This window comes from Durio zibethinus, chromosome 21 (assembly GCF_047325235.1).
Source record: "Durio zibethinus cultivar Kanyao isolate XHJ-2024 chromosome 21, ASM4732523v1, whole genome shotgun sequence".
Lineage (NCBI taxonomy): Eukaryota > Viridiplantae > Streptophyta > Magnoliopsida > Malvales > Malvaceae > Durio > Durio zibethinus.
Window position 1 is genome coordinate 6,252,192 of NC_143182.1, and position 141,170 is coordinate 6,393,361.

Sequence of the window (141,170 nt, forward strand, 5' to 3'; positions counted from 1 at the left end):
GACAAACAATTTGAAATCTTAGGTTCAAGGAATGGTGTTCAAACTTCACATTGACCTTATGTTCATGTCGGTTACCCATCTTTAATCCAATAAGCTATGAACAAGACAATATTAAAAGCCTTAAAGAAGAGACTCAATGCAATAAAAGAGAAATGAGTTAATTAGCTACTAGAGTCAATGCAATCGATCTTCTAAGCTTAAAAGTAAAATTAAAGTCAAAAGAAGAAAATAAAAAAGCACTTAAGATTGACCTAGACCTTCTCAAATAATAAAGAGACATAGCCCTAACAGGGATAGTAGCTTATCAGCAAAAGGTAACTAGTTATTATAATAAAAAGGTCAAACATAAGCACATCAAAAAGGTGACTTAGTACTTAGAAAAGTTAAAGCCTCAGGAGTAAATGAGTAAAGCAAAAAATTAACCTAACCTAGGAAAGACCATATGTGGTTAAAGAGGTCTTCTGTGATGTGATCTAGAAACTACAATATATGAATGGCAACGTCATCCCAAGGACGTAGAATGTAAATAATTTAAAAGTCTACTTTTAATAGTTTGATTTAAACTAAGCCCGCACTTTTATATTTTACTTGAATATAAAAATCAAGTTATGTGGAATGAGCTTACGCTTGACCAATCTAACAAAATTTGACCTAAGACTTAGATGGATTCTCGAGTTAATTTAATCCAAGTTATGCAAATAAAGAAAAAATTACAATAGAACTTAGTTGAAGCTTAGATTGAATTGAATAAAAAATTTTTATTTCATTTTTGTTAAGTACAAAAGTTATTTGTTAGTAGGCTATCAAATTTTGAGGTCATTATAAAAACCAACCTCATACATTAACCAAAAATTTATAAAAGTTAAAAATAAAAAAGATTCACATGTTAGCAACATCGATAACAACATCAAGAGCAGTGATAATGACTTTAGCCTCTTTAACCTCTTCCACTTCATCCTCAGCACCTAGAATGGCTTGGAGCTCGACTTCTATAGCCTCATCCTCATCCTCAACTTTCTTATCCTCCTTTTTCTTAAGTTGATTTGAAAGAGGCCTTGATATTTTATTGTTAATATCAATATTAAAGAGGTCAAGGTTGAGGGTGAAGAATTTAAATTATACCCCATCCTTGTCTAACTGAAAGGTACTAAGCATGTTCTTTCTGGAAAACTCTATCTTAATTTAGATGCACTTATTAAAGGCCTTAAACTTCTTTATAGCCTTTGTTTTTAGCTCTTCCTCTCTTTTCTCTCTAGCCTCCAGCTTAAACCTTAACCTTGCTATCTAAGCCTGTATCGTTGAGCTTGAGCTTGGCTTACTCCTTTATAGACTCAGTTGAGGCTTTATCAATCGAGATGACCTTCAGTTTTGCTGTTAGTTCATTTTTCCCCTTTCTCAGTTCAGCCTTTTTTTTATGGGTATGTTAAGGCTAGACCTGACATTGTCCGACGCATTCGAGCTCTTTTTGTGCTCTTCAACTAGGACAGTCATATCTTTTTCAGCCTTCAATAGGTGGCACATGGCAAGGTAGATATGGTGAAGTGCCCAATTAGTGTTCTTCAGATGCTGAAGTGGAAACTTTTATTGAACTATACAAAAAGAACTCATACTTTAAAAAAATGAAAAATAATAAGAAATCGAGCTGAGGTCAGATAGTACTAACCAAAAAGAAAGACTATGACTTTACAAAACCTCTTTGCCATATCAAGGTTTTGGTAAGGTCATCGGTTGAACCATACTCCAACCTCGTCGAGATTTTCTCCAAAATAGGCCTAATAACCTAGCTTTAAAATTCTCAATGGTGAAAGAAAAGACCTCTACCCATGGTTTTTTAGCAAGAGGAAGAGATGTTGGTGCTAATGTTAAGGATAGATCTCGGTCAGCCTTAACCTTTGTTTTTTAGGTTACGGGAGAACGATGTAGCAAGGTGTTGATGACCTTGTCTCCCTCATGAGATGGGGCCTCAAGTTAAATTTTTTTTTAGCCTTTCTTTAGCCTGAAGACGTATTGGTATAGCCTAAAGTCAAAGTTATAATCACTAGCCATCTTTGCAAAATTGAGCTAACAGTTAGATAAAATTAAGTTAAAATAAAATATTATATGATTGCCTTAAATCTATCCCAGTACTTCATCTTGTCTATTACATCGAAAGAGGTTAGCTGCAGGCATTAATGACAAGCTCTCTTTACAGGTATACTCTAAAATTTTATCATGATCTGAAAGATCCAAGACAAAGAGAGCCATCAGTGCATCCACAAAAGTGCTAAACGTACTTCTTATCTTTTAGGTCTCAACCTCTGGAGCAACCTCAACTTTGGGCTTACCATCTTTTTTTATTTTTTATTTCTCGAGGTAAAAAAAAAGTAACTTTTAATTTTTTATTGAGCTCGAACAATCGATAAATAATTTTTTATTAGGCCAAGCTGTTATGTAGTACCACTTACTATTGTTATGGTGCTTTTTAAAAAAAAAATTTTTTTAAATAAAAGAAAAAAAAAAAGGATGTTTAAATGTTAACAAATAAATACGAATGTAATTATGTACCATACAGAATTGAGAGTGATCTGAGTGATAGTTAAATTATAAGAATTAAAAATCAAAACAAATAAAGAATGAAATGAAAATCTCAAACCAACTATAACAGAATCCTAATATAAATAGAGCTGATATGACTTCATTCTATCAGTGACCCGATCTGAAGAGCTCGACATTATTATATTGTACCTTTCTTTGAAAAAAAAAGAAAATTACCACTAGACTACAAACATGATGAGCTAAACACATGTTAGGATAGTTTTTAAGATTTATCCTACATTTTAGTTCACTCATCATATCCTTGAAGATCATGTTAAGGTCACAAAAAGTATATATAAGGACCTTGGTTAATTCGTCCTGCTCCACAAGACTCCTCTTCTCACTGTCACTTTTTTCGATGGAGGAACTCTTCTCCTCTTATTCCTCATCAAAACCTTTCTCATCAGAATTTTCATTGTCATAAGACTTTAACTCATGAGAAAAATTAGGATTCCAAAGTGGAATGTGGTTGAAGGCAACTTAACTTTGAGGGAAGAGGGACAAGGTGGAGACCCTTCAAGAGAAGAAGAGATCTCGACAAGAATCAACTGGGGTGAAATAAAAGTGACAATGTGAGCATTAATAGGTGAAAGAGTAGAAGTAGAATAAAATTGATGTAACCAAACCTTAGAAGAGGGAACAGTTAAAGATGAAAAAATATCAATCATAGAAGATGGATCGACCTAAAAGAATGAGAAAGATGATGGATGTTATACGTCGAAGTCTATCTGAGCACATAGCTCTTCTGTGCTTAGAACTTATTTTTCTCATACCTGAGCTTTTTTTTTTTTTTTCATTTTGTCGTTACCCTTCATCGGATATCAGGTTGAACTAGAAAGTTATCTTCTTAAAATTACGATTTTTGATGAATAGTAAAAATCATATCATTGTCGTTTTACCAGCACTGACCTCCTTTAGGTTATTCCTAATAACTCACGATCTCTTCAGAACTTACACTAGAAGACATAGTTAAGAATATGTACCAAAGAAAATGTAAAAAAACTTTAAGGTTAGAAAGTTCATAATGGATTGAGAGCAAAAAAAGCAAAAAGGTGAAAAACTAGAATCCTAACACCCTTTTATAGAACTGCATGATAGATCAGAGGAACGACATAGATCATGCCACACATCCGAGTGAAAACGGGTAAATGTCACTTCATTTTTCATGTTTAAATTTTCTTTCTCAAACTACCTCTTTCCTCATTTAATGCCCTTAGATCGTTTGGATCGAATAAACCCTAGCTTAAACCGACCAAACTGGATAACTCCCTGAAGCGGACCAGATGCCAACTCATTGCCAGAGTTCAAAGTAAAGGCTCAAACTTAAACCCTTGAAATAAAACACAAGTCTCAAATCAACTAGACGAGCTCCACCACTAATTTTGAATCACTCTAAACAATTCACATCTCGACAACCTTTAAGTCGGTCATGCATTCAGCTCAAGACATACTTGCAAGATCAGATCCTCACCATATTAGACCACGACTCAAGACTATTTATTTTTCGATATCGACCTCCTTTGTGATGTCGGTTTCGAAGAATCAAATTTCACACATTCCCTTTTTTTCGACCTACCTTATACTGGACATGTCGATCAAATGTTCAGTAGCCTAATACTTAGATTGCTTGGTGAGAGGACAGAGTATTAAAGCCATTTGATGGTCAAAAGTGCATAGTGATCTTTTTGCCTTTTAGAAACCTTTAGCAGGCAACAAGGGATATTTCTATCATTTACGTCGACCTAACATGTCAGGTCAGTCTGATATACTCAGTATCACATCAATTCGATACTATTTTTATTATCCCTTGATGGTTTTTTATTGTTTATCTATAAATATAAAGGTTCAAGCACCACTAAAGTAAGTTAATCTTAGTCGCATTTTCTCTTTCCTACTTCCTTTTGAACTTCATTCTATTTGACTTGCGTGTCGAAGTGTAAATGCAAGGAATACCCTTGCTTTTCCTTCTTACCATCTTTCTCTTTTATTTTTCGAAAAATGCCCTGAGGTCAAAGCTCAGTACAAACAAAAACACTATTTTACCCGCCCTACATAGGAGAAAGTTTAGTACTCTTGTGGCCACAAATGCAAGAACTTAAAAACTTTGTAATTGTAGCTCAAAACTAAGGAAACCATCTAAAGGGTTGAGATTGGAAGATTCTGAGGAGGCCTAATTTGAACGGATTAAAGCGAAAGAAACTGGATTAGGTTGGTGACATGGATGTCAAAGATGTTGCAATCAAATACATGTGGAGAGCAATGAAGTTGAACACGTAGGAAAAGTGGGTGACACGAGTGGAAGACCACAAAAATTGGTGGGGGATATGCAATTCTTCGGGTTGGCACGATGATGAGGCCGACCATAAAAATGTCCGCTCCCTCCTCTCTTGACTCTTTCTAGTGTTTAAGGTTTTTAATTGGTGCGCGCGGTGCGGCCCTCCTTAATACGTGACATTGTCGTCTGTTTATGTGGTGCATTTTTCAGGTATACTTGTTGCCTCGTCATCCGCACAGGGACAAAGACAACTCAATCTTAGCTATATTTCGAGAAAAGAAAAAAAGAAAAAAGCACAATGGACAAATTACTCAGAGAAAGAGCTCAACGGGAAAAAAAAAAAAAGAAAAAAAAAAGTCATGAGTTTCTTATTCGTCATTTTTGTGGGGCTATATGGTTTTTGTTTGTTGTCCGTGGATGGTGGGGTAAAGGGCTAAAGCTAAATCCCTTCCTCGTCGATGCTGATGAGAAATGATTATATCAACTCACACAACGAAACCTAAAAAATTATCCATATTTCGTTATGACTAACGCTATTTTGTCTGATTCTCAATTGCTTCATTACACGTAAATGGTATAAACACAATAAGTATTGCTTCATTACACGTCAATGGTATAAACACAATAAGTACTGCTTCATTACACGTCAATGGTATGAACACAATAAGTAATAATTTTATGAATGATATTCATTATTTATAAGTAATCTCATAATCAAATATTTCAGCATCTCTCTTTTGATATTATCCTTTTTTTTTCTCTGCTTTAATTGTTTATTTTCATGCGTGCATTGCATTATGGTTATCATCATATTAGCTATATGTCACCTGCTTCTTGCCTAGTGTTGGAGGTTCATCTTCCAAAAGTTTTGGGAGGATCAGATCAGAGTGCCTCTCAAGGCCCCTCGTTTCTCTTTGTCCCAAATCTCGAGTGGAGACAAATCAAAATCAATAGAATTTCACAATAACCACGTATTCAATCATATAGAAGACTAAGACCATTAATCAGAAGGGGGGAGCAAATTTCCTTTTTCTTGTTTGAGGTCACATGATATATCCTTGTCTCTATACTTCAATGGTGTAAGACGACAAAAATAGGAATCAGCCGTTCGTTTTCTCTTTTTGAGTGGAGTCAATAATTGAACCAAAACAAAGAAACAATTTCAATAGATTGAAGACCGATGATCGCTTGGCTTGCCTTATCAAAGCAATAACCTGACAAGGCCTTCGGCATTCATTGATTTTTTTTATATTAATTAACATTTATAAATAATATTGAATTAATATTAAAAAGGAATTTCATTCCTAGTTCCTGTATATCGTATTCTAGTGATGAATAATTTTTCAAATTTGTTTGTTGATTAAGGAATGTACATGGGATCAAGTTCCAAGAAAAATTGATTTGCAAAAGGAACATTACTCAACATTTTTTTTTGTATTTCTTTTTATTTTTTTTTTTATAAAAAATCGTTTGGGGTGAAGGTAGACTTTTCAATTATAAGATACTGCAGATTTTAAAAAGATTCAAACTAAAATAATAAAAAAAATTTTAACTTTATCATTTTATTTAAATAACCTTTAATCTTTTATTATATACAAATAAACTTTTAAATTTTAATTTTTATTCAAATAAATCCTAAATTTTAATTTTTATCTAAACAAACCCTTAATATAAACCAATATTTTACTCGAAATAAAAGTTTATGTAAATACAATGAAAATATAAAAGTTTATTTAAATAAAATTAAATAGTTTAATAATTTTTTTAATTTTTTAATAAAAAAATTTAAATTAAATCTATAGATCATTCATAAAAAAAATTTCTAACAATGAGATTCGAAACTAAAAAAACACAGTTTGAAAAAATATTAAAAAGAAAAAAAAAAGTAATAGCGCATTCAAATTCTCTAAAATAACTGCTTCTGCTGGGTTAGATTGAGTAAATCAACCAAAAGTAAATGATCACTTGAAAAAAGGGCTATCAAATTTGCGATGCTGACATCCTCATCAGTTGAGGAAAAATCCCACACAAGCAGCTAAAGGGTTTGACTTCTTTTACTAAGGGAATATGTCGTTAGTAAAATCTTAAATTTTAAAAGAAAATATAATTTTTTAAAATATGTAATACTTGATTTTTTATTTTAAAAATATTTAGTATTTAAATTCATTTATTTGATTAAAAAGAATTCACATATATTAATTTTTAAATAATTATCGTAATTTTTTTGACACATATTAGGATAATTTTTTATTAATTTTTATTAATAATAAATATTTAAATAATAAATGATGCCTTTAGTAGCAAAAAATATATTTTTTATTTTATTGCTATTTTATTTATAAAATATCATAAATAAAAAAATTAAAAATTATTTAAAACGATTTTTATTTTAAAAATATTAAAAAAATTTTAAGGAATTTCTAGTTGGAAAGCGTCTTAAATAATTTTTTTTATTTTTTAATGAAGATTATTTAAGATATTTTTTAACAAAAAATGTCTTAAATAATTTCTTTTAAAAAATATAATTATTTAAGATATTTTTTATTGAAAAACACCTTAAATAATCTCCATATAAAAAATGAAAGGGATTATTTAAGATATTTTTTAACCAAAAAAGCTTTAAATAATCTTTTTAAAAAAATATTAGGGATTATTTAAGGTATTTATGATTTAAAAATTCTTTAAATAATCCTTTTTATTTTTTTAAATGAGATTATTTAAGGTATTTTTCAACCAAAAATACTTTAAATAATTTCATTTAACAAAAATAAGAAGACTATTTAAGGTATTTTTTAACAAAAAAAATTAAATAATCCCCTTATAAAAAAATAAAGAGAATTATTTAAGGTGTTTTCTAACAAAAAATATCTTAAATAATTCCTTTAAAAAATATTAAAAATTATTTAAAATATTTTTGGTTTGAAAATGTTTTAAATAATCTCTTTTATTTTTTTTAAAGGGGATTATTTAAAATATTTTTTGTTAAAAAATGACTTAAATAATTTTTTATTCAAGTCAATTTTTTTAGCAACAAAAATATATAATTGAGTTGTGTCACTTTCAAACATATTTTTTAAAAGAATAATAATTAATTTATAATTTTTTTTATTCAAATCAAATTTAAAAATAACCTAATTTTTTTTTGAAATCTTATAATATCACAAAGAGATGTGAGTTCTTTAATTTGAAACTTTGGATCCTATTAAATATTTATTTTTTTATAATTAAATTATCTTGAATCGAACTTGAAAATCAAGTATTCACTACCAAAATTTTGTAGAAAAATTTATGAATTCTCACCCCGTCAAAAGCTTCAAAAAACTTTTGCTAATAAGTCCTTACTACACGGACTCGATATCGACGTTTGTTTCACTTAATTTGTGGAATCTCAAAAGGATGGCATTGAATTTAATGGTAAAAATATATATTCAACTCTCCTATCATCTCAAAACTAGCCAAAATCCTTTCACCTTCCTAGCTAATATAGCTAGCTAGTTTCCTTCATCTGCATCCTATCAGACTTCCCCCATTTGCTTTCAATCAAATGGCTTCTCCTACCCAAAAAAAACTACACAAAATTTAATTTTTCAAATGCTGTTTTGATAACCAAAACAATTGAAATATTATAGGTTTTTTTTTTTGTTCGTTTTTGCACGTGGAGTAATCTCTGCAAGCTGCACCATTCATATTATTTTATGCTGTGCTGAAAAGAAAAGTGAATGATCTTCAAAAATTTCGAATCCCTGCTTAGCTAACTAAAGGAGACGCCTTAATATCAGCTAAGCATACTTTTTAGCGAACATATATATATGATTTTTTTCCCTTGTGTGACAGTATAAAAAAAATGCGGAGACATTCTGATTGCCTAAAGATTTTGCTTTCTGGCGGTGTGATATGGTGAGAGAATATGTGCTTAAGGGAAGGGTCTCTATGGCTCTCAAAGCACAAGATGTTAACACACAATGATGCATATGCCAATGTTTAAGAAATTCCGCATCCCCCGTCTAAGCCAAAAAAAAAAAAGAGAAAGTAACCTTAATGTATGGATAGCCAAACTCCACGATGGGACACTGCCCTCCTCTTTTAAGGAATGTTAACCAAACCCTCACCCCTCTGGCCCTCTTTATCTTTCTCTTGACCCGACCAACCAATCAATTTCCTATCCCAAAAGTTACCTCCTATTGACATCCGAATTTTGTATAATGCCCTTCCAAGTCTATAACTCAAAGGCCCTTTTTTTTTTAATGGCTGTGTACAAATGATATTTAATTTCAATATCTACCTTGATTCTTTCCATAAATCAAATTCTCGACCTATATCATTTTTATCTTGGTTCTCAGCTCTAAAAGTGGGTTTCAAAGTAATTTCACAAAAAGATTTATGGACACGAGGAAATTTACATAGTGGACAATTTTCTTGAAGTAGATGTTATTGTGGGGTCGTTTTTAAGTGAAAGAAATTGTCTGTCACATGACATGAAGAAGAAACCTGATGAATCATGCCCATCAGCAACAGCAATGGCTTAGAAAGAAGGTTTAACTTATTGGAATCTGAGTAAAATAGGCGAAGCAGTAGCTATCGACGCACATGGATGATCATGTGTAATGAGGTTAGTTGCATGTTGCCTTGGTGGGTCCGAAGCTTGACAGTTACCATTCGTACTCCAATCGTACGCCCCCCAACTTGCCCCCTCCTCCTCACTGAAAATTAACTACCATAACCCCACCCTCCTTGCCAAGTGCCAACCTTGTTCATTGTCCATTCAACTTTAATTAGACAGTAATTTAGTATAGTATTTTCGGACACCCTGCTTTGATCCTTCCAATCAACCCCATCCGTCCATAACCAGCCATTTGACAATTGATGAAACAATAAAGATGAATGGGAGGACCACGAACTTTTTGAAATTTGATGGTGTACGTTTACTAGAGATCATGATATACGACTGTCTGTACGCGTACGGGAATTTCAATTCAAATCAAAAGTCAAATGCGGCTGGGGTGTTCCACAGTGAGAGATCGAGTGCAAAAGTACGGCTGAATTTCTTTTGGTCGCTACAATTTTATTCCAATTTATCTCTAACTATCCAATGAGGAAGATGCTACATCTTGCCCTACTACTGAAACCAATCACGTTCATTGTAATCAACCCATGTTCAATGCCACCTTCATGTTTGTCTCAGGGCCATAATTACTAGTAGCAATCTAGCATAAAAAAAAAAAAAAAAAAAAGCATCATCTTCTTTATTTTGGGTTAATGTCTTAAAAAGTTTGACCCATTTTTTGAGTTTTTACTGTTAAAATATCTCTTAAAACAAGTAGGAAAACTAGTTTATAGTAACATTTCGCAATGCAAGTCACGTTTTTGTACCATATATTTGAAAGTTCATAGCAGTAATTTTTTCCCATCTCGTATTTCCTTTACTTCAATTATGGTCCAACAACATATGCCCTATGAAAGCGATGAGCACAAAAAAATAGAGGAACCTCGTGCTTGGCTGGGACCAGCCAATTCAATATTCTTGGTGGTTGAAAAATTAGGCTACTATATACTTTATAAGTATATATGAGAAAAAAACTTAAATGAAATTTTGAGGTAAAAATTTATGAAATTTTTTATTAAAAATGATTAAATAAAAATTAAAATTAATAGATTAAAAAGTTTCATTATATAAATTAAATGTGTAAAATTTTAAAAAAATAAATAAATCTTTAGATAAATATTTTTAATAAAAATATTAACATAAATTTTACTGTTAAATATCGATCAAATTTAAATTTTAAACAATACTTTTAATAATTTTTTACATATTATTAATTTTTATATTAAAATTTTATTAATTTATCGATTTAAAATTTTTATTTAATCATTAAAAAAACTTCACAAATTAAAAAAATATATATTCATGCAAGTTTTGTCACGATTAATGTCGGTATGTATAATTCACAAAAGATGTCATTTGTTTGTGTAATTCTTGCTTAAAGTATTAATTGATCATGGAATGAAGTAATTAAAGTTTTGTACGGGAAAGATAAACAAGATATATAGAAAATGGAGAACATAAAATAAAATTTAAAAAGTAAGCATGAGCAGAAAGGAGGAGAGTGAGAAAGCAACATAGGAGAGAAGGGGGGGGGGGGGAAGGACGAGGTGGTCCCATAACGATAATAACTACCATAAGCATATTTTAGGAAATTCATGGTACGGTAATCTCAAGCTTTTACTAACTGAAAATCAGAAATAAAAAGTGAAAAGGAGAAAATTGGGTAATTAGGGAATTCAACAAGAGTAATTCTCTCCGTTGGGTTGAGAAAATTTTTCCAACTTTTAGCTTTTAAGTAGCCACCAAGAATGGCTTCCAATTAAGCAAACCTTTGTGCCCATGCCCACTTTCTTTGCAGCTGCTTGGCCTTGGCAACTTCCCTGTCCCAATTTCACCTCCAACATTCCCACTGTTTTCTTCCATATCCTCACCTCCTCTGTAACACTCTTCCTCTTCTCCTTCTTCAACTTCTCCTTCTACTACTCCATTTTCTTCATAAACTAGTTCACCATGTTCATCTTCTTCTACTACCTCTTCTTGGTCTTCCTCTTCCACGTCTTCGTCATCGTCGAAAATGGGGGTAGCATCCTTCAAAAGGGAAAGCCTAAGCCTTCCCTCACTTCTTTCTGCACGGAAGTAACTCTGACAAGGAGGGATAGTAACGGCTTGAAGAACTAGGCGGCCGCCTTGGCGGTGAGACTTGACTTGAACACCATTTGAACCGCTAATGGATGTCAAAGGAGGTGGAAAGCTGCTGCTACGACTTATTTTTCTAGTCACCAAAATTTCCCTTGGTTTTGATGGATTGCAAACCACATTTTGTAATGAAAGCAAGGAAATGTCATCGCTGCTCTCGCTAACTTCACTTCCGGTTTCACTACCTAAGCTTTCGGTGCACATTGCAAGACTCTTTTCACTTAGGGTAGAAGCTGAACGCTTAACAAGAGGGTGCACGTAAATTTTGTCACGCTCGGTAGAATCTTTGGCATTGGCGAGGGACTGGAGGAAACTCCAGCCACCCATATCAGTATTTTGATTGCCTATCAGTTTGCAATCACTGCTGTTGTTCTTGTTGTTAGTGATGGTGGTGTTTTTTTCTTCATTATACGGCATAGGTTCGGGCTCATTAGGGGCAGGGTTAGTGAAACAGGACGTAGGAGCAATGGAGCCAGGAAATTTGGTTTTCGGTGGAGCCAGTTTCAGCCTCAAAAAACGTGATTCGAAGAGCCTTGGATCCAGGCATGATTGCAACCCTTGACAGACACTTGAGGACATTTTCTTGTCCACAACAAAATGTTGGGAAACAGAGGAAACAGGGGAGCTTAAATGAAAAAAAAAATTTTTTCCTCACCTCTTTTTGGAGTTTTCTGAGATCAAATGGGGAGGGGGGGATGTAGATGAAAGAGAAAACCTCTATTAAAAAAAACCAATATATTCGTTATTTGGTTGTAAAAGAAGATGGGTGGCTTGAGGGAGGGAGAGAAAGAGGCAAGAAACAAAGCGGTGAACATGAAAGAAAGGTGAAAGGGTTGGGGGATGATTTATAGGTGCAGAACTTGGAGACACAGGAGAGGTCATAACCTGTTCAGCCCACTAAAAATTTTTCACTCTACCACACATTCCATAGCAAAAAGAGAAACAAGAGATAAAGTATAAGTAAATTGTGGTAAACTTTTATTGAAAATTTTTAAAGACATCTTTGCTGTTAGAAATGACCATAAGTTTAGCTTCTTTCTCTTTTTAGGTTTTAAAAAAAAAAAAAAAAACCTAGTTGCAAAAATACCCAAAGCCAAATTCCTACTTATGTGTATATATGATTTTATCTTTAAAATTTTATTTTAACCAAAATAAGTTATTATGAGATGTGTGTTTTTAAGGAAAACTAAAATAAAGTTTTTTTAGTGAAATTCATAAAAATTTTTAATATAAATTATTCAATTAAAATTTTAATAAAAAATTCAAATAGATAGATTGATAGAATTCGATGAGAAAATCAATAATATATAAAAACATTATTGAAAATATCATTTATAATTCAAATTTGATTAATATTTGTTCAAAATTAAAAATTCTATCAAAATTTTACTAAAAATGATTATCTAAAAAATATATCAAAATTTATTAAAATTTTTTCAAATTTTATACACTTAATCTATGTAATAAGATTTTTTAATCTATCAATTTTATTTTTTATTTAATTATTTTTAAATAAAAATTTCTCATACTTTATTTAAACAATTTCAACTAAGTCTTTTTGTGCATTTCTTTTACTATTAAAAGGAAACAAAAAAAAGGCAACCAGAGGGACAAGGATTGAATCTTTTTTTACAGTTTTACCCGTTGAAAAAGTTTGCCTTTTTTTTTTTTTTTTTTAATGTTATTCACTCTCAATTCTAGTTAAACAAACCAAACATAAATTGCATTTAAGTGAAAGGACACGAAACCTGTAATTCTTTGCTCTTCAATAACTAAAAGTTACATTCACCCTTAATTCACAAAATGAAACTGATATATGAGTTTGCATGCTACTCATGATAATTTATTTTGCACTCAAAAAAAAAATATATTTTTTGTTCCTCCTTTCTGCCTCCTCTTTCTCTTTCTCTGAGGTTGATTAATAGGATTTGGAAACAAAATAATTTAATTTGGAAGTTTTAAATTAGATTTTTTGAAGTTACTTCCTTTTCATAGCAACATTTATGAGAATGCCCTCATTTTCCCAATTCTCACACAGCAAAATTGCAAATATCTTGCGAATATTTATGTTTGAAAGATTAAGTATTCAGTCATAAGATGCATTTTTTATGTGATGGGAGTTTTCAAATCGAAATCCCAAACAGACTCTAAATTAATAAATGTTGAGTAATGTTTGCAAAATCCTATTTTAATTGGATTGGATGCTAGAAAGAGACCAATAATCCTCTTAGTAAGTGTGATCAACTGAAATTATATGTAAAACAGCCGGCCAAATGAGAAAAACACTAAACATATTGGCAGTGATACTAAATTTTACTTTTAATGTCTTCTAAGGCAAGAGGTCTTCCACAACTTTGCTTTCAGCAATCATAAAAGCTCACATATCACAACCTTAAATCTCACTTCAAATTAATACTTCCGCTATTATTATTTTTCTATGTGGAGCAAAGCAACGCAACATCAGCTTGCTTTTTCATTTGACCTTTGTAATGGACAAATATTATATTTTATTTGTTAAGTAAATGCCAAAAACGAGTACGGATTGGTTTGTTTGGTTTAAAATGCTAGTAACAAAACTTTTATCCTTCAAATTATTTCAAAATCTTTGGCATAAAGGGAAAGAAAATCTTTTCCACTAACTACAATTTTTTTTTTTTAATTTCACTAATTATAATGTTGATTTGGACGCGGAGAAATTTTTTTATATGCTCTATATATAAACCTTAAACCCACATTGTTATTAAGCGTAAGAGAAAATATTATGATCATTATAATTTTGTTTTCAGTTGTTAAATTAAAAAGTTTTAATTTAATTAAATAATTTAATAAAAATATAATCAAATAATTAATCAATCATATAAAAATAATAATTTGACGTGATTCAACTTAACAAGCTTATGTTCATAAATAAAAAAATATATTAACTAATTATAAAAAATTACAAACAAATCAATCATCAACCCTTACTCCCAAATAAAACCTTACTCATGGGCTTTTCATTCTTTTTTAGTCTCATAAAATATTTTCAACTCAAATAAATACATGTTTATATGACTCATCATATCACATGACTCATAAGAACCTTATCAATCTACAAAAAACTTGAAACAAGCAAGAAATACGTATAAATTTTAATATAAAAAAATACTCTTATTTCTTTTCTTCTTTAAGATCGAATGATGGGGAATTGAAAATAAATATATTTGCATTTTTTTCTAGTAAGATATAAAGTTTTTAATCACAATTACTTGAGCATACATTAACACCAAAATAGAAATTAATTATAGGCATCGGAAAGTTATTACAAATTTACAAAAACACTAATATGAATGTGAGTGACATTAATCAAAAGTTGTTGTCAATTAAATGCTTACAATCACTATTCACTTCTAAGTTTAAAACATTTTTAAATGTTTTAAGTCGCGTTCGTTCATTTTAAGAATCAAACACTCAAGACGATCATATATAAGTCACAAGTTCATGGTAACAACTCTCTTGCTATTGTTGTCATCAAGGGAGGAGGCATCGACTTTTCTTAGGTTTCATTTGATCATGCTTTTGCTTCTATTTTTTTTTTTTTTTTTTTACTTTTCATGCAAAAAGTAAAAAGAAAAAAAAACAAGTAATCAGTAATTAACAATGGAAAGCATGCGAGATTTGTGGAAGATGGGGGCTCATCTGGAACATATGCCCAGTTGTAATTTACCCAATCATGTAAAAGCTAGGTGTCACTTTTACTTAAACTTTTTTATATTAATGAAAATGGAGATAGATATTAAATTTTAGAGATGAAAATAGGGATAAGTATAGTTTTAATTTTTTTTTATAAGATATAGGATATATGTATGGGAACAGGTAATATAGTACCCATGTTATACCCATATCATATATATTCATATATTTAATAAATTAATTTTTATTTAATAATATAAATTTTATTTTAGATTTATTAAAATTAATATATTTGTATTTAAAATATACATATTTATAAAAAATTATTTAGATATGCAAAATAAAATAAAAAACTAAAAAGTTTAATTTAATTTTTTAAAAAAATTAAGGTACAAAAATTACCCATATCGATTAATAATCTACAAAAATAAAAATAGAAATAGATTTGAAATACTTTTTGAATAAAGATATGTGGATAAATATAATATAAAAAATTAAGAATGAAGATAAAAACTGTTTTATCCGTTTCATATCTTATCCATTGATATTTTTATCTAGTAGCAATTAAAAAGCATGTTTAATTTGTCTCCTATTCATCCTCCACCGAAAGACATGAAGGTACCTAATGTTAAAGGGAAGAACTGAAAAGATGGTTTTCTGATAATAGGGCTGCAGCCCTCCTCTTTTCTATTTAGTTTGGTCCTCGTATTTATCCATGAATAGGGAGACCCTCGTTGTTGCACCATTAATCATCATGCAATGGTTCATGCTGCTGTTCGCTAATGAGGAAACAATGGACAAAAACGTAAGCTGGAGAATTTTTCATTATATAGAAATTAATGGAATCAAAAGATTTGCTATGCTTAAATATCAGAACCACATAATGCTATATAATTTTTTTTTCCTTTTTTCTTTTGTTTTGAGGTACAATTTTGTTAAATTTAATATCAAATCATCAAGATTATTAGAACAATTTTTAAAAAAATAAAAGAATCAAAAGATTTTTTTTATTTAAAATTTTTCAAAGATAATACTTCACACTTTTAATCTTATTTGATTATTTTTTGTTTTAATTTTTAAACACGAAATTTTTTATACAAATTCAATTCTTAAAAAAAAGTAATTAAAAATATCATTCTCATCCGAATCAAACAATAAGTATTTATTTTTAAAAAGAGAAATTTCATTCTATTTTTTTTAATTTTTTAACTTTTAATTTGTTTTAATTTTAATATTTATCTCGTTTTTTAAATTTTTATTTAATTGTTGTTGATAATGTACTTATAAATGTAATTTAAACTTACCCCTTATTTAAGTATAATCCTTAAATTTGCTTCGTACCTCCATAATAATTATTACAAGAATGCAACTTGAACCAAAAGTCAAAATTAGCTGCATGTTGGAATCCCAACTTGGAACAATCCAAATTCCATAGTAAATCAACGAGACAGGCAAGCAGGGAATATACAAATGAATGAGTGTGATCACCAAAATTTCCTTGGATTATCCGCCCCCTTCTCAAGCATTGGCGGACATGGAAGGCCAACTCATACCTGACCAAAGTTCTAAAACAAGCAATCAAAAACTTTATAAAAAGCTGTGTAAATATGCGATACATTGTTCAATCAACCAAATCCATCCTTTAATAGCTACAACATGTTTATATGCATGCATTTAGAAAGATATTGATATGTAGTAAGTGGTGACTAGAATTATCATCGTGTGATTCCAAACAAATAAAAAAAAAAAAACAATAATACAATTATGTAAAAGGGATTTCAACATTTGATCGAGTGATTGAAATAATTTTTCTTTAAAATGTATAATTATTTGGAGTACTCTTTAGATCTTTTTGTACAAAGATTTTGTCTCAGTGATCTGAATTCCTCCTCTCTCATTTATCAACAGAAGTAGAGTTGCTTGGGCAGTCTTGGTGGATCTAGGATAAAGCTCTAGGATAGGTTTAATATAGGCTAGGGAGAGTGACAAAGAATATGTGCCAATTGCACACACTCTTTCCCCTAACCATCGAATTTGCTTTCAAAATCTCCCTTTTTTTAACTTATTTGCTCTCTTTTTAGGTTAGCCAACCAACGGAGAAGAGAGACTCTTAAATATTAAGGAAAAGGCATGGTCATGCCCCATTTGCCATTTGTCGAAGTTCAAAAAAAAAAACCCCAAAGTTCGGTCTGTTTTGCTCTTTCCCTCATTGAAGACATGTTTTGTTTATTTGTCTCCTTTCCACTTTAAATGATGGAATCAAAATTCATGGCTTAAGTAAACATGTCAACCCAGGACGCGCATTGATTTAGTGCATAACTTTTTTGACTATTTCTTCCATTGTTTTATAAGCTAGTTTCTTAAAACAATTAAATTAAAGTTTAAATCAAGCAAACATGCTCTTCTGATTAATGGTTGAAGCTATGTTTATTCATTTACCAAATATTAAATACAAGGGGTTGACAACAAACTTTATGGACGGCACATGGATATCATTGTTGACCCATTAAGCTCGAATCTGAACCGACACTCACTATTATTTAATTATACTACTACTATTTTAGATTATGTCTTAATCATGAAGCACAACAGATTTTTACAATTGATGTCAAAACTTATAATATGAACCGATCCCAAAATTTAATTTAGTTAGTAATGCAATTATTTTTAAAAAGTATATTTTTAAATTTAAATTTTAAATTTTAATACTTATAACTTTTGTTTTTATCATCACATCACGATCTATTTTATTAAAAAATAACATCAAAATTTATATTTGATATATTATTAATATATCAAAATTTATACATTATCAATAAATCAAATTATGATAACTCATTAATAACATGAATCAAATAATAATATCTCATTAATGAATAAATTATTTTAATTTATTTGTATTTATTTTAAAAATTAATATTTACTTATTAATGAATTATTATCATCCGATTCATCGATAGTGTATAAAATTTATATACTGATCGTGTATCAAATATAAATTCATACAACATAAGTAACTATTCAAATATTTAAAATAAAAATATTTCTTAAAATAGGCATATCCTGCGCCAAGAACCGGCTGAAATAAATATTGATCTGAGACATATGTTCCTACTAAGTGCCGAAGACAAAATTAGAGGAAGACTTTCACATATAAATATAAAGTAAATAAAATAAACATGACAAAAAGAATAATCTTTAATCAAATTCTAATTCAAAGCATCCACTATTCTTCACTTAAAACCTCTCATCCAATCTAAAATGTTGAAGCAGCATAAGATGCTTACTTACACTGCTTATATCTGCAGCTGAATACAATTCCTAAAGTATTCCGTTGGAACATTCAATGACACCTGCTGGCCAGTCGAAGATGCGGGCACTTGGCTGAAAATTGCTTATTTTTTATTATTACATGAAGATATTGTACGGCACTTGACCCCCAAGAACAGAGGGTAGAAATGGATGGAAAAACGCTGGAAACAAATCTACTCAATAAAATTGGTGTCATGATACATGAAGATTTTGGATTTCTACTTGTAGCATTTGAAGTGTTTCCCTCGTATTTGAAAGTTCATCTTTTATCTCTAGAAGTTTGTCCAGTCTATTTTGTGCTGCATCTCGATAAGGCTTCCCAATAATTCTCACAAACTTCTCCAAATTCTCAGTAGTTTCATAAAGATCCTTCTGCATTGCATCTTCAAGCTCCCGTGCCAATGCATTTGCTGTCTTTTTCACCTTTTCTATCATTTCTTGTCTACGGGCTGGGAAATTTGAAATGGCTATAAACCTATCATAAGAGTATCCATTCAATAACTGATTGAAAATATGAAATCCATTCTGAATTATTTATGTCAAAAGAAAGAAAAAGCCAATAGCATACAAAAAAAAGTCTTGTAACCAAGTTGTAGATCACTATAGGCAAAGAGAGTAAAATCTAATAGCATACAGAACGAAGTCTGGCTGCCGAGTTGTAGGTCACTTAGGAGAGAAAGGTGAATAGGTCTAATACAGTAGAGACCTTAAGTCACACAGCTTACCAACTTTCTTAGGAAAACTAAGATACGCAGCTTGAAGAAAACAAATAAATCAAGAAGAAATAGGAAAATAAAAATTCAGGATGATACATACCCTCCAGCAGAACATAGGCCTAGAGCAAGAAGATCTTCTAAAGTGGTAGGTAATATGGACGTTAGAAGCGAAGCAGACAAACCAGCTGCTCCAAGTCCGCCAAAAGTCCCCAAAAACTGAGGTTGAAAAAAAGTATTTCCATTCAGGTAAACTGAATCATATTTAAATTAACAATTAAAAAAACAAAATTTAGCACCAGGAAATTAATCAAACTATAGCAACACTAAAAGGGCAGACATTTTAAAAAAGAAGTTCCAAAGAATATTCAATTACAAACAACTATCAATATAATCTTTCTGGCAACCCAAGAATTACATAAATGTATACATTACATTTTTTTTCCCATGCTATGCAAAAAAATGGGAGCCCAAACAAGAACAATAGGCCATCTGGAGTTTTTGTAGGGACGTTAAACATTCATTCTTTGTAAAGTTTCTTCAAACTTTTTTTGTCTTAAACATCCAATTACAATAAATAATGATACAATGAAAACGTTGACTATCATCAATAACCCAGTAAAAGGAAGAACAAGGAGTATAGAGTTGCTTTATCACATGCTTGCGTGCCACCCTTCCAATATTAATATGGTTAGAGTTTCTGTCCAACGCCTTACATTGAGGCATCAGAGAGATTGCTGCTTTGTTACCAGTATCTTCCATTATTAGTTTGGACAAGTTTTATTGTTACTACGGTGGAATCCACACTTTGTTGCATTTTTTTGTTATTATTATTTTTATTTATATGATGTATTCATATACCAAATGATAACATGAAATGTATAGTTAGTAACTTAGTGTATATATTAATAAGAAATTTGCATGTTTCATATAAACCAAAAGCTAATAGATTAGCATAAGTTAAACCTACCTCAAATCCTCTATTCAAGAAAAATCACATTCCACACCCACTTGGCTTCACCCTCCAATTAACACCCTGTTTCCCACCCATAGCCACCCCCTACTTCCATGTTGCTACCCATGGGTAGCTCCCAACAAAAGAACCAAAATATTACAAAAGACTCACTTAAAATGTCCATACCACACTTCAAAAATCTAAAAATTTCACCTATATCTCGACCAAATGTCAACCCCGCCTATGCTTGTAGACAACTTTCATTTTATGTTAGATTTTGAGGAATTCTTTACTCACCGCTTCACGAACTTCTTGCTCAAATAGTTTGGAAGCAGCATTGGCACTGAAGTTCTCTATTACTCTCAGGCTGAGTTGATCCAACTTTCTTAGCAGTTCATAGGTCTCTAGATGGTACTGTTTGTCTGAGTAGGCCAGGGATGGCCATCTTTTCTCAAAAGATTCCTCATAAAGCCTTCCTTCACGAGCATTATTTGATTGTAACCATGTCACATAGTCTCCAAGCAAGTTCTGTATGCAGTTACAAACAATAAATCTAGAGTCATAAGAAAATAACTTATGAAGCTGTAAAAAGATGGGCTCCTATAACTATAAGTAGACATCTGATTTTCCCACAAACCAGATCATGAATAGGTTTGAGACATCAACTCACCTGTGCATCAGCAAGTGCAGGACCAAGTATGTCATTTTGAACCCTTGAAGTGGCTGGCAGTGTGGCTGACGAACCCCCCTTGAGAAAGTATAAGGCAACGATATCAAGATTTGATAACTGTAGGGTAGATTCTATGAGCTCCAGAATACGTGATTTTGTAGTATCAATCTGCAATACCATGCAAAAGAAATAAAGTCACATACTTGCCTCTGACTCAAAAAGTTTGTATTTCTAAAAAGAAATTATCACATCGCCGTTTTAACTCCACCAACAGGGTTAGATGGTTGTTATGTATCCCTTTAGAGTATATTAAAAAAACTGATTAAAAAAAAAGTCACATGACAATCTTTTCACCCCACTTGTTGCATTTAAAAACTCCACAGGCAATACATAAAAAACGAGCCCTTTCTAAAAGTATACCATTGACAAAGTTCGTCTTCTCCAAGAGATGCTTTCATTTTCCATCTTTATGACATACTCTTTCACACCACTGACAATTTCATTAGCAGAAGTCAAGTCCTGCTCTGCAGATTGGCAGTCTTTTCTATTAAGAATTTCACAAGCAGAAAGTATTCTCTCTGCAATTGCAATAGGTGTCCCAAGTTTGAGCTTCATTCTCTCCACTCCTGTACTAGTTGATCCATCTAGAAAACTATACAAGAAGTTTTCAAGCTTGTAAAAGCTAATGGTTCTCCAATTTGAATCAGAGACTGATAAGTCTCTATATTCTTTTCCAACACCAGAAGTAGCTGAATGCTTCTCTTCAAGAACAGATCGTGCAGCCACTGGATACAATGTTACATCTTCCGTGTTCAGCAACTTTTGTGTATTCTCTTTGATGAATGAAATTGCCTCCTCTAGCTGCAATAAACAAAGATTAATAATAGAACACTCCAAAAGTGACTTGGTAGGAAAACTTAAATGAAGTAACTGACTTTAATAGTGGTATTAACAATCACTGGGAGGTGAGAAATTAAACCTCTTCAGCATTCTGATAAAGATCAGCTTTGTTCAACACAATCACAACTTTCTTCTTCCACTGCTGAGTATAACGAAGAAAAGCAACCTGAATAAGAACAGCACATGCAAAAGGAATTCAGTTCACTTTGGATCAACTCATAAAATTACGAATTAATCCATTTTAGTTGGCTATTTTTTATAATTTTATGAAATTCAAAAAGATAAATGTGAAAAAGGAAAAAGATTGATATTCATGAAGCCAAAGCATTTATGGGCAATGCTACATTTCCCAAATCAATCTTAGTAAATCATAGGATACTCTTTAATATCTAGACTGGCATTATGCCTTCGCTTAATGAACCTTTGGATTCATTTCCTAACAATTTAAAAAAAAAAGAGAGTTAATAGTGTTCTTAAAAAATTCCCTGGAGGTTAAAAGAAAATACCCTTGATAGAAATTCAAAATGGTAGAATAACTTTTTTCATGGCAATAGTCGTATGATGGAAAAACTTTTCTAGTCCCATATAGTATTAAGTATTGTGTTCCTACACAACAAGCAGCATTGACTAAAGAACTCAGTGCCAACAGAGTTTTAATTTATTGTCTCACAGAAGTAATGGAGAACAATAAGAAGTATGCTATTCCACATTACATGCACAATAATCATACCTCACTCTCAGTTAATGGGCGATCAGCAGAAATAACAAAAAAAAGCAAATCTGCACGAGGCACAAATTCCTCTGTAAGGCGTTGTTGCCTTTGAAGAATCACATTTGTTCCTGGTGTATCAACAATATTCATCTGTGTCCAAGAGGAATTATCCAAAATTATTTTCATAAAATACAATGGCACAGAGATCCTATTTCCAGGAAAGAAAATACAATGAGGAAAACAAGCAGCAGAAAAAAGATAATCAGCTATCTAAGTGGTGTTTACTTCCACTAAACTTTTCAAATTATCAATCTTTGCTTTTTCTCATTGATATTTGGTTGATATGCTTGACCTAGATGATTCACAGCATACATCTCAAAATTTTCATTTGTATCATGGACTGTAAGCTCACTTTTAAGCAGCTATCATTATGAAAAATTGTGCCTGTTACCTATTATTAAGTAAAACCGCAAGTGATTTAATCCCCATGTAATAGATACAACATCTTCACAAGGATTATTCACAATTAAAATTGCATATCACATTCAAGAATTGTGTACAATCCATCAAAAGAGATTCTGGATTTTTTTTAAAATAAAGGCGACTTGACACAAATGAAGATCAGCAAGGTGGACATATCTGGTGATCATATAAAATTCTAACAAGGTTAACAATTATAACATATAGAGAAGACAAAGTTAATTTCACCAGCAACTTTAAGCAATATGAAGAACACAAACACCTGAAAGGATCAAAATTTTGAAGAGTCAACTAACAACTATCTGCATGGAATTTATGCTTCTAAACTAACTCACATTTAGCATGCTTGTATACCAATGCATGCACAAATACAAGAATTATTGTTAATAGCTATATAGAAACCAACCACAGACATAGCCAGAGGATCTCGGAACTTAAATTCAGGAGAAAAAATATGGAAAAACCAAAAGTACTCACTTCTTTGAGAATTGGAGCAGGAAGGTAACATATTAATTGACCATCTGGGTGCCTTTCACAACGCTGCAGGTCCTTGCCATCCAACTCAGAGTAGCGCAAGAAAGTGATTTCATTAGTTGTAGGAACAACCCCCTCTTTAAGGTATCTTTCCCCAAGAAGAGCATTAATGACTGTGGATTTACCAGAATTGAACTCACCCTGAGAATTCAAAAAAAAAAAAAAAGAAAATGAAAAATGAATAAGTCATGGAAAAGCCAAAACCTTTAACAGCATCAAGCAAAATTTTATCGCATGAATAAAAGAATGATTTCCATAAAATGTTTAATTTCCCCACTGCAGAACTTATTTATTTCATTCATTAAACATAAGGTCAATATCTTAGAGATGGACAATGCTATTGCAAGATCTTAAAATAATGAATAGGGAACAGTCATAATGAAACAGTAAGAAAGATAAAATCTAATCACAAATACTCAACACAGGCAAGAAAAGACACAAGTAATGAATTCATTCAAGTCAATATCTTCTGAAATGAAGCAAAATTAATAGAAGATTCTAAGATGATTCACAAGGGACATTCTGTCAAATATGACAGAAAAGTAGTATTATTGTTTTATCACTAAAACAGGAAGAAGGATAAAACTAAATAAGAATTTAACTCAAGTACTAAACACAAACAAGGGTAAAACAAAGTCAATACAGTTTATTCCTAGTGTTCATGTGACATTCCATTGAATATCAATGCCTATGACATATGACCCATTTCCTGAAGCCACTCTGATGACCGATGAGATATGCACAGCATGCATCAACCAAAACTAAAGACATAAACTTAAGCATTTATTAATTTAATATGCCCTAAATCAAACGTGGATAGAAGATAAAATAGTCACTGTATTGGTATATGTTTTCAAATAAAGAGATAGGCGTTCGTTTGAAATTTAGAGCAAATACCAATGTATATCCCTGCAACCAGAATTTGTTGAAGTTCAGCACACAATTACCACTATAGCCAGTAGAAATGGCTCATCAATTTGAGCAACAGCATCAATAAGAAGTGATATCTCCTCCATCTGTCATTTAAAAACCATAGAGATTCAACAAAAACAGTAAACAACAAAAGAATTGATCAATCTCATAATCCATATGGAAAAAAACTTCAACTACCAAAGCTTAATTAAAAGATCACCAGGGGAGCAGCTTTCTGGAAGACATTTATGGCTTCAATTAATACTGATCTCTCCTTCTCAATAAGCTGTTTTTCTCTATCCTCCACTTTAATAAAGCCCGCCACACCCATTTTCTGATGGGAATCATGATCTATATCAGCCATTTTTAGTTCATCTATGCTCTCACCTCGAGGTTTGTTATTTATTGTCGACACAATGTTAAACAACTGGCTTAGAACATCATCAGTTAACAACCTCAAATCTTCCAAAGACAGAACTAAACCACTAGCACCTGATTTGAGAATCTTTGACCCCTCGGCATATGATGTAACCTTTGCTTGTGAATTACTATTAACAATAAAGATAGGTATCTTCACATTCCCATAAACAGACTTCATCACCGTATCCACATACTCTTGTTCACCCAGATCATATATAAGAAAATCAGCGCCTTCCGAACTCGAAGCATTTAAAGCAGCACTTGCAGTTTGCACAGTCCTAGCTACCAAGGGGAGAAAGACTGAATCTGATTTCGAATCCATCATTGTGTTTCTTGCGACAATGGCAGGAAGGCCTGTAAAGGAAAGAATCCCAGTAAACAATTACAATGATGTTGGATATAGATATCAATGCATTCGGCGTGAGTGACAAATTTAACAGCTTAAATTTAGGGACAACTTTACTACATTGAACACTGATCAGTTATTTAAAAATATCAAATTTCGATTATCCTTGGCATTCTTTCTTAAATAGTCTAACAATAAAAAGAAAATGACCTTTGAATAAGCAAACTTTATAACAAAAAAGAAAAAGGAAATACCCACCTTGATCAGAGAGGACCACGCCACTAGCACCAACAGCAGCGGCAATATCAACGCGCTCTGTGATCAAGAGATAAGCGCGGTCTTTAACAACCGCCTTTAAGGAACGGGCAGCTTCATAAACCCTGCCGCCGCTTCCTTCGCCACCATTGAGCACTACAAGACCAATCCATTTGGACACAGCCTTGTCAATGAAACCTAGCGCATTGTCGTCAGCCAAGACCTCCTCGGGGTCCAATTGGAGAACGAAATTTGGGACCTTGATCTCAGGACGCTTGTAGCCGCCAGGGAAGAGAGTTCTGGGAGGCTGTCGGTTTTGAGGGCCTTGGGGACCGAGTTGTTGGGAAGTTGAGTTGAAAGGGTTGTTGGAAAGGGAAGATTTTGGTGGAGGAATAAAGCGGCGTATAGGGGATTTGGTGAAGCCAGAGGAAAAGGGCGGAGATGGGGGGAAGAGGAAAAGAGGGGTGAAGGTAGAAGCAGGGGACTGGAGGGAAAGGAAAGGGATCATGGAAATTTGGAACTTGGAAAAGAAAAAAAGGAAATTTGTTTGGGTTACCTGTCGTGAATACGTCTTTGGCTATGGAGGGAAAGAAAAAGGAAATGAAAAGGAAAAGGAAAAGGAAGAGAAGAAAGAATAGAGTCGGAGTCCGTGACCGTTAAGAGATGTGCTGCGTTATCTTCTTATCCTTTGGAGGATTTGAGAGGAAAAGGAAAGGAGTGATGAGTGATATCGATGAACCCCACCTCCGATTTGCTATAATCTACCTCATTTATTACCATTGGATCCAAATCCGGCTCCTTACAATTCCTTTACGAATTGCGACTTCTTGGGCTTTTTACTTTTGACCAGGGACAACTATCTCTAACGACTTGGACTCTCCAAAAAAAACAAGGTCATCCCAATGTTTTTAACTCGAGATGTCAACATCAAGAATCCAGATCGTTCATCATGACAAAGATTAGCAATCCAACCGTCGACATGCCAAGAAGCCGTAAGGGTATCTTATGACCAAAGTCTAATAAGTCTTAAACTGCGGTTGAATTACCTTCATCTCGTCCGGAACTGCGTTGATGTGACTATTCGCCAATAATTCATTGCCAGCTGTGTCCAACTTCAACCTTAACAAAAAAACACCGTTCTCTTTTCATATTTTATTTTAAAAGGGGTCACATCTTCTATAAACAGCTTTGGTTCTTCTTGGGACTTCTTCATTGTGAGAGAAAAAATGGGTAGGAGACCACTTACTCAAAAGCGCCAAGGAAAGGCTCCCACGGCCAAGGTAAAAGCAAACCCACTTTTAATTTGTTTCTTTTTTTTTTAAATATCACATTTATTAACATAGTTCACTTTTTTAAAAAATTTATGGGTGTTTTCTTGATTGTTGTATATGTTGTTTTGGGTCGTGTTTTGGGCAATGACTGATTGTTTTGTCTGGCCTCTGTTCATTTCTATTGGGTTTGACTGCCGTGTAGTAATGGTAGGATAATGAAAAAGAGGAGAGCTTGTTTATGGTTATGGGTGATTTTGATGTCAAAAGATTGTGCGAGTAAAATAAGGTGCCTTGTCTTCATTTTATTATCTTCACTATGAAAATGACTCTTGATATTTGATTTTGTAGCGCCTTTTCTGGTCGAAGCTCTGACTTGTAATTTTTTTGGGCTTTTCCTGGCCGAAAACAATTTATGAATCTTAACTTATGTTTTTTTTTTCGTCAACGGAGTAACATCTTAGGTCAAGTTGGATGTTGATCAGAGAAAAAAATTTCCATGTAGATTTGTGTTCATTTCTGCATACAAGTTCTCCTTGTATCTGAATCTTATTGGCATTTGTATGTTCTTTCATTGTGCTTTACTTGCTACTATTTTACGCAATAGAAACGAAATTTAGCATTTGGACAATATATTCTTTTCCAATGAAGAGGATCATAGGATTCTATCTCATTTTTATTGTGAAACTCTTATCTAAGCCTGAGTTTAGGGACCCGTCTGGGGGAGTGGAAAAGCAACCTGAAAGCTCAAATCCTTCATCAGAGCGAGCAAAATTACAATCTGAGAAATCAAATCCTCCCTTGGAGGCAATAGAACGACAGCCTAAAACACAAACAAATTCTGCCGATTTATCTTCAGTTACAAAGGCAAAGAAACGCATTGCTCTTGCTATGGTTAGGAGGTCCCAACGTCTTCAAGATGCAGCTACTCCTTCTCAAGACAATGATATCGAGCATATAATTGAAGAGATAACAATGAGTGAAAGTGAGAAGGATGAGGAGCCACTTAATCTTGGGGAGGGGAAACTACCAGAGCCAATGTTGATCCGAAAGAGCTTGGAAGAAAAAGTTGATTATCTTTTAAAGCAACTTGAAGAACAAGAAAAGGCCATAAAAGCATTAAAATTGAAGGTATTCGGTACTTCTTTTCCTTAATGTATTACTTTTTCCAGATCATAAAATATGCTTCTAAAGGTGAAACCCACTGAATTTTAGTAAAATGTTTTTTGACATTAAAACAGATTACAAGGGACTCTTCCCCAACTCCTACTGGAAACCCTACAGCAGCAGATGTCAGATATAGAAACTTGTATTTTGACTCCCAAAAGAAGGTAATTTTTTCCACTTCCATACTTTTTTAAAAGGTTCAAGTTATGGTCTCCCCCCTAAATGGAGATTGAAGTCTTGCTCATTTTTTAAAAAGTTTAAGTTATGATGTATTTTACTTTTTTCCTGCCTAAATGCAGATTGAAGCCCTGATAGATGAAAATCACCACGTTGCTCTCAAGTTGGAGCGTGCTCTTGGCAAAATTGAAGCAGTATGTCTCATAACACTAACTTAATGCAAATATGCTGCCATAGAGCTGTATTACCATTACAAGAAAAGAACCGTCTCTTTACACAGCACATACATAAGCATTTATTAGATTGTTTGATATTTATTGTACTAGGTTGATGCTGACTAGGGGAATCCATAATTCAGTTAAAATCCAATTAACTGACCGAACTGAATTAATTTGATTAATCAGTTTGTGACTGAAATAAATTTGGCTGATTATCTGAAGAGATTTTGAGAATATTTTGGTTATGGGTTTATTCTATAATTAGAAAATAACTAATTTTATCTAAAATTGACCAAAATTTATGAAAACTATAAGGGTTTATCATTTATGGTGTTTGGTCTTTTTTTATTAATTTTTTATTAAAAAAAAATGTAAGCTTAATAGACCCTGCTCTTCTATTCTTCCTCTTTTTATTCTCTTAACAGCCGCATCTCCATCTCCTGTCCTTGCTGCCCCTTCCTCTTCCAGGCTCTAGTCGCATGTTTCCAGCTGCCTCCCTCCCTCCCCGTCCGGCAGTACCCCTGCAGCCCTCACTCCAGCTCCTCTTGCCAATAACCTTTTAGGCCTTTTTTGTGGACTTTCAAGGCATCATTATTTCTAGTAATGATTCTTAAAAATAAGATAGATGGTGCTTCCGCTGTAAAATTTAAAAATTGAGCCTTTTTTTTTTTTGTAAACTAATTACATCTTGTGTTTTCTTGCAGTACGAGAATGGGATCTGTGAATTTTCTAAAGGATTGGAAAAAATGAAGGATATGATCTTGGTAACAAATTTGACAAGAGCAACTGAAACAGCAGTGAATTTGTCTTCTCAAGCCTTTCCTTCAAAGGATGCTGGTACTGAGGCCAAAACTAATGCTAAAAGAAAGAAACCCCATACTAGCAAATAGGCCTCATTCTAGATAATCTTAGTCAGATCATAAGCGTTTGGTTGATTACTGTATTATGGAAGATCTTTATAAGTATATGACGTCAGTACTTTATCCGAACTTTTTACTTTTGGTTTATAATGCTAGTACTTTATTTGACATTAGTTGATGCTAATTTCTTTGAACATGGAAGTTCATAACAAGTTTGTTGCTGCTGATATTCTTTTCACTTGCATCCTACATTTTAAGTTAGTTGCCCTGGCAAGTAAATAGGAAGATTCAATGGTTAGAAAAACTTGTCTTAAGGGGATATCTTCAAATACTGTTACAGTTAAGTGAAGTTACCATGATTTAGCTGTAGTGGTGATAAACATGTCTTAATAGCAGATAGAAAACAATGTTTTGTTCTCTAATACAATGGTGGCCATTTGGGGGGTATTGTGTTGTAATACTCTGCACAACAGGAGTTGTGTTATTTGAGATATTAATTACTCATCATAATTTTTTTTGTTTGACAGCCAAACTATCTACCCTCGTAAGGAGACATTAAACTTCCACCTAGATTGATGGAAGTGGATGCAAAATATACTCATCGGTTTACTTGTGCCTAATGCTGCACCTCATCAAAGTACTCATCAAGGGAAGTGGCTAAGCCAAAGATATCGGGTCGAGGTGTTTGCATAACTCTATTATCAGCATCATCACAATCTTCCTTGATTTCCTCTTCTGCTATGGGAGATGAAAAGTCCAAGCACATTCCTCTTATCACTTCCTCATATGAAGCAGATAGATCTTGGGAAGTCATTTGATGGTACTCCAGAAGCTGGTGAAGGCACTGATTTTCCCTGACTAGATTTGCATTTTCATTAGCTAGTCTGGATTTCTCTGCAAGCAGTGCTTCCAATTGAAGCCTCACCTTTCATGAAAGCAACATTTGGATCAGAACTCGCCAATGTGCTGAGATAAGAAAATTTTGTTTCTAGCTCAAGTCAATAAGAAACTTACCAGATCATCTTCCTCAGGTCGGATCCCCGTAGTGAATCCATCTCGAAGCCTTCTGTTTTCTTCCTCAAGCAGACCGCAGTGCTCTTGCATAAAACATAAATCAGATTTTATGGACTTCAACTCTCTGGCAAGTGAAGCCGCTTTGGTTGCCATGGAAATTGCAAGCTGCAAAATAGGAAGAAAGGGGGTTAGGAACTTGACGGCTGGGCTTACTACATGTTGTCCCTGACCAAGTAAAAGAAAAGGAAAAACCGACATTTTTTGCTTTCTTCATCATCTTCTTGTTTTTGGGGCTTTGCTCAGTTTCCTTTTGCGACTCATCTCCTTTATTCTCATCTGAGCATTGACTGGAATCAAATTTCCTCTTCAAACCTATTTTACCGCCTTCTTCGACTCGTTTTTGTTTTGGATCTTCCTCTTTAGTCTCTGAATTCTTCAGGTTACTATGTAATATATCGGTCAATGTGGGAGGTTTAGCTAGCTCTCGAGCTCCCTTAAGAACAGAGCAAACAGAAAACAGTAACATCAGCACGTTTGCAAATTTCTTATAGCAAGAGCTACAAAACTAAAGTTAATCCCGTAGTAATTAATAACTTAAAGGGCGTTTTGCATTATATTTGGAATTGATTAAAATTACCTGAAGAGCATTATCGAGATTGTTAGATAGCTGAGAGAGTGTTTGTGAGATGGAATCAAACCCTCTAAGTAAAAGCAACGAATCCTCCTTCAATCGCTTAGCTCTGTTGGATTTTCCTGAATTCTGCTCAAAAAATTAGAACAAAAACCTTTTCAATTTAACATCAACCCCATAAGCAAACTTTCACAGCATAGAAATTTAGCTTCAAAAAGCTGAAGAATAAAGAAAGCTTACAGTCTGTGTTTGGAAGGCGTAGATCTTGGCATTTCGATCATCAATGAGCGCATCGACCCGGGTACGTAGGATGCTCCAAAAACGCTTGTCTGAAGCAGGACTGAAGAGAGGAGATGAGGAAGCCATCAGGCTTGTGGACTCCTGTTAATGTATCAGAACCAATTAAAAGATATATCAGAAAAAATAAATAACGCCCGATTAAAACTGAGAAAAAGTTGGGAGGAAAGGGTAGAAAAGGAGAAAGAACCTTGGTGAGAAGAGGTGGAGATGGACTGTCGACTGAAGCAGCCATGGGAGAAAAGCAAAAAGACAGAGAAAGAAGCAAAGGGTAACGGCTAGTTTATGAGGGAAGCTGATGATTCTGAGAATTTAAAAAAGGTGCGGCGATTGGTGATCGGGGTTAGCGTTCTAGAAGTTAATTTCTTCAATGCGCCGAGTGGGGACATGTAGAGAATCCAAAGGCTCTGGTTTCTTGATGGATTTTGGCGGCCCCTGGTTTCAGTGGACGATATCCTTTTGGGTGTGGGCTGATATGATGCAGTAACATACTTTGTTTGTTTATCATCCACAAAACTATTGGGATTTTGTTTGTTTGCAGATCCTGCATTGAATTTGGGCATTGTTGACTTTGACTTGACTATCCCCTTTCTTTATTGCTATAAGTTTGCCTCGATGGAATCTGGACTTATCAAAAGATTTGGGCTCAAGCCCAAAGTTTGCCTTCCCTCCCTCCTATTTATGTAAAATTCAAAAACAATAAAATAAATTAAGGGATGAAGGTGAATTTGGTCAATGGATTAAAATTGAATTTTATCATTATATTTTTTAAATTAATTGATTTTTAGACAAAAAGTAATAAAATCGTAACATTCCATATAAAATTTTTATTAATTCAAATGGTAAGTTTTATTATTATAATTTTAATGTTATTGATTTTTAAATAAAAATAATAAAATTAAAATGACTAATGTTCATATAATTTTATAGGAGTATTAAAAAATAAAGGAAATTGAAATACAATTATAAAATTTAATTTTGAATATGATACAACCGTAATAAATGGAAGGACCAGATGGCCAAAATCAACTGGATTGGCCAACAACTACTACCTTTTATCCATAACAAAGAAATTGCTGGTTCTGAAACAAGCGCAAAAACTAACGGCCAATGGCTGCTCTTGCTGCTTCCTCATCCTCCTCTCTCCTCTTCTTCTCCCCACCTTCCAAGCTTCCTTCAACTTCTGTCTGTCCTCTTCCACGCTTGTGTCTTTCCACTTCTTCTTCTTCTTCTTCTTCTTCCCTTTCTATTACTCCTTCCTTCCTTGCCTATCCCACAAGCTCTAGAAGATACTCTGCCTCTTCCTTCACTGTCAGGGCCAGTGCTGCAGAGACAAAGAAGGTCCTTATAGTTAATACAAATAGTGGCGCACATGCTGTTATTGGTTTCTACTTTGCAAAAGAGCTCATGGGTTCTGGGCATGAGGTCACTATCTTGACCGTTGGAGAAGAGGGCTCAGATAAAATGAAGAAGCCCCCATTCAACGGATTCTCTGTAAGATCAATTACCCCTTGTTTTCTGGTTTTTGTAATCACTGGCTTTTAATGGAATGTTTATAGGAAATTGTAAGTGCTGGAGGGAAGACAGTCTGGGGAGACCCCGCAGATGTTGGGAAGATTGTTGCAGGGGCAACATTTGATGTGGTTTTAGATAACAACGGAAAGGACCTGGACACCGTGAGGTTTGTTGCATTAATTCCGGGAACTCATCCTTGAATTATGTAGTTTAGAAGTTATATTTTCATTTAGGAGTTGTAAGACAAGGATTTGCCGATATGGTAAGTTCTAGGCATGTAAGAAACTGCATAACGGCAAGTACTTTGAAGCATTTCCTTTTAAGGGCAAAAAAACAGTTCTAATTTCAATCTTCTCACATAGGCCTGTGGCAGATTGGGCAAAGAGCACTGGAGTGAAGCAATTCTTGTACATAAGCAGTGCTGGTATTTATAAGCCAACGGACGAGCCTCCTCATGTTGAAGGGGTATAATAAAATGTGTTTAAAATGCCACAAGCACGAACAACATTCCCGGATCTACTCAAACAGAATATTCACTATTGCAGGATGTTGTTAAAGCAGATGCTGGCCATGTTGGAGTCGAGAAATACATTGCCGAAATTTTCAGTAGTTGGACAATATTCCGGCCACAATACATGATTGGATCTGGAAACAACAAAGACTGTGAGGAGTGGTTCTTCGATAGTAAGTGAAGCAATCTTTTGAACTTCTTAGCCGTAGAACAATTCCACCATCAAATTTGACATGGTTTGGAGCTAATATTGCCGTAAATTATTTCCTTTCAATGTACATATATGATTCCATCAACTCTTTCAAGGCTTCAATCCGGTCTCTTGGAGTTCTAAAATTGGTATCAGTTTTACTTGCTATCCTTCTTAGGTCTTAAAAAAGTGAATGACATTTCTTCTCAACAGGAATTGTTCGAAAGAGGCCAGTGCCGATCCCCGGTTCAGGGATGCAACTTACAAACATCGCCCATTGCAGGGACTTGTCCTCTATGCTTACTCTAGCTGTTGAGAAACCAGAAGCAGCATCATGTAATATCTTCAATTGTGTGAGCGACCGTGCTGTGACTCTGGATGGAATGGCAAGATTATGTGCTGAAGCTGCTGGCTTACCAGTTGAAATTGTTCATTATGATCCAAAAGCTGTTGGAATTGATGCAAAGAAAGCTTTTCCATTCCGTAATATGGTAATGATATTTGTTAAGCTAAGCAGACTATCTTTCAAGCAAAAATCGATTCACTGCAATAAGTGCAAACGTTTTATATAAACCTTAGTTTTTCATCTCAAGACCACCAATTTAGATGATTAATGTGAAGTCTACTGTCCACAAATCCTGATCCAAAAACTGATGTGAACTGTAGATAATCACCTTCATCCTTTTACCGTGCAGCACTTTTATGCCGAACCAAGAGCTGCAAAGGACATATTAGGGTGGAATGGCACCACAAACCTTCCAGAAGACTTGAAGGAGAGATTCGACGAGTATGTAAAGATCGGGCGAGACAAGAAACCTATGCAATTCGAGATAGATGATAAGATACTAGAGTCCCTTAAAGTTCCAGTACCTGTTTGATCGACCATAATCAAGTGGTACTTTAAACTCAAACCAGTCTATTGTACAAGACTGTACGAGTGCATTTTTTGTCTCTGTCCTCTGCATGTCATCTCTATGTTATAGATCATAATTCATAGCTATGTAGCATTGCATATACTGGTGTGGTAGCTAAGGTAAACTTCGTTGCAAGATGCCTGTCAGAACTCAACTGAAACGGGGTTATATGTATAAAGAAATCAGAAGAACAATATGTAAGACTCGTGGTAATTTATAATCAAAGCAATGACCAGAGCAGAAATGAATGCAAACAACATAGGACAGCAACTGGGTCATCCAAAAGAATTGTGGTGGATGTGCTTGTACGTCAAGATAGGATCCAACTTATAAAGCAGTCAAAGAGCCAAGTTCCACAACAGAAAAAGGGTACTCATGATCGATTTGTGGCATCCGGCACACTGAAGCTCCAAGAATATATTACAAACATAATTAAACAAGATACCAGCACAGAGGCATAATATGTTATCAGATAATTAGGAAAGAAAAATGACATGCTGAATTCTTTATTCGATTCAAATGATATGCCAGAGCGAAAGTAATACCTGTCTTAACTATTAGTACTTGTTATTTCATATAAAATTTCAGAAAGCATTTGAAAAAAATATCCATGCTAAACCATTGAACAATGATATCTGATACAGATGACTGCTATATCCCAGGCACATTACAGCTACAACAAAGGAACGATAATATGCTGCCCAACTAAGTAGAAGTTTAAACTAAATCGACTTCCCAGCTAAATAGAGCTACAACTATTAAACTCAGGATGTTTCCATATCTTACTTTGAGGAATTAGTCTTCACAAACTTAACCTACAATGGATGGAAACCACACCATTGTTGCAGCTACGCTAGCTTATAATAAGCAAAATTGAAAATAGAAAGACCCTTTAGATAATTTTCAGCCTGATGACAAAAACATCAGACAGAAAGCATGACTATTCTCCTTGCTCGATCTTGAGATCCTTAAGCTTGGATTCCAATTCATTCCCATTTTCAGCATTCTCTTTGTCATCCTCATCATCATCATCATCTTCTTCTTCTTCTCCTTCAGGATCATTCTCATCCAAAGGACCAAGCATATCAGGGGAACTTTTAAATAATTCCTTCACCTCATCTATCCCTTCATCAGATATGAAATTTCCATTGATATTCAGCAACTTAAATCCAGGTTTTTCCACAACCACTTGAGCCAAAAGCCTTGCCCCGGCTCTCCTAATGGCATTTGTGCTCATATCAACTTCATTCAACTGACCATGACCCTCTCCTAATGCCCTACCAATCACAATAGCACCTTCATCCTTAAATTCATTCTCAGCCAGGTTTAATTTAGTGAGGAATTGCTTTGATGCAATACAGGCTGCTAAAGAAGCTGCACCTTTGCCTGTAATGTCATTTCCAGCCATTTCCAGAACTTCAAGTGATGATGCAGACTCCTTCAGAGCATTGGCAAGTGCTTCTGCCCCCTCATCCTCCAGGTTCAAATAACTGAGGTAAACCTCAGTAAGATTTGCAAACAGAGAGAGTGCTTTGCTCAAAGCAACTCCAGCTTCCACACCAAACATGTTGTCACGCAGATCAAGCTTCTTCAAATGGGTACATGTCTTTAGTGCTTCAGCTAGAGCCAAACCACCAATTGTGCCAACTCTTGTAGAAGAACACCGGAAATCCTCCAATACGTAGGAGCGTTTCACAATCTCAGCAATAGCAATTGCACCTTCATCCCCTGTCATGTTATTGTGAAACTGAAGTACTTTCAGCTTCTCAGTAGAAGGAATTAGCTCAGAAACTGCAAGTGCAGCTTCTTCTGAGATACCATCATTCATCAAATAAAGTTCCTCCAAATTATTCTGTGACTTCAGGAGTGCCGAAAATGCCCGGACACCCTTTTCACCCAGAGCATTGTTTGAAAGGTTCAGGTACCTCAAGTGACAACCTTCTAGGACTGATGAAAAAATATTCATGACTTCAAGTGCTTCTGACTCTGGCCTTCCTGCAATAAAGTCTGAAAGGTCTACCTCCATCAATTGATCCTTAATGGATGACAAGATGGGCACAGCAACATTTGCTGCATCCAAGCCAAAACTTCTGTTGCTAAAACATATCTTAGTATAGGAATTTCCAGGCTCTCTAAGTGGTTTCAAAAGGCCCTCAGCCTCCTCTGCATCTATAAATGCCCGACGACCTCCAGATATATCAAAGACAGTTTCATGAAGAACACTAGTTTTATCAGCTACCTCTCCATCCTTTACTGTAGGGCCTCTTTTAATAATTTCCAGCATCAGTCTACTGGATTCTTTGGCATATATCTGTACTGCAGAACTTCCATCACCATCAGGCTCCTTCTTGTAGTGTTGATCTGCAGCAGCAAAAGCTAACTCTTCTATTTTCTTGGCATCCTCCTCAGCCTCTTTATTACTTAATAGGCCATACTTTCTAGAGAAAATGGATGGAGTTGTAAGATTCTTTGTCATCCGCTCTACAAGCATTAGCCTGGTACTATGACTAGGGGGCCACAATTTCACTGACAGCAAGCGGTGTTGGAAAGCTTGTGCCCCAGATTCCATTTTTAATCAACCTAGGACCATCACATATTGCAAATACATTACAACAAAACCAGGATAAATGCTGGTGCATAAACAAGACAAAGAATGAGTAACATGTTAATTAACCATTTGAATCTGATAGCCACAGAGATTTGCAACCATTGCTCAAAATTACATACCATAATTTTAGAAATGCAGCAATATAATCATCCAAGTAGAACTGCTGATTGGTCAATATTTTTCATGCCACAACCTAGAGCTTGCAGGCAACTTAGCCAACAAAATTCTTATGTGAAGAGCACTTACAAAAAATTTAGAAAAACAACATTAAATGACATAAACAATCAACAAAGATGGAATGACAAAATAAATGAGCCATAAGTGTAAAAAAAAATTAAATGAAAAACAAAGCTGGACTTCTAATTAAGCAACTATTATTAAATGAAGTGATCATAGAACATAATGAAACCCTATGTTTAACTGCAACACCTAAAAGGGGAATGGAAAGAACAATATCTGAAGAAATCAAATCTCAAAAAAAAATTTCTATTAAATACAGATTTTAATTTACAAATCCATCCCTTATGAACAGCATCAAATATGTTATGCTATGAAATTCCTATCATGATAGATCTATCAGCCAATTCCTACGGAATCAGTTTAAGCAACTTTTGTGAGAAATAACCAGAAGCAATCTTGTTTAATTCTAACTAAAGCAGCAAGGCATCAATTCATTGCAAAGATTGTTTCAACTTTCAACAGAAAAAATCACCAAAATAGTGTTACTAGTAGTGATTGTGATAGCGTGGGGCCAACAAAAGACCAGACAAATGGATAAGCATTGTCAATGATGGCAGAGTGGTAATGCTGGATGCCACAAGCCACCATTTAGATGGAAAGAACAAAAAGTGCTACACTAAAGAATATGCTAATTCCGGAGGAAGGTAGATACGTTACATTCCCTTGAGCAAAATAACTTGAAACTAGCCAATAAACAAACTTATATATTGACCCAGACTGACTGTATTTTTGTTCCATGAACATTTTTAATAGCTATATCATACAGTACAAGCAAGTTAAAACTTCTGCTTTTGACAACAGATTACCCAATAAAAAATAGAGAGTTTAGGCTCTTGTGCACACCTGGGGTGTAATAATAATACAACCTTTCTTCCAAAATTCTATTGTTATTAAGCAAAGCATATCAACACTCATGAATGATTGAACTTATAACAAAAGTCATCTCAACCCTACTTCAAATTAATGTACTAATATAGTATGTCTTCCAATGCCCCCATATGACTATCAATAATATTGTCCCTAACCCCCCACATCTGATTAGCAGTCAGAATAATGCACATAAAAACTGCTTATCACTTTTTTCCATCATAAGCGGAGGCTAAATATATCTAAAATCCATCATTAGGTCGTTATGAGATCATACAAAAATGAAGTAAAATAAAGAAATCTTACAAAAAGTATAAATAAAATTACAGTTAATATTATACAACCTAACGTTGGGCTTTAAGATTCGTCGTCAACTAGACAAACAGAAAAATGAGAAACTAGAGTGAAAAAAGGCATTATAAAGAAAAGGGAAACAAGGAATAGTGCACAAAACCCTAAAATGCAAATTTACACACAAAATTACTGATTAGAAAATTAGATTGCCTTTAAAAAAATAAATAAATAAATTTAAATAATGCTTCAATTTTATTACCTCTGATAACGCCTGGTTTAGTAAATTAAATTTGAAAAAAAATAATAATCTGACACCAGTCTATTCACTGAAAACCTGTAACAAAAAAATTTTTTTTTAAATCCAAAATTTATCCACTCAATTTTCTAGTTGTTTCCAATTCTATAAACCAACTAAACGAATAAAAGAATCAAAAGAGAAATAAAAAACCCTAGACTGTTTTTTTTTTCTCGAGAAACAAACGAAGAATAACAAACCCTAGAATGGAAAAAACAGGGATGGGTTCCATAGAGAATGAAGAATTAAATACCTTGTCTCTTTTTCTTTTACTTTTTCCTTTTTGAAGTTTTGGTTTTTAAAGGAGAATGGGAGAGGGAGAGAAGCTTTTGAACAGTAGTTAAGGAGTGTTACAGAGAAATGATGAAAATGGTGATAAGAAATATCAAAGGAGTGCGTGTGGAAATTGGAGGGAAATGATGGCTTTTCAATTACTTCAAAACTAAAATTATGATTTGGGAGCCAAAGATGCGTATGTTTTCCGCTTCCAATTTCAATTTCCTATTTTGCCCCTACTTTCTTGTCCTGAGTAATTCTGGGCTTTGTAATTTGGGCTTAAACCTGATCCAAATATTAGGGCCTATCTTTAGAAATATATTGTTTTATATGTGGTACGGGCCATGATTCGATTAACTCAATTTGATTTTTTCTTTTTATAAAAAAAAAAAAAAAAAGTTTTTTTAAATGAATATCTAGGAAATGGTATTTTGAGAGAAACAGAAGCCTGGCTTCTTACTCTGAAAGACTAGATCTTACTTCTTCATGTAATTGTATTTTATCTGAGTTAATGATAGGTTTTTAATTACTTGATTAAGTATTTTTCTATAAAATATTAATTATTTTATTTTTTTCTATTTATTATAATTGATATTTTTATAATTTTATAAAAATATGGATGTGAAAGCAAGTATTTTGTTCATTAAATTTGTTTTTTGTCATTTTAAATTAATTTTTATTTATTATAATTTTAAAAATTAATAATATGATTATTTTGTAGTTATAAAAAATTAATTATATTACATTATTGTCATTAAAATAATTTTTTTGACCAAAATTCTTTATATAACTGTTTAATTTATCAAATAAACGTAAAGAAATTAAATCTCAATTTACTTTTAAAATAATCTAAGATTTGACAAATAATTTTGAAATATCACGAGGTACATAATATTTTTAAAAGCGAGTAGCTAGGAAAAGAGAACTACGTATAATTAAATATTTATTAGAAATATTATTAATTATTGAATTAACGAGAAGCAAGCAAGGAGTAGCATAGGACAGTAAGTAGTGACGAGCTGTTCTAGGATAGGAAATAATATTTCGCTGACAAATTAGATGAAACCAAAAAAAAAAAACCTAAAACCACAGCTTCTATTTCTATCCTGTAATTGCTAACACCTAACTAACATTGACCTGATACGATTTAAAAAAAAAAAAAAAAAAACATGACCTGACACAACCACCAAACACAGTTGCTTTTAGGCTGCCCAAAACTCATAATCGAAGCACCAATATTTGTTTGGTTTGTGTCCTTCCAAAATCCATTTTAACCCTGGAGGACGTTGGCTTTCTTAAAGATTCTACCATTTCTATTTATTTATTTATTTTTATATAATTGAAGTTTACATGTGACAGAGATTATTACATGGCATGATGGCATAACATGATCCTACGTGAAACCGACACTTTGCCAGCTGTAAAGTAACATGGTCTTTGTCTATAAAATAGTATAGTATATGGTATGGATGGCTTTGGCAGGATGCGGATGTAGCTCATGAAATAGACATACCAACCATTTTCACCATTATATTCCAACTGTTTTCACCTTTATATTATAAAGCATGGAAAAAAACAAATTTTATGTATTTAATATGCTACGTTGTCGATATATATACTACTTTCTTTGGGTCTTATATATATTATTAATATTTAATAATGCTGTGAGAAAATATTTTTTTTGGTTATTATACATGTATTTGTGAAATATACTATATGTAATCATCAACAAGTAATTACATGTGCATCACATATGTTTTTCTCATAATGATAAAATGAATAAGTGATAAATCAACAAATCAATACATAATTAAATAAATTTAACATAAAATTAATTCAAATTCATATATAATTATATTTAAGTTTACAATTTTTAAGATTTTAAAATCCATTTCTTACTTCAAAGGCAAGACATTATTAATATTCCACACATCAAAAAAAAAATTTTTTTGGTTTTATAGAATGATGAAATAATAAGTGAAAAAAGAATTTATGAATTTTAAATTTATATTTTAATTTAATTATTCATACAATCAATTTTTAAAAAGTATCATTTAATACGATAAATTTTAAATATTAATATCTACAATCTATTCCTTTAATATTTAAACTACTATCTTTATTGTAAAAAAATGCAGTATTAATGCTTTGTTATCAAATACAAAATAATATTTTCATAATTTGCATTATATAGCAATAATGTTTCCATTTTGAATTTAAATAAAAAATTGTTTTAGCACGTAGGTATATTATTTTGTTGCTGGTAATGTTGTCCATTCTCAAAATGAACGAATTTTAATATTTGTGTGAAATGCGTAGTTTTCTTTTTAACGGTGAAACATGTGTATTGACATGAGCATTTAGATTGATATGTTACTTTTTTTCAATGTACCCAATTTGATTTTTTTTTTTTTTTTGTAACATTCCATCACTATTTCAAGAACATTGAAAGTCTAACAAAATTTTAAAAATTAAAAATTAAAAAACTCAAACGCGTTGGTGTGGTCCAATCAAACCCCTGAATCCTATTACATTTACATATAATATAAGTAAAGATGAAAAATAAAAGCTCAAAGTAATTCTCATAATTCTCACAATAAAAAGTATTAAATTTAATTACTTTATTTTTTTAATTTACAAATAAAAAATTATAATTACAATTATTTATTACATTTACATATAATAAAAAGTTAATTAATAATTTAAAACATAGTTAAACAACTAAAATCAAACATTATATGACTCAAAAATTTTTAAATCTTTTACCTACCATTAAGCCTCAAAATTTTAAAATATTTTACCTACCATTAAGCAAAGTTAACGACGAAAGTAAAGAAATCTTTGATTTATGGGAATGAGTGAACCCCACCGACGGTACCTAATCTTGCGGCATAATTTAATACCTTTGCTTATGAAAACATGTGGAATATGTTGCGTCTTCTACTAAAACCAGCCAGCAAGCACCACAGATCCTTCTCTTTAAGACAACGTGTGACATGAGTTGGTCGTTGTAAAAATTAAGGGAAATTTTTTTTTTAATTATAAGTATAAAAAATATATATAATCATAATTAATTATTATGTTTATATAATAATATATCATTAAATAATCAATCATCTCTAATTTATTGATTTAATATTTTTTTAAAATAATATAAAGATCTTTATTTTGAACCAAAACTTTCACCTCTTTCTTCATAAATTATGCAAAATAAACAATAAATCATCAAATTATAATATAATTAAACAATCAAATCAATCATAATATAAAAAAATTTGAATACAAAACTAAATTTCTAAAATCTCTTATTTATCATTAAGCAAAAAATCTCATTAGCTTAAGGATATTTACACTCATTAATTAAATCATTTTGTTTGATAGTAAATTGGAAAATTTATGTGACATTTTTAATATTAGTAGAAAGTATTTTTTAAAATTTTTATAACAAATTTTCCCTAATAATAATCGAAATAAACACATTTTTTAAAATTTATTTTTATAAACAAAAATCCAAATGTTTTGTTCGAAAAAGATAATAAATTTATTTAACTAGTTAAATTTCATATCAATCTAAGTAATCTTGATTATTTTAAGCAGGTTTACGACTTCGAATAAATGTTCTTAAATAATTATTCTCATTAAAATTAATTAATGGTTTTAATTTTTTACATAACAACAAATTATTATTTTCTAAATTATTCATTTAATATAAAGTAAAATTGTTATTTTATTTTATATAAAATATTTTATATGATTATTTTAAATATTTTATACTCAATTATCTTTTTTACACAAGACCAAACACTTAACGATTTAATAAAGGAAGTTATTAACGGAAGTATTAAAATATTTGGAGTATACAAATTCTAACAAAATCTGGAAATCAATACGATCATTCCTGATTTTAATTTAATTAATAGTAGTATTAGAGTATAAATTTTTGGATGAATTTGAAGATCCAAAATGGACGGCAATGATGAGGGTGGAAATAATGGTGGGATCCCCATACATAGTGGGGCCCTAGCTTAACCAAAGCGAAAGGCAACGGGGTTAGAAGTTTTAAGTTTATCCTTACTTTCCTAGTGTCCACAGTTAAGAATGGGTGAAATCCACTACCGACTGTCTTCCGTGTAAAGCTAAAAGCTTCAAACAAAGCAAAGCAACAGTAAGTAAGAGAGAGAAAAGCAAAGGACAGATTGAGACACCAACGCAGACTTTCCAATAAAATGCAAAGATCGATAGGGAAGAAATTGTGAAAATTAAAAATAAATATACCGGAAAAAACTTATTTTTTCTCTCTTTGTCTCTGCAATAAAGTGGAAGAAAGAAGCAGAGAGAGAGAGAGAGAGAGAGTAAGGATAAGATCTTGATCGATCTCTCTCTTCTGTTTATCTTCTTTGTATGAAGAAGCAGATTCCGGGGACACTGTGAAGAAGTTTCTAAAGATTCTGTAAGTTTTTTTTTAATTTTTTTTTACATATTTGTTCGGTTCCGTCTTTTTCTTTTTCTTCGAACGGGTTGCCACGTGTAGTGAAAGCTTGTTCTTTTGTGAATTTGGGTGTGGGTTTAGTTTTCTAGTTTTTGTTTGAATTTTTTATGGATAAAGTGTTTTAATCAGATTTGATTTGATGGGTTTTGCTTGATTTTGTCATAATGATTTTTGAACTCTTGTGTGTGACCTAAGCATCTTCAATTTTCAGGGGATTTCTGTAGTATTTCGCTAGGTTTGCTGGTTAATTTGTTTCTTTGAGAATAGGGATGGTTGTTGGGTGTTGAATTTTGAGCCCTGTGAAGATGGCGAGGTTATTCAGTTCAAAAGCTTATACACTTAATTTGTCACATATTTCAGTGACGTGTGGCAATGAGATCTGATACTTAACTTGGTCGTCTAGAAAGAAGATTAACGTGGCGCGAAGCTACAGGTTTTCATTTGCAAACTGGATTTAGCACCCTTTTTTCTGGCACTGCAAATAGCCTTATAACATGCCTCCTACTTCATGTTAATGTGGGTTATTTGTAGATCCAGCAAGTAGGGGACATTGTATATTATTTCACACGATACAATCTCTCACTGTCTCATATTTTTCCCTAATGAATATTGAATGAAGGATGACGCTTTTGTTACTTTTTGAGAGTTAAGACTAATGAGCTCTTTAATGTGAATCTTTTGCAGTTCAGGCTGGCTATGGGAACTCTTGCAATTAATACCGAGGGTGTGGACTCAGATATATACCTTGCTTTGGGATTGAAAGAATTGGGTAAAGGACCTATTGGAACTCCACGGATTTTATCACTTCTTTCTTCACTTCTTGAGAAATCTGTCCAAAAAAATGAGATGCAATCAGAGACTAAGAACATGAAGGATAATGTTGCAATCTTTCATGGGTTAAGGGCTCCCACCATAAGCATTCAGCAATATATTGATCGCATCTTTAAGTATGCTGGCTGCAGTCCTTCGTGCTTTCTTGTTGCATACATTTACGTGGATAGATTCGTTCAACAAACTGATGTGCATTTGACTTCCCTTAATGTTCATCGGCTCCTTATAACCAGTGTTATGATAGCAGCAAAATTTATTGATGATGCGTAAGTGTTAACCTTTCTACAACTGATTACTGATAATGAACTCATTCTCACAGTTTAAAAACGATGGTTTCTTGGGTGGAAATGCTTACATTATCATTTAAGCATGGATTTCCTGATAAAGATGAACCGGCTTGATTAGAAGAAAGTACATTCCATTGTCTTTTGCAGGTGTTTCAACAATGCATATTATGCTAGAGTTGGTGGGGTGAGCACAGCTGAGTTGAACAGGTTGGAGATGAAATTTTTGTTTAGTCTAGATTTCAGACTTCAAGTAAACGTCAATACATTTCAAAGATACTGTTCTCAGCTGCAAAAGGAATCTTTGGAAGGCCATCAAATTGAACGTCCTATCCGAGCTTGTGGAATTAAAGAGAGTTGGCCAAACAAAAGTGATACACAGTGTGCTCCCACAATTGCAAGATGAATATACAAGTAATCTCATTGTATCAGTAAAATCCCACGTGATGCTTGAATACAATCAAGCTAGAGAATTTGGATAATGGATACAGATGCCAAATGTAGTTTTAGTGATGATTCTTGAAGAAACAGCAAGCTTACTCCCTTGCATCAATTTTTATGCCATTAGTCAGCATGATTGTTTCCATCTTTGACGCAGTTGGTTATTTCTTAGCGTGCACCTTTGAGGTGCTGCACCTTGTGTTTATCCTTTGTAGTACACTTGTGCAAAAGGCATGTTGTATATTAAAGATTGACTTTGTGGTCATGAAAATTAGTTGCTTCAGTTCCCCTACCACCCCCAGCCCATTTATATTTTTTCAAGTTGTGGTCATGGTTTTCACCCTTCCAAATGACTTGCCATTTCCCTTTTTTATTTTCATTTGAGATAGAAATGAAATCATATGTTAGGATTGTACCATTGATAAATGCATCTTGCAGCAAAAGAATAGGGAATAATTTGCATGTAATTGCTAATTTCCTATACATAATGAGACGAGTACAAAATTGACTGAGGTTCTTGTAGCAAAGGTTGGAAAATTGAAAACCCAATCTTACACGACATGAATATACATTTTCAAGGATTTCTTTGCACTTTTAGGTCATTCAAAATTTCCCAACAGCCAAGCAGCTTCTATTTAATCAATGTTGTTATAATTTCCCCCAATATAAAGCTGTATCCTCTGCATGGCACCTCATTTTTCCAACATTAATATGCCAAAAGTTTCTGATGTCTGTTTCTGACAGCTGTTGTATCCCGAACTTGAGACAATTTAAGACTTGCCAGCGAGATACATCCAACAGCATTACCTGGGAGGCCTCTTGTCACGATCCACGCGTTTCTTTTACTGAAATCACGCGATCGTACGATACCAAGACTACTCATAGTCAAAATCAACCTTCATCATGTTCATTTTTCTTCGCGGACCAACAAAATCCGACCCTTCAAGCCGCATGCCCACAAGCCTTTTCTTACTTTTGTCCCTGTAGGGTTGCTTATTCGGAACTCTATAAAGAGGAACCTATCTCTCATCGCGCATCGGCCCACGGTTCTCCCAGTGACCGCGAGCACCTAGCTCTGGCCGCAAGGCTTAATGCTTTGAGCCCCAACCCTCGAATCTCGTAGGGACACACAGCCCCAGTTCTCTTGATGTTATTACATCTTGGCATGGTGAGAACCCAACACCACGCCCGCACGTATGATACGCAAGCTCCCGTATCAAGTTTACGCAAGCATCCCCTTCACGCTGGTCAGCAGCCAGCTCGGAGCCTCTAGGCTCAATTCGTCCAACGGGACTCGGTTCTTAGGGCTTACACCCTTTAGCATCAGTATTAGCTGCCCGCACGCATGATTGACACCCAACATCATGCTAGTCCCGCAAGGGGATTCAGGTGGACTGCCTCAGCTGCAGCACACCAGCTGCCCGACTGGCCACAGGGGCCTAGCAGCGTGCCTGCCTGCTAGCCTGCACATCCTCTCGACTCAATGGCATCCCTCCTACATGGATACCATCGCGTGGTCCAGTCCCGCAAGGGTCTTTGGGTGGACTGCCCTAGCTGCAGCCCACCAGCCCGACTGGCCACAAGGGTCTAGCAGCGTGGCCGCTAGCTAGCCCGCGCATCCCTTTGGCTCAATGGTATCCCTCTTACGTAAACACCATCACTTGATCCTTTCGGCTCGAGGAGGGGAAACCGAGGGACCTAACGGTCTCTACCGTCCAACCCCATGGTTCAACGCAAAGGCGGGATACGAGGGCCACCGACCCCAACCGCCCCCGAGTTTACCTTACCCGAGGAAACATCGTGCCACGCTCGTGACCCTACGATGTCCGCCCACCTAGACACCTTGAGTGCCTAGGAGTAGCTCACTTCAGACTAGCCAGGCCCCCACCTGCCCGCTAGCCAAGGGGATGGTGGAGAGCTAACACCAATCGTCCCTCTATAAAGAGCGTTAGAGATTTTCCCAATATGCTACCAGTGACCGTAAGAATGTTTGAAACGGGGACACTTTTCTGCCCAACCCCCTCAGGGCCTTTCTCCGGCTAACTCAAGGCCCCGTAACCTTCCTCTTGGTCACCAATGCTCCTTGATTCTGCTCGTTGCTCTACCAACCCACTCGAAGGTGTCTGCACATGGCTTCGACCGACAGCACCTATCTGGCTAGTTGGTCCTAGGGCACCGGCGTAATGCCTTATACTTACCTGCATATCTCGGGGTTTAGGGCATGGGCCGTCCACACACAATGTCCCTAACCTATTCCCATGCTCGGAACGCCCGCACATAGCTTCCATAGATGGCACCCGCCAGGCTACTTGGCTCGAGGGTGTCCAACCACTGTCCCGAACTTCCTCGCGTATCTTGCGGCTTAGGGCTCCCATTGCCCCTACAACATGTTAGCATCATGTTCCCAAGCTCCGAATGTACGCCCGCATTCCTTAGAACCGCTTTCTCGTCAGCTCGATCTCGACCGCTGCTTGATCCAGGATGGCAGGACCAAGGCCTGACCATGACACCTCTCCCGTGCAACCCAACCTAACTGTCCTTTTCGAAAATCAGACAGGATACCGAATGCTGCTTGGTGGACATCCCCATTGAACAAGAAAAGGGCTTGCTTCTCAATAAATCTGAAATTCAGACAATTAAAAACCAAATCAATCAGGAATTTATGTAAAACAGTAAAATGAAATGTCAGGATGACCTTTAACTCCGTGGCAAGCTTCCTAATGAAACCCAAGCCATATCCTTTTTCAGTGCGTAAGACAGGTTTTATTTGCTTATAGTGGCAACTGGGTTGCTTATTTATCTGGTCGGCTTGTTCTTCCTGAATGGGCTTTTGGATCCAGATCATCAGCTTTTTTTTTTCAAGTGAAAATTATAAGGTGCCAGATTAAGACATACATTTTACCGCATTGACCATCCACATCGACCTTGTAGCGGTTTTGAAAAGCTCTCATCCCTGGCAAGCACAAAATTATAATCTGTCAACAGCAGCTAGCTTCAGCCAAAAGTTGAAAGCTTGAAATCCAGTCATAAATTGTTGCAAACAGCAAAGGAGCCTCAAAGGTAAAGAACTAAGTTATGCAATTGAGAATTGCAATTAAACAACCAACCAAAAAGTTCCCTTGCTATATTTAGCTCTTCAATTACCAAATGATTATACCACATTGTTTATAGTGCATTGTTTCTACAGCCTTCTATGAAGAAAATAGCTGCATCGAATTTTATTTACTTAAAATCATTCATTTTCCCTGCTTTTTTTCTTAAAATCCTCAATATATACGGCATAGGAAAAGCTACCATCAGCTTATACGCAAAATGCTTTGAGGGAGGAAAAATTTACAAAATGCATCCGTTATATTCCTCCTGCAAAAATAAACAAGGAAAAGTAGTCGTCGCTTCGTGAAATGGCCCTATTGAGATACCCTTTCCCCATTTTGAATCTCTGTTATCCACTAACTTCATCACTTCAGGTTCCCACAGCTATTTAAAGTCCCATATATCTAATGGTCTCATTATACCATCTTGATCAAACAAAAAAGAAAGAAAAATAATTTTCTCAAAAATTATTAGTTCTTTGTTCTCGCAATCCATACTTTTAATTAGAATAATTATACCACAAAAGTTATTATCAAGTCTCGTTCACTAACATAAAAGACGCCAATAACAACCAGTATTTCAGTTTATTTCTTTGCAATTTGTGAAGCAAACTGAAATTTTTAGTAAATTTCAGCTTGAAACAAAAGCCCTGGCTATGAAACTAGAGTGCTTTCTTGACAAACAAGGAAAAGAAAAGCCACTGAATGAACAAAAAATTATGTAACTACATCCCTACTGTTGGAAGCTTTGCTAACATCTGCACAAGAATAGCTGCAACATCAGCAACGTCATAGGACCTCTCTCCAATGTCATCACATATGGCAAGCTTTATTGCAGCTGCGTGATCACTAATTCGCATTGGGAGTGTTACTGGAGAGTCGAGCAACTCAAGATATTTCCCAAAGTGAGCCCACCTTTCAAAAAGTAAAAGAGAAAAACAAATGAGAAATTCAAAAGATGTTTATCATGCTAAGCTTACAAGCAATTTGAAAAAGTTGTTTTGTCATCACAGAAGAAAAACGAAATGTTGTTCTATTTAGATGGATATGCGAACTCTTTAATTCAGGTATTCTTATAGTATATTTATCCAAAAAAGAAAGAAATTATTATAGCATACACAAAGAGTTTAAACAAAATTTCTAACCATTGAAATTGTAAGAGATACTTTCAACGATGACAAAACTGTGAATTTCTTAGGATTTCAAGATGCAGAATTAGAACTTTTCAAACTCATTGAACACTCTGCCTTTCAAACCCTCACCCCTTCCCCTTCACAATAGTTTCACATCTATATGATAGCAAAGAAACAAAAACCACCAGAACACATAATTCAGTTCTCTTGTAACTCCAGGTCTAGGAGCTGCTGGACACATTCTTCGTTTCAGCAAACGATTAATCAAAGATGATTTCACAACGTTTGGATACCCAACTACTCCAGCTCAAACCTGGACAATAATTTAAAAACCATCAAGTATATGAATGTTTGATTTGAAGCTTTAGAATATGGGTTCAGCATTTATATCATTCCACAGTAAAACTAGACTGACCAATAATAGACATAGTTACATAAAAGAGATTATTTAAATAATTCTACCATTTCCAGAGACCTAATCATACCTGTCTGTATTTAGAAATATAAAACTTGTAAACATCCCGATCACTACTTACAAAAAAAAGTTTAGAAACACAAATAAACAACAGAGAAAACTTGCAAAATGCAGTGAATCACAGAAGCTAAGACACTACTCAAGAATGAAAAAACAGGCATGCTAAAATTGCCGCAAAAGCCACCAGACAAGGAAGGAGTCCTTTGGCTTTGCGTTTAACATTTACACCTGCTGCTAAAGACTTTGCCAACCGACCTAGCTTCATAGTCCCCTGTGTTTGCCAAACGTATATAACTTACTTACCCGAGCAATGCTCAAACTACAAAAGAATATGCTCAAAATAGAATATCTTAATTCGAATACCATTCCAAGTTGCCCATTCGAGAAGACAACCTTTGTCCCTTGCCTTGAGAAATATATTGCCCAAGCATTCCTATCAGCAGTGGATATCATGTCTTCTCTGTTTAAAACTAAACCCTTCTTTCGATTACCAAGCCATAAATCCATCTGTGCTCATTGCAAACTCAGCACATAACAAGTTTACACACGCAGCTAAAAGTAAAAATGTACTTCTGCTAAAAATGCAATAAACAAATAACAAGAAAAAGCTAACCTGAGGGTGAGTAGTAGACAAAGGAATTCTAGCATCTCGTACTTCCATAACAACATCCATCAACTTGAATTGCTCTTTTAGTTCTTTTTCTGTTTTTGCAATATGACCAGGGTACCAACATACCATTTGCCAAAACACCCCATATCTCAAAAAAAAAAAAAAAAATCATTTTAAGGCTCATCAAAAATTTAATGAAAATAAACAACCACAAAGTCACCAACATATACCTGGGACTGGACCGAGTTGCCTGGTCCAGTAGTAAAGATGAGCATTCATTTCATCCCAATCAATTTCATCTTCAACCGAGCCATCGACAGTGACACTGCCATTTTCACGACACGATGGAGTTTTTCCACCGATAATCTGCAACATTTTGTCATTGAGTTGGGATTGGAATAATATAATCTTACAAAGAAACTGAAAACACGAAATCATGGATTAAGAGTTGGGGATAAATAAGAGCTTGCCTGGATGGTGAGATGAGAGCAGAGAGAAGCGGTGGCTGTGAGAGATGTTTTTGTTGGAGAAAGTTTGGGGATTGGGTCTGGAGAGGTTCGACGCTGAACAAAGTGAGTGGGGATGTTAGGACAGGGTAATCACAGTCCTGATAGCTGCAAGGTCATCTCTGTGTCTCGACAGTTTGGAAGAAAACTGGTTATTGGCGGATAGTGGACTACCAGAGTGAATTTTTGCCTAAAACAGATTAAAAAAGATTTCGCCAAAACCGTAATATTTTGAACTTCTTATATTTGTATAGAACTTAGAGCCCATAACAAACTACCAGGCCCATAGAGCAATAATTCAGCGACAGTTTATGATTTCAGGCTTTCAGCCCTATAATAAAAAGTCCTCATTTCAGTCATTATAGGTGGTGAGAACTGAGCAATGAGATCTGTGCTGTAAATCCATCCATGACAATCGGAATCATCTTTCAATCTAAAAACGTAGACTTCACTGCGCTGTACCCATTATAATTCAACAGTCTTTGGTTTAGTTGATTGATTTTTTTTTTTTTTATGGTACATCACCGTTAGACACTCCCAGTGCCTCGACCTGGCGATCTGATTGGCATATCCATGTCTGCATCAGAATTCATAGGCCTTACCCCACTCGAATGCTGAATGGGCTAATAATATACCGACAAAGGAAAGTCTGATATTAGAAAATTTTCGTTACACTAGAATCAGATCCAAGACTTCCCAAGTTGTACTAACTCCTAAGCTATCTGTACATATAATGCTCCTCCAACGCTAATATCAGTCCAAAGGGCCACAAAAAAAGGTCAAAACCAATGTCAAAATCATTTAGAGTTGTCTGGAGTCAGTTTGCACAGGCTTCGCAAGTGCTCTTATAAAGTAATTCCGTATATCCGGAATGATGCGTTGAATCAAACGAGCACACCTGCATGTTTACACCATTATATATTTGATCAGATTCGAATCTAGTCAAACCAATTACTGTCTACAAGAAAACAAAGCTATTTCTACGTGCATCATTTTTTTTGTATGACTTAATTAATTCACATAATTTAGCCTGCATGGAAACAGCTAGTGGCTTGAGAAGTTTTGTCTAGAACAAGAACACATTTTTTCCTAGCTTAGAAAGGAAGGTATTACATACCAAGGCTTGGTACTTAATCTTTCAAATTGCTCTAATATGAAGAGTAAGCATGCTTCCCGCAGGGTCGTGGCATTAAAGGCCTCTGCTAATTCATACATCAACGAAACATTCTCCACAGAAATATCCTTAAGACAATTAGAAAGGCGTTACTCTTCTGTCATCAAAACAACAAATAAGCATGTAAATCTGTAATAATCAAATGTACTAGCCGTATCACACTAAAACATACCCACCTGTGCAATGGCATATTCGCAAAGACGCTTAAGGCCATCAAGAAGATATTGATCAGCAGCTCTAAGAAGATCTTGAGCAAAATCCATTTCGACATTCACAGATCCTGTGTATATAAACCTAGCAGCACAGACCAGAAAAGCATACGGGTCAGAACTTTCCAACACATTTATTAGGTTTACACATAAGGTAAATTCAAAATTCTACCTCATCATTAACACGAAAACATCCCATCTTATATTTGGAATCTCAACATCTTTGGCATCCCTCTCCTGCAAATCAATTTTCATATTTTGTTACTAGTAAATGAAGGACTGATCATCATTCTATGCATTTACTCCAGATCTACATTATTATTTAAATCATTCTATTGTACTATCAAGCGATGTGCTCAGATTTATGATTTCTTTTTCCTTTAAGCAGATAAGTGTACTCGGGAAGGTGATAACAAAGCAGCATAAGTAAAAAACAGATAATGGAAACACTATCCTTGAATTGTATAACTCACCCGGTAACCACCATCAAACATTGCACGGAATGCATCCGAAGAAGCAAGAAGACAAATTCGATGAGCATAGAATCGTTTGCCTGACAGAATAATGTGGAAATTGAATGCAAATACATTTCCAAACAACTTTTAACTTAAAATGAAAGAGGAAGACACTGAATTAAGAACAAAATCATTGATAAGAAAAAATCCATACCTTCAACCAAAAATGTAACATCAGATAGTGTAGGATTATTTACATACTGCTCACCCAAATACACCTGCATTTATAGATGGGAAAAAAAAAAAGGAAAAGAAAAACACTTAATCTGACATAAAGAAAAAATTGTTAACACCATTGCTATTTACCACCAAGGCATCAAAATTAGACAAGTATTAAGGCAAAAAATAAAACAATAATAAATTACTGCTATGTAGGATTTATTGTTAAAACACGGGTGGCAAAGGAATTAGTTATCAATCTCATAAATAATAACTAAAGTATGGATCACGACAAATTAACCAAAAAAGTCAACTATATATTAACTACAAAAATGATTAGAATAACTAAAAAAAATCACACCCTGCGAGTGATTAGTAGACACCTCTCGCAAGGGAAAAACAATTGACAATATGCATGTGCATCCATAATTCCATATCATCCTATGTTACCAAAAGATTTCCAATATGAATGTGAGAATATTCTCCCTATAGACCAGCAGACATAAACATACCTGTGGGGATGGGGATAGTGGAGCTGCATCCACAGATGAGAGTGAAGTGCCCTTCGTGGCCAACTTATACAAGGCCGCTGAACCATCTTGTTGTTGCTTGAAACTTGTAGACTCAAGAAGGCCCAGAAGCAACTCCAGTCCTGGAAGTAATTGATGACCATCCAGAGAGAAATAATTAGAAATTGCAAAACCAAAATCAGAAAAACTGATAAACGTAAATCGGAGGGCAACAATAGCAAGTGATGACTACAATTGGGAACAGAAAACTGCTTTACCATTATTGTCAATAAAAATAGTTTTCCGATCATCAGGGGCACAAAGATGAGCAAGAGCCAGAGCAACTCGTCTTTGAACAGCCTTGGCTGCTTTCCGCATCAGGTATAACAGGTGATTCAAAACCTTTTAAGAGGAAGTATCAATAGAATGATGCATTAGTCTCCCATAGTTATAACTTGTAAATGGTCTCCTGACTGGATAAATACCACTTTCTAACTCTAGCAAAATAGCGGCCTAACCTAACTCCAAAGACACAGAAAAAGGTCACAAAACAGCAAAAAATAAACTCACTCGGCCATGAATCTTTTCCTCCAATCTCTTCAATGTCTTTGCTACACAATCTTTAGTTGGCTGCACTTTTACAAGGTATATTAATAAGTATTACAAACTGGCAAAATGTACGGACCACCAAAATATATAATTCCTTTTGTAAAGGAATGTAACCAAAAAAAAATGAAACAGCAGCATATTAAAAGCAAAAGAATTGGAAAGCATACCTGAACAATGAACTCCCCTTCCTGGAGTTTCTGACAACCTCCAGTCCTGATAAGATCTACAACATTGTCCTACAGAATAGACAAGCCATAGGCGTCAGTAGACTCACAACGAGTAAAATTGCAGTTCAAGTTAAATATATTACAGTGAACCAATGACCTTTACCTCATTATCAGCAAGGCCATATAGGGCAAATGCAGAATTATGTTGCAGAGGTCCACTTTTTGAGCCAAGAAGGCTAAGTAATGGCACTATTCCACCATTTTGCACAATTCCAGCCTGATTGTGTGTGTCCTGCAAAAAGAAAAAAAAATTGTATACAGAAAGAAAACAAAGTACTTCAAATAACAATTAAGCATTTGGGGAAGAAATTAAAATAAGCACATCAGTATAAATTCATATAGTATACGATATTAAACAATTGATGGGATTACTTAAGTCCTGCCACAGGCATGATGCTTACAGTTGTTTCTAATACCATCAAGATAAACAGTTTTAACCCTAAATGACAGCAAAGAAATACAAACCTGAGCCAATCGTCCAAGCGCAAATGCAGACATTTCCTTGAGCTGCACATCTGAAGACTGAAGCATTTTAATTAAAGGTGGAACAGCTCCTCTTTGGGCAATGTGTACCTGCATGATCCCAATCGTCATAACTTTTAACAAAAAAACACATTTACATAAACACACAAACATATGTAACAAAAGTACCTAAAATGTAAGCATCAACAGCTAAATAATAATCCATATGCTAGAGCAATTATCACAATTTAAGTGTCAAATTAGAAATAAGATCTCAGTCTACCTTGCAATCAGAATCTGCAGCAGCAAATTGACCTATGAGTAAAGCCGCTTCCCTCTGGCTCTCCAAACAGCTAGAACTGTTGGCAAAGTCATAAACATTTTAGGATGAGCATGTACCTGCAATATGATTATCCCCCTAAGCACAAGTGAAAACCTAATGTAGAACTCGGCAATACCTAAGTAATCCAATAACAGGCTGCAGTGCTCCGGCAAGAAGAACCTCTTTCTTTATGTTTGGAGAGGAGTGGACAAGGTTCCCAATCACGCCAACCTGAACATCCTTGATGTCAGTTTATAAAGGGAACAACTCACAAAAATGTGTATTAAAATAAAAACGTTTAGATGAGAACTAACCGCTTCATAATGTACGGAAACATCCTCAAAGCAAAGCATTAGTACGAGGGTCGGTAGAGCATTGCATTCAACAATCTGCAAATTCGCTAACTAAATGTAAATCCACAATAGAACACCTAAAATAGTACAGCAACATGGAAAAACAACCTTACCAGATTCTTATTCTCATCATTCTTAAATGCTAGGGTCCTTAAGGCCCCAGCAGCTGCCCTCTGCACCTTTATATCATGATAATCGAGCAACTCAACAAGCGGTTGGATCCCACCCTCAGCCCTAATATTATATATGGAAAAACGACCTATAAGGGTGTGAAAATTAATAATGCTGATGGAAATTAACAAGAAATATCCAAACATGCGAACCTGATGAGGGATTTAATGCCTGCATTTTCATGAGCAAGGCTAGTAATTGCATCAGCAGCTTTCCTTATAAGTCCATTCAATGCCCCAGACTTACAACCATCCTTATGTCTTTTTAACAGATTCACGAGATGGGGCAGTGCCCCAGCGTCAACTATGAATTGTTGATGCTCTGGCTATTTAATATAAAAATAACAGGCAAAGTAACTACCATATAAGCAGGAAAAAAAAATTTGCTGCAAAATTGAACGTAAAGCGGGTAAATGAAAGTTCAAAAATTACCTTCACCGCAAGTAGTCCAAGAGTAAACGCACTAGCTTTCTCCACTTCATGTTCCAATGGTACTGGCTCGCCGTCTCCCAAAGGCGGTGGCCTTTGAAGATGCTTTACCAGTATAGGAACGGCCCCGCACTCCACAATCAAATTCACAACATCCTCTACAATCGCCAATAAATAGAATGAGAAATAAATACCGATATGCATTACACTAAATGACCGAAAATGAAGATTTTGAAATGTACCGTTCTTGGCGAGTTCAGAAAGGAAGTGAGTGGAGCGTTTGGCAGCGGCGCGATCGGCTTCTGAAAAGGAGAAGGTGGAGTTGAGAAGATCGACGTGAAGGCGAACATCGCGGAGGAGATCTTGGTGAGTCTGGACGGTTGCGACGACGGGTACCTTGCATCGATCTGCTTTGTCTTCTTCGAATTCTTGCTCCAACTTCCGCTTCAAGCTTCTGCGTGTTTGGGGCTTATTCCGGTGATCCATTTGGAGGAATCCAAGCCGAAACAGTAAAGAAATGGAGAAGAACAAGGTAGGTAATCTTGGGAAAATCAAGTTTATGGAGGGAGATTCTGCTGCGTCGTGAAATAAAAGGTAAAGCGCGCTTCAGTTTTGGGTGGGTAGATATTTTTGAGTGTAATGGAAAAATGGAGGGATCGCCCGCCAATTCAACTTTGGATTTAATTTAATGATAGCCTGCGCTCCCGCCTTCTTTGCTTGCTAACTTGCACTCCAGTTTTTACTTTAATTTTTCACTAAAAATCTTGCCCACGTGTTGTTTTGTTTTGGGATCAAATATTTTTTCAAAAATTTGAAAATAATTTATACTTTTTATGATTTAAAATATGTTAATATCAATCTAATCAAATTTTTAGAAAGCCAACTAATATCAAGAATATAACATTAAAAATTCATATAATAACTTTTAAATTATATAAAATGGCAAACCTACTAAAAAAAATTCATATAGCAATTCCAATTGAAATTTTGAAAAACTTTATTGGGTATATAATTATAATTATTTAAATGTTATTAGCATTTATTGTTTATAGTAAAAATATTGTTGTGTTTATCATATATTTTGATAAATTTTTTATTTTTTTAATTATAAAACATTTATTATTCATTATTTATTTTAGTTCTCTCCCCCATGGCTTCCTTAATCTTTCTTTTTATCTCCTGCATTTTTTCACAAATTGTAAGGAAAAAAATTATATTTTTCTTAGCTCCTTGACGAAGTAGTTAAAGAATTCTTAAAAACATGTGCTATACCCATCTGTCCTATGCTATAATATATATATATATATATATATTGTGCAAATGTCATTGAAGACCTCAATTTGTGCATTACACCATTAAAACACAATTTAAAACCTTAACAACGTTTTGGTCCAAACATTTGGGTTAGCCGAGGTGGGTTAAGTCCACGTTAATCCACTGCGACGAGTGGCCCAAGCTTCGTAGACACATTGGAGCGAGATTCTTTTTTTTTTTGAAGCATTGGGCCAAGGTTTTCGGCAATTCCATTCGAGGATTGTTGGAATCATGAAAATTTCATGTTCTCTACTTCAAACTATTGTATTGTCACCAGTTTCGTACTAATTCGTTTGAACGCAACTTTAAAATCACACACGTTGCACGTATTGGTGCCATGCATTTAAAATCACATTGTTTTTGTTGTAAAGCAGTAGCATTTTTTCTTGTCGATGACTTCATCTTCTCATGACGCCAGTTGTCACATTCCCAAGTCCCAACCTCGGGTTGGGAGCCTGTGATCAAGGTACATAAATTTCCACCCATGTCAAATCAGGTAAGCTGTAAAGGTATTCACTGTGTGTCTGCTTCACTCCATTAACTTCCGATGCAGTATGAATCATAGTACAATTTAATTATGAATAAATTAAAATTGAGCAACTATTTTGGGCCTTGGGACGCAACAACATAATGAAAATAATCAAAGATTTTAATTAATCAGATTAAGAGCCAGCTACAGCAACCCTTTTTGCTATGGTGTTGAACTGTTGATCTCATTTTTTGTTCCGACTAGGCATTGAATTTTTAACAGGCCTTCCCTGTTATGAGGTAAAAGATCAAAGATGCCACCCATGGACAAATTTCAACTTTAAACATTATTATATATGGAGAAAGGAAGTATGATATTTATCAAAAAACAAAAAAAATATTATATGAACTTAATATTCCACAAATTGTCTAAGTTTGTGGAGATTATTTTCCTAATTTTTTGTCTAGAAAGGGTGTGGGGATAGTACACTAGCATTGCTATCAGGAAATTGGGCCTTAAGACTAAACCAAGGATCCCAACTTGATTTAAATCTAAACTGCAGAGGCCCAATATATTTCCATAGCCGACAATTTCCCAATAGAACTCTTTTAACTGGTAATTTCTTAACGTAAATAACAAACAGACGAAGGAATCATGAGAATCGTGGAAATTGCAGAGGCATGAAAAAAATAACAATATATACGGATGGAGTACCACGAAGACCATTCACCATGCACAAGGTAGTGGTTGTCGGCGGGGTAAACAAGTGATACTAGAAAATAGGCATGAGAACCTTCCTGTGGTGCTTCCTAAGGACATGACCCCCTACAGATTCTCCCAACCAGCGCATTGGGTGCCATTTTTAACTGCTCAACACTCTTGTCCTTTCTCTCCTAGTATATTATGATTTATATATGTCTTCTCAGTTTTAAATTTTTATTTATATATATTATTTTAAAATAAAATTTTAACATATTTATTTTATAAAAGTTTAAAATATATAATTTGATTTAATATTTTTAAAATTTGTATCTTTTAATTTAAAATTCAATTTAAATTAAATATATATACATTTAATTTTTAAATTTAATCAAAATCAAATATTATGATTTTAAACTAATTTTTAATCTTTTCATTTTTTTTTTACCTCTACCCGTAGTCCAGTACAGCACTCCCCATTTTCTTTTCTTCACTCCAGAAAATGACAAAAAAATCAATCACATCGAACCATTGCCAGGTGTTATGTCTGGGAAATAATGAAAAAGGATTTTCTCTCATCGGACCAACCATAGCCCCTTCTCCACAACCTTCACGCGCTCCACCCCTATTGCACAAAAATATAATACTAGTACTACTACCTGTTTTACATACCATCTAGCTCATCTACTTGCCACGTGATTCGTACTGTCCAGTGTTACCTGTCACTATTACTGGAGCCACACTCTTGTTCTAGGAAGTACCCAGCAAAAAACAAGTTTGTTTTCTTGCAAAATTAGTAGTAGCACTTGCTATTAAGTACAGTAGCATGGAGTATAAACAAATATTGTTTGAATTGTTTGTGTCGCAAAGATCCAATCAGATCAGCTTAATTTTGGGGAGATTATTATAATCTTGGGTTAGGTTGGTTGTGGTTTATACTGCATTAATTGTTTTAACACCATGATTATTTTGCATCTAGATATTGGCCTATAGTTTGACTTAATGCCAGTTGGGTTGAGACTCAAAAAGATATTGCCAGTCAAACTACAACCTGTTCACGTGATTTTACGTGCGCCCAATTGATTGAATATTGTGGTGTGGAAATGAAGTAATTAGGAAGTTGGTGTCTGAATTGTCCTGAGAAAAAAAAAATCTAGTCTCGATCGACTGTGTACAATGGCGTGCACGGGGTATTTCGAACCACGATCCGCCGCCCCCGCAAGGTTGCCAAGTGCTTCCGTGTGGTGAACTTGGAGGGCATAAACTAAGGATCAAATACATGTTATTCAGCAGAGGTCAGTTTCTTCCTGTAAGGTTCTCGCAGTACTTCCAATTCTTTTCAGCAATCTCAAGATTCCAAGAACGGAATAACATGTTTAATCAGATTTCCAATGGCATTATAATTATAACCTAAATTTCTAAGAATTGACAACTTGACAGTTGAAACCACTGGTTTATAGTTTTACACCATGACTGTCTTTACCTTCTTTTTTCCCTCAATATACCCATTTCCTTTGGATGAACACAATAAAAAATAATAATTAAGAAATTGCTGCATACATATAAATATACAATCATTTTTATTATACCTTAATTAAACAATATTCCACAAAGACAAGACATGGAGAAATTGCTAGTTCCCCTGTTTCTTTCCTTTCATGGTTAGCACATAGTATATTTGCAACTTAGGATAAGAAATTAAACTGATTGAAAGAAGCAGGAAAAGGGAGTGGGATAGTGAAATCAGAGTCGGAAATTATGTGCAACAGAAGTAACCAAAAAAAAATGTGGTTTTCAGTGGTTGTTGTTTTTACTCTTTGTTCTATATCGCAAGTTTTTGTGGAATACCGTGACTTTCCCAACAAATATTGCAAAATCCCCATCTAAATAGCTTTTTACATGGGTTTCCACTTTCCACCGTTTCCATCGACACAGAAACAAACAAAAACACCAACAATCAATTCCCACACCACAAAGATTTCCAACATCTAAATGACATGTTGCCCATGAATGCTTACAATTTTCATCTGGTAACAAGTCACTTTCTCCACTTTTTACTTTTTTATTTATTCACTTCAATCAGTAAACTTCAAAAAGTTCTATTGATTTCTTATAAGCTAAACTGGGTTTGGAAGAGATCTAAAAAATATGCTTTTCATGATTGGTTAATTATGAATGTGTCCGATTTCCTACTGAAACTGTGAAGTAAAATGAAAGTGTTTGGAGGAAAAGAAAAATACATGTATTATATATTATATAGATTTGCTTAAGTTCGTCGTCAACGTGTAGGAAGAAGAAGACAAGATATTATCATAATCTCCGTACTATAATCTATACAAGTACATAAACATGCACACATTTCATGAAGTGATAAGAAAGACAGAGGGGATGGACGCACACGTGTGGATAAGAGATGTGGAGGAGACATGGCGGAATGGGCATTGTTGCCAACCGTGCTTCTTGTTGTATGTTGCCCTCAAAAATCCAGAAAAGTTAGGGATGTTTGATTATAGTTAATTATATTTTTTTTGTTGCTTATATTGAGGAGTGAGGAGTCCTATCAAAATGTCGAGTCAAGAACAGTCTAGTAGAGCCACCAACCTGATAGTTGGTAAGTTGGTCCATTTGGTCGACTAGCGGTTTTAGATTTTTCGACACCAAGGAGATTTAGGTGTATATATATAAATATAAATATAAACATATATATATATACATAGATAAAATTTATATAAAATTTTTAAAGTAAAATTTGTAAAATTTTTAAAATAATTTAATAAAAAAATTAAATCAATAAATTGATAAAATTTAATATAAAAATTAATAATATATAAAAAAATTTATTAAAAATATTATTTATAATTAAAATCTAAATCGATACTTATTTAATAATAAAAATTTTATTAATATTTCTATTAAAAATATCTATATCAAAATTTATTAAAATTTTTTTAAAATTTATACATTTAATGTAAGTAATAAGATTTTTTTAATTTATCGATTTTAGCTTTTAATTTTTATTTTTATTTCATCATTTTTAATAGAAGATTTTATAAATTTTATCTAAAAAATTTCATCTAAGTTTTTTCCTATATATATAAGGGATATTAAAAAAAAGTGTAAATACTAAAGATCAATTCAATTTTACATAAATTTCTTTTAAAAAAAGATGAATAAATCCTTTAGACTAAAACTTTTAATAATTTGGTTTTAAATTTATATATTTCCAATAACTCCTTATTGATACTGATTTTTTTTTTTAAATCCCCATCCATACTCGAATGCATGTGTATAATAATATTAGAGGATTAACTTCAAATTTTCTTTAATTTTAATTTATATTATAATACAATGATATTTGATTTGAGTTAAAAATAAATCATCGTCCTTCATCTCTTAATTTAGTGACCAATAAAATTTTAAAAAATATATAAAATCTTGATTTCAAACGAAAACCTCCCTTTGTCATAAGGGCTATGAACTCCTATTAAAAAACGTGTGGTATTCTTGAATATTTCTTGTCAGCTAATAACTACCATGACAACATGTCAATGTCATTTGTTAATTATGCATCAGAATATTTAATCGCCATATCTATTATACTGTACAGGTAGCGCGCTGATCATATATAGGACTTTCGATTCATTACTTTGCATACCGACTAGTAAATTTTCAACAGGACTAGAATGCATGCAATCTTCATTAATACTGTTTCAGAGATATTTGCTTCATCCTATTTATAACAATATAAAATTATAAATAGTAACTTCAACTTTTATTTTTACTCTTGTAAAAATTTAAAATCTGATCAATTTCATAATTTTACCATTAAATCAAAGTCGTTATTGGCAACTTTTACCAACTTTATACTATTTTTTTGAAGGGTTTGAAATTTATAAAATCGAAAGAGATTGCCTCTACTCAATTATATAGTTTATGTCGAATAATACATGGAATAAAAAAAAAAAGGAGAGGTTCTGGAACTGGAAAAGGCAAAATTACTATTATTGAATGGAAGCCATTATAGGTATCAAGCTGCAAAGATGCAAACACACCTAAAAAGTGTTACTCAAACTGAATTTCACAGTCAATAATACAAACTATTTAATTGATATGGTGTATCATAAATTCATAATTGCAGAGCAATAACCACAAGATAGGAAAAGCAAAGAATTATTATGTAGGCAGTGGAAATCAACAATTAATTTGATCCTTTATTGCTGGATCGCAGTGTTTTTCCTTGGAGAATTCAGAGTAAATTATTAATATTTTACCACTTATCTAGCTAGAAAAGGGTGGGAGTGGAGCCCTTTTGCAATCAACGATTCGTCTTTAGGTTTTTTTTGTTTTCGCAGTGAGGGAAGCTCTATCGTACTTCTCTGGGCGTGGAGAAGGACGCTGAGAATATCTCTCTTAAGATGAAAATAACAAGAGAAAGGTGAGACCCCCATTAACTTATTTATTTATACCTACTATTAACAGGTTTCATTTATAAGGGCAGCCGTGCAATGAGTAGAAAGTACAATTTTCCTTTGCCCTACTATTGAACCGACTTTCTATGGCTATGGAGACAGAATTTAAGATGGCTGGTCACCCAAATCAGGTCGAATCTATGGCTGATCACGACTACACATTTATATGGAGAATCGGAATGGTGCGGAAAGTGAACTGACTTGGGTAAATTTTGGTAAACAAAATTGACTATCCTTTTTGTTCGGATGGATCAAGAATCAAGGCATTAAAAAAAAATGAATAACGATTAACGACTGTAATCCATGCCACAGTATACCAAAAATCGTGTTTAGAAAGCAATAATATTGAATATGGGGGCAAAAGAAAATGCATATCACCTAATTATCCCAATGAGCATAGCTAGCTTGAACTATTTTCCAAGCATGCGGTGTACGTTTTGGCTTGATTATCACTATCTCTCAAAACCCTTTTTGGCTTCTTCTACGTACTTGGACCTTGGTGGCACTAATTAAATGTCGTTATTCCTTTGGTTATTATAGCAAAAGGGTCTACACGAAAGAAACATTAATTTTTGAGTGGGATAATAAAAAGGTTTAAATTAGGAGCTATGGACAATGCTTGGCTCTGTGGGAAATGGCCAAAGATTCTCAATAAAGAGTATAACTAATTGGGGGTTCTTTGATTGCCTCCCCTGAAAAATTTGTATCACATGAACCGTACACCACTCTTCCTCTCTATTCTTTTATAGTTTCTTTCTCCCATTTGTAATAACTTGGGTCTTAATCAAATTGAAATATTTATTAGATTACGTGGTCTTTATTGATTGAATAGGATTGGTCGCCGTTCACCAACCACTTACAAAGCTCGCACTCACTCTTTTATTCTCTCCTTTGTTTTTGTCAACAAGGTGATTAAATATATAATGATTGAGGATTATTATATAATTAATTGGGGGTAGACACACACCCAAACCCTTGATTCCCTTATCCTTTTCATGATGTTGGAGAACTTAATCAAATTGGGGGGTTGGAGAATGGATGGAGAACCAACCGTCCACTAAATTCTTTGCTAGGGGAAACTGATTTATTAAGCTTATCTTTATGGAGAAACTAAGGGTGCTCGAATCTGCTTTTGCTAAAAGGAGAAAACACACTCCCCTTAAAATAAGCACCCGATGGGAGATAAAATAATTTAGTGAGGAAAAAGACTACTAACAACAAAAGAGACGCTACTCTAAAGCTTTTTCAACCTTTAGAGACATAATAACGACATTGCTTAAACTCGAACAAGGTTAAAGTTAAAGTTAAAGTTAAATACTACGTATGCTAACTTTGTAGCTTCCCTAGGGTAGATTCTATTCTTTTTTACCATGGTGCTTAAAGGATGCTTCAAAAAAAAAATTTTTTTTTTAATTTACAACTAGTTGATTGATAATTATATTTGGATGCAATTACGAATGCAAAATGCTATAATAAGGTATTTATAGATACTTTAAAAATTAAAGCTAAAACTTTTCTTAATACCCCTAAAATCTTTTTTCTAAACATATATATTTTTTTAACTTTTTAATACTCTATTCATTGTCTCTATCTAATATCCAGCCACAATCCACCGTCAGCTAATATCAAACATTTATATATATATATATATATATATGTATTATATACACACATATATATGTGAATGAAATTATTTAAAATTAAAAATTCAATCTTATATCATCACATAACATGATTATTGACTGAATCAATAAATATTTAAAAATATATATATAGCAATAAATACATAAGACTATATTATGTTGGTATATTTACACAAAATGAATAGGTTAATGTAATCAGCAACAAACTATTGTTTTAGGAAGAAACATCGGAATTGGAATCAGAGCATTGAATTTGATAAAAAAAAAAAAGAGCATTTTAATTTGCGTTCAAAAAACCATGGGGCAACAGTGGTTTTTCACTTTGTACCAGTTAATATTGTTAGGCCAAAATGCTATAATTCAATCATATCAATAAAAGTATAATCAAACAATCAAATAATCATATAAGAGATAACAATTTAATATAGTTCAATCAAACAAACCTACGTTCATGGATAAAAAAAAATATTTATTTATTATAGAGAATTATAAACAAATATCAAAATAATCACTCACAATTAACACTCATAGACCCTCTCAATCTTTTGTAAGGAGTATTTTTAACCCAAATAAATACATATCCATATACACCATTTCAACGCAAACAAACACATACTCATATGCACAAATGTATCATACCTATGTAGATCATCTCAATCTCATTTACTATATTCACATGCATCATACCTATGTGAACTATTTCAATTTACTCTAGTTCACGTACAAACTTACTAACATATACAACTAGAATACGTAAATCTTCAATAAATTTATGGGGTATTTATCCCATAAAATCTTACAACTCTCTTATATATATTTTTTCATACCTAACCCTATAGAGATTTCACATATTTATAAATATACAAACTTACCTATTAAGAATCTCTTCCCTCTTAGAATTATTCTTTTGCAAATTAAACTTATCTATTAAGAATCTATTTTCTCTTAAAATTTTTCTTTTGTAAGTATTTTTATTCATAAATTAATATTTAACCAATCTCAAACAAATCACTTATGGAATTTGAGTTACTATTCTCAACAATTTTCACATTGACTCAAATTTCATCAAATCATTTATCTTCATGCTAGACATACTTGTCTTCACTTACAATGAAAGTCTCATAATCAATTTTTTGTTTGTCTTCATGTTTCACAAAAACCAATTCTCAATATTCAAAATATAAACTTGAACTATTATCTTGAATTGAGCTATTTGGAACTTGTCTATTTTCATGACTCGAACTTTTAACTCTGATACAATTTGTTTGACAAAAATACTCAAATTTAATCACACTAGCGGAAACATAATTAAATAATCACATAAGAGATAATAATTTAACGTGATTTTGTCCAAATGACCTACATCTACAGATGAAAAAAAGAATCTACTAATTGTAAAGAATTAAAAACAAACATCAAAATAATCATTCACAATTAATATCCTTAAACTCTTTCAATCTTTTCTAGTTCAATTGAGTATTCTCAACTCAAATAAATACATACCTATATGCACCATTTAAATACAAACAAACATATATCTATATACACTCATACATTATATTTATGTGGACTTTCATAGTCTTTAATAGTCTACTCACGTATATTATATCTATGTGGATCTTTTTAGTCTCATCTAATCAATTTAAAAATATATAAACATACACACATATAAGATGTAAATCTCCTGTAATCTTATAAGTTGTCTATCTCATAAAATTATATAACTCTTTTATATATTTTTTTCATACCTAACTTTATAAAAACTTTACCTATTTATAAATATACAAACTTATTTATTAAAAATCTATTTTCTTTTAAAAATTTTATTTTATAAGTCAAATTTATCTATTAAAATTTTTTTTATTAATTGTTTTATTTATCAAATACTATTTAATTAATCTCAAATAAATTACTTATAAGATTTAAGTTGTTATTTTTATTATTTTTAACAAATATATGATTATTTACGTGGTAGTAGTATTATGTTTATTAGAAAAATAATGGGGCACTTCAACCACTTGTTTCAGGTGGCGTCAGAAAATAATCAAAAACAATATTTTAAGGAGTATAGTACAAATAAAAATCAATAATTATATGAATCTAAAGGTGTTGTAGTATATTATTATTTAAGTAAACTTATTTGTTCACGTGAAGGAAATAGAGGTGACTAGGCAAAGCTGTAGACAAAAGGCGATGGGGCCTAAAGGTAGGGGACTCAGCCACGGATATGACCCAATTCTCGATCCTGTCGGGTTCAGGTGGTTTGGTTTCCGCATGGCGTTTTTTTTTATAATACATTTACGTGACGGATGTACGAGATTGGTTTAAGGGGTAAGTTCATTTTTTTTTATTGAAGTGATTTTAGGTTAAAATTTATTGTTAATATTTTTTTTTTTATATAAATAAGATCACAATTGAAAGGGAAGAAAAATGCTACAATGATGTTAATTCTTAAAAAGTTCTTTAATTAATTAGTAATTTTTGCGTTAAACTTTAATATGGATAATTAGTTGGGTTTAAGAGTTTTAAAAATTTTTTAGCTACGTAAATCTATAGCTATCTATATTTTTAATGATTGGTATAAGGAATAAACATTCTAATTATTTTGTATAAGTAAATTTAAAATTTATTAAAAATAACTTATTTTATTCATAGGATATATTGAGAGAAAGAGGAGAGCCTGGTTCCAAATTGAATCCTCTATTTTCATTTATCTTTTCAATTTCTTTTCCTATATCTATCTTTAAGCAACTAGCTGGGAGTGAACATCAATTTCTAGACATGGTGGTATGGGCACTGATCATGACATCTTAAAAAAACTTTTTTTTTGTAAAAAAAAAAATTATCATATATAAATATTTTAAAATTTATCTGAATCTAATTATTTTTTTTCAGATGATGCACAGAATATCTTAATAATAATATACGTGTGAAAACAAATCTGATCAACTTACTCCAGGTGGTCAAGGTAAAAACAAGCTTATAATTAATTTATTTATATATAGCTAATTGTATAAGAAATCGACTTGTCTTTTTTTTTTTTTTTTAATGTTTTGATGCAAATCTAATAATGTCTTGTACTCAGAAAACATATTAAAAAAGAAAAAGAATCTGATTAAATTATTGAGTGCTCGATTTAATCGTATCATGTGAGTTCTGACTTTTAAAGACATATATACGTCTCTTCCCTTGAAAACATATGTACATAGGTAATTCCAATTGAGCAGTGGACATTTTATGTTTTGGACTAATTGAAATTTCCAAAAACATGTTTACAAAACAATTAACCACTGAGTTCCCTAGAAATTAATAAATAAGAAATTATATAAACAACTTTATTATTATTATTTTGGTTCTCTTTTTATGCAATCTATGTAACGATTCTTGGGAGATTATGAACTTTTGTTTTCTTCTACTAACATATAGGTTTAGTCGTGTAGTGAAATTAAATAAAAGTTGACGAATTAATGCCTTTTTCCTACAACATTTTCAGTGTCACTTTTCAATAAATTATTCTTGAAACATTATGAGTTATTTTTGAATCCTTCAAAGCTTTTTTGCAACCAGTTTTTACCAATTGGAAAAGCCTTCGTTGAAAGATGACATTAGATTAATCAAAGCATTTAAGTTACATCTTAGTCCAATAAATTTAATCTTGTATCAGGTTTAAGCTTTTAAGATTCGAATCTCTTTTTTTTTTTTTATACGTTACGAATTTAAAATTCAACATTTATAATCTTTTGTTGTATTCTCGTATTAGGATAAAAATCTTAGTTTTAGAATTCCCCCTTACATTACTTTTAATCACATTAAACTATAAGGCTAATTTAATAGAAACGTTTTCTTAGATATAAAAGAAATTAGAATGAAAGTGCTAGCTAGTCATGGTTGAGAGGTCCCCCTACCATTGTGCCCACGTTAAATTGCATAGTTAATTATACACGTGTAAAAAGATTTTCACTTCTAAAACTAGACTGGAGGTCCCCCTCGTACCTCCCCCACACCATGAAAACCCATGGTAAAAGGCGTACGAGGCAGGGACCCGAGGTGGGGGGCTTATGTTTGGAACGCCAGAGCTCAGCACTGTCCACATCAAACAGGTTGGCTGAGCGAGGAGTGTGGGGTTCGGACACTCATTCAGAAACTGAAAACAACCCCCGTTTAAGGCTGTAAATCTTGTCTTAGCTAATGTCATTATCATCCCAGTCGAAAAGATTAATAATAGGGAGGATGAGTTTAGTATATTCTACGTAACTAGTATTAAAGTATCACTGTTCTCTACCCTCTGACAATATGAAATTTCCGTAAGTAAAGCCAAAAAACCAAATGGGAAACCACAGAGCAACAAATTAGGGACCATTTTTAATGCAAGCAAATGAATAGTGGGATTCTCTCATGCCAACGCAAGTGGAGAGGGAAGTACGTGCTCCATTCCTCCAGCAAACTTACCTACCAAAAGAGGAGCAAAGAAAATTCAGAGGATCATTGAGGGAAAGGGTTGGTTTCTTTTTCTCTTTAACTTTTTACTTGTTGATGTAATGGCTTTGACATGGTAGAATATCCATGTAGCAGTAAGAGGATTTGATTCCATTTCCATGTCTATTCTTATGTTTGCATCTGCAGCTACAGCGTTTACAAAAGGGAAAGGAAGGGCTTGGTTAAAAGGAGTAATGAGCCCCCACTCTCCTCGTTGGATCCCATTGCTTTGTTTGCCAGTCCCCCACTCTGTTGTTGTATCAACTTATCTTACAATTGTTGTGATGAAATTTGTTCTGAGTTGTCAGGGTAGCTCAGCTCAACCTCATTTCTAAGAAAATGCTTCAATCCCTTGATTGGTTAATTCAACCTTCAGTTACAATATTGAAATTCTAGTGTACCACTTACTATAGCAAATGCAATAGAAATATCTTGCATTGCCCGAGCTGAAGATTTTCCCGAGCCGTTTTTCAATACACTTATATACGTATATATGTATATATATTAGCCATTTAGGAAAAGATATGGGGCGGTACTTTGGAATTTGGACCTTGCTTCATAACTTGAATGTAGGGACGTGATTTTACTTCTTATAAACTCCTTCTTAAACCAATAACCATGAATTATTTTGCTTTGAGGACCACTTGATAGTTCTCGTTATTTACCCTTAAATTTGGTACATTTTTAGATGGCAAATTGGCCACATGAAAAACTCTCTTATATGTACTTTTTTTTTTAGATATATTGTGCACTAGATATTTTTGCAATGTTACTAAACGTAATAATAATTTTTTTCTGGTTACTTTTTGCACGCGTATTCTTCAACAAATTGTGAGTAATTTAATTTTTTACAATATATTAAAAGCATGAAATTTAATATTTAACATAGTTAAATTAATTGTTGAGGTTAAATTTTTCATTAAATGAAACAAAAATGCTCCAATTAATAGTAAACAACGAAGTAATGAGGCATTCTCCGTTTAAAAAAAGGTTGGGGAGAATTAAAAGTTTAAATGTACAAAAACTGAAAATTGGACTTGAAAATATTATCGTACTTAGGAGCAAATAATTTCACATAACATTCTTTGTAAGGGCCAAAAAGAAATTCGTTGATTGAGGAATTGCCGGTCCACCAGACAAAAGTTAATGTGAATCATAAAAGATATATATACTTTATGTTGCTAATAATAATGACGTGTCATTTAATTCATCATTAACTTAGCACCTAATCTTACATTATTAATTCAGCCACAACGGAGACATATGACTAATTACCAGCTATTTTAACTCCAAAGTACGGACAGTTATAAGTAAAACTTGAGATTTGTTACATCTTAAAAAGAGTTACAAAAAGAAAATTAAAAAAAATAAAGGAAAGAAAAAGGAAAAAAGAGTAGCTAAAGGCCGTTGGCAAGGAGGCTAACGGCTGATTCCTTGCAGGGACTTGGGGGAAGGCTGGTTTCGCCGGAGGCAACGAGACGTTGCACAAAGCCCTCAAGTCTCTGTCCGTTAGTCTCCGTCACTAACCGCTTTCCGCCAAACGGTAACGACTCTACTCCTCTCTCCTTCAGTACTTCCTCCATTCTTGGTCCCTTGTCACTCCCCAGTCCGTTTGCCTGCACGTTACAAGCCGTCGAATGTCGATCACAAAATTATATAAATCCAAAAAAATAAATAAAAATCGTTGAAATCTGTTTGGCTATTCAGAAATACGAGGAAAATTATGTACAAAAAAATCACTGTAATCCAGTCAACCGATTTAACCATGGATTAAAATAATTTCTTAAGAACCAAACAGAGCATCGATAGGGGTTAAAGAAAAAAAAAATGATGTGCGTACCTGAATTCTAACGTAGTTTGTACGGTTCCAACAGAAAGCGTTCCCCAACATCTGGTCTACGGTCTCCGAGACTCCGTCGAGCACAATGTTAATAACGGAAGAAGTTGAGCATTCGCCGTTGTTATGGACCTTTGACTTTCCACATGAGGGACCGTTGCCTAACGACAAAACCAGCAGATCCTCCACGCCATTAACGGAAGGGAAATCTCTCTTGTTATGGAGCACGTGCGTGACCGCAGCGGCAGTAGGGTTGTTCATCACCAAACCGCCGTCTACAGCGGAGCACGAGGTCTTGCCGTCGATAGATGTCAATGCGAAAGGTTTGAAGAGGCTCGGAGTGGCTGACGTGGCGCGGCACACTTGCCAAAGCTCGAAGTTGAAGCTAGGTGATTCGGAAGCGTCGGCGCGAGAGAAAACAAATGGAGCAGAACTCTTAAGGTCAAAGCAAGGAACCAGGAGTGGCTTACACGTGTCCTTCAGCGTCAAAACCTTTCCGTCTTCTCTCTTAAACATTTCCTTCAGCACCTTATCCATGCTCTTACCGGAGAATCTCTTCCTACGGTGAAGAACTCCGGCGAGCGTATTAACTTTGAAGAGCTGGGAGTTATGATGACTGATAAACTTGACAGCTTCGCTAGCAGTGAAAAGTGGATGGCCAGTTCCATCGTCGGCAGAAAGCATGGCAGCAAGAACAGCACCGATGCCAGTGCCGGCGATGATGTCGAAGAAATCGACAATTTGAGCATTCGGATCACCAGTTTTTAGGCGGATCTGGTCTTCCAGGTGGATAAGAGAGGCACCAGCGACAATGCCGGTGGTTCCACCACCGTCAATGCTGAGGATTCGAATCTTCTTGGTGGTTTCACAGTGCGATAGCCATTTTTGCTCCAGTTTTGTGAAGATCTCCAAAGTTACCTTACTCAGCTCCATTTTAGGTAACTTCCTCTGTTCGCGCGAAAATAACAACGAAAAAGCTTTGAAGTAATTTTTTTTTCCCTCTCTCTCTCCTTTTGTTCGATTGATTGCTTGTTTGCTGTCGTCTGGCAAGTCCGTGAAAAAAGCAAAAATAGAGCTTGGCTCTGTTCACGCTTTGTTGCTGATAAGCATTAATGGTAGTGATAAGCAAAAATATAATGTTTGCAAGCTGTTTCTTTCTTTCTCTCTCCCTGTCTCTCTGATTCCAAATCTCAGTGGCCTGACGAGTGAAGGTTGAGAGATGGAGGGGTTTTTTTTTTTCGGTTCTCCGTGGGCTACTGGGCTCCGAGTTAAGAGAGAGTGAAAACCGGGGAGTTAGTGAGCAAGTGAGGAGATGAATAGGAATAAGTTGGCTAGGCCTATGCTGGTGGCTATTTTATATATGCAGTGCATCTTCATTTATTCTTCGTCGTTTTTTTTTTTCCTTTTTTTTTTTAATGTTAAAAAAAAACCAATTTATATTTTACTGAGACAGAGTTTACTTTCTCTTTGGTAGTGAGAGTCTTACGCGTTTGGACTGTCCTTGCACGTGTTCTTATCGGGTTAGGAGAAGCGCCAACTTCGGCTTCTTACCCGGCTCGGCTCCCGCTTACCCTTCTTTAATGGTTATTTTTATTTCTAATTTCTACCCTTTTTATTATAGTACTACTTTCTTCCCTCTTTTCTCTAATTCATTTTATTTTTATTTTTCAAACCAAATCAATGTAGAAACGAACCTCCGTGGAAACAGCTTATTAATTTAAGAAAAAGGTTTTATGGCTTTTGGTTTAATTTTTTCGATATCATCGCTATTCAACTTCAAATTATTATGAAACTTAATTACTATTAGAATCTAAAATTTTATCCCTAATAAACTTTTTTTTTTTGTAGTAATGTCTTTTGGTTAATTAAATACTAATAGGAAACATATGGGTGAATGGGCTGCAAGAATATGGGTAGTGATTTGAAAATGATAGGCGGCTTTAGTTCAGTTTCTGAAAGCAGGATTGAGGAAGCACAAAGTAATCCCTTCATTGATTAAATCCAGCATATACATTGAAGTGTGCCATCAATCAAAATATAATTCCCTAAATTGAGTAAATCCCTTATTATTTTTTCTATGCCCAAATAAGCAAATACACTAAGTACCACAAAACTTTTTATCATTCTTCGTTTTTGTTTAATTCCTAGATCAATAATGTCATCTAAAATTATTTGGTTTTCCTTGTTAAGAAAGCGTGATGAAGGTTTAATGCCTTAATAAATAGGTCAATTAAACAAATAAAGCAAAAAAAGGTATACAAAATTAAAAAAAAAAAAAAAATTTTTTTGCTGCCACCGCTTTTTATAGATATATGGAAGTTAAGATGCCTACCAGACACACCTTGTAAAAGTGACAGGGTATCCAAGAAACTTGTTATGGCTATACTAACTCAAACTGTTGTCTTAAAGTCTTGCTGTAAAATCTTATTGTTATAGTTGATGTATGAATGAAAATGGAGAGACATTAGGTCAGGACATTCATGCCGATTATATATGTGTGTGTGTGAAAATTATCTTCCAGTTTTCTAACCCAACAATAACACCAGTCTAACACTATTCTCAGGAAATGAAGTTACAAATTCACTCACCCCGATTCACCTGTCTCTCTCCTTTTTTATTTTACATGGTTTGATGACACATTAAATTTCCAATTCAAAGGTGACAGTTGACAATTTATTGAATCCATTTGACACATTACAATGTTTTCATTGCATCTTCAAACATTCACTTACCTTTTTTTTTTTACTTTGTTTTATTATAATATATGAATTTATTAAGGTTTATATTATATATAATATATTTATTTTTTCCATATATTATATATGTAAAGGTTATTTGGTAATAACATAATTCATTACCAGGTGATTATAACTTGTATTAAAAGGAAACAAGGGGAAATAAAACCTTTCATTTTGTTTAACAAATATCCCGCCAATATTTTCATTTAATATGGAATAAATCATTAAGGTATTAATAGCACAGTAAAATATAAAAATGGAAATTTAATAAAATATGATAACATGGGCATATATGGGACATGCATATCTTACTTGGGTTTGGGGAGGACACCTTCCTGGCTCTTGCAGTACATATAAACCATCCTTGATAAGTATTATTTCTTTCATGATGAGTGCTGGACGACTACCTTCTCTGCAAGTTTATATAATATGCATCAAAGGGGCCATCGGCCATCCCCACTCCCAAATCAAACTTGATCAAATCTTGTCCATTATTTGTACGGAATCACAAGTGTCATTAGATCTAAAGATTTATCGTTAGACATTAAATTTAAGAATCGTCATCAATTTTTTTATTTAGATACGATTGATCACCTAAAGAATCTATCATTTTAATGAATACATAAGCCTATGGGTCCTTAAAAGAATAGGTTCAAGTCTATTAACTATAACATGATTCGAAAGTACGATTACGTGTGAGGAAGGTTGTAGCACCCTCATAACGCCCATCGAAAGATGGTATCAGTTTAATTTTATGTTATCCAATAAACCTTAAAAATTTACCAAGTAATTAATTATTTGAAATAATTCTCAATTTACTCTAATACTTTTAGTAAAAAATTTAAAAAATTCTTTCACCTCAAAAGTATGCAAAGAAACTATTATTTCACTTGTAGAGGCTCTATCGTCGGATTATTTAATATAAAAAAAATTCAAAAAAGAAAAGAAAAGAATAATGGTTCAATATTTGATATAAGTCGTTTTCCTTTAAAAAAAAACACTCATCGTTTTTATACAAAGAAAATTGATACTTTCAATTTTTTCTTGAAGCATTTGAAAATTTGTTCAAGGGAAATTAATACTTTTAACTTTCCTTAAAATATTTTTTTTGAAATTTTATTTAAAGAAAATAAAATTAAATTAAAATTTTAAAAAATAAAATAAAGAATACTAAATAATTTTAATCTAATAAATAATAATAATAATAAATAAATAAATAAACTTGAAACGGCTTGGCTCTGCTTGGCGGCTCGGCTTAAGAAATAAAACAACTCGAAGAACACGGCTTAGGAGTACGTGGTTCGGCTCGACTTGGTTTCGGCTCAGCTCGAACTCAGGTGGAGAAACGGATCACTGGATTGGGTGCGCTACAGGTAAGGTCACCTGAATGGGAACACATGGATCCTAAGGTTTTCTTAAGCGCAAATCGACATCGTTTTAATAGAATATAAAAGGCAAATACCTCCATTTTTTCACCAGATCTCTCATTCTCTCTCTCTCTCTCTTCCCTTCTTTTCCTTATCTCTTTCTCTACTTGAACCCAGATTTCGGTTGAAACTTCGTCAGAATCTGAAAAAACTTGTTGGAAACTTCAAATTTAGTCGAAAAATTCAAATGTCACCGAAAACAGTCACCGAATTCTAAAAAGTTTTCAGAAATTTTCCAGAAAAACTTCAAAATTTTTGAAAATTTTTTTTCACAAATTCCTAAAGTTATTTCTAATGCCCTATAACCTTTTTAGCTTTTGTTTCCTCCATATTGTTTTTCGTGTGATCCTTGTAGACTTATTTATAAGGATTGATCAGAAGAGCTTTTGATCAATCATTAATTTCTTTTGAATTGTGATTCAATATTTGAATCTAATCTGGACTCTGATTAAATCCAAAATCCATGGCAAAATTCCAACTCTCTGATCAATATCCCAGCCAAAAAAAAATGAATAGATAAATAATAAATAAAATATATCAATAAGAATATATATATTAATAGATAAATAATAAAAATTTATATATATTAATAGATAAATGATAATATATATTAATAAATAATAATAATAGTAATAAATAAATAAGATATAAAATAAAATAAATTTAACTATTTAGATCAAATCCAATTGATTCAAATCTAGATTAAATTAAGTATCTACAACAAGGGCAGATAAATCTGCAATATTTTTGTTGGCAACTCGGTCGTACGCCTGACACACAGGCAAAAGTGGGTAAAGGAAATATGTTCCTCTACATGACTATGCCTCCTCTTCTCAATTGCATTTCAATGGCAGGTTTGACAGAAGAAATACTTTCCTCTCGGTTTATTAACATTGGTCCCCTTTTTGCAATTATCCCATGCATTCTATGCATAAATGATACTAACCAATAGAAAGTTATATTCTCCATTCATTTCTTAGGTCTATGCACACCTCCAATTAAAATTAAGGGCTATAAAAGCAACTAAAAACTTCAACTGTAAATCTCTAATGAATCATCGATCTCCACATCCTTACTCATATTCATATTTTACTCAGAGACTTCTGTCTCACTATTGATCAACAATAAAGGGGAAATTGAAGGGAAAAAAAAGGTAAGAGTAAATTAACTTTATTCCAAAGAATTATTACTGCAGATGGATTTGTAGGGAAATAACAGTTTAATCGTATCAAGCTTCTTTTTCTAATGAATGAAAATTTAATTATTCCAACAAGAAAATTCAAAAAGATTATTACAGAAAACTGAAACTAATACTACATGCGATAAATGTTCAATCATTAATCTATAATTATACTAGTGGGAAAAACTACCCTTCAGTTTATTCTACTTGCCTCAATGATAATCAAACAAAATATGCAAGGACAACCATATAGCCAAGGATTTGGTAGCAATCTGAACAGTGTAAATATGGAGTGATGAAGCACTGTTATCAAACAATTGAAAATTTCACCAATGACTCTTATATATTTTGTTTATCAGGCACAGTCTTATAGGCTTAGAATTGAAAGTTGAAACTAAAACAAATCAAAGTATTTTTGTCTGTGAATTATTTAAGGAGCTGAAACAAATGTAAAGTAGATGTTGCTAGATTTTGAGACAGCAATATTTGATAAAAGAAACTAATGGATCAAAAAATGACAAACTCACATATACAAACATATGATATTTGAAATAAGAAAAAATAACAAAAAAAATTGTAGATTTTTGTTTTAAGTTTGACCCCGACACAACAATATTTCAATATTATCAAGGAGTGGAATCAAAAGGTGAAGGAGGAAATAGTGTCACCAGCAAAAAACTTATTGGAAGAGGCCCACTTTTGGTAATCAAGCATTGGATGCCAACCAGAAGCATTACCAACCCTGTAAACAGCCCCAAAACATGGAGCAAAAGGAGCAATTATAGCGAGCATAAACATTACATTTCTAGCATAAACTATGGCTAAACCACCGAAGGTAGAGGGACGAGTCAAAGAGTTCAAGACAAATTATTGACAGAGTGATTGATTAATTGACTATTATGTTCTTGGAAAAACTTTACCCTAATTACATCATGTATGAGGACAGCTTAGGAAAAGTAATTTGTGAAAAGAATTCGTTTGGATATATGCAATCCGTTGGTCGTAAATGTCGCAAATTAATTACGCGGAAAGTGTAATATTTAATAGGGATTCTTTTTGACAAATTAACTCCGACAAAAAGAAATATTCTTTTTGATAAATCTTTAGGGTTTTTCGTTTCAAGTAGTAGCCCAATTTAGCCTAACTCAATCTGAGTCAGGTCCAAACTGACTCAAGTTGAAGCCCATTTTATATTGATATGGTTCATTTGTTTTTATGGTCTTTTTACCCTTTATTACTAATGCAACATTAATATTTCCATCGCCACATGCTTTTATTTTCCTTTTTATACGAAAAAATAATTTATAACTAAAATTTGACCAGTTGCTATTCGAATGTTTTGGAATAAAAATTGTGTTTTTTTTAAAAAGGAAGTTACTTGAGTAAAAATGTGGTATTTTTTTATAAGTGGGTAGTTGTTTGTTTTTAAAAGAAACATTCATAAAAAAATAAAATTATTTATATATCTAAAGTTTTATATTTATTATTATTACGAAATTTTGTTTTTATATCACTTTCTTAACTGAGTTAGTGTCACTTGATTATTGACACAACCTTGTCAAAGGTTTTATATATAACTAGATTATGGCACACCCACTATGTGGATGAAAAGAAAAACAATAAAAAATTAAAAATTTTAGAAAAAAAAAATGATAAAAGAAGAAGTTACATAACTATAAAAATGTTGGGTAGGTTTTCAATTTAATTTGTTGTTTATTTAAAAAATAATATTAATTTAAAATTTAAAATTCTTATATTAAATGATATTCATAAAAGAATATGGTTATGAATTAAACAATTAGTCTGTGTTGCTTTTACTTCAGTAAAAGCTTTCATTTTTTAAATCTACAAAAAAAAAAAGAATAAATTTTAAGGGAAGTTGGTTTGCGAATCATTTTGAAGAAAGGAGACATGAAAATGAAATGTTTAATCGAATAAACAAAAATAAGGAACTTATCATTTTACCGGTTTATTGGCCAAGAAAATTTCTTGTAGTCATTCTAATTAACGAAGATAGAGAAAAAGTTTTTTATTTTTTATATATTTAGTTTATTCTTTGTTTCCACACTCTGTTATCTCATGTCATTGTTCATTACTAATAATCACGTTCAATTCAAAAGAGCAGATTCACGTAATAGTAGTGTATTTCAAACATGGCTATCATCAGCTTAAGCTTATTTATAAGTAGAAGTCTGGCCACATTGATAAAATACAATCAGCTAGCAGTCGGTGCCAGTAGTAACACTAACACCTAATCCAAATGCAACGACAGCAAGAGCCAACCAGAAGTTGAGCAATTTGAGAGGGGGAGCACCGCTCTGAGCTGGTCCAGGGATCGGTTCCATGCTTTCTGGACTGGTAGCCAACGCTTCATCAGACAATACTGAGGCTGACTGTGGTAATGGATCAACAAAGGAAGCAAAAGATGGAAGGTATTCCTGGTCCAGAGTGACCTCGATATGAACCTTTTGCCCGCTCTGACAGTGGCCAGGGAGACCGCAGATGAAGAAGAAGTGGCCAGGCCTTGTGAGTATGATGGTGTCATAACCTGAGGAGTAGACTGCAATTGAAGATGCTGCATTGCATGACTCGAATTTCTGGTGAGTCACACGGACAACGTTGTGGAACAGATTGTTGTACTTGAAAACTGCAATGGAATTACCACTAACTTAAATTTATCATGTAACCAAATCATATATGGTAGAAAAGAGTTGCTCTAAGCAAGAAGCATGCATGTATCTGAGAAATCCTGTGGATAGGAGCTTTAATTAATTATTACGTACCAACAACGTCGCCAACAAGGAAGTTTATGTTTTTAGCCCACTCTTGGTAATCAACCGAACCAGTGGTGGCCATTGTACAGATGCAAATCACAGCATTACAAAAGTCATGGTTCCACGTAATGTGTGAGAGAGAATAAAAATCAAAGAAATCGATGATGAAGTGAATATGTGAATGATACATTTAATATAAAAGCCTGGGGACTGTTCAGTTTTCCTAATCAAGGGAGACTTGATTCTAGAAATGTAAAGGCATGGACAAAACTATACATATCGAAGTTCATATTGGCCCATCAGGGTGGATATATTATGACATTAATGAAGGTCCATGGATTAAAATCAACATGGTGTGTGCTTGGGGCCAAAAGCCCAAGGTTTTCAAGGCAGGTTTGCTTTTTACTTTTTAGCCGAAAAAAGCCTAATTAAAAAAGGAGAGAGATCTGGTGGCGAGCTGTCAAAGGATCTGTTGCAACAACAAATTTAGCCTAATTTCTAGCTGAGTCAGCTCCAAATTGCTCAACGTGAAGCCCATTCCGGATTCAGCTAATTCCACTTTGTATAAGTAATTCGCATTCATCCCTTTTCTTTTTAAAGCAAAATTTATTTCGAGCAGGAAAAAAACTCTCTTTTTTTGTATTATTTCATGTTTATTGACATTGTGACAATCATTATCTTTCACAAACACATAATTATGTCTGTTGCTTGAATTAATCATCCAACATTTGGTCATAGGGCCTTTTCGGTGTGGCTTCATCTTCTTCCTTGAGATGGCGAAAACGATGCATCTTGGACTGGAATTCTAACTACTAAAAGATTATTCTATCTTTAAAAATTTGCTTCTATTGTATGTAAGCATTTCAAAATTGAAAGTAATATACTGCTCTTTAGAGAAATCAAGGGAATTCACTTTGGCAGACAGAAGAAATTTAGCATTTAAGAATCGTGTTGAACTATCTTTCTTAAACTGGATGATTATTAATTCCATCACAACCACTGAGTTAAGGTGGATTTCACCTAAACTCTTTAAGAGTATAGTTTAACAATATATGGGTAGTTAGTTTTTTTTTTTTTTTTTTTTTTTTTCTTTTAAATGCACACTTTAAGTTTAATATTTGGACTTTTTTTCAATTAAAGATATAATATTTAATTTGATTTAATTAAATTAACAAGCGTGGGATGTGCTCAATTGACCATCGGTTAACGAGCTTGAGTTGCACGTGCCGTTAGGTTCATTTTTATCTTCTAAAAATATTACTCTCTTCTTCCTCTAAAGCAAAATTTAGGGGAAAAAAGAGAGAAGAAATTAGCGAACTAATTTGCTAAAATCTTGAAAAAGAAATTAACAATAAAACAAAAGTTCTTCGACCATCTCAACATTTTCCGGTGTTTCCGAACAAACCAGTAAGCTAAGCACCATCCACACTAAAAGAAAGATTACCCACAAAAAGTTCCAAGTCAGAAACTAGGGGGCCTTCTACATCACTACCAAATAGCTCCTCTTTTTGGTTTAAAGTTTAACAAACTTAGAGTAACAAGAAGGACGCTTTTTGGTTAAAAGTTTGAAACTTTGAAGAGCAGAACAGAGAGAAAGAGAGAGTGAAATGGGTCTTAGGTTAGATGAAGATAAGGTTATGAGTTTGAGAGATGAGGTAGATGTAGCACACTAGGCTTTTTTTTTTTAGCCTTTGTTTTCTGTTTTGCCCCAAAGAGATAAAGAATAGCAATACAAAAGGAAGCAGGGGACTCCGCACAAGTCCACAAATCGTGGGTTGAATGAATGCCACCACGGAAATAGCAACACAAAAGGAAATGGTCTAAATCTCATCTCTGGGATCCCGATTCCCGCTAGAGGAAAAAAATGATTTTTGGGGTTGGTTTGCCCCAATTTTTTCAGGTCTTGAAGAAAATTTTTTCATCAAACCCAAAACTCAAGAGGAAAAATTGGTAAATCCGGTTTAATTTCGATACTCAATTTTGTTTTCTCACAAATTTTTATGATCTATTGTTCTTTCTTCCAAATTTTGTGGGTAAAAACCCTAAAATCCATCTTGTTTTAAATTAATTGGTTTTATTTGATTTAATCTTTTTTATATTTTAGTTTAACGTCTAAAAATATGATTTTACCTTTTATTTTTTTTATTTTATAATATGTACCATTCTTTTATCACACATTTACAATTCACTCTTGTTAAAAAAAATATTGTTTTAAGTTAATTAAAAAATATTTAATTCTTAATTGAATAAAATTAAAAATTATATGTTTTGTTGAAAAAGGTCTTAAATCAAACGTTTAATTTTTTTTTTTAACAAAAACTGATCTGAATATGGGAAGTAATATTATGGCTCTATCTAAATTGTTCACTTTGTTTTGAGATTTACACTTCTTTTGTTTTATAAAAATAAATTTGAACGAGTTGTTTTCAGAACAATTAAACATTTATTTCATCTAATAATTAGACAAACCTAATATCATAGAAGTGCATATGATCATAATGCTATCCCAATACAGTAATGTCCAAGCATTTCCAAAAGAACACAATTACAAAGACACCTCTTAGAAGGCAAAACCAAAGACTCAAATTGCAATAAGACCCAAAGTGAATGCAAAGCAAAGCTTGGAGGAGATCAGAAGTAATGCTCCGCTCTGAACTGGGACAGGTGCCAACATTTCTGAAGGTGGGTTTGGAGATGAAGATGGGCTAGGACTTGCACTTGGGCTTGCGGATAATGGTGTGACCAATACATCAACTTTCTGGCCGGCTTGGCAGTGGCCAGGAACACCGCAAAGGAAATAAAAGTGGCCAGTCCTTTTGAGGGTTACGGAGTCAGTACCGGAGGTGTAGGAGGCGATGGCAGATGTTCCATTGCATGACTGAAAATCGTTGTGGGTCACTTGCATCACGTTGTGGAATTGACTGTTGTACACGAAAACTGCATTTAGAAATGAGCATTCAAATAAATATTAGATGATTATTAATCATGAAATTAAGCTACACTTGCATGTTTCAGCAGAGAAAATCGTTTTTGGTAATTCAAAAATCTTAAACGTCTTAACGAAGCTCAAAAGAGATTTAGATTTTAAAAACTGGTAGATTCAAAAGCTCAAACTCTTTTTTTTTTTAAGTGGTTGAAAAAGAATCATCTTCTCCTTTACAAAGACCCTTCATTCAATGGAATTAATGAGTGACAAATATAAGTGTAACAGCCATGTTTTGCAATTATTAGATCACCAAGTATGTTTTCTAGCAGTTTTCTATCCTTTCTTTGTTTCCCCTGTTCCTTTTACCAACCGAAAGTTAGAATATATTACGTACGTGTGGTAAGAAATTTTACCCACCATGGAAATTAAGAAAGACTTGAAATATAACAAAGCTCTAAAAAATGTTTTTTTTTTTTTTTTTTCTCTTCGGGGGTGAATGGGATGGCGTGCATCAGAAAATCCCTGACTTTATGGACCTTGCTGCGAATATACATATCCAAGAAAACTGCGACAAATTTTTTCTTTTGAGAAAAAAGGTGCGAGAACTTGAAACTATAGGACCAAGAAGAAGAAAAACAAAAACAGAGAAAGGTTAATGGGAAAACATACGAAGAGAATCGCCAACATGGAAACTCTTGGTGGAAGCCCACTTGGTGTAGTCAATATTTCCCACGCTAGTCCACCCAGTGGAGTCACCTACCTTGTGAACTGCACCAAGAGAGACTCGAAAGCAAGCCAGCATCAAAAGGAAAGTTACGATTCTCTCAGAAGTCATCCTCAAAGCACGATTAGGAGAATAGCAAGAAAGCAACAGAGAGAACCGAAAGCAACACTGCTACGGAGCGAGAGCGTAGAAATTAGTAGTTAATTTGTGAAGGGAAACTTCGGCGCGCGGCGTCTACTTATAAGGAGGTTTTTCCTATAGACTATGGCGCTAGTCCTAGCATGTAAAGATTTCCTAAACCCAAAAGTATTTGTATAATGGATCGCCAATAATACCAAATATATATATATATATACACCCTGCACTGCTACTTTTGATGAAGGGAAAAAGTTAATGTACATTCTCCATGTTAAACCTCGGCCGTACATTGTGTGTTTGACCCAATCTGAACCCTCGGATTCCAACGGGAATATTATGAAAGCGGCAATCAAAGCAATTATTTTGTGATTGGGATTAGGGGAAAGTGGTTAAAATTTCGAAGGACTTTGAGGTGGGACCAAAACTTGGAGGGATGGTGTACCACCGAGAGGTTAGGTCAGTCCAACACCAACACCATCACCATCACCATCAATGGCTCGGGGCTCCACTCCAATGTTTTACCAAACGCAAGGTCACAGCTGGTTTTCGCGGGGGGTGTAGATTATTAGATTTCACTCCGGACAAAATAAGAGCCTTGGCATCATTCGATTTTGATGCAGCGCTGATTTTCATGGCATTTCATTTTTGTTTCGCACCTCTGGGAGTCAGGGGGTCGAGCAGATGGAGGACAGCTATGCTGATTAATAAATGAGTTCACAAGAAAAATATTGGAATGGGTTGAAAATTGAAAAGACAGTTTCAGTCAGATAGGTAGATTTAGATACATTTGAATCCACGGTGAAATTGATTTTAACGAAATTAAAAATAATAATTAAAATAAAATTAATTATTATAAAATTAATAATAAAATATGTATTTAAATATAAAAATAATAGTGATAATGAAATAACTTATAATAAAAAATAAAAAAGTATTAATCTAAAAATATAATAATAAATTATTTATATATTTTTTAATATTATTTAATATTTAAAATTTTATTGAAACATATAAATGATTTATTATATAATTACAATAATGTTATATGAAATTTTTAAATAAAAAATAAAAAATATAAATAAAAAATAAAAAGAACGAAGGGTAATCTCATCCATGTACTGTTTATTGCAGGGTAAAAATAAATGACGGTGGAGACATGAAGCCACAAATAAATGGTTAGTGGTATATTCATCTTTACACTATACATTACAGGACAAAAAATATATATGGCAAGGGCATAAGAGGGAAAAACTGATGTAGTGTAGAGATAGATTTTCCACGAAACCCTAAGCTCTGGTGGCGATTGAAAGTTTCAGTATAATGAAAGAGTTGAATCGTGTTAAAACAAGTGATTCAAACACTTTTTATAGATGATTGAAGCTCCACATTGGGATCAATCGGTGATCCAAATGTTGCCTTAGTCCATAAAGAAGAAGAAAAATCAATTTAAAAAATGCAAAAAATAAACGTTAGGATAAGGTGAAAAACCAAGCCCAACTTTCCAATCACATGGCCTAGCTTGAATTGATCGAGAAAAAAATAAAAAAATGCTACTAAAGCGATGGACAACCTTAAATATTAGAATCAATGGACGTTAGTTAATGGTCCAGAATCTAACTTGTTCCATTAATTATAATGATAATAGTTCAGATATTATTTGATTTGATTTAACTTTTTTAAATAATATATAAAATTTTAAAATTTAATTTGAATCTAAATATAATTTTTATTTGATTTGATTTGATTCGAATCGAATTTTATTAATTTGATTTGATTCGATTTAATTTATTAATTTTTAAATTTTATTATTTATATATTATTTTAATATAATTTTTAATATTCAACAAGTAACCTAATTAATAAAAAATTTTAAAATAATCGATCATAATCATAATCAAACTAATCAAAATCAATTTAATTTGGTTAATTCAATTAAATAATTAAACTTTCATTTTTTTTATAAGGGTTAAAAGTGAGTTAGGCTTAGAGTTTTTTAAGTAAGAAAAAATATATTTACCCTTATTTGTTAAAAAGTTAATTAATTTTGTTAATTTAATTATTAATTTTAAAAATTAAAAAATCGATCAACTTAATCAATTTAATCAACTAAAAAAACTAACTAAAATTAAACTAATTAAATCAAACCAATTTGACCATATTCAGTCGGTTAAATTGATTCCAATTGATTTATGCTCGTCTTTAGTTATAAAATAAATTGATGCTTTGTAATCATAGCCATTTTTGGACAATGTGTAAACTAAATATTGTACTTATAGGAGTGATTCAAATTTACCACAAATATTCTATTCTGTTAACCATATTTTTATTTTTAAAGTAAATTTATCTTTATATTTTAAATTTAAAATTATTTTAAAAAATATTAATTATAAATTTTTTGTTAAGAATTATTTTGTGTCTGTTTGGCCTAACTTATGGAAGAGGTTATCCATTACAAAGGCAAGAGCCTACGTTTGATTCTCAAAATTTTAAAAATTTTAGTTTATATGGAAAGCAAATTTAAGTTTTTAGGCACAGTTATAAATTAAATAATTTTCAATAAGTTCTAATTTTAATTATAAATATTTAATGAAAATTTTTTACATTCTCACATTATTTTTCAATAATTTACAAAATTAAAAGAAAAATTATATTATTTTAAATTATTTTGTTTATTTTATTCATCTTCTGTTAAATTCATTTATTTTTATTGTAATTAACAAAAATATATCTTTTTTGTTTATTTTAAAAAACTTAAGATTAATTTAACAAAAAAAATTAAATTTAAATTTTTTAAAAATATATAGAAAATAATATCAAATAATTTTTTAATATTTTACGGCAATTATGTATTAAATTTACTAAACGCTATTTTAAATTCTCTTTATAGTATTTTTAAAACAATTTTACTCTAGCAACACTTCTTACATTTTTTTTTTGCCAATAAAAAATGAGTTCTACAGTTAGAAAATAATTTTAAAATTATATGAAAAGAAAAAAAAAAACAACTATTAAACTAAAATCCAAAATTTTCATTTTGTAATTTTTTTCTTATTTTATCATAACATTTTATACTAAATATTATATCACACAATCAGAACTTTTCTTCTTTTTTATTTTTTTTATAATGTATTTTTTACTAAACATAATATCACATCATACTTTTTGGGTTGATCTTACTTTTTCTGTCATGTTAGTTTCAAGATTTTTTTTTTTTAATTATAAAACAATTTCTATAGGAAATATTTTATGAAATATTTATCAACGCTTAAATTTTGACCAATTTCACTTCAAAATAAAAAAGTATAATAATACATTTGTTTTGAAATTAAAAATATAATGATAAAATTATACTAATTCAAAGATTAATGATAAATTTAAACCACTTACATAAATAAAAATGTTAAATTTGTTACTTACCTGTAACCATTTGCTAGACACATTGTAAATTTTACCAACTACGCTGTTAGTAGTGCAAAAATAATATATTCAATATGCAAAGAGCTTTTATCAATCACATGATTGTGCGCACATACTTGACAACTATAGCAAGAGTTAAAAGCGACATGATGATCTCGATATGTTAAAAGGGCAATGGCATGCATGTGTGCTAGTAATTTTGCCTTTATTATTACCAACAAATTAAAAAAATAAACAAAATCATTAATTATTAATCATTTTCTTTGATTAATTACTACTAAATTACCATATACATATTTACATAGATGCATTTATTTAATTGAAGTATCATATAAATACATACATAACACTGATATATTAATATTTGTTAGTTTGAGTGATAAAGAATTTAATTTCTCTTAAATAAGGTATTGATTTCAAGTTTTATGAATGAAAAAAATAGATTTAAAAGAGTTTACTCTATTTACAAGGTTCAATCTGACTTAATTCTAGATTAATCAAAATAAAAAATAATTATCAAACTCCGGAAGATCTCAGAAAAAAAAAAAAACACTGGCAGGATATGTAAATGGGCTTATATTGCGAACCTAACTCCTTACCTGTGAACATTGCTGGGCCCATGATGGATTAGAATGGCGTATCCAACCCACAGACTTTTCCCCGGCCCACACCTGAAAATAGATTTTGTGATAAAACCGAATTCCGCGCAGAACAAACGTACCATTGCAATCAAACAAGACCCCAAGCCGGAAGTGCTCTTATCCACATCCCCACGCCCTTCCCTCCTTTCTGAACTCGTTGAGAACCCATGACACAGTTCTCAACAAAATCCACAGCCGTTTTCTGCTATCAAATGGTGGCGCTCGTTTCTTCAACGACCCCCGTTCGGTCTATTTTCTGGCCCAATCCTAATACTCCCAAATCCTTGTTCTCCCCTTCGGGTTCTCTCTTAATTCTTCACTTCACTTCATTTTTTAGTGTTTTCTTTTTAGAGCATTGTCAGTTAACGAGACAAGTTTTCCGCCTACAGGTTGTTTCCAGAAGGATTCGATTGCGTGAAGTGCCGCTCCAGCAATGTTAATGTGTACTCGTGGAGCTCAGCTGCATACTACGGCAGGTTTCATCACGACGCCATTAAATTATGTGGCAAACCCGTTATTGTTAAACATTTGCTACGTAAGAGGCAAGTTCGTTTATAAAAATAACTTTCTATGTGTTGGAAGAAATGCTGCAGCGAATTTCTAAGATAGAATTTCTGTGGGTTTTTCTTTCTTTTTCATTTTTGGGTTTTTTGAAATATGTTTATTGTTTTGGAACGTGGAGAGTTGGAATTGTGAGGTGTGCAACCATTGAAGAAATCGAAGCAGAGAAATCTTCCATTGAGAAAGATGCAGTGAGTTTCTTTATAAATTCAAGTAAAGCAAGGGGATTTTTTTTTAACAGAAAGGGAATATTATTTTGTTTTTATCAGAAAGCAAGAATGGAGAAGACAATTGAGGCAGTTCGAACTAATTTCAATTCCATTAGAACAGGGAGGGCAAACCCAGTAATGCTTGACAAAGTTGAGGTATGAGTTTTCGTACTGGTTCACATGGTTCATTTGGGATTATGGGATATTATGTGAACAAGCTTGTGAGAAACTGGTATGCGAACACCATGTTTAGGACATAGTATAAAATATATCGAATTTGTTGATTATAAGATTGACTTCCCGGCATTCAATTTCAGGCTGGTCCGAGAAAGACAGAATTGCTTGCTTAATATTCATTAGTGTGTACAACTAATAATATTTATGTCTGTCAGATGAGAAATGGATCTTAAAACGTTATGTTGATGTCTGTTGGCTCACCAAAGGTTGCTAATTTGTTCTAAAACTAAAATATCATCTTTTTCTCGGAAAGATTTAATAGTTTGCTGTTTTAGGTGGAATATTATGGAACTCCAGTCAGCTTAAAGAGTATTGCCCAAATAATTACACCTGATTCAAGTTCTCTGTTGATTCAATCCTATGACAAATCCAGGTATAGTAAACCAAAGATGGTCATTAGTTCAGGTTAATTTGTAAATTTATGTAGTCTGCATGATTCATCTTCTGCAATACATGTGGCATACAGTTAAGAATTGAGGACTTTCAGAACTTGCTTTTTTGAAAAGGCATAGCAAATAAAAAGCAGAGTTATTTACACATGGAATCTTTATTTAGCTACTTTGCATAGAGTTTGCAAATGTTATTAGCCCATTGGAAAATTTTGTTGGATATTCCTAAGAAAGGTGTTGGCAAGGCACTCTTTTGTCACTAAATGAAATGACAGTATTAGAGGTAGACTTAATTTGCAAGTATTTGGGGATATTTTATTTTCTTAAGATGTGCTCAGCAAGGTTTCTTGAATACATACTTCTAGAAATTTTAATAAAGTTCGATTATTGGTTTTCTTTATATTTTACATAATTGCAGGAATTGTCAAAAGTTGTGGCCAAACAAGCTGAACAAGGGAAGGTACTTAAACTTTTGTGATTTGGGTTTGAATTTCAGACACTACAGTTGATTCTTAATTTTGTCATTGGACACTCTCTCTCAGAAAAAAAAAAAAGTCTGGATATTTAAGCTCCAGATTCATGTATTCTGAATGATCCTAAAAAGAGTATATTCTTTAAGCAAGAAGCAAGTATAAAAGCATCAATGATGTGGAGTCTAAATATTCAACCTATAATTTGGTTGTCTTGGTCAAGAACCTTTAAATTTGATTGAGGGGATAAAACCCGTAAGTACTTAGAATTATTTCCTAGAACGTGGAAGTGCTAAGGTTTACTTGTGTTACCACATGAATATCTAAGCACTTGCACTCTAAATTTTCATTTGTTGGGTTAATATTTGATTTATGGTGGTTATAGACTAAATTATGGTCCTTCATTTACTTGAATCATCTTTGTTGATCAACTCTTTATACGTGGCAGTGAGGAATGTAAGAAGAGATGCCCTTAAAGCCTATGAAAAGCTTGAGAAGGCTTGTATCTTGCCGGCCTTCCCTCCCCTTTACTTTTGATTCACGTGTCTTTGCTTTCTTTTCCCTGGCTCATGTTTGTTGAATCACCTTTTGTTGGCATTGTTTTTTTCGATTTTATCCAGGAGAAAAAGCTTTCTGAAGACAATGTGAAGGACTTATCAAGTGATTTGCAGGTGACTTGAGATTTATCCTCTTTACCTTCATTTTGATCTCTCTCTCTCTCTCTCTCTCTCTCTCTTGCAAACAGAATCAAGGGAAGAAGTGCTTTTGTCACTATAAGGTAGAACATAGTATGCAATTGCATGTTCGTCATGAAATTAGCACCCAATGGCTTGGATCAAGTGCTGAGGTGATCCATAATATATGGGGTACTGTCACTACTTTTTTTTTTTTATAATTTCGTGTAAAAGGTGTGACCAAAGTGTTCTGGTTTTATGGAAATTTGGTTTCAGCCATTTATTTAACCAAATTCCTGGTTCCTTGATGTTTGCAATAACTTATTGGACAGTGTTGCTTTACCTTCCTAAATGGAGAAAATTTATTATGGACCAAACTCCCTCTTTACACTAACTCTGAATCCCTGAAAACCCCCTATTTTGGAGGCAACCCTTGAGGTATAGACTATAGAGGCTTCTTATTTTCTTTAATCTCTTTTCTGCCTATAACTCTATATCTTCAATATATGTGTTTTTGCATTGGTGTGTACGCACTCATGCATGTAGATTTCTATTCTGATAAACAAGTCAATTTGGTGGGTTGCATATTCCCTTTTAGTTTGTGAAATCTTGTTCTTGACGCAGAAACTTACAGATGAGTATGTGAAGAAGATTGATAGCCTCTACAAGCAGAAAGAGAAGGTATCCCTTGTCAAAAAAACAAGTCCATTTGTTTTCTTTTTTGCTCAAAGAAAAACGAGTCCACTATTTTTGCCATTCTCTTTTGCTTCAAATTTGACCTAATGCTCTTGTAATACTTTGATGTCTTACACATGTTTATCTTCCTTTTGCTTGTCTTTCTGGAGTTGTTGACGGTCTAGTGATTGTTTGTAGAAAGATGTAAAGCGTTGAGCTTCCTTTTCTATTGAGACAGAAAAATTAGTTCTTTGTTTTCTTTACTTTTTGGTGGGCGGGTGGAAACTTGTGGTGCATATTGTCTATACCTTACCCACAAAAGAGCATTTTGAAAATTCTTGTGTTATTGGGTAGATATCTTGTTTTGAAAGAAATGGAAAAATCAAAATCCATGACTTCTGTTTTAAAAGTTGAATGCATGTATAATAATCTTTACAACTCTTTTTCCAGATTCATTGATGGCATCCATCCATACTGTCGTGGCTGGACATCAAACATAAACACGTTCTTATTAAGATTGTTAGCCCTGTACAGTTTGTCCGTTTCCAATTATCGTGGTCCTTGGTGATTTTAAAGCCATCTGATCTGAGAACTCTGTGCTGCATAACTAGCCAAGATTCTTAGCCTTTGTTCTGTTTTGACGTAGAAAGTCAAATGGCAAATATGTGGACCAGCGCCCTAGTTTGACAATTTTGGTTTAGAAAGTTTTAATGTGAATTGACTTCTTGAATCCTTCTGAAGAGACGGTGCATTTGCCCTACACATTCTTGCTCTTTGCGATAGAATTGCTGTTCATATCAGATTAAAGCTATCTGATTTTCATGTGGTGTATAACTAGCTACATCACTGGTCTTCGTTTTGTTTTTTGATCCACAAAGTATGGGAAATTTGTGGACCAGCATTTGGCCCAAGTTTGACAATGTTGTGCGCTTCAAAATGTTTTGATGCTGTATCATAACCAATGTCTTAAACCCTAGTGCTACTACTACAACCACTATTTTCCCGGTACAAATGCATGTGCTTTATTTTTTAGTTGTGGAAGCAGGTGAGATTTAAAAGTTTGCGGTTTTCTGCATCCTGCACAAAAAGTGAGGTTTTATAATATCTTTACTATGGATCAATTTTTCTCGCTTTGAACAAAAAGATCTTCAAGGATTGCTTTTATTGCACCAAGAACCTGTCTCTCCCCAGTTGTCCACCAACCCGATGTGCAAATTATGCACCCATTCTTTTACCATCCCTAATGAACAGAACTCATGACTCTTAGAGAGTTGTATCAACAGCACAAACTGCCATTGTTACTACTAGGACTAGTTTCGTCATCCAATTCCATCCATCCTTGTTGCAATACCATAGACGATGCAGGTTCGCGACCTCTACTGAAAGAACTGGCTCGTTAACATCTCTCCAGGCGTCCAGGATGTCGTTAGTTATTGCATAATGCCCATACGGATCATTGTAATTTTCCAACTTTTTCCATGTAATTTTCTAAAGCTGTCTTACATAAACAATTTCTTGGATACTTCCAACAAGTAGGAGATAAAATTACCTCATGAAAAAAAAATAGTATCTATCCCAGGACCACTAGCATCGGTTCCTTTTAATCCAAGATAGTTTCTTTCTTTCTTATCATTTTCTCTGGTTCCTTTATCATTTTCTTATTCAATTCATGGTCCAACTAGATCGCATCCGGAAAAAAGAAGATAAGTTGCTTTTGTTAACTTTAAGTTTGGCAAACCATATGCCCGTTCTCTTCTATATTTGTATCCCAAAATAAAAAAGACTAATCTTTAATGCCATCATTACTCATCACCCTCATTCTCATTGCTTTTAAGTGATGTTATATAGAAAAGTCGACTTCCATCTTGTGAAATAAGATCTAAGAGACCTCAACTCTCTACATAAATCCTTGAAAACTTTAGTTGGGGAAAAGCTATCTTGGCCCCACTTTCCAACGGTTTCACCTACCCTACTAAGCAAAAATGATTTATGAGTTAACCAAATGTTTCTTCGTTACATTGCAACCTAAAAGCAAATATTAAAGTTTGCCCTATAAAAATTTTCACTTGAAAATAGTCGGTTACCTATTTAGAATTGTTATTTCTACAAGCAAAAATTTTAAAATTTTTTCTTATAAAAGTTATGTCCTCTCCTGAACTAAAAAAAAAAAAAAAAAAAAACTTTAAAGGTTTGCATTATTATTAAATAGCAGTTCACATTTATTTATTTTTGCTATTATAAAAAAAGGAGAGTTTTTTTTTTTAATATAAAAAAATCACGATCTCGAGAATAAAAGAAAAATTTTACGTGTTGCGATTTCAACTATCTATTTACTGGTATTTGATATCAACCCTTAAAATTGACTATATATAAAATCACTCCGCTAAATCCCATGTTCCGTTCATGATTTTCTTCATCTTGGCTGTTCAATAAAAAAGTAAAAGGGAAAGTTATTAGAAAAAAAAAAAAAAAAAGGGTCACTGGACCTTGTCAGAATCAATATTTTGAAATGTTTTGGGCTATGGGACCCAGAATCTGATGAGAAAGAAACATAGAAAAGGACATTGTCTTGCACTCCTTGCCGAAATCATTTGGTTAGAAAAGGGCCTGTTTGCCTGTTCAGCTCACACTACTTCAAGGCGAAACATCATTTCTCTTCCCACAACCCATATTTTTCAAACATTCTAAATTCTTCAACTTTTTTTCCCAAATGACCAAAAGTTTTTCCATTTTCCTTAAAAATGCATTTATAATGTTTGAAAATTCAAATTCTTTTCTTATTTTAATTCCACTCTAACATACTAATCTGTTCTTAATTCTCATACTACATTTAAAAATCATGCCATCCAATTTTAAAAATTAATTTAAAATGAAAACATTTCATCTATAATTTATTTTATTATGATATTACAAATAATTAATTATAATAAATAATTTAATGTGGAATTTATATAATTTTTTATATACTATAAATCAGATTGAATTATTATTAATTAATTATAAATAATATACTTTCATCTAAAAAATTTGCATAATTTTTTATAAGATTAAATTCGATTCCAAATATTTATAATTTTTCTCTCTTCATCTCCTTAAATTATTGCTTCTCTTGCACAAAAGGAAACCATGTCCATCATATATAAATTCTGGCACTATGTACTATTCTATATTAAAACTCATAAAAACAACTCATAGTCTCCTCCAACCCCAACCCAACTACAACCAGTTAAAAGTATACAATTAAAGAAAAGACTAATAGTTTAATGTAGACTCTTTTATTACTATTATTTTTTAAAAAATATCAAGCTTGCACCTTCCCCAAACCTCTCTTGGAATAACAAACAAAATAATAATAAAAAAAAATACTCGCTATATTGACAAATCCGTCAAGACAAAAATATGTTTCCTATTTTTGTCTGTTGAACCCAGTTGGATCCAAAATTATTTTATAATTAAATTGATAATCTAGATTTCATTTTTTAATTATTTTTTAGTGGGATGAAAGGACTTGTCTCTATCAACCGATATATTATAGTCTTATTGTTTATAGTCGTGCATGTCCATTAAATATGACAAAAGCAAGCTTAAGTCAATTTACAATAAAATGTTTGCTAGACTAAGGATCAAATGAGGGTATAATTTAGTATAAAAATGTCGAAATGCGCGTATAATAATCACGTGGGTTAGGGCTTAACCCAAAGGCCAAAACAAATCATCAAAATAGATGATAAGATGAAATTTGTGCATAAACTTTGTTTTATTTTATAGCTTAGATCAAAAAATTTTTTTTTTACATGGCTTTGATATAGATTATGAGATTTTTATTTTTTAATCTCATTTGAGTATTATCAATAATTTTTTAAGCGGATTCATGAAAAATTATTTTTTTAGTGTTTTTAATAATGTTTTAGTTTGAAGTCTTTTCTTTTGTGGCCAAACAAATAATTTTTTAAGGTGTTTACAATATTTTATATTATTAATTTTGAATTTGGGCAAGTGGAAAGTAGGTGGATTCCTTTTCCAAGGTTTATTTTTATTTTATTATTATACTATTATTGTTAGAAACACAAAGCATTGAAAAAGCCAAAGAAGCATGCTTTTATTACTTTTTTAATTGTAATAAGAATAATTTAAAAGAGGGATTAGATTTTTTATAAACTTTAAATAAGGTACCGTGCAAAGCCATCAACATAGAATAAAGTATTCTGGTCTACTTTGATTTCTTTTTTTTTGTAAAATAAGGATTTGCTTTGGCATAAAATATTATACTCACCGCCTTTTCATTGGCATATATAAAAAAAATGGTTGATTGTTGCATCATGGATTTTGAATTTGTGGTTTGAATATTACTATATTTTTAACAAACTTGAGAAATTAATATTGCGATTTTTTTTTATAAAATATTTATATAAAAAATTATCTCATTTTCTTTTTTCGGCAGAGTTGAATGATTCCCTTTTATTTAATCCATGTTTTTATATTGGAATTTTAAAAAGGGGAACAGCCTACATTTTTTTTTTTTATGTGCAAATTGAAGGAGTAATCTGTCAAAGACAAGAAATTTAATAAAAATAAAATAATGGATTTTAAAATATGAGTTGGCTTAGAGGAATAAGAGGTTATGTAGAGGATTATTTTAAATTTGTATATTCAGTCAGCATATTCTAATGGATATTTATTTTTAATTGACCGATGAAGATGCTTATATATATTTTTTAATTTGAAATTATTAAAAATTAAATATGGATTAGTTAAATATTTTACAAATGTTTCACATGATTATTGATTGTTACTTATTTCATATACTAATTGATAAATCATAAGTGTTAAGTACTCTTATATAAAAAAAATTTAATTATCTTGTTTGGTGACTTAAATTAGTAACGTATACGTTTTCTTTTAAAATTTTTAAGTCTTAATTTATTCATTATAATTAAAAAAAAATTAATTTACTTTTGAACTCTTATATTTACATTTGTCTAAAAAATTAATGTATACCAACTCATTCAAATTTATAATTTTAAATATTAATTTTAATATTATATCAATTGATGATTGATTCAAAAGTTTAGTTGGATATTCATTTAAAAATTTGAATTCAATTCATTCAAAATAAAATTTAAATCTAACTATTTCATAAGACAAATTTAAATTACCACTAATAGAGTTGATTTATTTAAATGTTTTTGCAAAATTAATTTTGTAGCAACTATGTGAATTTCAGGTCATTTAACATGAAAAATACCAGTATATTTAAGGAAAAAAAAGCTAGAATGTCATATTCGTGGAGCGGCTGTGGCAAAAACGAGATCCGAGGCCATGAGCAGTTATAGCTAAAGAACAACGCCCCCTACTGTCGTGATTGCTGCCTTGGATCGTGGCCTATTTTCCACGTGTACTTCACGACTCCCACTCGCTGCCGCTTTTATACTCGCCATTTTAGACACACACTTTTTCCTTGCCCAACAATCCTGCCTGTCCCAACGCGAGTACAACCTCGACCTATATCACTTTTGACAATTATAAAAAGCGTCCTCTGACATGTTATGATAGAGTCGAGCGCAGGTTATCATTTCCTGCTTACCCCTCCATTATCGGTGACGTCATGCAGAGATGCCAGGTAAACTAAAACCCCACTCGGGACCCGCCATTCTCGCAACTTCAATGATCGCGACACGAGTTCTGTGCACTCTGCTGCCAAAGCATCTGAGACCGTCCGATTTTACAGAAGTTATTGAATGTTGCGTGCCAGGTCAGACTCGCTTTTTTAAGGTGCTGGTTACTTAAACCCAAGCGAAAGCCACGTCGGATTCCAATCCAACGGATTCTGTTTTCCTACCCGCACTTAATAAATCTCGACCCTTAATTTCTTTGTGGATCCCACCTCAAAGAATTTGACCGACTGGAGCAGTCATTTCGGGCCCCACCAAGTCCCACGTGACTGATCTGCGCCTTTTGTGGACAGTACAATCCACTGAAATAATCTAAAATACGGGCAACCGGCGACATCAGCTTCTCTGTGGACTGTACGGGAAAGGAAAGGGAGATATTTCGTTTGAGTGGAGTTGGCGAATGAACAGTCGACAAGTGTGCTTTATGAGTGGGATCCACCAGATGAAAATGTAGAGAAAACTCTTTTGGTGGATATGTCGACATTGTTTCCGCACGCGCCAGACAAACGCGTGGGGATAGATTGTGATTGATATTGTAGAAAGTGAGCCCCTGAAGATAAAAGAAAGATATAAATAAGCCTGACACGTGGCGAGTTAATGGGCATTGGCTATATTCCGTCAGAAAATGACGTTTCTGCCATGTTGGCATCTGCAAATCACGACCGTCCGATTTTTAAAAGAGTGAATACTAGAGATCAACCCATTTACCCGAAGGAGAAATCTGGGCCGTCAAGGCTAGCTCTGAAGTAGGTTTCCGTGAGTGAATGAACAACAATAAAAATATAAATAAAAAATGAAGCGATAGAGATTGAGATTTTGAGCACAAAAAGAACAGAAAACAAAAAGCCAGTTGAAAAAGCGGAGAAGAGAGAAAACGGTGAACTTCCTTGGCAGCAAACACAATTGGTTTCTCTTCTTAGATTTTTTTTTTCTCTTTTACTTTTCTCTATCGATTCTTTACAGTAAAGAAATTCAAATCTGAAGTTTCAACATTTTATTCGCCGGAAACTATGGTGAATTGCCAAACGGCTGGCTATCTCGTCGGAATATTGTTTATTTTTTAGATTTAATCGAAAAGTATATTATGGAGAGAAACAGAGAAGCAAGAAGATCGAACCTTGCTCCGTCAAATGGATTGCCTAGACGTCGTCAAAGAAGCAATAATCTCCGAGATTCATCTGGTTTCAAACTTTTTCATTTTTTTCTCTATATATATATTTTTAATTTGTTTTGTGTTATTTTCTTAATCATTTTTCTTTTTTTTTTCTTGGGTTTTCAGAAGATGGAGAGATAGAGATGCAAGAAACGGTGAGGTTAAGAGAGAATGCGAGCAAAAGAGAAAGAGACCAAAATTTGTTGAATCGGAGCAAGCGTAGGCGAGCAGATAAGGTGGTTTTACAAGAAAGCAATAACAGAGAAGACGGAGAAGAAAGTACGGAGGAGAGTTCTGGTGAAGAAGAAGACTACGAAACTGAGCAGCTCAGTAACCGTAAAATCTCGTCTTCAGCTAGAGTTCCCAGACAAATACCCCCTTTGAAGGCGACCGATGAGATGATTAGTTTTCCAGTACCCCGAAAAGCTCGCTCAGGTATCAAAATTGTTGGTTTTAATCATCTATATTTACATATATAAAAGATGCTGATTTTTTTTAGTTATTTATTGATTTTCTTTTGTGGGTTTTTTTTTTTTTTTTTAGCATCAGTGAAAAGGTCACATGAGAATTGGGTGGCTGGAAATGGTGGTTTCGTGGAGGAACAAAACCATCGGCGAGCTTCGATTTCGCCGGCTAGTCGGAGCGTTGAGTCTGACCGAATTTCACCGTCTTCATCAAATGGTTCTGTTAGGAAGAAGATGGTCAGCTTCTGCGTTTATATATATATATATATATTTGGTTTTTTAATGCTTTCTTTCATGTGTTTTAATGTTTGACGAAATTGAGAGGATTGAGGAGTTTTTGGGTCTTTTTTTTCCCCGGATGTTGCAGAAGACAAATGGACCTAAGACTCGGCTTCCAAAGGCGACCAAGTCCTCTGTCCAGGAGGATATCGAGATTGAAATCGCAGAGGTTCTGTACGGATTGAAGAAGCAATCGCAAAGCTCCAAGAAGGAAGATAGCGCTGGAAATCCTTTGTCAAAGCTTGAATCGGAAGATGCAAATGTTTTCTCTACTGATATCAAGATCTCTGCTTCTCCTCAGATTGCAAGCTCTGCACAGAGTCAATCTCAGACAACGTTTTTGCCGGATCCATTGGTTGGCATTGGTGGGTATTTTCAGCGTTCAATCTTTTTGCTAAAATGGTTTGCTTCTTTTTTATTTTTAATTTTTTTTATCATTGGCATTTGTAGCATCAAAGAAGAAACTCGAAGTTGAGGATTCTCTAATTCCAGTGAAAGTTGACAATGAGCAACCGGCAAAAATGGAAATTTGTTCATCAAAACAGGGTCAAATATCAGGATTTAATGCGGTACTTTCTGAGTCTAATCTTGATAAGGGTGCTGCTGAAACTGCATCTGTGTTAATGGAGTCACGGGAGAACGTGGTGACTATTAAGCAGGGAGATTCGAAACCATCCGTTGAAGAACCAAATTCCGTAGATAGAGCTGTGACCAGGGAAAAGTCTGTTTCGACTGAAAAGGAATCCGCTAAATTGGATGTTAATTTTCAGGATTCCACTGTGACGAAAGTGTGAGCATCAAAGAATCTTGCTTTCTTACTCCTTTGATTAACGCTTTCAAGATATCTGATTTTTTTTTTTTTTTTAAAATTTTGTTGGCATGGGATATCACAGAATATCGACCATGACAAAAGCGGAGAGCCAACGTGAAGAGAAGTTCAAGATCGATTTGATGGTGAGGATCTCCTTCTGTCGAAAATTCCAATTAGATTACTTCGGTTGGTATTTTGCTGTCCAAATTACTGAAGAAAAAGAGTAATGAGTAATGCCCCCATTTCTAACAGGCTCCTCCTCCTATGGCATCATCCCCGGAAAGGGATAGCCCTATGGATATCACATCGGATCCTAACTACAAGGTTCTGGACATAGAGTCGGTGAGTGCCTTTCAACTTTACCGATTTATCCTTCTGATTTTTGTTCATGGACTTAAATTTTTTATCTTTCATTTTTGATTCAGAAGGTAGAGACTTTGTCCAAGGATGAAAAAAAGGTTGTGAAGAAAGAAATGAGAGCAGAAGATAGTAAAAACATGAAGATGGATGCAATTAAGGAGAAGCGAGATTCATTGAACCTTGATTTGGAGAAGCTGCATCAAGACAGTTCTAGTCATTGCTGTAAATTTGAACATGGTCAAAAACAACATCTCTCTAAAGTTGGCACTCCAAAAGTGGAGAAAACCTGTAATTTTTAATATGTTTCAGCCTTGTCTCACTGTGATGCTCAATGATTTTTATTTGTTTACTTAGCTCTCTGTTTACTTAATTATGATATGGTGAGTTTACTGATTGATCCTCTTCTCTTATTCAGTCCAATCTAGTTCAGTGTCTGTGCCAATCACCCTTGCTGGCTGGCCAAATGCTCTGCCACCACTGGGGTAAGCCATCTAGACTTTTGTTCTGGTTCTGCATTTTGTTTTTGGTAAATACCCTTTGCTGTTAATATTATTTGGTTTCTAAGAAGTAGAAACTTTATTTATATAGCAGGTATATGCCTCCCTTCCAGACAATTGCGCCCATGGACGGAAGTGCCATATCATCCACAGCATTACAGGTATGAATACTGATTTTCTTACTAGGCCAAAGGTTTCAATATATAGCTCAGGCTATTTGTTACATATTTTCTTGGTTTTAAATTAACTACGAATTTCTGTTGGAAATATGCAGCCTCCTCATTTCCTTCTTTCTCAACCTCAGCCTAAAAGATGTGCCATGCATCGTTACATTGCTTGCAACATACAATTACACCAGCAGTTCACAAAAATGAACCATTTTTTTCCAGCAGCGACTGGTTCTGCATCTCTATGTGGGGCCAAGCCCAACAATCTCAGTGTGGCGCCATCTGCAGAAAATTTGATTCTTGAAAATCCGTTGCTAAGAAGCTTCCCAGTTGTTAATCTAAATCCTACAGAGGAGAAAGGTATGGTTGCAGTGGGCTCCCCGGGTAAGGCCAGGAAAGATAAAAGCTCTGACTGCACCAATTTCATGGCCACGGCACAGAGAAAGCAGGTTATGGTTGAACAGGCTTCCCAACCAGCACCTGCTGGTAACTTGATGGTATGTTAATGCTTTTTAAGTTAATGTAGAATTCTTGCTAATTCATTTTTTGGGGTTATTTTTGTAGTTGCGTCATTGCTATCAATTTGTTTTTCATTTTCAAAGTTGTGCTCTTTTATGTTATTGCAGAATGGCCCTGCTTTCATATTCCCTTTGAGCCAGCACCAAGCAACTGCAAATAAGTCTGGGCCTTCTAAATCTGCTACCTCAACTAACAAAGCATCATTGACTAATAATTCAACACCTGGAATTTTGACTAGCTCTACAGCGCTACCGGGAGTAGCAGCAGCCGTGAGCTTTAATTACCCAAATTTGGGTGCTAATGAAGCTCCGTACTTGACCATATTACAGAACAATGGTTACCCTTTTGCTATTTCTGCTCCTGTTGGAAACCCATCATCAATTAGAGGAGGAACCCCTACTCAAGCGTTGCCTTTCTTTAATGGATCTTTCTATTCCTCTCAGATGTTCCATCCTCAACTTCAACAGCAGCAAGCTCACTCGCATTCGCTGGTTCAACCAGCTTATCAGAACACAGTCACATCAAGTGGCTCATCATCATCCCACAAGCAACCAGAAAGTCAGCAGCCACGGGGTGGACAAGTCAGTGGCAATAATTTTTTGAGCTCAACAAGCATGCATTCACAGCAATTGCAGAAGTATAATATGCTTCCATCCAATCAATCTCGTAAAATGGAACCTGAGATGAATGGGGAGAATACAACTGCAAACACCCAGAAAAGTGTTTATGGCCAGAACCCAGCACTTCCTCATCAGCCGCTTAACTTTGCCTTGGTACCTTCTGCAACGATGGGTGGTGGTGGTGTAAATGGAAATCACAGCGAGAAGCAGCTTTCACAACAGAAAAATTTGAAGGGTGGAGTTGATCTCGTCCCTCAACAGGCATTTGCCATGTCATTTGCCTCTTTCACTGGAAACAACATAGCTTCAAATCTTAACTTCTCATCAATGGCACAAAACCCCAATATCTTTCATAGCCTACCTGATATGGCTCGTCAAGGATACCAGTTTACACCTGTACCACAAGCTGCACAGCAGAAGAATCACCAAATATCTGACGGGAAGAATGGAGCTGGTTCAACCAATCTGGATGATGGAAAAAAGGTAAGTTCGGGGAAGTCACATAAAACAAACTCTCAGACATATGTTTTTGACAATTCAGCTAGATCTTTGAACTTTGTATCCTCTCCTGTCACTGGAAATTGGCCTTCTCGCTCCATCACCTCCACTACAGTAACCATAAATCCTCCCATTGTTGCTAATTCATCAAATTCCCAACAACAGCTGCTTCAACTTCAGAAGCAGCACGTGGTGCAACAACATCAGCAGCAATCTCGAAGCAAAACTGAGACTACCAACACCATGCCTGCATCTTCCATTGCTGCTATATTCCCACAAACTGTGCCTCAAAACACCACTGCTGCACAATCAACCCTGTGGAAAAACTCAGCTAGAACCCCAGCATCTCCAGCTGCCAATGTCTCGGCCGTTAAAAATTTTCCCCAGCAACCATCGAGGCCTCCACAAGGCCAAACACAGATATCATTTGGGGTAAATAACAAGCCCTGCTTATCGCCACAGGGACAAGAAATACCTACGAGCGGTCAGTCTGCGTCGCCTATGATTGTTGGGTCTCCACCAAGCAGTGGCAACTTGAGAACAAGTTCAACGAGCAGCAAAGTTGGCTCATCAGTTCCTACACTGCAATCACAACAGAGCGAGAATTCTTCTGCTGGTAATGGCCAGAAATCCTCTCCGGTGTGTGGAAGGAACGTGCCTTCAATCTTGAGCACATGCCCTAGCCACCTTTCGGAACTCAAGTATTGAAATTTAGACGCAATTTAATATATTGCCCTCTCACTGCCTGCCTTAGTGAATTTGAAGGGAAATGCGCAGGACACGTTACAACGATTTTGAGGGGATTAAGCTTTTCATGTCAAGTGAAAGGCACGTGGGTTCTTGTTTTGCCGGAGGAACTAAAGATTTTGATCATTTTTGGCAGATTCATCAGAGGAGCAAAGAAAAGAAGCTTAAGCATTGGATGTGAAATGCAGTTGGCTGGACTTGGACAATAATATTCATTGCAAGTCAGACTTGTTCCGACAAGGCAGCCCCGGATTGATGCTAAGACCAAAATGCATGTGGAGTTGCGGCCACCAAGCATCACAATTACATCGGCATATGTGAGTTGGCGGGGCTGGGGTCATTGGTGAAGAAGACAGGATAATGTTCAAAGGAGGTTGGGGCTATAGTTAATCCGACAGTTTTGAAGTTTGAACCAAGGTGGGGACCTACCAATACCATATTTCAGGGCTTATGGTTGGTTGTCCTATTTAAGTCTATTAGGTCTAAGTGATGCTGACGTGTAATAGGATAATCATTTGCAAAGAAAACAATATTCCTGGTTTCATAAACTATTTTATTTGAAATTAATCTTGCCCATTTGGCTATTTGCCCTATTCCGATTTCTTATTATTTTTGTGATTGATTGTGGGTGGAGGCCATAAGAGATATTTGTAGTTAGAAAAGATACCCAAAAATCTCAAATGTAGCAAAGTAGAAATTGTCGAGCTGGAAGCAACTGATGTTATTGGCCGTGGCCTTTTTGTATTCTTCTGCTTCTTTACCGCTCCTTGTATTCGTTTGCATATATGCTCGACACGGGACTGGATGAGTTTTTAAGATTTCAAACTCTGTTTTGATTTTTTAAACTTATTTGGCCTTTGACCTAAAGCAGTCATGGTTTCGCACAAGTTTCCTTGAACAATTGAATTAGCAGATCGTCTAAATTCAAAGCATTTGAGGATTATTTTATTGTTGCGTCTGCCATAATTCCACGTTTCACTTCATATTTATCTTATTCTTATCACTTCATATCCAATAATCTGATAATCCACACAATCTAGCACTGAGGGTTATGATGCTACCAAATGTTTCAGTCTCTTTAAGAACAAATTTAAATTGGAAGAATCTTTCATGAATGTAAATGGCATTAAAGAAACCAGTTCGATGACGTAAAATCTATAGTTGAGGAAATAAAAAAAGCTTTCGAGTGTCTTTTGATGATTCCTCATCTACTTCTGTTGGAAAGAAGCCGCATTGACCTGAAAATCTTTGGCTTGTCTGTGAAATGGATCCTCACCTATGTACAAGTCCAAAATTGATCTACAAAGGAGTTTGCTATCTATACTTCTTGCCTCTTTCCCATCAACTACAAAATTTAGAAAAGAAAAGAATTGCTATAAAATTACATTTCATGCAGTGGAAAATAATATGGAATCAAGTATAAAGCAAATGTAGTTTTTAATTCTATGTTGCTGATTTTTCATTTAAGTACTGTATCCAATACATGTACGTTAGACATAGGTATGGTCCGATCCTCTAAAAATATGGAAAAACTTACAGAAAAATTCACCACTGGACACATACACATACTCCAACACTCACCTCCGAGTAGTAACATAGGTTTTACACATGCAGTAAAAGTAACCTTTGGAGACCAAGATACTTAAATGCAGAAGCAAAAACAGCCTTTTAACCAATTTCGTACTAATCCAAGGTCTCATATTTTACCACAAGATCCTCGTTTGAAATATATGTCTTGCAATTTGCATTATGTAAATCAAGAAACATAGCAGTTTTGTAGATGAAAAAATTGAGGGAATAATGGTCACTTGGACTAACAGATGAATAATCCACACAGAATAAAAGAAAATGAACAGAAAATTGAGAGATGGCTTCATACTTCTAATTTAGAGATAAATAGACAAGAATATCTTACTTGTTGTCTTAAGAATATGGCCTCATTCCCTCGAGAGATCTATCACAGATCCCCTTGTATTTTATATTCATCTTTGAATTGAGAAGTGAACCTGCAATCAACTTGGACATGATATCAAACTAACAACAAAAAATGCCAAACAGGAAACGGGGGTAGGAAAGTTTGGGGCTATAGAAGCTTAAAAACAGGTAAAAAAGGAAAAAAATTGAAGAAAAAGGGAAATTAGTGCAGTGCTGTCTAAACTTAGTCAGAGACTCATGGTTGTCGATTTCAACAATTTAACAACTTATTGCATAGCATATTGTAAATCAATTCTTAACAGCAATTTCTGCAAGAGTCAAAAGCAACACTAAAAACACCAGAAAATGATGACTAATTTGTAACTTCAAAAAGGTATGAAGATGTTAATTAAACATATTAATTTCAGCTTATCAACTGAAATTTACCAACTAATAGGTAGAAGTTGATAGTTAAAAGCATACTTCACCTTTGAAACAGCTATTAATTATCTGATCCCCCAAACTTTTGGAGTCTGCTTCCAACTGACTCTTCAAAAGCACTACGTACAGAATGGATGCTCGATTTGCTCTAGATAATCTGAAGTCTAACAGTCATGCATATACCAGCTTCCATAAGATCATTATTGCGATCCTTATTGTGTTTAAGTTCAGAAACAGATAAATTTCCATATGTCTCACTCAATAGCTTCTTTAAATCATCCCCATTAGCATAAACACCAGCAACAGGACAAAGTTACCTGCATAAAGAAATTGCAATCAACTTTTTTTCCCCCTAAAAATAATTGATTGGATAACTCAATCTACATTCTATAGGCCGTTGCCATAAATGTACCGAAAGCATTCTAGCCACCTATTGTATCCCATGATTCAATACTTTGACAATTAACATCACTTATGCAATAATATAACCAAAACACCATTTAAATTCTAGAAATTCTTGCATGAAAATCTGGGATTTAAAAGCAAATCGAAAGCTGAAACCTTGCAAGTTATCCAGAACTCCAGAATTCCAGAATTTAGAAACATAAACAAAGCTTCCACAAAAGGGACAGAACATGTTTCTAGTCCAAAGTATCTAAATGGGTCCAATGTACATCTACAGAAATGAAGAATCACATAAAAATAAAAAAGAAGCAGAAATTTTCAAAGAATAAAAAAGTAGCTAATAAAGTTACCAAATGCATAGACATCGAAGTTTTTCAATTCCAAGATGCTCTTTTTCCTCGACCCAACTCCGAGAAGTCGAAAGGAGTTTCACAGAACCGTAGGAAAAGAAACTCCGGTCTTTGATTCGACGACTGGATCAGAGCCAACAGCAAGAGAAAGCGAGCCCCAAAGAGGAGAAGAGTGATTCTGGAAGAGCAAATTCGCCGCATTTTGGAGAAATGAGTGCTTGGGGTTCTGCGAGACGAATGCCAAGACCGCCGGCGGGACAAATGTGGCGGAGAAGTGACGAGGACTGGTGGTCCGCTGGCTGCTGTGAGGCGTGCCAGGTAGAAACGTGGGCTGAAAAAACAAGAAGAAGAACGGCGGCGACACGATATTTTAAGTACTTCAATTTTCGGTACTTTTATATTATATATGTAGGAGGTGGCACGTGATCTGCACCTGGATCAGGTAGTTTGTTCGTCAACAGTGAACTAGGAGAGGTTTTTGGGCCTCTTGATAGACCCAAGGGCCCAAATAAGTCAAACTTTGATATTATCCCTTCAACCCAAAGGAGTGACTTCTACATCCATAGTCCATGTCCATTATCACTTTTGTCCTTCGGTTCTCATTTCATTAGTAGGCTTTAGGCTTTGTCTGATTGGATTCAGCCCTTGGGGCAAAGCAAATTGATCCAGGTTTGGCTAAGTCTCCAACTCAAAATCTTAACTAGCCTTCCTAGCTAGCAACTTCTATTTTTTTTAATGAATTACATGCATCAATCAATCTTATATATATATATATATATAATGGATAAATAAGTCAAACAAACAATCAAAAAGTCAATATATAATTGGACGAAGCTCACATTTAATAAGATTTGAATGAAAATGATTTTCTTCTTATCATTGAAACATAATCCATATTCGGTTTGTTAATTTTTACAAGCAAAAACTGAAAACAAAAAGGATCCAAACTTTAGCATCAGGATCAATAACTCAGCTAACTTGTAGCCGCACTGTAGTTTATTATAACTCTAACAACCGATAAAATCTCAATTAAACCAGGTGTTCTCAGCGGCTTGTCCTTTCCAAGAAATGGCTCTTGCTCCCTTCTTAACTTTACCAAACCCAACTTTGTCATACATGAAAAATACTAACAACTATATATTTAGGATTTTTTTTTTTATATAAAATTTGTAATGAATGGCTAATTATTTGTCTCAAGATAGACAAGGAAGAAGAAGGGATTTGATCATATGAAAAATACAAGTAGTGTACTAATTATAAATTGAACCAAGCCATGTGTGCCATGGAAAATCGATTTCTTTTTTGTTTTTCTTGTCCTTAATTCATATTCTATTTTCTACCATTTTTTATTGGTGTTTTTTCAACTAAAACATAATATATATATATCTTAAACTATTGCTGACAAAACCAAACATTTCAACCACCTCGTTTGTTTGTGGGAGGATCATCCTGGCTGGAACAAAAGAATCTTAACATTAGACCAGGAAAAAAAAAAAACACGTTTAACATACTTATTTAGAACTTAATATATTATTCTTCTCATCACCGTACATAGACTTTTATATATAGAAGTGTTAATCTATAGCACATGGAGTTTCGTCTAATTATATATTGACAGTTTCACTTGTTTATTATTCATTTTTCATGATGTACTCTATCAAAAATTATTTTATTATGATTGTACTTGTTAATATACACATATTTTCATAAAAAAAAAAGGTGGAGTATAAATTTCAGGCTATTAATTTTTTTTTAACAAAAAAATTGTAGAATAAAAATAAAAAAATTATAAATAATTATTGATATTCGAATTTTAAACTTATTAAATATTAATTTTTAAATTTGATTATATGAATTAATTAAGTTATTCCTCAAATTCGTTTATGAGATTATAATTAATTTGCTTCATATTTGATTCAATGTCAATGGAAATTAATTAACCTTAATTCTATACTTAACTTCAATTGGAGCACCTTCATGCGTAGTTACCTTGATGTCGAGTTGTGTGACCTTGGATTTCCATACGGTAAACTTGACAGATTAATTAATTGATGTAACGTACGAAGAAAGTTGTTACCTTATTGGTAGTGTTACCATATAGAAAAATAATTGATCTTGATTAATCATTGTCTCTGTTTTAATTGTTGATTTTAATGTGTCTACTTTTTGCTACTTCAACAGTATTTGTATATAGAACAAAAAACTATCCCAAGTGATTAAAAATAGAAAATAATTAAAATATATATTAGTTTGTATGATAATAGAATTACATATTTTTTTTTATCATTTTAAAAATTACATAAGCATTGTTTATAATTATTTAAAAATATTTATCTTCATATCCAAACTTACTTTTGTGTATTTACTTCTGAAATCAAGATGCAAAAGCATGATATATATATAAAAAATATATATTTCATCATAATTGATAAAAAAAAAGCTTATAAATAATTACCAGGTGCAGAAGATATATTGCTAATTCTGAATAATTAGAGAACAACTTTTTTGTTTCAACTATCCCCACCCTTGGCCTACAGCCATAATCAGCGGCAGCAAATTGAAACCACAACTGCTAATTTATCTACACATGGTGTAAATGAAATTATAATCATAATGTACATTCATATGATTTGTCGATAAAATATTAAATCTTAATTTCATTTATCATGATTTAATTCTCCGAAAACTTCAAAAAAAAAAATGGTAGCCATTAACCAAAGAGAGAGAACATCAAGGTTATGAGAAAAGCTATTAGATTCCGTAGTGGAAACAAACACTTGAGAACATAGAGACCATTTTGAGTGGGATGGCTTGGGTTTCGTTTATTATATTATGAATTACTAGTGTTTGCGATCGACAAATGCTTTTTGTTGGTTTGTTTGCTGTCTTAAATCATGGCAGCCCATCTCGATTCTATAGGATTGGCTTAAAGCCTTGAACTCATGTTTTCTTTTCTTTTACCTTTCTGCCCATTAACCGAAGACTCACTTTCCATGTATCTGCTGAAATGTTCATGGATATTCTATTCTCATTGGTAGTTTTCTATCATGCATGATGTACAAAGTATTAATTCTCTCTCGTTGGTACGTAGTTCACGACATTGCTAAAATCCAAACAATATTTCAACCAAAGACAAGCAATTTAACTAGCTTTTGTCTCTTGATAATGGAACTAATGAGAACCTAACAACCAAAGAAAACTTATTAAAACAAAGAAAGAAGGAATTAGTTAACGGCCTCCAGTGGGAAACAAAGAAAGAAAGAACCTAACAACCAAACGCTCCATTTTTTTATTAACTAATTAAAATAAAGTTTTCTCAATTTCCGATATAAAATTTTCTATTTCACTTAAGGGACGACATCGAATTCGGATTTTGAATCTTAGTGTCTACGCAATCCTTTTTCTTATTATCAAATTACTACTTCTTATGTACCATTTTTTTTTTTTTACATGTTTAATAGTTTGCGAACTGCTGAATTTTTGTCAGGATCGGTGATGCAAACTGATTACGACATTGCTGTAATATTATAGTCGAATAGACTACTACCGAAGATAGCTGCAGCAGCTGGAGTAGGACAATTTCAAGAATAAATCTCTCTATGCATGTAAAGATTCCCACAAATTTTCTTCTTCCATTATACATATATATATATATATATATATATAAGAAAATCACTATCCAATTTAATTGCCGATGAGGCATTTTGATCTAAATAAAAAAAGGTTCATGGCATTTGAGGCCGATATATATGCCTTTACCAGCAGTAGCTCATCGTACTCGTACAATAGTTATTAATTACGATTAATCTTTAGATTTTGTTTTTAATGAATTAATATGACTGATAACAAATGGGATAACTTCTCTTTTAATTAATCTCAATTTCTATAAACCTAATTTATAGCTATATAGAATACATTACACATACTAATCCTAGATTGTTTTTAGTTTAAATCTTCACCCAATTTGCCAATTATTATTTCATGAATAATCTTTATTCAAGTAATTAGTTACTTGAATTCAACTTTTGATGTCAACTGTTAAATCGTTTAACAAGTTTAATTTTTTTTAGTATAAATTATAATAATCCATTTTTTCATGATTCGAATCCACAATTTTCATGTTAAAGTATAAATCAAATTCTAGTAAGCCTTTTAAGGACATCTTGACTAGGTTTTTATTGGAGATAAAGTATGAAAAAACCAATTAATTAATTTTCTTTTAACAAATTAATAAATTCTTTTTGTTACATGCATTTAAATTTAAATTATCTGCGATTATTGTCCGCATCCTAGTTATCATTATATATTAAAGCTTGAAATTGCATTTAAATGATAAGTATTTTACTCAATACTAGCTAGGTGTGTTTTATTATTCAAAGTATTAGGTTCAAATATTTGCTTTTTCAAATAAAAAAATGTAGTTAAGCAATTATGGTGTTAACAAATTTGTTCTAAATTTAATGAATGTTGAAAAGACTTTAATTTATAATTAGAGGATTTAACTAAAGAGACTATAATACCACTCACCAACAAAGAAAAGGGGCAAACATGGTATTGAGAGAATACATACTAGTTGATTAGTGAAAAGGGCAGTGACAGGAGGATATTATTTACAATTATTATTATAAACATCCATTTATGTCTAGATAAATTGGGGTCAATTTCTTTATTATTGTCATAGCATAGTATGATATAATATAATATTATTAATATTATTATAGTACAGTATATAGTATAGTACCTTATATTATATATTGTATTATATTATTATTATTATTATTTGCTTTCCTTTCATTTTCAATCTATGAGAACGATTTTGGAAATTGAAATTGATTCAATTGATCATGGTCAAAAGGGGTTTGTGATATAGATCATGAAGTCTTTAATTTGGATCCTGGGCGTTAGCAAAAATTCAACCTTGAGATCACATTCAGACAGAATCCAATCTCAAGATTTAAGCTTGAGATTAATTATGTTTATTTCCTTAAATTGTTTTAAGGGGGCCTATAAATTGAATAAGAAATCAAAAGAATGATAGAGAAAAAAAGGGAGCGAAAAGCTGGGGTTATTAATTTTAGGCAATAAGGTTTTCTTGAAATTTTGGCTTTATGGGATTTTGATTTGTAGGAGTTTTGGGTTTGATTTGGAGTTTCGAGGTTTAAATTTGAGATTTTAAGATTAGGTTTAGATTTCTATAAGGTTTTGGAAAAAAACAAAAAAAGGTTAGGGAATTTTTGATTTTTTTTTGAAAAATTTTGGAATTATGGAAGAACACATGAATTTTTTGATGAAGTTTTCAATGGGAGTTTGAAGTTTCCGATGAGATTCGGGTGAAATTTTCAAAATCCGACGAAATTTTTAGATTTTGATTAAGTTTCTGGGTAGGTTTTTAAAGAGAGGGGAGAAAGTTTTTGGGTTAGAGAGAGAGTGGGCAAAAGGTTTTTTAGGCTAAACGTAGAAACTTGGCTTTTATACTAGTCCTAAATGATAGCATTTTGAACACCCTAGACCTGTGCATCTACCCAAAAACCTGCGTAAAGATCTGTGTCCAAACCCGACCCGTTTTGCAAGATTTCTTTTTTCATTTTCATTTTATTTTTCGATTTTCATTTATTTTCATGTTTTAAGTTTTATTTTATTTTATTAATTTTTTATTTTATCTAGCAATTCATTTTTTTTTAAAAAAAAGATTTTCTCTTTCTGGAAAATAGAATAAGCAAAGAAAAAGTCTTTTCCAATAAGATAAAAAAAAAACAAAGAAATAAGTTTAAAAATCTTTTTCAAATAGGTTTATGAAATCCACCAAACTATCGAAAAATTTCATAAATCATTTTTTAAAAAATAAAAAATAAAAAAAAATTATCCTTTAAACTATTGGAGGATTGCTTTAAATTACGTCTTATTAAACTATTGAGAGACTTAATATTTTCATAAGTCTTTTTGCAATGAAATCTCACCAAACTATTGAGAGATTTACCTCAAAGTAAGTCCTACCAAACTATTGGGAGACTTTACTAATTTTTTTGAATAAAATATATTATTAAATCTAATGATGGAGCCATTTTAGAATGGGATATTAGTCTCTACGAATATTCTTGAGGTGAGAAAATTACCCTAAATTGCTACTAAACTATTGAGAAAATTTTAAGACTAATTTTTAATATTAAATTATTTGGTAAATTATAAAATGATCAAGGCTTGGATAATTTGAAATCAAACTGATACTATCCTTCGGATGGATGCTGTGGGGTGCTATAACCTTCTCCATGCGTAACTGTACTCCTGAACCTAATATATGGTTTCGTGGATCAGATTATGCTTTAGGTGGTCAATCACATATAAACAAAAAAGATTGGTGGTGACTCCTCTAATCCATGTCTAGCGGTAGGTCCACAGATCTATACATTATGATATTTTTGACAACTCCATTAGAGACATCGAAAGTTAGGCCAGTAAATAATTTTTTATTATCTAAGCCTTGTTTAATAAATTTGAGATTTTTTTTAATTGCTCGTACTTGCTTAATTATTTATTTATTTCTTTTCATTGCTTATACTTGCTTAATTATTTATTTATTGTATCTGTCATTCATTTATATGTGCATAACATAAGCTTTTCACCCAAGCTTTAGCCTTAGGAGAGAGTGAAGTACCTATGTCCTAGTGAGATTTCATGTCTTTGCATGTGTCTACGAAACACTTTCATTCAAATTGAACCCTTTTCACTTGTAGCTTATAATGGGTGATGATCGACGTGTCTTATTAGTTTATAATGGACTATGATGTAAGGAATAATTTGATAACCTTTTAGAGGTAATCCAAATCACATATAGTTAACTTTAAGAACCCAATCATAGATAGAGCCATGTCTTTTCACCTTTTATAGTTAACCTAAAATTTAGGGTCATGTTGTTATTTTTACTTGCTTTATAGTGTTTATTTTTTTTTTATTGAGGTAATTAACCAATTTTTTTTATCTTTTTATTTCTTTTTTTTTGTGCTTATTCATAAACATACATGCAGATTGCATATTATGCTTACTAACTTTTTTATGTATGCATGCATTCATGCATCACTGCATTCATTCTCATGTATATCTGAAGGTTCCATAAACATTATTCTAAATTTACACCATAATTTTGAGAAATGAAGGTTTAAGGATAGCTCAATACCAGTACTACACTCGGATTAGAGCCAAAAAAATAGAGCAAGATAATACAAGTTGTCTTGAAATGATAAAAAATGCCTAGGAGATACTTGAAGAAAAATTGAGCAAAATACAGTAGGGCTTTGGAAAGAGAAATAGAAGAAAGGTAATAGAGGAAGAAACCTCACCTGAAGTTATTGAATCAACATATCCTCTAGGTTTCGATCCCCATCAGACTCAAACTGTCCTAATTTTTCAGCCACAACAGGCAACCATTCCAAATTACAATTACCCAGGAATCACTTATGCACCTGGTCATGAGAACATCTAGAGTTATAATAATCTTGTTTTCATCAGAAAGACAGCTGAGCCCATTTAACTCCTTACTCTGAAAGAAACAAAAGAGAAGATTGCGGGCTGTGGAAGGAATTGAATTTTATGGATCCATGGATACAGTAGGGCTTTGTTTAGTGCCAGATGTAGTGATGCCACCCAAATTCAAAGTACCAAAATTTGAAAAGTATGACGGTACTAAGTGCCCTATCATACATATCACAATGTACTTTTGTAAGATGACAACACATACTAGCAATGAGAAGCTACTCATGCACATCTTTCAAGACAGCTTAATTGGGTCTATAGTAAGGTGGTATGTTCAGTTAGACGAGACCCGCATAAAGACATAAAAAGATCTGACTTGGTCTTTTATTAATCAGTATAACCATATCATTGATATGGCCTTTGATCACCTTTTCTTGTAAAGAATGGAAAAACAAGCATCCAAATCCTTCAAGTAATATGCCCAAAGGTGATAGGATATAGTTACTCAGGTATAACTTTTTTTGATAGAAAAAAAACTATAGTGCTATTTGTGAGCACTCTAAAGTTGTCATACTATAAAAAAATGATAGAAAATATGACTAAAAACTTTGCTAATATGGTGATTTCGGGAGAGATCATAAAAAATACCATAAAAAATGGTAAACTTGAAGGAGGAGAGTCTTCCAAAAGAACACTTAAGAAGAAGAAAAGTGAGACTCAAGCTGTGAATCTTAAATGGTAACAATTTAAAAACTACTCTCAGCCCACCTATCTTATATATCACCACACTGTAAACCATACTTCTATTTCCCCTTACCAACTAACTACACGACCTTTTTATCCATCATCACTAAGATCACCTGCTTACTTAGTCAACATAACAAGTAGTGGCTGAGAACTATGGATAAGGGAAAAACCTACCTTTGATCCTATACCCATAAGCTACATAAAGCTATATCAAGAGCTCTACAAAAATCACCTCATTGCCCTTATTCTTGTAAAATAGCCTAAACCTCTTTATCTCAAGTGGTATGATGCTACTGTCCATTGTGACTACTATTATGAGATAATAGGCCATTCTACTAAAAATTACCTTTTTTTGAAGTAAAAAGTATAACATCTAATTAAAGAAGGGCTGATAAGTTTCGATACTAATGGGAACCAGCACCTAACGTCAGCGAGAATCCTTTACCCAATCATACAATTAATGCCCTGGACAAGGATAAAAGGCATATAAAAAAAAGGTCGAAAGAGATTACAATATCATTTAACTAGTTGTATGATGCCTTGTGTGAGGTCGAGTTGATACAACCAAAGCCCTACACACCTATATGAGAAGATGCGTCCCTAAGTAAAGATATAAGTATCACGGTGGAACCTCAAGACACTTCATTAATATTTGTAAATAATTTCGTGAAGAGGTGCAAAAATTAATGGTTTCTTACCAAATCGAGTTATATGAGGAATTAAAAACCTCGAAAGATATTAGGGTGGATATGATAGACAGATGGGTCCCTAAGCCTGTCACCATCCATTATAATGAGAAACCAAAACCAATCAAGAATAAATTCATTCTTAAGGCAATAGCTTTTAAAGTCCCACGCCCGTTCCCTTACAAAGATGATAAGATTATACCACAAAGGTATGATTGCGAAGTAATAACTCAGGGGCAATAAAAGTTATGTCAAAGTCTGAATCTGCCAACATAATAGGAGTAGAAGGCATAACTAGAAATAAAAAATGTTATACTCTGAAAGTCATAAAGAGAACAATTAAAGGGAAGAAGAAGCATGTTGAACCAGAAGAGATTCCAAAGAAAGACACTTTAAAGTCTGTGTCAGAAAAGGAGGCTTATGAGTTTTTAACGCTAGTAAAGCATAGTAAATACTTTGTAGTGGAGTAATTAAATAAGATACCAGCCAAAATCTCTTCTTTGTCACTTTTTTTGAACTCAAAACCACATTGTAATTTCTTATTAAAAGTATGTTGAACCAGAAGAGATTTAAAAAAAAGACACTTTAAAATTTGTGTCAGAAAAGGAGGCTTATGAGTTTTTAACGCTAGTAAAGCATAGTAAATACTCTGTAGTGGAGTAATTAAATAAGATACCAACCAAAATCTTTTCTTTGTCACTTCTTTTGAACTCAAAATCACATTGTAATTTCTTATTAAAAGTATTAAATCAAGTTTATGTAGCCTACAATATGTTGTTAGAATATGTGAATCACTTGGCAAGAAACCTTGTGGTGCCGTATCCATATCTCTTTTAGTGATGATGAGATTTTGCCTAAAGACAGAGGGAGCACTAAGGCTTTGCATATCACTGTTAAATGTAAAGGCCATATAGTAGCTAAGGTCTTTATTGATAATGTATCGACTCTTAATGTCAGGCCTGTGTCCACTTTAGCCAAACTATCCTTTGATATATCTCATATCTAAAGTAGTCATATGGTGGTCTGAGCATTTGATAAGACCAGATGAGAAGTCTTGAAAAATGTTGAGTTACCCATACAGATTGAGTTGTGCATCTTTAATATAAAAATTTAGGTCATGGATATTTCTTCATCATATAGTTACTTATTGAGAAGATCATGGATCCATAAAAATAAGCACTATCTTTTTTTAGTTGTACCAAAAGATCAAATTCAATGTGAAAGGACAATTGGTGAATGTGATCGAGGAAAAAGACTTATTGGTGACCCAATCTGTAAACACCTCATATGTAAAAGTGATAGAAAAGTCATTGAAATACTCTTATCTATCATTTGAACCAATCAATACAGTGGGTGAAGGGTTCAAATTCAGTCGAATTGTAATCAATTAGATGATTAACAAGGGTTGAAGTATTGGGTTCAGCTTGGGTAAAAGTTTTCAAGAGATAAGAGGGTCATCGAAAATCAAAGACAATAGTGGCAAAGTAAGATCAGGCTATGAGATGGAAAAAATGCAGAACAATGATAGGAAGGTAAAAAATAGACCAATGGTTATTCCTCATTTAAATAAAACTTTCATTTTTGGAGGATACATGTACCCAAAAACTAAGAAAATCATAAAAGAAGAACCAAGATAGAAGGAAGCTCTTGCCAAGTTATCCATTCATATGTTGGATAATGAAAGTCAAAGTGAGGAAGCTTTGGTTTATCCATGCCCATCTGGCTCTAAACTAAAGAATTAAAAGGTCATTCAGATGCCTATTATTTCTGATTTTTTCTCAATGTAATCACATATCCTAATTGCTTATGCCCAAAAGTATTAGGATGAACTCTTATATTTGGGCCTTTTATTTTTCATTATTTCAATAAAAGTATTAGCATGCATTCTATCCATTTCTTCTATTCCATCCATTAAAGCATTTTGCCAACACTTCTTGTTTCATCAATGTTTAGGTTCCTAAATGAATATGAAGGTAATAATGACAATGATCCAGGGTTTAATTTTAAAATTTTGATTAATACTGATGAACTCAATATTGAAAAAAACTTTGAAAAATACACTTTATCTCTAGATTTAATGAGATTACTTGAGCATGAAGATAAATCCATTGAGCCTCATCAAGAAATTGTTGAAATGATCAAGTTGAGTGATGTTAAAAATAAAAAAAAAGTTAAAATTGGCACTTCACTTTCGATGGTTGATTGGCAACAGTTAGAGGATTTGCTTCAAAATTTTATAAATGTGTTTACCTGATCCTATAAGATATGCCTGGGCTTAGCATTGAAATAGTAGATCATAGGCTACCTTTGAAGCCAAAATGCAAGCCAATGTAGTAAAAGTTAAGAAGAATGAAGCCATAAATGTTATTAAAAATCAAAGAAAAAGTAAAAAAACAATTTGATGTAGGTTTTCTGTAAGTGACCAAATATTTTGAATGTGTGGCTAATATAGTACTTATTCCCAAGAAGAATGACAAAGTACAAATGTGTATAGACTATCAAGATCTGAATAAAGTTAGCCCGAATGATAACTTTTTCTTACCTCACATAGATACTTTGGTGGACAACATAGCACGACAATTGGTATTTTATTTCATGGATGGATTCTCTCGCTATAATTAGATAAAATGGCTTCAGATGACATGGAAAAAATCACATTTATAACTATGTAAGAAACATTTTATTACAAAGTCATGCCTTTCATACTAAAAAATGTTAGGGTAACCTATTAGAGGGCTATGGTAACACTTTTCCATGATATGATATATAAGGAGATCGAGGTATATGTGGATGATATGATTACAAAATCTCATAAAAAAATCATGTAACTAATATGAAAAAATAGTTTGAAAGGTTAAGAAAGTTTCAGCTCAAGCTGAATCTTGTTAAATATACATTCGGAGCCAAGTCAGGGAAACTGTTGGAATTTATAGTTAGTGAAAGAGGGATAGAAGTTGATCTGGACAAAATTCCAGCTATCTAAAATTTATCTCCACCAAGCATGCAAAAAGATGTTCGAGATATTTTAGGAAGATTGAACTATATCTCTTGATTCATTTCTCAACTCACTTTTAAATGTGATCCCATTTTTAAATTTTTTCAAAAGAATAATCTCGATGAATGAAATGATGAATGCCAAAAAGCTTTTGATAAGGTCAAGCAATACCTATAAAATCCTCCAATATTAGCACCACCTGTTTTGAAAAAACCATTAATTTTGTATATAGTGGTATATGAGAAGTTAATGGGATGCGTGTTGGGGCAACAAGATGAATTCGATAAGAGAAAAAAGGCTATTTACTACTTGAGTAATAAGTTTACAAAATATAAGTCCAAGTACTCATCGTTCGAGAAGATCTATTGTTCTTTGGCTTGAACAACTAAAAGACTCAAGTAGTATATGCTTTACCATATAACTTGACTTATAGCTAAGTTAAATCCCATTAAATACATCATTAAGAAGCCATCACTGTCAGAAAGAATTGCAAGATGGCAAGTGATGCTATTAGAATATGATATAGTATATGTGAGTCAAAAGATAATTAAACGGAGTGTCATCATTGAATTTCTTACGGATAGAGCCACTGATGATTATGAACCTATAAAGCTTGATTTTTTAGATGAAGAATTAATGGCCATCTCAAGGTTACAAGAAGATAATGGCAAAAATAAAACATGAAGAATGTATTTCGATAGGGCTGCCAACGCCTCAGGGCATGAGATTGGAGTAATATTAATATCTCCAATAGAACATTACTATCTAGTAACAGTTGTCATAATATATAGATTCAAAAATCTATAGCTAGATTTATCAAATGAATGGAGTCATCACCGATCTTTTTTACTAGGTGTGATTGGTTACCTAAGAAATTTATCATTTTAAGGAACTCCTAAGCTTGACTAAAGATCCCTAAAAGAATAGGTTCAGGTCTACTAACCAGAATAGGGTTCGGGAGTTGGTTATATATGAGAAAGGTTATAGCACCCCTAAATAACATATGAAGGATGGTACCATATTATTTCGAATTTATCCTAAGGTATTGAGGCTAATGATTTCAAATTTTAAGTTAAATATTGGAAACGATTTTTAAGATTCTCCATCAATCTGATAAAACTCTTTAAAAAATATTTTTTTACCTCAAGAGTATTAAAAAATTTCATTTATTTCCTTGAAGAGGCTCCGTCGTAAAAAAAGGTTTAATTATTATTAGTCGAAAATATATCTAATTATTCCACAATTTGGGCCAAATTATAAATATATTTTTTTTGAATTTCTAAAATTTTTTACTATTTGGACATATTTAGAAATTCTTTTTATTTTTTTCTTTGGAAAGAAAATAATATGAAAATTACTTTTATTAAAAATTTTCATCTAAATTATTTCACAATTTAGACCAAATTTAGAGAAAATTTCTCACCTAAATATTTCTTAAAAATTTACCATTTGAAATTTCTAAGAATCTCATCCTTAGATAATTATCAAATATTTTCAATCTAAATTTTATTTTTAAAAAATACAATTACTTGTATTGAAATTTCATCTAAATCATTTCATCATTTGGGCCAAATTTAGAGAAAATTTTTCACCCAAAGATTTTTTAGAAATTTACTATTTGAAATTTCTAATAATCTCATCTTTGGGTAATTTGTATTTAATTCCAACATTTTTTATATTTTTATGCTTTTTATGTTTTTTTAATTTTTTTAGTTTGAAAATAAATATTAATTATTGTTATTGAAATTTTATCTAAATTATTTCACTATTTAGGATAAATTTAAACAAAATTTCTAACTTAGAAATTTTATAAAAATTTACTGTTTGAAATTTCTATAAATTCCATCATTGAATAATTAATATTTATTCCCAAATATTTATTTTTTTTAATTTAATAATAAATAAAATAAACAAATAAAATGCGTAAATAAAATAAATAAGAAAATACCAAAAAAATCTAAAACTGCTCAGCTTAGGCTGAAAAACGACTCGATTCAAGATAAAAATCACGGTTCAAAACGCAACTCGGGGCAATTGGCTCGGCTCGGTTAGGATGGTTGGTTGGAACGTGGGTTAACGAATCTGGTTATGATCGAGCCAGGTTGAACCAAACAGAAACGTGCGGATCCTCTGATATTTTTAATGCCAAAACGACGTTGTTTTAGTAGGATATAAAATGCTCCAAACTTAGCCTTTCAGTAGATTATTTTCTTCCCTTTTTTCTTTCTTTTTCTTTTTTCTCCCCCTTATTTCTAAACAGAACTCAGATTTCGGTTGAAGTTCTGCTAAAATCTGAAAAACCCATTGAAAACTTCAAAGTTAACCGGAATACTCATCGAAAAACTTAAATATCGCCAGAAAATTTTGTCGGATTTTGAAAAATTTTCAAAAATTTTTCAAAAAAAAATGCCAAAAATTCTCCAAAAATTCCTAAAATTTCTAAATTGCTTCTAACCACTCATAGAATATTTCTAGACTCTGCCTTCTATTTTTTTAGCTTTTTGATTCGTCTCTTTTCTACTTTTGATTTTTTGCTCCCTTCCCCCTCTGTGTTTGTTCTGTGATTACTAGGTTTATTTATAGGAATAATCAGAAGAATTTTTGATTAATTTTGATTCCTCTGTTTACACTTATCCTTTTAGAAATTGAACCCAACTACAACTTTACCAATGCCATTCATAGTAAAATTTGCATAAAATTCAACTTGTTATCTCCTAAAAAAAAATAATGATAAGTTCAAAAATAAAATAAATAAAATAGATAAATAAAATTAAAAAAAATCAAAGATAAAACTAAAAAATATAAAATAAATAAATAAATAAATGGAAAGGAAAAAAATGAAAGGCCAATTGGGCTAGATAAACTGGGCCCTGTTGAGCTAGGCTCAATTAATTTGGGCTTAGGCCCAAACCTTGTTAGACCAGATCCAATGGGCTCAAGCCTGGACTAATTAGGGTGTCTACAGCTGTCTCTCTTTGTACAGTTCTTGTGCAACAGGAATTATGCAAAGATATAGACACCTTGCATGTGATCATCCTAACACATTCATCTTTTATTTTTTTTATTTTTATTTAAAAAACAGTAAAACTCCTCTAAACAGAGGCTCAACGACTTTAGAAAAGTAAATTGCTCATCTAAACAGAGGCACTACAACTTTTGAAAGTAAATTACTCCTTGACAACTATGTCCAGAGGAGTCTTAGATAAGATCTGATAAAATTTGTAATGAAAACTTAAAGATTCGTAGTTTGAGTTCAAAAGTCAAAGGTTTAGATTCGCAAGAACCTTTCAGCTTCACAAGAATTCGCTAAAATTTGATTATCAAAACTTCAGTTTCACAAGAATTTCAAACTTGCAAGATTTTAGGTATGCAAGAATTCATATTTCAAGATTCGTATTTGTAAATTGCAAGACTCGTATCTAACATTTCTCATTCAAATTTTAGAGATTCACATCCCAAAAGTTCAATTTTTTTTTTCAAGTTCGAAGTTTCACATTCAAGAAATCTTAGAGTTTCACATCTAAGTTCAAAGGTTCTCACTCAACAATTTAGAGATTTGCATCCAAAAGTTTAAGCTTTTCATTTGAATTTTGGAGATTCACATCCAAAAGTTCAAAACTTTTCACTCTGGTTCGAAGATTCACATTTGACGAACTTTAAAGTTTCACATATCAAATATTCTTATTTGAGACTTAAAGATTCTCATTCAATAAATTTTGGGTTTCACACTTTAAAGATTCTCATTTGAAATTTAAAGATTCTCATTTAAGATTCAAAGATTCTCATTTGAAAATGTCTTAAAGATTTTTATTTGAAAATGTCTTAAAGATTCTCATTTAAGACTCAAAGATTCTCATTTGAAAATGTCTTAAAAATTTTCATTTAAGACTCAAAGATTCTCATTTGAGGATTTCTTATTTAAAACTCAAATATTCTCATTTGACACTCAAAGATTTTCATTTAAAATTCAAAGATTCTCATTTGAATTCAAATTTTCATCAAAATATTCAAAATTTTTTTCCTAATGAGCTTCAAACTTTCACTAGAGTCAAAATTTTATGTGTACTAAATGTCATGATCAATGACACAAATGCCTCCTTAATGATGCAAATGCAATAACCTAGATTCTCATAATGCCATATTCTAAGCCATAATTCAAATGCTTACTAACTAATGCAAATGCATATCCAAACTGAAGTTTCAAACAATCTCCAAATAACAATGCAAACATAGTGCATGTAATGTGAATGTCAATAATGTCATGAAATCTTAAATAACTGTGGTAATATGGCTCTCAAGACTCCATTATTTTGAGCTGCTTAGGACTAGCCATCTCAGAATAGGTTCTATCTTTTATCACTTGATCATCGCTTAATACAAATTTTATCCTCCATCACTTGATCATTATTCATAGGCTTCTCAGCACTAGCCATTTCAGAATAAATTTTCTTCTCTGTCACTTGGTCATCGTTCATGGGCATTTTAGCACCAGTTTTATCCATTGCCCCATATCATTTTCATGACTCACAGGCTCTTCAATACTAGTAATTTCAGCATAAATTTCATCCATTGACCTATACTATTCTCATTATTTGACCACATCTCATAAGTTATGTTAGTCAATTCATCACCATGTTCATTTCTGGATCACATTATTTTTTTAGATTTTGTTGAGCAATCGATCCCATGTTCATCATTTGGCCGTCCCATATGTCATTTTTCAAGTTTCTGCCATCTCTTCATCATTTTTGCCTTATCATCTTGGGTTTCTTTCAAAGGAATGCAAGATTTTTTTATGCATATTGTCATTCATTCATCATCATTTCAAATCATGACAGATACAATGCAATCATATATTTTCTTAATTTATTTTGGGGATATAACAATAAGAGAATACAATGTGAATTACGTGAAAGGTAATCAATGAAAAATAAGTTTGATACAAAACAAATAGGGAAAGAAACAAATGTCATTGAGATGAATGGTATATCCAAACAATGAATATTCAGACAATTCTGAATATTAATCAAATGTTTTTTTTTTTCAAAAACTCATTCCATTGATTGTTAAAGTCATTTTGAGCTCATCAAACTTTACCCCAGTTTCTAGAAATCTTTAGATACTTCGATCCTTCTATGATAGAACTATCCATCAAACTTTTAACTTAGATTTTTTTTTCTACTTAAATCATCCTTTCGGGTTTTCAATTTGAGTCCTCATTTTCTTTCTTTTCCATTTTTCTCTTTTTCTTTCATTTTTCTCTTTTTTCTTTCCTTCATTCATTCACCTATCTTTCACATCAATCTTTAGAGTAACCAAACATGATTCTATCATTCCATCATGAGCATGCCTTAGACTTTTAAAGGTTGTAATATAGGCTGTGGTGAAGGGTCATAAAAGAAATGGATATAATAGGCTCAAAACATGTATTAAAAGAGTTCAAAACCAAAGGATCATCATTTGATACAACTTGGCATTTTGCCCCATTCCACATTATTTCACTATTTTTTTTTCATCGATTTCATTCTTCACAAAAAAGATTCCCATTTCTTTGCCCTAAATCAAGTGTGGTATTTTTTTTTGCTTTTTTTTTTAGACCTTTTAGACTATTTTCTTTTAAAAATTACCTCATAGTGTGGAAGGTGGTCTTTGGTCGGGGTTCTTTTTAGAAAAAAAATCATAACAGGCTCAAAATGATAGCAATGAATGGTTTTTCAAATGGTAAAAAAAAATGATCATTTTTCATATCAAATGTGAATACTTTCCTTGAACATCATCTATTGAACAAAAATAAGCTCATGAATTTGTATAAAAGATTGCACATCTTCAAGATATATTCATCTCATATCTGTCAACAAATTTTTTTTTTGCTCAAATAATCTCTTCAAATCAATGTGAATGAGTTTTTAAAATTAAATATCAGAATTATTTTTAGCATCATTGTCTAAACATTCAGCATTGATAATAGGAATGGAAATGAAAAGTTATGAAAGGTGATAAAGCACGAAAAAAATGGTTAAATGATAGAGAAAATGTAAAGAAATGCACTATCCTTGCCTTTTATTAAAATGATAGCAAATGAAATCCTATTGCATAAAAAAAATCCTAACATTATTTTAAAAGAAATCTTAGAATGACAAGTAACTTTCAACTAGCTTAACATCTTTCTCTAAAATCATGCCCCTGTGTAATCAGATGAAGAATTTTTATTGATATCTTATCCCCTGATTCATCGAAACTCACTAAGCCTTTCTGGATCAAACTTTATAATTTATGTTTAAAAGCAAAGCAAGTTTCAATAGAATGACCCACATTCCTATTATGATAATCGTATGTCGTATTAGTGTCGTACTGCTTTGGATAGAATGACTTCAATGGTTTTAGAATAACTAAAGATACCAAGCTGTTTTTAATCAGTTTTAAGAATAACTCAGTATAAATCATAGGTATAGGGTCAATTTATGCTCTTTCTTGGTTATCCTTAGATCTTCTCGAACCACTCGCTTGGTTGTTAGGCTTTGAAGCTAATACAGGTACTTGAAAGGCTGACTGTGGATAAGCTGGTTATGGATATGATTGGTAAGGGTAATGTGAGATACTATTTACAGTAAGATAGTACGGATAGTAATCTTATAATAGATAAGATTGATATCTCTTGAACTGTCTATCAAAGCTTGCGACTTGAGTTTCAATTTTTTTTTCTCTGGTAGCTTTTTGGTTTCCCCTCCTTTTAACTTACCATTTTTAAAAGCATTCTTAATGATAAACCTAAGATCACCATGTCAGCAAAATTTTTTGACATTTTCTATCATTTTTTCAAAATAGAGAGATTTTAAAGTGCTTACAAATAACACAGTGGTCTTTTTTTTAGTCAAAAGAGGTTGCACCTGAATAGTCATGTCCCTCTACCTCTTGGCGTATTCTTTGAATGATTCAGTCATTTTTTTTTTTATATATTTTGTAAGAAAAAGTAATCAAAAGCTAAGTCTATGATATGTCGGTATTGACTGATGAAGTCATGGGTCATATCACTTCAAGAACGAATATGATTTTTGTTCAGCTGGACATACCACCTAGCAGCAGAGTCAGTGAGGTTGTCTTGAAATATGTGCATCAAGAGCTTTTCGTTATTGGCATATGTAGCTATTTTTTGATAATATATATAGTATTATGGGTCTTCATATACTTTGTACCATCATTTTTCTTCAACTTTGGCACCTTAAACTTCGGAGGGATAACCACATCTGAGACTAAACAGAGTTCAACAGTATCGACAAAACCATAAAACCCAATTCTTTCTATAGCCCATAATTTTTGTTCAAGCATACTAATCTTTGAATCTTCTTGAGATTCCACCACCTTTGTCATTTCTTTGTCTTTCCCTTTCAAGTCATCTAGATCAAAAACTTGGATCAATTCTACTACCTTTTCAGTAAAAACATGATTCACATAGCTATAGTAATAACCTGAGTTAGAAACTGATAGCATTTCAGGGTATACAGGATATGTGAATTGTTATGATAGTATATCTTATGTAGACTGGGCTTGTTGTAGACCAAAACCTAGAGGATAAAGAGGGTTAGCCACTTATTGTGATGAAGGGCCTTGTTGACTTGTGTTTTTTTCTGTCTTTTTTCCCTTGTTCAACTTGTTGAAGGAATCTAAAATCTTACTCAACTTATTCTGAATCTTTTTTTGTGCTTTTTTTAATTTTTTAAATCGGTGAAAGTTTTCTTACTCCATTTGTCTAGCTCGGGGTCTTGTGTTATATCGGTGGGTGAGGTTTTTATTGGTGGAGTTATTCTTGAATCTTGAGTACCATAATAATATGATTATTAGAAATTATGTATTGTATGTATGAAATGTATGCATGAAATATACTAATATTTGTCACATCATCAATATTAATAAAAGAAATATCCATTTGAAACTTTATTAAATAAAATTTCAAAATTACATCCTAATAAAGTTAAAGCAATATTCTAAAGTCCTAAACATCATTCCTTATTTCTAATGCCTCTTTATAAACATCCTAGCTTGCTGGTAATGATTTTGTGCCTTATCTAAGAAATCAAGCAATTTTTGTCCATGGACTCCCACTGGTTGCATCACAGCCTTCAAATTTTTTACTTTTTCTTCCATTTCTGTTGCTTTATCTGCAACAATGCATATTTGATCAAACAAATGCCTTAGATACCTTTGTTTTTCTGTGCACATGTCTTTTCATAACTCACTATGTTGAGCTTGTTTCCTGCATTCATCAGATAAAGCTTTTACTTATGCTATGTGTCGATCTACTATCTCTTGTAACATTTGGCTATGTCTATGTGCTCTAGCAGTGGCCTTTTGTTCTTCTTCCACCCTCGCTTTTAATAATTCATTTTTTTTAAAAAGTCGGGTAAGTCGAGTGTGACTGATGAATGTGTTATGTTTAGATAATTAAATAAGGCTCTTCATTAATCTTTTTGCTCTGTCAGGCTTTGGATTTTCAATTCTTGAAGTTTCAAACTCTCTTTCATTTTTAATTTCAATCACTTATTTTCTTGTTCGAACTCATCTTTCCCGGTTTGAAGTTTTTTTTTTGTTGTTTCTATCTTAAACAAAAGATCCTGAAGAATAGGCTTTAGAGAGTGACCTATTTGTTCACTAGGAATCATAATGTTTTTTCCTCTTTTAGCATGTCATACACTATATTCTGGGGTGACATCGTAAGTAAACCTCCATTGGTTAACCCTGATGGTTTGCTTCTATGCTTTCTTGATCTTTTCAACCATTCTATACGCCCCTTTATCAGTGAATGAGAACTCCTACTGGTTAAGTCCATAGGGTTCTAGAATGAATTGTTCACATCCAGATTATCTTTTTACCAAAGTTAGGGTATAAGTAATAGCACCCCATAGGCCTAATAAGAATACCAATGGTTTATCTCCATAACTATATAACACTGTGTCATGACATATCCAATGTGCTCTCCAAACTATCCCTTGACTATTGAGAGCTCGAAAGTAGGAAACCCATTCTTCTTTTGACTTTCCTTGAAGCCATGTATTGTAATAGAACTCCTTGATAGGGATACTTGAATGAAGGTATGGTTTGTGAAATTGATTTTTTTTACATTTCATGTGACTCTTAATCTATACATAAAGCAACTGTAGACACCCATTAAATCGACCTTTATCATTTTTATGATAAAAGTTTAGATAACGAATGGTTTCTACCAAAATAGTCGATGTTACATTTAGCTGGCATGCTAATTGATCCATAAAATCTATCACTGCAACATCAATATACCTGATGACTTTAGGGAAGATCACTAATCCAAATAAAGCTACAGCCATAGCCACTAATCCCTGATCATCATCTATGTGCTCTTGGATGAAGTCTCATAGAAAATTCCATGAAATAACCTTACTTTCAACTTTTATCTTGACACATGCATCAACTTGAGGCAAGCTAAGTTCAAGCATTTGCACTAGCTTTTTACGATAGTCCACCTTATTGGATCGGTAAATCTTATCTGGGTTTGGCAGATCGAAGTAAAGTAAGACTATGTACTCTTCAATTGTAGACACTATGTCTGTTTCATTGAAAATAAAACATCTATAAGAAGGATCCCAAAATTGAATGATGGCCCTAATCAAATTATTATCCACTTTCACTTGAAATAATGAGGCTATGTCTCCATATCTATTTTCAAATGCCTCATGTCTTATTCTACTCATATATCCCCAAACACTACTTAGGTTGGATAGATCATTTTGCTGTAGCTCAAGATGAATTTTTTCGGGTAATGATGAAATAAAATCCTTAGGTAGGCAATCTTCTTGCTTTCTTTAACCTTCCTCTGACTTGATTTTTAATTGATGAGTAGACTCATAATGGATTGACTTAGACTTTGATTGTATTTGGCTTTTCATAGATGTAAGTGGGAGGCCTGATTTATCGATAACTGATATGTGACAAATATTTCCTATATGCAAATGATGATGTTAGACATGATCATGAAAATGATGGATAGAATGATATGATATGATAATGCTAAAGCATGGAGTGAGATGATATGAAAATGATGCATAGAATGAAATGACATGGAGATGGTGTAGATGTACAAAATCAAGCAAAAGGGTTAGATAACATATTGTTCCTTCTTGTGTCTTAATTTTGGGTTATATCTATTAATGGGTAAGAAATGCTCTATCTTAGGTTGATTTCTTAGGGGTGAACTATGTGCAGGGTTTAGAAGATTTTGACCAATAAAGGTTCTCAAATTATTTCTTACGTCATTATTCATCACAGACTAGTAAGGTATTCCAATCCTCACCCATCACAGGTTACCAACGAAAATGATTCAATTTGAGTGGAAATATTTCGCTAGCCATTGAGAAGATTATCATCTCATGAGAGTATAGGTACTTTACTCCCTCCTAAGAGGGATGAAGCTCGGGTATAGAACTCATGTAATGCAAATGCATATGATAGTGTGTGTGAAGGAACATATGGTTATCGACCCCATAAATCAAATAAGAAACAAAAAAAAAACGTTAGTAAACAAATAACTTAAAACCATTAGTTCAAAGGATAGATAAATTCAAAAATTATGGCTTGACTCTTTAGCGTCTCCAGCGGAGTCGCCAAACTGTCATAACATATAGATTCGAAAATCTATAGCTAGATTTATCAAATGAATGGAATCGCCACCAATCTTTTTTACTATGTGTGATTGGTCACCTAAAGAATCTATCATTTTAAGAAACTTTTAAGCTTGACTAAGGGTCTCTAAAAGAATAGGTTCGGGTCTACTAATCAAAATAGGGTTCAGAAGTCGATTACATATGAGAAAGATTATAGCACCCTCACATGCTCATCCGAAGGATGGTACCATATTATTTCAAATTTATCTTAAGATATTGAGTCTAATGGTTTCAAAATTTAAGATTCTCCATCAATCTGGTAGAACTCTTTAAAAAATATTTTCTCACCTCAAAAGTATTTAAGAATTTCATTTATTTCCTTGAAGATTTAATTATTATTAGTAAAAAATATATCTAATTATTCCATCATTTAGGCCAAATTAGAAGTATTTTTCTTTTTGAATTTCTAAAATTTTTTACTATTTGGGCCTATTTAGAAATTCTTTTTATTTTTTTTGGAAAGAAAATAATATGAAAATTACTTTTATTGAAAATTTTCATCTAAATTAATCCATAATTTGGGCCAAATTTAGAGAAAATTTCTCACTTAGAGATTTTTTAGAAATTTACCATTTGAAATTTTTAAGAATCTCATCCTCAGATAATTATAAAAAATTTTCAATCCAAATTTTATTTTTAAAAAATACAATTACTTGTATTGAAATTTCATCTAAATCATTCCATTATTTTGGCCAAATTTAGAGAAAATTTCTCACCAAGAGATTTCTTAGGAATTTACCATTTGAAAATTTTAAGAATCTAATCCTTGGGTAATTTGTATTTAATTCCAAAATTTTTTATATATTTATGCTTTTTATGTTTTTTAATTTTTTTTGGTTTGAAAATAAATATTAATTGTTGTTATTAAAATTTTATCTAAATTATTTCACCATTTGAGACAAATTTAGACAAAATTTCTCACCTAAAAATTTTATAGAAATTTACCATTTAAAGTTTCTATAAATTTCATTATTGGATAATTAATATTTATTCTCAAATTTTTATTTTTTATTTTAATTTAATAATAAAAAAACTAAAAAAAACAAATAAATAAAATGCTTAAATAAAATAAATAAGAAAATGCCAAAAAAATCTGAAACGGCTCGGCTCAGGCAGGGAAACGGCTCGGCTCAAGACATAAAACACGGCTTGGGGCAATCGGCTCGACTCGGTTGGGATGGTTGGTTGAACGCGAGTCGGTGAATCGGGTTACGATCGGGTCGGGTTGAACCAAACAGAAACGCGCGGATCCTCTGAGATTTTTAACGCCAAAACGACGTTATTTTAACAGGGTATAAAAGGCTCCAAACTTAGCCTTCCAGCAGATTACTTCTTTCCCTTCTCTTTTTTTTTTCTCTCCCTTCTTTCTAAACAGAACCCAGATTCTGTTTAAAGTTCTATCAAAATCTGAAAAACCTGTCGAAAACTTCAAAGTTGGCCGAAATACTTACCAAAAAACTTAAATATCGTCGAAAAATTTCGTCGAATTCTGAAAAATTTTCAAAAATTTTCAAAAAAAAAAAACACAAAAAATTCTCCAAAAATTCCTAAAATTTCTAAATTGCTTCTAACCACTCATAGAATATTTTTAGACTCTGCCTTCTATTTTTTTAGCTTTTTGATTCGTCTCTTTTTTACTTCTGCTTTTTTACTTCCTCCTCCCTCTGTGTTCGCTGTGATTACTTGGTTTATTTATAGGAACAATCAGAAGAATTTTTTATTAATTTTGATTCCTCTGTTTACACTTATCTTTTTAGAAATTGAACTCAACTATAACTCTGCCAATGCCATTCACGGTAAATTTTACATAAAGTTCAACCTGTTATCTCCTAAAAAAAACTAATGATAAGTCCAAAAATAAAATAAATAAAATAGATAAATAAAATTTTAAAAAATCAAAGATAAAACCAAAAAATATAAAATAAATAAAAAAATGGAAGGGAAAAAAAATGAATGGCCAATTGGGCCAGATAATCTGGGCCCTGTTGAGTTAGGCTCAATTAATTTGGGCTTAGACCCAAACCTTGTTAAATCAGGCCCAATGGGTTCAGGCTTGGACTAATTAGGGTGTCTACAATAGCAAGATTAAACTTTAACTGCACAAATAATAAGGCTGAATATGAAGCTTATGTTATGAGATTGTACGCTACTTTGGATAAAAAAAAGAGACATTAAAGGTGTTCAGAGATTCAGCCTTGGTTATCTATCAACTAAAGGGCGAATGGGAGACTGGGGATCCAAAACTCATCCCTTACCATAAATACATCTTAGAGTTGTGTAAGCAATTCGAAGACATCCAGTTTGAACATTTATCCCGTGAAAATAATTAGATAGTAGATGCTTTGGCAACTTTAGTTGTAATAATGCAAATTGGCAATACTATTAAAATTTAACCCATCAAATTAGATGTGAGAAATACGTTAGTGCATTGTGCCAACTTAAAAGAAGAAGAAGATGGTAATCCTTAGTATCACAACATTATGCAATATCTGAAGAATCGACAGTTCCCAGATCAAGTAATAGAAATGATAAGAGAGTTATGAGAAGATTGGCTATGTGATTTTTTTTAAATAGAGAAGTTTTGTATAAGAGAAGCAGAGATCAAATGTTATTGCATTGTGTAAGTGTCTCTGAAGCCAAAAAGATTATCGAAAAAGTTTATGATGGCATATGTGGTGCACATACAAATGAGCACATGATCGTTAGGCAGATTATATAGGTTGGATATTATTGGTTGACAATGGAAAAAGATTGCATTGATTATGCTTGAAAATATCACAAATGCTAGATATATGCTAATAAGATCCATGCTTCGCCTAGTACTCTACATGTTATGGCACCACCTTGGCAATTTTCTATGTGAAGAATGGATGTCATTGGCCTGATTACCCCAAAGGCCTTAAATGAGAATAGATTCATTTTTATGATGATTGATTACTTTACTAAATGGATTGAAGCTGTTTTCTTTTACAACTGTGACTAGATTAGTGATTTGCAAGTTCATAAAAAAAGAGGTAATTTACAAATATGGGCTCCTAAAAAAAATCATCTCAGATAATGCGTAAAACTTAAACAGTAAGATGATGCAAGAAGTATGTGTTCAGTTTAAGATGAAGCACCATAATTCAGCTCCATATCACCCAAAAATGAATGGGACAGTGGAAGTTACAAATAAAAACATCAAAAAGATTTTGGAAAAAATTATCAAAACATACAAGGTCTAGCATGAAAAGTTGTCATTTGCTCTACATGCTTATTGAACCTCTGTGCGTATTTCTACCGGGGTAACTCTTTTTTTTTTAGTCTATGGAATGAAAGTTATATTGCCAATAGAAGAAAAAATCCCATCTCTAAAAGTCCTAAGGGAAGTGAGATTGAGATAGGTTGAATGGGTCTAAAAGCATTATGAATAATTAAATTTCATTAAAGAAAAGAGACTGATGGCACTCTACCACGACTGGTTGTACCAAAAGAAAATGATGAAAGCTCATAACAAAAAGGTTCAACCTTATCAATTTCAAGAAAGAGAGTTAGTTTTGAAAAAAATTCTTTCAAGCCAACATGATGATAAGGGGAAATGGACTTCAAATTGAGAAGGATCATATGTTGTAAAAAGAGCTTTTTCAGTAAGAGCCTTAATTTTGTCAGAAATGCAAGAAGTATGTGAAGAAGTACTTTGCTTGAGCAAAAAAAAAAAAAAGAGTTTGAGTTGAAAACCCGAAAAGGTGGCTTGAACAAAAAAAACTAAAAAAATAAAAAAAATGAAAGTTCAAGTTGAAAACCCAGAAGGGCAGCTTGAATTGAATGAGAACAACTTAAATGAATAGAATATGGCATCACTTAAAAGGCATAATAGAGACAGTGAATTTCAAAAAGCTCAGAGGTGTTGGGGCATCATGTTTTGGTTGAATTTTTGAAAAAATCAAAGATTTGTTGTCATGATTATCTAATTACTTATATTAGGGTATCATTATTCTAAATAACCATCCCTATACACCTTTATCTTGTTTTGAGCCATCATCTGTAATTTATTGCTTATCTAAATAAATGATATTCGTCATATTTTTCATTTTCAATATATATTTTCTTTTTCTCTTTATGCATTGCCATGAATAGAAAAAGTGCATAACTTGCATCTCATATTTTGAAATTAAGATAATGATTAATAATTGAACAAAATCATAAGAAATTGTGTATTACCTTGAGAAAATTGAAAGAAGACAAGGACCAATGATGAACTTCTCCCAATAAGAAAAAATCACTAATTTCAAAAGCTTCCCTTAGGATGATGATAAATACTTATTCATGGTAACTAAAGACAATTTCCTTGCCAAAATGATACAAAAATAAAGAATGTAGATGAAAGTAATGAAAACCTCTGTACCACAATGGATGTTTCATTTACATCTTAGATAGAGCATACATTCATATCATTGTATGATCATTCATCACAGGTTCTGATATCGACTTACACTAGATCATCTTTCAGACTCGCGGCATCGTCTTAGTCATCCTATCTTGACTTAAGTCAAATCATTTTCGGACTCGCGACATCGTTTTGATCATTAATCTATAACCTTAACTTAGTTTTGATCGCTTTTAGACTCATGGCATCGTCTCAGTAATTCGATCTTGGTTTAGGTCAGATCATTTTTAAACTTACAACATTATCTTAGTCATTCATTTACAACCTCAACTCAGCCTTAGTCACTTTCAAACTCGGGCATCGTCTCATTCATTCGATCTCGACTTAGGTCAGATTATTTTTAGACTAGCGACCTCATCTCAGTCATTCATTTACAACTTTGACTTAATCTTGGTCGCTTTTAGACTTACAACATTGTCTCAGTCATTCAACTTTGGCTCAAGATAGATCATTTTCAAACTCGTAGCATCGTCCCAATCATGCATTTACAATTTTGGCTCGATCTTGGTTTATTTCAGACTTGCGACATTATTCTAGTCATTCGATCTCGTTTAGCCTAAGACACCTTCCTAACTTATAGTTCACTCATAGTCAGTTTTACCCGTTGATTTGACTCGAGCAGAATGGGTGTCTAGGTCTTTACATCATCTTTGTCTAACAGTGATGTGCAAAGAGGGGTAACTGTAAACAATCATTTGCGTCTAGGTAAATCGAGATCAATTTTGCTTTATTATTGTCACATATAGTATGATACAATATAATATTATTAGTATTATTATAGTATAGTATATAGTATAATACCTTATATTATATATTATATTATATTATCATCATCATCATCATTATTATTATTATTATTATTATTATTATTATTATTGTATTATTATTATTTTATTTTATTTTATTTATTGTTATTTATTTACTTTTTTTTCATGTTCAATATGTGAGGACAATTTTGGAAACTGAAATTAATTCAATTGATCATGGTCAAAAGGGGTTTATGATACAGATCATGAAGTCTTTAATTTGGATCCTGGGCGTTAGCAAAAATTCAGCCCTGAGATCGTGTTCGGACAGAATCTAATTTCATGATCCAAGCCTAGGATTGATTATGTCAATTTCCTAAAATCTGTTCTAAAATGGCCTATAAATTAAACAAGAAATCAAATGAATGACAGAGAAAAAAAAGGAGTGAAAAGCTAGGGTTATTACTTTTTGGGCAATGAGGTTTTTTGGAAATTTTGGCTTTCTGGGATTTTGATTCATGGGAGTTTTGGCTTTCTAGGTTTAAATTTAGGATTCTAAGATTAGGTTTAGATTTCTAGAAGGTTTTGGAGAGAAACAAAAAAAGGTTAGGGAATTTTTGGTTTTTTTTTTGGAAAATTCTAAAATTTAGAAAAAACATATGAATTTTTTGATAAAGTTTCCAATAGGAGTTTGAAGTTTTCGATAAGATTCTGGTGAAATTTCCAGAATCCAATAAAGTTTTCAGATTTTGGTAATTTTCTAAGTAGGTTTTTAGAGAAAAAGAAAAGAGTTTTTGGGTTAAAGAAAGAGTGGGCAGAAGGTTTCTGAGGCTAAACGTAGAAACTTGGCTTTTATACTAGTCCCAAACGATAGCGTTTTGAACACCCCAGACCCGTGCGTCTACCCGATAACCCACGTGAAGATCCATGTGCAAACCCGACCCGTTTCGCAAGGTTTCCTTTTTCTTTTTCATTTTATTTTTTGATTTTCATTTATTTTCATGTTTTAAGTTTTATTTTATTTTCATTTTTTTATTATTTTATTTTACTAGTTTTTTTTATTTCATATAGCAATTCACTTTAAAAAAATAAAGAAAAAAAGATTTTCTCTTTCTGAAAAATAGAAAAAGCAAAAAAAAAAAAAGTCTTTTCCAATAAGATAAAAAAAAAGAAAAGAAATAAGTCTAAAAATCTTTTTCAAATAGGTTTATGGAATCTACCAAACTATTGAAAATTTTCATAAATTATTTTTAAAAAAATAAATAAAAATAAAATTTATTCTCTAAACTATTAGAGGATTGCTTTAAATTAAGTCTTACCTAACTAGGAGACTTAATATTTTCACAAGTTTTTTTGCAATGAAATCTTATCAAACTATTGAGAGATTTACCTTAAAATAAGTCTTACAAAATTATTGGGACATTTTACTAATTTTTTTGAATAAAATAATAAATTTGATGACAGAATTACTTCAGAATGAGACATTAGTCTTTATGAATATTTCTTAAGTGAAAAAATTATCTTAAATTGCTACCAAACTATTAGGGTAATTTTAAAACTAATTTTTAATATTAAATTATTTGATAAATTATAAAATGATCAAGGCTTGGATAATTTGAAATCAAATTGATACCATCTTTCAGATAGACGTTGTAGGAGTGTTATAATTTTTTCCATGCATAACTGTACTTTCGAACCTAATATTTGATTTCGTTGATCAGATTATGCATCAGGTGGCCAATTGCACTTAAACAAAAAAAATTGATAGTGATTTCTCTAATCCATATTTAGCGATAGATCTACGGATCTATACGTTATGACAATTATAGTATAATTAATAAATCATAATTTAGTATTATGTAAGATTTATTAATAATAATATAAAATATATATTTTTAAGTGATGAAATCTTATATAATTTTTTATTGTGATTAACTAGTTATAACATTGTAGGTGAAATGCTTTCGGGGGTGACAGAGAGAGGAAAAGGACGGGACTGCCCTCATTTCCAATATTTGGGTGATGATCCCATGCACCTAGTAGCGGGAATCTCTTGGGAAGTTGGCTGTGTCTGCTTCTCCTTTCTTTCTCTGGACTTTAAAATGGTGTGTATTGGTACTTGTCTCTCCCCACCCCCAGCAATACAAAAACATGTTTTCTCATTCCATCCACCTTAACTCCTTCTCTCCTACTGCTTCCTCTTCTATTTCCTTCTCCAACAACCATCCTCTTATACCTTTTGCAGGTTTGATCATCAAAACATATATAATTATATATGTTTATATCATCACTTTCACTTTGTGTTATTATTGTTCGGAATCATGGATGTGGAGGGAGAGAAAAAAAAGAATTGAAACTCCCCTTTGTTTTTCTTAATCTCCCTTTTTTTTTTCTCCCTTTTTTCCTTTTGGTTTTTTGCGATATGGATCTTAATTTCATCTCTGAACAAACTGTTCTGTTTTCGGTTTCTAGGATCACACACATTAGAAGAAAAAACTTGGGAAAACTCTCTGGAAAATTCTTAGTGATTGGATTGATCATCATTTGCTTTGAAATTCTGGGATTAAAAGCTAACATGCAAAACCAGATCATATATATTTCTCTCTGTTCACAACACAACATGCAATTCATATTGTTTCTGCAGGAGTGACAAAGACATTCATTATGTCTCTCTTCTTTCTTTCCTTCTCTTTTTTACTCTCTTGGTGGACAAATTAATATAACTTTTAAAATTATTATCACTAGCCGTTTTAGCTCATACAAACATGTTGTCCATATTATTAGTTTGCTAAGTGGATTAATCTAATTTTAATTGAATTATTATAGGCAATTGGCCGTTATGGGGTAAAGACAAAGGAGATAACTTTGATATTCGCCCCCTATGCAGTGCTATATCCAAACCCCGCACTCAAGGTATGTTGTTTACTTAAAACATTTTGCATTTTGCATTTTGAATTTTTTTTTTTTTTTTGTTTCTGTATCATTATCACCAAATTAGATAGTAATTAATTACGAGTAATATTTATGTGCAGAATATGCTGGCGTGTTTCAAAATGGTCTGCCAGTGATAAAGTGGAAGAAGATTGTGGATGATGACATAGAAGAAGAAAAAGAAAGGGTAGTTCTTAAGGTGAATAATTTCAAGTTTCAACCACCCCCAAAAATCATTTTTGTTCATACATAATCATAAGCATTGAGTGAACACGACTGCCATATAAATATGGTGATGTAATTTTTTTTTTTATCCGGAAAGGTTTTCGAATCGAATAAGATTAAGGAACGTGTGGACACCATTAAATCCATGTTGGATTCCATGGAGGATGGAGAAATAAGCAGCTCAGCGTATGACACAGCCTGGGTAGCCCTCGTTGAAGACGTTCACGGCAGTGGTGCTCCTCAGTTTCCTTCAAGCCTTGAATGGATTGCCAACAATCAGCTTCCTGATGGATCATGGGGCGATCCACAAATATTTGTGGCGCATGACCGATTGATCAACACTTTAGCTTGTGTTATTGCGTTGAAATCATGGGATATTCATCCAGACAAATGCCAGAAAGGTATTGTAAAATTTTACTACAAAACAAAGACAGAAAGAACAGTACGTTGTTGGATTTGCCTAATTAATTTTTTGGTTTGGTTTTTTTAATGAATACTTTAGGAGTATCATTTTTCATAGAGAACATAAGCAAACTCGAAAAAGAAATTGCGGAGCATATGCCAATCGGGTTTGAAGTGGCTTTTCCTTCGCTTCTCGAAATAGCTCGAAGTCTAAACATTGAAGTACCGTATGATTCCCCTGTCTTTCAAGACGTCTACGCAAAGAGAGCTCTAAAGCTCACAAGGTACTTTTAACAACTCAAATTCCCAAGCTTCCACAATTATTAATATTATGTTGGTTTCTTTTGACAAATTTTATAAGTAAAACTAAAAAGGTAGCCTTATAATTTTTTTTTTAAGCGTAGGACCCTTAGTGATGATCTTTACATGTATGTAATGTAATTATTATGCGTGTGGGATAGGATACCAAAGGAGATAATGCATAATGTGCCCACAACACTACTCCATAGCCTGGAAGGGATGCCAGGCTTGGACTGGCAAAAGCTTTTGAAGTTGCAGTGCCAAGATGGGTCATTCTTGTTCTCTCCATCCTCCACTGCCTTCGCAATCATGCAAACTAAAGATGAGAATTGTCTCAGATATTTAGAGAAAACTGTTCGAAGGTTCAATGGGGGAGGTAAAGTACTATTCCCTTTTGTCTATTCATAATTGGGAATCTTACTTTCGCCTTTTCGAATGCATGTGTTTTTGTTTCTAACATAATTTTGCTTGTACTCATTTAATTTATAAGTCCCCAATGTGTACCCGGTTGACCTCTTCGAACACATTTGGACTGTCGACCGCTTGCAACGCCTTGGAATTTCAAGATATTTCCAGCCAGAAATTAAAGAATGCCTGGATTATGTTTATAGGTATGGCTAGTATGTACTTACATATTTATTGTTTTTGTACTTGAGATTGCCATGTGAATTGAATCATGATGATTGAAATTAAAAATTTAGTATTATATGAAAAGATTACAGGACAGTTGATCGTGTACTTACAACACGGAGAATTAACTTCCCGAATTCAGACTGTTCATCAGGTTTCTTAAAATTTCAGATATTGGACTGAAGATGGAATTTGTTGGGCAAGAAATACTAGGGTTCATGACATTGACGATACGGCCATGGGATTTAGGTTACTAAGATTACATGGATACGAGGTTTCTTCGGGTACAATATTTAAGCTTTGGATCACTATCCCTGCAAATATTGTTAAAGTTTTATCGTTTTTTAATCCCCGATTCTTGGTCTTGGACTTCATATGTAACAGACGTTTTCCGACATTTTGAGAAAGACGGCGAGTTCCTGTGCTTTGTGGGGCAGTCTAACCAAGCTGTAACCGGGATTTTCAACCTATACAGAGCTTCCCAGGTACTGTTCCCCGGTGACAAGATTCTTGAGGATGCCAAGCACTTTTCATCCAAATTCTTAAGAGAAAAACAAGCTGCTGGTGAACTTTTAGACAAATGGATCATAACCAAAGACTTACCTGGTGAGGTAATATATATTGTAAGCGATTCTTGCCTTTTCTATTTTTTTTTTTTCAATTATTTCATAACGAAGAGCTCCGACTATAATTATATATAGAATGTATATATATAAGAGAGCATAGTTCTTTTTATTTTTATTCATAAAAGCCTTTTACAATCCAAATTAATGAATAACTACAATAAGTGGTAGCTAGGCGCTTAAAACATATTGCCTATTTGAAATTGATTCTCTCTTTCTAAATCTCTAATACTATACATTTGTGATTAGTCAGAACTCTCTTTCTGACTTTGTTTTGTTTCACGGACACATTCATGTGTGTTTTTTAGTTAGGGCATTATAATCCGACAAACCCCTTTTGTCAATCACTTGTTTGCATCCCGATCAACCAGGCATAATATTAACATCTTGCCACTTCGGTTTTCCAAATGAACAACTAGGTCTAGTAATACTAATACTATTAATATACTTAATAAAGAAGAAAAAAAAAAGCTTTGCCACTTCAAAAGTTAAAAAGAGTCATCATCAAATAACAGCAAACATTATTATTCACGCTTAAGACAACTTCCACTTGTTTATTGTTTATTTTTCCATTTATGGGGCACACTGTGTCTATGACCAGCATTGCCACATGCACACTACGCTTTTGACAGTAATAAAATAATTAAGCCAAGTTAATTGCAAAACCTTTTCTACTTTTATAAATTGATTTTAAACATGCATATTTGAACTCAGTATTTAGTACAATTGATTTACGTATATTTAAATTTCAGTATTTATAATTTTTTTATAAAATATAAAACATGCATATTTTTAATAAAAAATAGAATTAATGTGGTGAGTAGTTATTGAATGTTAATTTAATCAGTAACGATGGAGAATAAATTAATCAGATTTGGAAGTTGCAGGGTTGGGAGTATCTAATTGAATACCAAAATTTTTAATTAGATACGAATGTTGATTAACAGGTTGGGTTCGCATTGAAGGTTCCATGGTATGCAAGCCTACCTAGAGTGGAAACGAGATTTTACATAGAACAATATGGAGGTGATGATGACGTATGGATTGGAAAGACTCTTTACAGGTAGCTTTTTATTTTGTTTATCATAATATAATATAATATAATATAATTAATAAACAAAAAAAGATAAATTACCAATTACATTATAATAAAAAAATGATGAACTCTTAAAAAAATTAGGATTAAAAGGTAAAAAATCTCCATGAATAAAAATTAAATAATTATTTAAACTTTTATCATTTTATTATAATCAATTAAATCTTTAAATATTTATTTTCATCAATTAAACTTTTATTAGATTAACATTATTTAACCATCAATATTAATTTTCCTGTAGTAAAATTTTAATTGGAAAAAAAAATAGATGTTTAAAAGTTTAATTGTATAAAAATAGATATTGAAAATTTTAATTAATCTAAAATAAAAAATTCAAACTTGATTGATTGTAACAAAATATTAAAAATTTAAATAATTACTAAATTTTATTTAAAAACTTTTGTTACCCATTTACCAAAAATTAAATAACTTCATATTATTCTTCCATATATACAATTAAATTAGATGATGACTTGTATTTATATATACAGCTCTTAGATCTAATAATTATTATTTTCTCTAAAGTTTTTCTTTATTTTAGTTTATTTGGTGGTAATTTTTCATTTGATTGTTTGCTTTTTACCTTAGGCAGTCAACTTTACATTGTGTAAATTCGAACCAAGATAGTATTGGTACCAAGGTTTTGCTCACCATTCTCATCATTAACTCGCACTCAAGTTGGGTTTGTAGCCTAAATTCATGTCATAATTAACGAGTAAAATATCGGCTGTCAGGAGCCACGCCAATATTGCTTTAGATGTCATGTTTTTCTACTTGCAACGTGGCAAGGCATGATTGAAGATGGATATAATTAAAATATATGGTAATGGTAGGCTAAATACTACTGTATAGTAATTTTCTTAATGGAAGTACCTATATTTGCCATTATTGGTGTGCATGCTTCTCTTCAAATTCATTTTTCAAGGGTTTGTTTTTTATATTAGTAGTATAACTTTTTAATTTAATTTAAGAGATTTATATATGTCTAATTTTTTAAATTAATTTTTTATTCTTTTTAATATATCCTAAGAGTGTCTTACCCTATTAATTTTTTTTGTAAAATTTAAAAATTTTATTTATAGTAGATTAAATAATTTTTTAATGCTTCTGTTTAAATTTTTTATGCCTATCTCTCTATCTTTTTGGCTGCCCAGTCACTAAAGGCCACAAAACCTCTCTTCTTATGCCAAAAAAATTCAACTAATTACAAATATAATAAGTTCTAGTTATATATAATTTCATGCACATTTTTCAAAAAAAAATTGTTAGTGCTACATGTTAAGAGTACTATATTTGATATTTTAAGGTATAATAAAGTAAAATAAGATTAGTAGAAAAAGGGAATTATATATTGTCAAGAGATTAATTGCTGCAGTACTTATAATTAATTTATTCTAATGACATTTTGATGCAGGATGCCTTATGTGAACAATAATGTGTACCTTGAGCTTGCAAAACTAGACTACAATAATTGCCAAGCGATACATCAGATGGAATGGGATAATATGCAAAAGTAAGTAATCCAATCATAAATCCTCCCCGTTGCTTAATTATAATTGGATCTGGTTACCGGAATCTATAAATACTTATTAAAGATAGTTAAAATATTATTTAAAAAAACATTTTGCATTTAACATACTATTTTTATTATAAATTCAAGAGCATATAATACATTATTTTTAATTAAATATCATCTTAATCAGCACCATTAAACACTGATTAACATTTTTATTATAATTATTTTTCAAAAATAAGATTAGAGTCAAACCCAATAGACTTCCACTTTCGAGAAATCCATAGCTTTGACATAAACTGTCTTCAATTTAATTCGATTCTCAAATGCTTCTATTTATAATTGCATATTATGATTTTAATCCATCTAAAAAAAATTAGCATCAAACCGATGGAATACTATTATTGACTTAATTATTATAGATAAAAAATTTTATCACTAAATTCATTGTTATTATTATTATTGATGAAAAATTTCATAGATAAAATCAATTTTTTTAGTAGTGACAGTAATTAATAATAAGATCATATATAGTCATGTATGATTAGTAATGAGTTGTGGAATATGTGAGTTGAGCAGGTGGTACTCGGAAATGAGTCTTGGTGATTATGGGGTGAGCCGAAGATCTCTTCTCTTAACTTATTTTATGGCGGCAGCTAGCATATTCGAACCAGAGAGGTCGCAAGAGCGGCTGGCGTGGGCTAAGACTGCCTTCTTGGTTGAGACCATCGCCTCTTCTTTTGACAATTCAAAGAAACCTAATGAGCTGAGAAAAGAATTCGTCCAAATGTTCCGAAGTGTGGTTGATGCACGATTTAGCTACATTAACGGAAGGTAGGTAAATTACTTCCATTGTTACACTACTCTAAATCTTTAAAAAAAAGGTAAGAAAAAATCA

The 141,170-nt window shown here is 32.8% G+C and overlaps 13 protein-coding genes and 3 pseudogenes across 39 annotated transcripts in view; 6 read left to right on the forward strand and 10 right to left on the reverse strand.

Moving 5' to 3' along the window:
- Positions 1-11,051: 11,051 nt before the first annotated feature.
- Positions 11,052-12,399, reverse strand: LOC111306084 (protein FANTASTIC FOUR 2-like). Its single transcript, XM_022903990.2, has one exon. It carries the CDS (start codon positions 12,165-12,167, stop codon positions 11,184-11,186), a length of 984 nt encoding a protein of 327 aa, XP_022759725.1. The 5' UTR covers positions 12,168-12,399; the 3' UTR covers positions 11,052-11,183.
- A 5,994-nt stretch (positions 12,400-18,393) lies between these two features.
- FZL (FZO-like protein) lies at positions 18,394-26,211 on the reverse strand. Of its 2 annotated transcripts, XM_022902478.2 has the most exons (11): positions 25,473-26,211; positions 24,669-25,222; positions 24,484-24,552; positions 23,480-23,677; positions 22,541-22,672; positions 21,890-21,976; positions 21,331-21,771; positions 20,911-21,078; positions 20,538-20,768; positions 19,389-19,504; positions 18,394-19,047 (listed from the first exon to the last, which is right to left on the reverse strand). In XM_022902478.2, exons 1-11 carry the CDS (start codon positions 25,975-25,977, stop codon positions 18,765-18,767), a joined length of 2,784 nt encoding a protein of 927 aa, XP_022758213.2. In that variant the 5' UTR covers positions 25,978-26,211; the 3' UTR covers positions 18,394-18,764. The 2 variants fall into 2 exon arrangements, with proteins under 2 accessions (XP_022758213.2, XP_022758214.2); XM_022902479.2 differs by lacking the exon at positions 22,541-22,672.
- A 118-nt stretch (positions 26,212-26,329) lies between these two features.
- On the forward strand, positions 26,330-30,624 carry LOC111305193 (uncharacterized). 3 transcript variants are annotated; one of them, XM_089749998.1, is made up of 6 exons: positions 26,330-26,749; positions 27,437-27,868; positions 27,979-28,068; positions 28,204-28,275; positions 28,725-28,899; positions 29,004-29,136. In XM_089749998.1, the coding sequence occupies exons 1-5, from the start codon at positions 26,696-26,698 to the stop codon at positions 28,860-28,862; spliced, it is 786 nt and encodes a 261-aa protein (XP_089606124.1). In that variant the 5' UTR covers positions 26,330-26,695; the 3' UTR covers positions 28,863-28,899; positions 29,004-29,136. The 3 variants fall into 3 exon arrangements, with proteins under 3 accessions (XP_089606124.1, XP_089606123.1, XP_022758221.2); XM_089749997.1 differs by lacking the exon at positions 28,725-28,899 and adding an exon at positions 29,687-30,624 and having other exon boundaries at positions 26,610-26,749; XM_022902486.2 differs by lacking the exon at positions 28,725-28,899 and having other exon boundaries at positions 26,610-26,749; positions 29,004-29,386.
- On the reverse strand, positions 29,533-31,607 carry LOC111305192 (uncharacterized). 2 transcript variants are annotated; one of them, XM_022902480.2, is made up of 6 exons: positions 31,292-31,607; positions 31,045-31,185; positions 30,811-30,936; positions 30,430-30,666; positions 30,174-30,338; positions 29,533-30,084 (listed from the first exon to the last, which is right to left on the reverse strand). In XM_022902480.2, the coding sequence occupies exons 1-6, from the start codon at positions 31,334-31,336 to the stop codon at positions 29,776-29,778; spliced, it is 1,023 nt and encodes a 340-aa protein (XP_022758215.2). In that variant the 5' UTR covers positions 31,337-31,607; the 3' UTR covers positions 29,533-29,775. The 2 variants fall into 2 exon arrangements, with proteins under 2 accessions (XP_022758215.2, XP_022758216.2); XM_022902481.2 differs by having other exon boundaries at positions 30,811-30,933; positions 31,292-31,583.
- A 513-nt stretch (positions 31,608-32,120) lies between these two features.
- On the forward strand, positions 32,121-34,488 carry LOC111305195 (chloroplast stem-loop binding protein of 41 kDa a, chloroplastic-like). Its single transcript, XM_022902489.2, has 6 exons — positions 32,121-32,595; positions 32,661-32,782; positions 32,979-33,081; positions 33,162-33,300; positions 33,531-33,808; positions 34,013-34,488. The coding sequence occupies exons 1-6, from the start codon at positions 32,212-32,214 to the stop codon at positions 34,193-34,195; spliced, it is 1,209 nt and encodes a 402-aa protein (XP_022758224.2). The 5' UTR covers positions 32,121-32,211; the 3' UTR covers positions 34,196-34,488.
- A 233-nt stretch (positions 34,489-34,721) lies between these two features.
- Positions 34,722-38,984, reverse strand: LOC111305194 (RAN GTPase-activating protein 1 pseudogene; annotated as a pseudogene). Of its 2 annotated transcripts, XR_016331350.1 has the most exons (3): positions 38,789-38,973; positions 38,500-38,574; positions 34,722-36,811 (listed from the first exon to the last, which is right to left on the reverse strand). The product of XR_016331350.1 is annotated as an RAN GTPase-activating protein 1 pseudogene, transcript variant X2 (transcript). The 2 variants fall into 2 exon arrangements; XR_016331349.1 differs by lacking the exon at positions 38,500-38,574 and having other exon boundaries at positions 38,789-38,984.
- A 4,132-nt stretch (positions 38,985-43,116) lies between these two features.
- On the forward strand, positions 43,117-45,151 carry LOC111305196 (cyclin-U3-1-like). 5 transcript variants are annotated; one of them, XM_089750575.1, is made up of 4 exons: positions 43,117-43,261; positions 43,512-43,733; positions 43,985-44,397; positions 44,566-45,151. In XM_089750575.1, the coding sequence occupies exons 3-4, from the start codon at positions 43,997-43,999 to the stop codon at positions 44,819-44,821; spliced, it is 657 nt and encodes a 218-aa protein (XP_089606701.1). In that variant the 5' UTR covers positions 43,117-43,261; positions 43,512-43,733; positions 43,985-43,996; the 3' UTR covers positions 44,822-45,151. The 5 variants fall into 5 exon arrangements, with proteins under 5 accessions (XP_089606701.1, XP_022758226.2, XP_089606702.1 ...); XM_022902491.2 differs by having other exon boundaries at positions 43,661-43,733; XM_089750576.1 differs by having other exon boundaries at positions 43,661-43,733; positions 43,990-44,397.
- Positions 45,152-48,508: 3,357 nt separating this feature from the next.
- LOC111306085 (DAR GTPase 3, chloroplastic-like) lies at positions 48,509-50,862 on the reverse strand. Of its 7 annotated transcripts, none has more exons than XR_016331309.1 (6): positions 50,637-50,862; positions 50,397-50,532; positions 50,170-50,314; positions 49,920-50,063; positions 49,567-49,827; positions 48,509-48,863 (listed from the first exon to the last, which is right to left on the reverse strand). XR_016331309.1 is itself a non-coding variant. In XM_089750406.1 (6 exons), exons 3-6 carry the CDS (start codon positions 50,293-50,295, stop codon positions 48,817-48,819), a joined length of 360 nt encoding a protein of 119 aa, XP_089606532.1. In that variant the 5' UTR covers positions 50,296-50,314; positions 50,397-50,532; positions 50,637-50,860; the 3' UTR covers positions 48,509-48,816. The 7 variants fall into 7 exon arrangements, 4 of the variants coding, with proteins under 4 accessions (XP_089606532.1, XP_089606530.1, XP_089606531.1 ...); XR_016331307.1 differs by having other exon boundaries at positions 48,509-49,394; XR_016331308.1 differs by having other exon boundaries at positions 49,267-49,827; positions 50,637-50,861.
- Positions 50,863-51,030: 168 nt separating this feature from the next.
- On the reverse strand, positions 51,031-56,482 carry LOC111306086 (ARM REPEAT PROTEIN INTERACTING WITH ABF2-like). Of its 2 annotated transcripts, none has more exons than XR_016331306.1 (19): positions 56,053-56,482; positions 55,814-55,968; positions 55,535-55,707; positions 55,325-55,445; positions 55,173-55,247; positions 54,995-55,089; positions 54,820-54,895; positions 54,540-54,647; positions 54,178-54,306; positions 54,015-54,083; positions 53,809-53,868; positions 53,517-53,640; positions 53,242-53,381; positions 52,725-52,788; positions 52,529-52,608; positions 52,228-52,292; positions 52,023-52,140; positions 51,790-51,943; positions 51,031-51,570 (listed from the first exon to the last, which is right to left on the reverse strand). XR_016331306.1 is itself a non-coding variant. In XM_022903992.2 (19 exons), the coding sequence occupies exons 1-19, from the start codon at positions 56,294-56,296 to the stop codon at positions 51,474-51,476; spliced, it is 2,118 nt and encodes a 705-aa protein (XP_022759727.2). In that variant the 5' UTR covers positions 56,297-56,482; the 3' UTR covers positions 51,435-51,473. The 2 variants fall into 2 exon arrangements, 1 of the variants encoding a protein (XP_022759727.2); XM_022903992.2 differs by having other exon boundaries at positions 51,435-51,570; positions 51,790-51,914.
- Positions 56,483-70,030: 13,548 nt separating this feature from the next.
- On the reverse strand, positions 70,031-72,043 carry LOC111306087 (putative inactive patatin-like protein 9). Its single transcript, XM_022903993.2, has 2 exons — positions 70,721-72,043; positions 70,031-70,496 (listed from the first exon to the last, which is right to left on the reverse strand). The coding sequence occupies exons 1-2, from the start codon at positions 71,648-71,650 to the stop codon at positions 70,278-70,280; spliced, it is 1,149 nt and encodes a 382-aa protein (XP_022759728.2). The 5' UTR covers positions 71,651-72,043; the 3' UTR covers positions 70,031-70,277.
- A 6,238-nt stretch (positions 72,044-78,281) lies between these two features.
- LOC111305197 (early nodulin-like protein 14) lies at positions 78,282-79,026 on the reverse strand. The gene is made up of 2 exons (XM_089751087.1): positions 78,846-79,026; positions 78,282-78,709 (listed from the first exon to the last, which is right to left on the reverse strand). The coding sequence occupies exons 1-2, from the start codon at positions 79,024-79,026 to the stop codon at positions 78,282-78,284; spliced, it is 609 nt and encodes a 202-aa protein (XP_089607213.1).
- Positions 79,027-81,311: 2,285 nt separating this feature from the next.
- On the reverse strand, positions 81,312-83,299 carry LOC149512811 (mavicyanin-like). The gene is made up of 2 exons (XM_089750819.1): positions 82,432-83,299; positions 81,312-81,773 (listed from the first exon to the last, which is right to left on the reverse strand). Exons 1-2 carry the CDS (start codon positions 82,595-82,597, stop codon positions 81,418-81,420), a joined length of 522 nt encoding a protein of 173 aa, XP_089606945.1. The 5' UTR covers positions 82,598-83,299; the 3' UTR covers positions 81,312-81,417.
- A 3,447-nt stretch (positions 83,300-86,746) lies between these two features.
- Positions 86,747-90,160, forward strand: LOC111305199 (ribosome-recycling factor, chloroplastic-like; annotated as a pseudogene). Its single transcript, XR_016331382.1, has 8 exons — positions 86,747-86,982; positions 87,072-87,434; positions 87,513-87,608; positions 87,965-88,144; positions 88,497-88,538; positions 88,990-89,046; positions 89,169-89,219; positions 89,847-90,160. The product of XR_016331382.1 is annotated as a ribosome-recycling factor, chloroplastic-like (transcript).
- Positions 90,161-96,381: 6,221 nt separating this feature from the next.
- On the forward strand, positions 96,382-102,277 carry LOC111305200 (protein TIME FOR COFFEE). 7 transcript variants are annotated; one of them, XM_022902500.2, is made up of 12 exons: positions 96,382-96,750; positions 96,849-97,157; positions 97,266-97,423; positions 97,554-97,830; positions 97,916-98,255; positions 98,359-98,419; positions 98,529-98,618; positions 98,702-98,924; positions 99,052-99,118; positions 99,225-99,294; positions 99,408-99,797; positions 99,927-102,277. In XM_022902500.2, the coding sequence occupies exons 1-12, from the start codon at positions 96,654-96,656 to the stop codon at positions 101,643-101,645; spliced, it is 3,801 nt and encodes a 1,266-aa protein (XP_022758235.2). In that variant the 5' UTR covers positions 96,382-96,653; the 3' UTR covers positions 101,646-102,277. The 7 variants fall into 7 exon arrangements, with proteins under 7 accessions (XP_022758235.2, XP_022758236.2, XP_022758239.2 ...); XM_022902501.2 differs by having other exon boundaries at positions 99,228-99,294; XM_022902504.2 differs by having other exon boundaries at positions 98,705-98,924.
- A 496-nt stretch (positions 102,278-102,773) lies between these two features.
- Positions 102,774-105,908, reverse strand: LOC111306425 (fatty-acid-binding protein 1-like; annotated as a pseudogene). Its single transcript, XR_016331731.1, has 6 exons — positions 105,773-105,908; positions 105,228-105,326; positions 104,797-105,163; positions 104,087-104,338; positions 103,600-103,690; positions 102,774-103,029 (listed from the first exon to the last, which is right to left on the reverse strand). The product of XR_016331731.1 is annotated as a fatty-acid-binding protein 1-like (transcript).
- A 28,691-nt stretch (positions 105,909-134,599) lies between these two features.
- The window catches only part of LOC111306089 (ent-copalyl diphosphate synthase 1-like), an 8,125-nt gene continuing 1,554 nt past the window's right edge, over positions 134,600-141,170 (forward strand). The window contains exons 1-12 of one of the 2 annotated variants that reach the window (XM_089750520.1): positions 134,600-134,797; positions 135,379-135,465; positions 135,585-135,682; positions 135,806-136,109; positions 136,211-136,394; positions 136,572-136,786; positions 136,901-137,021; positions 137,212-137,324; positions 137,425-137,663; positions 138,611-138,726; positions 140,174-140,272; positions 140,852-141,106. In XM_089750520.1, the coding sequence (XP_089606646.1) occupies positions 134,704-134,797; positions 135,379-135,465; positions 135,585-135,682; positions 135,806-136,109; positions 136,211-136,394; positions 136,572-136,786; positions 136,901-137,021; positions 137,212-137,324; positions 137,425-137,663; positions 138,611-138,726; positions 140,174-140,272; positions 140,852-141,106 (1,925 nt within the window). In that variant the 5' untranslated portion in view covers positions 134,600-134,703. The remainder of the gene's footprint in view (positions 134,798-135,378; positions 135,466-135,584; positions 135,683-135,805; positions 136,110-136,210; positions 136,395-136,571; positions 136,787-136,900; positions 137,022-137,211; positions 137,325-137,424; positions 137,664-138,610; positions 138,727-140,173; positions 140,273-140,851; positions 141,107-141,170) is intronic. The other variant, XM_022903994.2, reaches the window with a different exon arrangement.

Coding starts and splice junctions, on each gene's coding strand:
- LOC111306084 (XM_022903990.2), bottom strand. CDS start 12,167: ATGTCCTCAAGTGTCTGTCAAGGGTTGCAATCATGCCTGGATCCAAGG.
- FZL (XM_022902478.2), bottom strand. CDS start 25,977: ATGATCCCTTTCCTTTCCCTCCAGTCCCCTGCTTCTACCTTCACCCCT. Junction 24,553..24,668: donor TCCAGAAAGCTGCTCCCCTG/GTGATCTTTTAA, acceptor TTTAAATGACAG/ATGGAGGAGATATCACTTCT. Junction 21,977..22,540: donor GCCCATTAACTGAGAGTGAG/GTATGATTATTG, acceptor GTTCTTATTCAG/GTTGCTTTTCTTCGTTATAC.
- LOC111305193 (XM_022902486.2), top strand. CDS start 26,696: ATGGGTAGGAGACCACTTACTCAAAAGCGCCAAGGAAAGGCTCCCACG. Junction 26,750..27,436: donor GAAAGGCTCCCACGGCCAAG/GTAAAAGCAAAC, acceptor CTCTTATCTAAG/CCTGAGTTTAGGGACCCGTC. Junction 28,069..28,203: donor ATTTTGACTCCCAAAAGAAG/GTAATTTTTTCC, acceptor GCCTAAATGCAG/ATTGAAGCCCTGATAGATGA.
- LOC111305192 (XM_022902480.2), bottom strand. CDS start 31,336: ATGGCTGCTTCAGTCGACAGTCCATCTCCACCTCTTCTCACCAAG. Junction 31,186..31,291: donor CTCCACCTCTTCTCACCAAG/GTTCTTTCTCCT, acceptor ATACATTAACAG/GAGTCCACAAGCCTGATGGC. Junction 30,667..30,810: donor ATCTCGATAATGCTCTTCAG/GTAATTTTAATC, acceptor TCTGTTCTTAAG/GGAGCTCGAGAGCTAGCTAA.
- LOC111305195 (XM_022902489.2), top strand. CDS start 32,212: ATGGCTGCTCTTGCTGCTTCCTCATCCTCCTCTCTCCTCTTCTTCTCC. Junction 32,783..32,978: donor AAGGACCTGGACACCGTGAG/GTTTGTTGCATT, acceptor CTTCTCACATAG/GCCTGTGGCAGATTGGGCAA. Junction 33,809..34,012: donor CTTTTCCATTCCGTAATATG/GTAATGATATTT, acceptor TTTACCGTGCAG/CACTTTTATGCCGAACCAAG.
- LOC111305196 (XM_089750575.1), top strand. CDS start 43,997: ATGGGAACTCTTGCAATTAATACCGAGGGTGTGGACTCAGATATATAC. Junction 44,398..44,565: donor GCAAAATTTATTGATGATGC/GTAAGTGTTAAC, acceptor TGTCTTTTGCAG/GTGTTTCAACAATGCATATT.
- LOC111306085 (XM_089750404.1), bottom strand. CDS start 50,295: ATGGTATGTTGGTACCCTGGTCATATTGCAAAAACAGAAAAAGAACTA. Junction 50,064..50,169: donor TGTCTACTACTCACCCTCAG/GTTAGCTTTTTC, acceptor CAATGAGCACAG/ATGGATTTATGGCTTGGTAA. Junction 49,828..49,919: donor CGAATGGGCAACTTGGAATG/GTATTCGAATTA, acceptor TGGCAAACACAG/GGGACTATGAAGCTAGGTCG.
- LOC111306086 (XM_022903992.2), bottom strand. CDS start 56,296: ATGGATCACCGGAATAAGCCCCAAACACGCAGAAGCTTGAAGCGGAAG. Junction 52,141..52,227: donor GTTTTCGTGTTAATGATGAG/GTAGAATTTTGA, acceptor CTGTGCTGCTAG/GTTTATATACACAGGATCTG. Junction 51,915..52,022: donor GCGAATATGCCATTGCACAG/GTGGGTATGTTT, acceptor AATTGTCTTAAG/GATATTTCTGTGGAGAATGT.
- LOC111306087 (XM_022903993.2), bottom strand. CDS start 71,650: ATGGAGCTGAGTAAGGTAACTTTGGAGATCTTCACAAAACTGGAGCAA. Junction 70,497..70,720: donor CAAACTACGTTAGAATTCAG/GTACGCACATCA, acceptor TGTAACGTGCAG/GCAAACGGACTGGGGAGTGA.
- LOC111305197 (XM_089751087.1), bottom strand. CDS start 79,026: ATGTATCATTCACATATTCACTTCATCATCGATTTCTTTGATTTTTAT. Junction 78,710..78,845: donor CCTTGTTGGCGACGTTGTTG/GTACGTAATAAT, acceptor ATTCCATTGCAG/TTTTCAAGTACAACAATCTG.
- LOC149512811 (XM_089750819.1), bottom strand. CDS start 82,597: ATGACTTCTGAGAGAATCGTAACTTTCCTTTTGATGCTGGCTTGCTTT. Junction 81,774..82,431: donor CCATGTTGGCGATTCTCTTC/GTATGTTTTCCC, acceptor TTCTAAATGCAG/TTTTCGTGTACAACAGTCAA.
- LOC111305200 (XM_022902500.2), top strand. CDS start 96,654: ATGGAGAGAAACAGAGAAGCAAGAAGATCGAACCTTGCTCCGTCAAAT. Junction 98,256..98,358: donor GATTCCACTGTGACGAAAGT/GTGAGCATCAAA, acceptor GGGATATCACAG/AATATCGACCATGACAAAAG. Junction 99,119..99,224: donor AATGCTCTGCCACCACTGGG/GTAAGCCATCTA, acceptor TTATTTATATAG/CAGGTATATGCCTCCCTTCC.